A 144,179-nucleotide genomic window follows, 5' to 3' on the forward strand; every position below is an offset into this window, starting at 1 on the left:
GTTGCTGACAGTATCACTATACCTGGTTAGCTGGTTAGCCGAGAGCCAGCGCGAGCATCGTGCGGTGACATCACCCAGCCTGACTTGAAGTAGTGTCGCCCCGTGGCTTTTGTTCAATTAAGAAGTCTAGTTTTGACTAGGGTAAGATCTCAATTGCATACTCCTCACATCCTCTTACCTTGCTCCTTCTCAAAACCCATTGGATGAGAAAGCCAGAGATCCCGCCCCTCTGACCTTCTCCTGCAATGGGTTTTGAGGAGACGAGGATGCTAGGTTTTTTGACAAGAAGAAAAAGATGGTGGAATTGGACGCTGATGTGGATCTTGAATCTAATGGCGGTAGAATCAAGAAGAATTGGACTATTGTCTAAAAGAATGGAGCAAAGTAGCGTACAGTGGTGAGAATGTCCCTTATTTTATAGGATTATGGTTTGTTAATGAGGAACAGCTGATTGGTAATCCTATCTTGAAGAATCCATTTGTCACGATCGTCTTTAGGTGAAAGAGAGGACCAAGGCGCAGCGTGATATAAATGTATCTTCTTTTAATAAACGAAGACGAAACAACCACTTTTACAAACTAACAAAACAACTAACGACCGTGAAGCTAACAAACGAAAGTGCAGACACAAGCTACTAACGTCAAACATAGACAATTACCCACAACCTACCTAATGCCTATGGCTGCCTTAAATATGGCTCCCAATCAGAGACAACGATAGACAGCTGTCTATGATTGAGAACCAATCCAGGCAACCATAGACTTACATAAACACCTACACTGAACACAACCCCATGAACTCTACAAAACCCCCTATACAATACAAACACCCTAGACTAGACAAAAACACACAAACATCCCCCATGTCACACCCTGACCTAACTAAAATAATAAAGAAAACAAAGATAACTAAGGCCAGGGCGTGACAGTACCCCCCCAAAGGTGCGGACTCTGGCTGCAAACCTGACACAGAAGGGGAGGGTCCGGGTGGGCCTTCTTATGGAGGCGGCTCGGGTGCGGGACGTGGACCCCACTCCACCATAGTCAATATACGCTTTGGTGGCGCCTCTGGAACGGCGACCCTTGCAGCGAGTCCCGGACTGAAGACCATCCCAGAGGGCGCCACTGGACGGAAGGGCAGCTCTGGACTGAGGGGCAGCTCCGGACTGAGGGGCAGCTCCGGACTGAGGGGCAGCTCCGGACTGAGGGGCAGCTCCGGACTGAGGGGCAGCTCATGACTGAGGGGCAGCTCATGACTGAGGGGCAGCTCCGGACTGAGGGGCAGCTCATGACTGAGGGGCAGCTCATGACTGAGGGGCAGCTCATGACTGGAGGGAAGCTCATGACTGAAGGGAAGCTCATGACTGGAGGGCAGCTCATGACTAGAGGGCGGCTCATGACTGGCGGGCGGCTCATGACTGGCGGGCGGCTCATGACTGGCGGGCGGCTCATGACTGGCGGGCGGCTCTGGCAATTCTTGACTGACGGACGGCTCTAGCGGCTCCTGACTGACGGATGGCTCTGAAGGCTCAGGACAGACGGGCGGCTTTGAAGGCTCGGGACAGACGGACGGCTTTGAAGGCTCAGGACAGACGGGCAGCTCAGACGGGCAGCGCAGGCGGCACTGGGCAGACGGACAGCTCAGACGGCGTTGGGCAGACGGGCAGTGCAGGCGACGCTGGGCAGACGCACAGTGGGCCTGGTGCGTGGTGCAGGAACTGGTGGTACCGGGCTAAGGACACGCACCTCAAGGCTAGTGCGGGGAGCAGCAACAGGGCGCACAGGACTCTGGAGACGCACAGGAGGCTTGGTGCGTGGTGCCGGAACTGGTGGTACTGGGCTGGAGACACGCACCACAGGGCGAGTGCGTGGAGGAGGAACAGGGCTCTGGAGACGCACTGGAAGCCTGGTGCGTGGTGTTGGCACTGGTGGTACTGGGCTGGGGCGGGGAGGTGGCGCCGGATATACCGGACCGTGCAGGCGTACTGGCTCCCTTGAGCACCGAGCCTGCCCAACCTTACCTGGTTGAATGCTCCCCGTAGCCCGACCAGTGCGAGGAGGTGGAATAACCCGCACTGGGCTGTGTTGGCGATGAAAGATAACTAAGGCCAGGGCGTGACACCATTTGAAATATCAAAACTGGTGGAGAGCATACGGGGTAAAGTGAAGGCTGTGAGAATCACGAGAGGCGGGCTTGTTAAGATTTTTTGTACTTCTGAGGATCAGACTGAATGTGTTGCGTCTCCACCGATTTGAAAACTTTGACGTGTCGTGCATGTCTCTTCGGAACAGGGCACCCCTCAAGGGGGTAATATCTGGTCGATGTTGCAGAGATTAAAAATATTCTTGGATGGATTGATGCATGTCGGATGACTTGTGTGGTGAATGAAGAAAAAGTGAAGAGTATCTGTTATTTCGTTTTTTAATATGGAGTCTCTCCCTCCTCAAGTGCAGTTGGTTGTATAAACTAGAGTGTAAGCATTTATCCAAAGACTAATGCAGTGTGATCACTGTAAAGCTTTTGGACATGTTCCAAGTGTTTACAGAAGGGGGAAGCCGAGATCATATGTGTTTTAAAAGTGATGAAAATGTGACATGTTGCAATTTTGGTGCGAACCATGAAGCCATGTTTTTGGAATGCCCAACAAGGGTGAAAGATAATGAGGTGGCCAAAGTCAGGGCTGCCCAGAGCATATCATTTTCAGCGGCTGTTAAAAAGGTTGAGGGTTCGAATGGTGCTCCTGAAGAGTCCATGATTGTGGATAGGCCTTCACTACCGACTGCAGAGGTTGCCTTTCCACAGCAGGACCCAGCTATTTTAAAGGTGGACTTTGTGGCCTTTATACCTATGGTGATTAATTGCACTGTCAAGGTGGAGAGGAAGTACAGGAAAATAGAGATCATCGTTGATGCGGCGGAAAGGTTTTTGGGACTGAAAGACTTCACGGTGGAGGAGTTGCACGGAGTATTGTCACAAGCCGTACCACACTCTCAGGCCCTAGAACCTGAGAAAGGAGATATGGAGATTTGAAGGATGGAAGAAGTGGGAGTTTTGTTTTGTCAGTGTACTATTTTTATTTGGGTGGAATAAGTTTGTTTTCCCTATCACGTATTGATTTTCTTTTAATCTTTTTAACCCTGTCCAGTTGGTGGTGGCAATAAACCCACAGAAGAGAGGATACGAGGAGTATGCAATTGAGATCTTCCTAAAGTCTTCAATCACAAAACAGACTGGGAAATCCTTGAGCACCCTATCATTTCCAAAAGATGGCATTGGCTCCTCGAGCGCTGCTGAGGTCAATGGGTCACATGGCCATCCCCGCCAGACATTTTTTAAGCGACATCTTCCACACTTGTAAATCTGGTATTGCGTGAATTCCGTAGACCAGCATAAACCATTCCGCTAACTCCTACAGAAAATTTGACCTCCCGGGTGGCGCAGTGGTCTAGGGCACTGCATCGCAGTGCTAGCTGCGCCACCAGAGTCTCTGGGTTCGCGCCCAGGCTGGGCTGGGTTCGCGCCCAGGCTCTGTCGCAGCCGGCCGCAACCGGGAGGTCCGTGGGGCGACGCACAATTGGCATAGCGTCGTCCGGGTTAGGGAGGGTTTGGCCGGTAGGGATATCCTTGTCTCAGTATGTAAAAAGTAATATGTAATATGTAAAAATGTAAAATGTAATAAAATGTATGCACACACACAAAATGTAAAAATACAACAGCTAAGGATTTGTGCATAAAAACGTTAATCCGTTCGGCTGGGTAGCAAACAGAGATTTGACAGTTTGATGAGCTGAGCCCTTCTCTGCATCTGGGGGCATAGTGTCCATCAACAGGGCACGGATATGAGAAGCCTGAAGGAGGAGAAGTTAAGGGGTTCCCCAGGCATGTGTGGAAAAATATACTGGATGGGAATTATAGTGAGCAGACTACGTCATTGCAAGTAAGACATTTGTGCAACTAGAAATATATAACACATCTAAACAGTTGAAGTTGGAAGTTTACATACACCGTAGCCAAATATATTTAAACTCAGTTTTTCACAATCCCTGAACTTTAATCCTAGTAAAAATTCTGTCTTAGATCAGTTAGGATCACCACTTAATTGTAAGAATGTGAAATGTCAGAATAATATTAGAGAGAATGATTTATTTCAGCTTTTATTTCTTTCATCACAATCCCAGTGGGTCACAAGTTTACATACACTCAATTAGTATTTGGTACCATTGCCTTTAAATTGTTTAACTTGTGTCAAACGTTTCGGGTAGCCTTCCACAAGCTTCCCACAATAAGTTGAGTGAATTTTGTCCCATTCCTCCTGACAGAGATGGTGTAACTGAGTCAGGTTTGTAGGCCTCCTTGCTCGCACACGCTTTTTCAGTTCTGCCCACAAATTTTCTATAGGCTTAAGGTCAGGGCTTTGTGATGGCCAGTCCAATACCTTGACTTTGTTGTCCTTAAGCCATTTTGCCACAACTTTGGAAGTATGCTTGGGGTCATTGTCCATTTGGAAGACCTATTTGCGACCAAGCTTTAACTTCCTGGCTGATGTCTTGAGATGTTGTTTCAATATATCCACATAATTTTCCTGCCTCATGATGCCATCTATTTTGTGAAGTGCACCAGTACCTCATGCAGCAAAGCAACCCCACAACATGATGCTGCCACCCCCGTGCTTCACGGTTGGGATGGTGTTCTTCGGTTTGCAAGCCTCCCCCTTTTTCCTCCAAACATAACGAGGGTCATTATGGCCAAACAGTTCTATCAGACCAGAGGACATTTCTCCAAAAAGTACGATCTTTGTCCCCATGTGTAGTTGCAAACCGTAGTCTGGCATTTTTATGGCGGTTTTGGAGCAGTGGCTTCTTCCTTGTTGAGCAGCCTTTCGGGTTATGTCAAAATAGGACTTGTTTTACTGTGGATATAGATACTTTGTACCCGTTTCCTCCAGCATCTTCACAAGGTCCTTTGCTGTTGTTCTGGGATTGATTTGCACTTTTCGCACCAAAGTACGTTCATCTCTAGGAGACAGAATGCGTCTCCTTCCTGAGCGCTATGCCGGCTGTGTGGTCCCATTGTGTTTATAATTACGTACTATTGTTTGTACAAATGAATGTGGTACCTTCAGGCGTTTGGAAATTGCTCCCAAGGATGAACCAGACTTGTGGAGGTCTGCAATCTGCGTGTGAAGGAAGGCCTTGAAATACATCCACAGGTACACCTCCAATGGACTCAAATGATGTCAATTAGCCAAGAGGCTTCTAAAGCCATGACATAATTTTCTGGCATTTTCCAAGCTGTTTAAAGGCACAGTCAACGTAGTGTATGTAAACTTCTGACCAACTGGAATTGTGATACAGTGAATTATAAGTGAAATAATCTGTCTGTAAACAATTGTTGGAAAAATTACGTGTGTCATGCACAAAGTAGATGTCCTAACTGACATGCCAAAACTATAGTTTGTTAACAAGAAATTCGTGGAGTGGTTGAAAAACAAGTTTTAATGACTCCAACCGAAGTATGTAAATTTCCGACTTCAACTGTATATCCACCATGTCTACCATTATGAGCAAAAATCATGTTGAGAATCATCAGAGAATACTGAACACTTTTAACTTGATCAGGAGGGCCGCAATGTCCACGTGCTGTAGAGTCTTATTACATACAGCCGGGAGGAACTATTGGATATAAGATCAACGTCAACTTACCAACATTACGACCAGGAATACAACTTTCCTGAAGCGGATCCTCTGTTTGGACCACCACCCAGGACAATGGATCGGATCCCAGTAGGCGACCCAAAACAACGGCGCCGTAGAAGGGGCAGACGGAGCGGTCTCCTGGTCAGGCTCCGTAGACGGGCACATCGCTCACGAGTCTACTACTCGCCAATGTCCAGTCTCTTGACTACAAGGTAGACGAAATTCGAGCAAGAGTTGCCTTCCAGAGAGATGTCAGAGATTGTAACATTCTCTGTTTCACGGAAACATGGCTCACTCGGGATATGTTATCAGAGTAGGTACAGCCACCCGGTTTCCTCAGGCATCGCACCGACAGAAACAAACATCTCTCTGGTAAGAAGAAGAAGGGGGTGAATAGCTTATGATTAACGAGTCGTGGTGTGATCATAACATAATACAGGAACTCAAGTCCTTTTGTTCACCTGACCTAGAATTCCCTACGATCAAATGCCGACCGCATTATCTACCAAGAGAATTCTCTTCAATTATAATCACAGCCATGTATATCACCCCCAAGCAGACACATCGACGGCCCTGAAAGAGCTTCATTGGATTCTATGTAAACTGGAAACAACATATCCTGAGGCTGCATTTATTGTAGTTGGGGATTTGAACAAGGCTAATCTGAACACAAGGCTCCCTAAATTTTATCAGCATATCGAATGCGCGACCCGGGCTGGCAAAATTCTGGATCAATGCTACACTAACTTCCGCGACGCATACAAAGCTCTCCCTCGCCCTCCTTTCGGCAAATCTGACCACGACTCCATTTTGTTGCACCCAGCCTATAGACAGAAACTAAAACAGGAAATGCCCTTGCTCAGGTCTGTTCAACGCTGGTCCAACCAATCTGATTCCACGCTTCAGAATTGCGTTGATTGCGTGGACTGGGATATGTTCCGGATCGCCTCAGACAACAACATTGATGTATATGCTGATTTGGTGAGCGAGTTTATTAGCAAGTGCATCTGTGATGTTGTACCCACGGTGACTATTAAAACTTTCCCAACCAGAAACCGTGGATTGATGGCATCATTCGAGCAAAACTGAAAGCGCGAACCACTGCTTTTAATCACGGCAAAGCGACCGGAAACATGACCGAATACAAACAGTGTAGCTATTCCCTCCGCAAGGCAATCAAACAAGCTAAGCGTCAGTATAGAGACAAAGTACAGTCGCAATTCAACGGCTCAGACACGAGACGTATGTGGCAGAGTCTACAGTGAATCTTTACAAAAAGAAATCCAGCCCCGGCGCAGACGTTGATGTCTTGCTCCCAGACAAACTAAACAACTTCTTTACTTCTTTGCTCGCTTTGAGGACAATACAGTGCCACTGAGACGGCCCGCTACCAAAACCTGCGGGCCCTCCTTCACCGCAGCCAATGTGAGTAAAACATTTAAACGTGTTAACCCTCACAAGGCTGCCGGCCCAGAGGGCATCCCTAGCCGCATCCTCAGAGCATGCACAGACCAGCTGGCTGGTGTGTTTACGGACATATTCAATCAATCCTTATCCCAGTCTTGCTGTTCTCACATGCTTCAAGAGGGCCACCATTGAGCTAAACAACTATCGGCCCGTAGCACTCACTTCCGTCAACATGAAGTGCTTTGAGATCATATCACCTCCACCCTACCTGACACCCTAGACCCACTCCAATTTGCTTACCACCACAATAGGTCCACAGACGACACAATCGCAATCACACTGCACACTGCCCTAACCCATCTGGATAAGAGGAACACCTATGTAAGAATGCTGTTCATCGATTACAGCTCAGCATTTAACACCATAGTACCCTCCAAACTCGTCATTAAGTTCGAGACCCTGGGTCTCGACCCCGCCCTGTGCAACTGGGTCATTGACTTTCTGACGGCCGCCCCCAGGTGGTGAAGGTAGGAAACAACATCTCCACCCCGCTGATCCTCAACGCTGGGGCCCCACAAGGGTGCGTTCTCAGCCCTCTCCTGTACTCCCTGTTCACCCATGACTGCGTGGCCATGCACGCCTCCAACTCAATCATCAAGTTTGCAGACGACACTACAGTGGTAGGCTTGATTACCAACAATGACGAGACGGCCTACAGGGAGGAGGTGAGGGCCCTCGGAGTGTGGTGTAAGGAAAATAACCTCACACTCAATGTCAACAAAACAAAGGAGATGATCGTGGACTTCAGGAAACAGCAGAGGGAGCACCCCCTTATACACATCGACGGGACAGTAGTGGAAAAGGTGGAAAGTTTTAAGTTCCTCTGTGTACACATCACGGACAAACTGAAATGGTCCACCCACATAGACAGCGTGGTGAAGAAGGCGCAACAGCACCTCTTCAACCTCAGGAGGCTGAGGAAATTTGGCTTGTCACCAAAAACACTCACAAACTTTTACAGATGCACAATCGAGAGCATCCTGTCGGGCTGTATCACCGCCTGGTACGGCAACTGCTCCGCCCACAACTGTAAGGCTTTCCAGAGGGTAGTAAGGTCTGCACAACGCATCACGGGGGGCAAACTACCTGCCCACCAGGACAACTACACCACCCAATGTCACAGGAAGGCCAAAAAGATTGTCAAGGACAACAACCACCCGAGCCACTGCCTGTTCACCCCACTATCATCCAGAAGGCGAGATCAGAACAGGTGCATTAAAGCAGGGACCGAGAGACTGAAAAACAACTTCTATCGCAAAGCCATCAGACTGTTAAACAACCATCACTAACATTGAGTGGCTGCTGCCAACATACTGACTCAAATCACTAGCCACTTTAATAATAAAAAATTGAATGTAATAAATGTATCACTAGCCACTTTAAACAATGCCACATTATATAATGTTCACATACTCTACATTACTCATCTCATATGGATATACTGTCCTCTACCATCTACTGCATCTTGACTATGTCGTTCAGCCATAGCTCATCCATATATTTATATGTACATATTCTTATTCATTCCTTTACACTTGTGTGTTTAAGGTAGTTGTTGTGAAATTGTTCGATTACTTGTTAGATATTACTGCACGGTCGGAACGAGAAGCACAAGTATTTCGCTACACTCGCATTAACATCTGCTAACCATGTGTATGTGGTCAATAAAATGTGATTTGATTTGAGGAGACAGGGGAGAGCACAGAAGAGAGAGAGAGATGAGAGGGGTGACAGAGAGGATAGGAGTGAGAAAGACAGAGGACATCATTTAACCTCATCATGACTTGCCCAAAAGTCTGATGACATCCAAGCTATTCCATATCTAGGCTTTCCACAAAGGTCACATACATCACAGTGTGGGTGTTTTACAGAAACCGGTAGTCCAATTCAGTTTCGAGTTTGATTATTTCCTGTAGGAAAGGGACCAACACAGTTTTAAAATAACTTTCAGAAAACAGTATGTAAGATTTATGGCTAGCATGATCAAAAGTTTCTGTGTTGTACTTCTAAAGCCAAATGATGATGCCTCTCATCAAAGCTCATAAAACATCTTAGATGCACACAAGCACCATTGTCAATCCAAATGTAGAAAGTAAAATATAAAAGAGAATCTTCGTATTTAACCAAGAAGCTGTACTACTGTGCCATTGAAGATCTGCAGCATGGTTTGTCGGTATTGGATCCTTTGCTCAGCTGAGGTGTGGGAACATCGCCTGGTGACATCAGCGGCCTACAGCTCCACTGTAGTCAGCCAGGTAGCTCTCTAGTAGAGGCAAGGAAACAGCAGCAGCTGGCCTGGAACTGGCATGCGATTAACAATTTTAGCTGGAACACACAGGCGGAACTCAGTTAAGTGGCATGTGAAAACAAACGGTAAATGACACTCCCGCCAATAAAGAAGCATGAAAAAAATAAAATAATAATCACAGCCAAATGAGATGGAGAGCAATGGTTTGTCGTCATTTGATCCACTGAGGTGTGGGAACATCGCCTAGTGACGTCAGTGGCCTGCAGCACCACTGTAATAAGCCATGTAGCTCTCTGATAGAGGCAAGAAAACAGCAGCGGCGGCAGCGTTGCTTCGAGACTGAAACACACAGGAGGACCTCAGGTGAGTGGCATGTGAACACAACTGACACTCACAACAATGTAAATCTTCCCTCTGCAGGGCTTCCTTCCTCCACTGCTTCTGAGTCAGGGCACCTGACTATAACAAAAGTACCTCAGCCTCATCTACGCTACTTACACAGTAAGTGCGATCCTGTGCAACAGATGATTTTGCATGATCAATGTAGCTACTTACCTTTGTACCTACTGTATTCCTTGTCTTTCCCTGGGGAATTGTGACCATTCAGCGAAGGGAAAAAAAATGGTGGGCACAGCAATCGGGGTGAGGTAGACTTTTTTCTTGTTATCATGCCCAAAACATTCCTCTTCAAAGTGATGGGCAGAGACGAGAGTGTTGGGTTGGTTTCCAATTCATCCACCTGACATTTGCTACCAACTGCTGCAGCCTGGGATGTCATTAAATGGGAACCTGTGTAAAAAGATTATGTATTTAATAGCACGCTAGGTCTTAGCCAATTGTAAACAGTAAATTACAAATACTAAACTAATTTAATACTAAATATTCCCTAGGAACAACATCCCAAGGAACAAATTAAACACAGTGAAATGGATTCCAGTAAAAGTTCAGTAGTGTGTCTTTATAAATTTAAACATTAAAACCATTTTACAAGATAATTTGAGACCTATGAAAACCACCTACACCACCAATAGAATAAACCATTACACCTCCCATAGAGCCCCACAGTGGAGGAGTCATAATAACCTAGCTGTCAAACAGGGAAATGGTTCCAATTGTTTTTCCACCATACATTTTTCCTCATAGGGGATTTTAGAAACACTTCAAATAAGGAGTTTTGTGTAGGCTTACCAAGGGGGGGGGGGGGTTGGATAACCATGTAAATCTCTCTTGGACTAGGTGACATTAATACCTTTTATCAATATATTTGGCTCTATTTTAAATAGCATCAATGTAGACCTCATGCAAAACTACAAATCCCTGCAAGCTCCTGCCCATTATCGCTAGCTGACACCTGACACCAACAGGTATTGTGTTAATATACAACTTGCACGAGGCAGTTCACAGAATTGTCCATTTAAAGAAATGTAGCCAATTTATTAATTACTACATTTAGCTAACAGATAGTTAATCCAAAGATTCTTACCTTTGCCTCGATTCGGCAGTCTCGTCCAGATTATCATGGCATTTGTAGTTCTTTATGATAGCCACATCAGCATTTATTTGTTGCGCGGTAAATACATACATATATATAAATAAATAAAATAAAAAAATTATAAAATATGTAAAGTGTTCATCCCATGTTTCATGAGCTCAAATAAAAGATCCCAGAAATGTTCCATACGCACAAAAAGCTTGCTCTCAAATTTTGTACACAAATTAGTTTACATCCCTGTTATTGAGCATTTCTCCAAAGATAATCAACCACCTAACTGACCCCAAACTTTTGAACAGTAGTGTATATATCACATTTACATAAGTATTAAGACCCTTTATTCAGTACTTTGTTGAAACACCTTTGGCAGCGATTACAGCCTAGTGCCTTCTTCGGTATGACACTACAAGCTTGGCACACCTGTATATCCCATTCTTCTCTGCATATCCTCTCAAGCTCTGTCAAGTTGGACGGGGAGCGTCGCTGCACAGCTATTTTCAGGTCTCTCCAGAGATGTTCGATCTGGTTCAAGTCCGGGCTCTGGCTGGGCCACTCAAGGACATTCCACAGACTTGTCCAGAAACCACTCCTGCATTGTCTTGGCTGTGTGCTTAGGGTCGTTGTCCTGTTGGAAGGTGAACCTTCACCCCAGTCGGAGGTCCTAAGTGCTCTGGAGCAGATTTTCATCAAGGATCGCTCTGTACTTTGCTCCGTTCATCTTTAGGTGCCTTTTGGCAAACTCCAAGCAAGCTGTCATGTGCATTTTACTGAGGAGTGGCTTCCATCTGGCCACCACCATAAAGGCCTGATTGGTGAAGTGCTGCAGGATGGTCGTCCTTCTGGAAGGTTCTCCCATCTCCACAGAGGAACTCTGGAGCTTTGTCAGAGTTACAATCGTGTTCTTGGTCACCTCCCTGACCAAGGCCCTTCTCCCCCGATTGCTCAGTTTGGCCGGGCGGGGAAGAGTCTCGGTGGTTCCAAACTTATTCCATTTAAGAATGAAGGAGGCAACTATGTTCTTGTGGACTTTCAATGCTGCAGACATTTTTTGGTAGCCTTCCCCAGATCTGTTTCCCTACAGAATCCTGTCTCAAAGATCTATGGGCAATTCCTTCAACCTCATGGCTTGGTTTTTGCTCTGACATTCACTGTCAACTGTGGGACCTTATATAGACAGGTGTGTGCCTTCCCAAATCATGTCCAATCAATTTAATTTACCACAGGTGGACAATCCAGTTGCAGAAACATCTTAAGGATGATCAATGGAAACAGGAGCTCAATTTCAAGTCTCACAGCAAAAGTTCTGAATACTTATTTAAATAAGGTATCTGTTGTTTTTTAATACATTTGAAAAATTTCTAAAAACCTGCTTTCACTTTGTCATTATGGGGTAGTATGTAGATCAAATTTAATCAATTTCAGAATAAGGCTGTAACGTAACAACATTTGTAAAAAGTCAAGGGGTCTGAATACTTTCCGAATGCGCTGTATATTCATATTCACTCCATTGTAGGTCCCCCAGGGATGTTCCTACACAAAATAAAGACGTCAAAGTCCATTCTAATAAACATTTCATATATCTAATTTGTTTGATAACATCACAGATTTTACCAGGGGTCTGACCCCATTTCCATTTTAAGGGACCCTGACCCCACGTTTGGGTAGAACTGGCAGTGGTCTAGTTTATCAGGATATTTACTCCCCCTAAGACCACGTTACCTGATTCTTCTAAAATAACTTTGCCGTCAAGCAATATAGACACAGTGATCAATGTAACTACACTCTGCCCTATTTTTACTTTACATTTGAGCTATACTGAACAAAAATATGAAAGGCAACATGAAACAATTTTAAAAATCTTACTTATTTACGGTTCAAATAATAAAATCATTAAGTTGAAATAATTTCATCAGGCCCTAATCTATGGATTTCACATGACTGGGCAGGGGTGCAGCCATGGGTGGGCCTGGGAGGGCATGTGTGTTTTCCCCCCACAAAAGGGCATTATTATAGACAGAAACACTCCTTAGCACCCCAACTCCCTTCATACGATCCCCCAGGTGAAGAAGCCGGATGTGGAGGTCCTGGGCTGGCGTGGTTACACGTGGTCTGTGGTTGTGAGGCCATGGCAGCTCCTTCCAGTCAGCCCTGGGGGCGCTACGGCGTGTGCTGGAGAGGCTGGCTGCCGCAGGCCTGAAGCTCCACCCCGAGAAGTGCCACTTCATGAGGAGAGAGGTGTCCTTATTGGACCACCGAGTGGGGAAGGAGGGTACCAGCACCATGGAGGACAAGGTGGGGGCTATCCAAGACTGGCCCACCCCCACCGACCAGCATCAGATGAAGAGCTTCCTGGGCCTGGCCTCGTACTACAGGAGGTTTGTATGGTGCTTCTCAAGCGTTGCTACTCCCCTGAACCACCTGCTGCCGAAGGACAAGGCCTTCACTTGGACAGCGGAGTGCGAGAAGGCCTTCGACACCCTCAAAGGTGATCGAGGCCCCCGTGCCATCACCTTGCCCTTAATTCCTGGACACAGACGCGAGCAATGCGGGCATGGGTGGGGTGCTGGCCCAGTTGGGGCCAGAGGGGGAGGGAGTGGTGGCGTACTTCAGCAAAACATTTGACAAACATGAGCGCCGCTACTGTTTCACCCGGCGGGAGCTCCTTCCTTTTGTGGCTTCCATCAAACACTTCAAGTACTACCTGGGTGGCCTGCCCTTTACTGCAAGGACTGACCACTCTGCTCTCCAGTGGCTCATGTCTTTCAGAGAGCCAGACGGGCAGGTGGCACGTTGGTTGGAGGAGCTTCAGCCGCACGACTTCACAGTGGTGCACAGGGCAGGGGCACGCCACTCCAACTCCATGTCCCGTCAGCCCTGTACTGTAGACGGGTGCCACCACTGTGAGCGGAAAGAGGGCCATGAGAGAGAGCTGTGTGCAGAGGAGGGGATCTGTGCCAGAGTGTGTCGGGCGAGCGGGCCGGTCTGCTGTGAGCTGCAGACTGTTGACGTGGCGGAATGGGGGCAGCAGCAGGGACGGGACACAGACCTACAGCCGGTGCTACAGTGGGTAGAGGCGCAGCTGAGGCCACCGTGGGAAGGGTTGGCAGCGCTCTCACTCGCGACCAAAGGGTTGTGGTCAAAGTTTGAGAGACAGCGGCTGGCTGATGGCATACTACAGCGGGCATGGATGGAGTCAGCTATGGAAGAGGAGAGGTGGCAGGTGGTGGTCCCAAAAGCATTGCAGGAGGCTGTGCTCCAGAGCACTCATGGGGGGGTGGGGCCTGGACACTTTGGGGTCACAAAAAAAAGTCCCGCCTCCGTCAGGACTTTAATTAAAAAAAAGTAAAAGTCCCGCCTCCGTCAGGACTTTTACTGGGGGCAGCACAAGAGGGATGTGGAGGAATTTTGCCGCCGCTGTGACAACTGCACAGCGAGAAAGGACCCTCTAGGCCGCTCTCATGCTCAGCTCCAACAGTTCCCAGTTGGGGCTCCCATGGAGAGGGTGGGAGTGGATGTAGTTGGGTCGTTCCCCACCAGACAGTGGAAACCGCTGGGTGCTCACAGCCATGGACTATTTCACAAAATGGCCCGAGGCCTTTGCTCTGTCTAAGCAGGAGGCAGAGACCATCGTCGACGCCCTGACAGCGGGGATGTTCAGCAGGTTTGGAGCTGCGGAGTCCATCCACAGCGACCAAGGGAGAAACTTTGAGTCCCGTGTGTTCGCCACCATGTGTGAGAGGCTGGGTATGCACAAGACCCCCACTACTCCTCTCCATCCTCAAAGTGATGGCCTTGTGGAGCGCTTCAACAAAACGCTTGGACAGCAGCTGGCCATCGTCTCTTCCAAACACCAGCGTGACTGGGACAAGCACCTGCCTATGGTCCTCATGGCATGCAGCTCCGCTGTCCAAGACTCCACCTCCTGCACACCTGCCCTCCTCGTGCTGGGAACAGAGATCCGCACCACTGCAGAGATGGCGTTTGGTCGGCCCCTGAATAGCCCTCCTATTCCCCCGGGGCCGGAGTATGCCCGGAGACGCCAGGACCGCCTGGAGACAGCCCACACCTTCGCCAGAGAGCAGCTGGTGAATGCAGGTGTGAGGCAAAAGAGTAACTATGACGTGCACACCCGGGGAAGGCACTTTGTGGCTTGGGTGCTGGTCTGGATCTATAGGCCCCTAAGAAAGAAAGGCAAATGCCCCAAGTTGGACAGCCACTGGGTGGGGCCCTGCAGCATCCTGGAGAAGGTAGGGGAGAAAGGTGGCACTGCACCGGGACAGGTTAGCCCCATACAGAGGAGCCTCTTCTCCCCAAACCCCAGGGACCCCCACAATTCCCCTCTGTGGCAATTACATTCTCCAGGCACCCTACTCCAGGCACCACTGACAAGGCTCCAGACAACACAGTCTCCCTCCCTGTGTTCCACCGCGTGGTTCCCCATTCCCGCGTCCTTGTCCCCCATATCCCTGCCTTCATCTCCTGGGCACCAGAGGGCCACAGACTGAGCCACAGACTGAGCCCCGTTTCACATCTGGACACTCAGCTACCATCACGGCCATGCAGGCAAAGTAGACCTCCGGGTTGCTTCAGAGACTTTGTTTGTTCTCTCAGGGACGAGGGACTTTGTGGTGGGGGGGGGGGGGGGGGGGGGGGCTGTGTAGCAACCCGCACAGACAGCTGTGTGTTATGTTATTAGTTGGTTGTGTTGTACTTACCAGTACCCAGTGGTCGAGGGGTCCAACATGCCAATCAACCTGCTATCTAACAATCACGGGAATGCCTGGAATGTTCTGATGCCGGGCATCCTGGTGGTTGGTGGAGTGGCGTGGGGGGTGGAGCAATGCAAGTTAAGACCAAACTGTAAATTCGTAAACTCAATCCTCTGTCTGGACAATTGTTCCTTTATGATGTAGCCAGGTCATTACACTAGCTAATGCTACTACTCTTGTTATAGAAATTCAATAACGGTAGGCAAATGGCATATCGTTTCTAAACCAAGTTAATTATAACCATGCTGACTTGGAGTCACATTAGGTCTGTTACATCCATGTGGATTCTAGCTCGCTAGCGAACATTAGTGCCACCACCAGTCATGCCTTCTGTTTGGTTGCTTATTGACAGCATTTGAATAATAGTCACTCAGATAATGTCATAATTATCTTATCAAACATTGTGTTTATAACTACAATAACAAACACACATTACAAGAAAAACAACCATGAGCGTTTTCAAGATGCCTTGTCAAGATGCTAAAGCTAGCTAACACAAATCAATCATCGATCTTAAAACTTCTCTAGGGTAGGTGAGACGCTAACGTCCCACCAGGCCAACATCCGGTGAAAATGCAGAGAGCTAACATTTTAAATACACCATTCGTTGTATTAAACATTCTTGTAAATACATGTATCTTACATCATTTAAAAGATGAATGTCTTATTAATCCAGCCGCTGTGTCAGATTTCAAAAAGGTTTACTGCAAAAGCAAACATGCGATTTTCTGAGGACGGCGCCCCACACACACAATTATTACTAGCATTTTCCAACCAAGCATTAGCGTCACGAAAGTCAGAAATAACAATAAAATAAATCGCTTACCATTGAAGATCGTCCTCTGGTGGCAATACCAAGTGACCTAACTACACAGTGAATGTTCGTTTTGTTTGATAAAATCAATTTTTATAGCCTAACACGAAACATTTGTAAACCGGTTGCGTCGTGATTTCCGTCTCATTCAACTATGGACGAAGCGTTCGTGGTAATTACACACACTAAACAAATGTTTATCCAGTCATGGTTGGTTTCATTGCAATCCTCTTGTTGTTACTAACACAACCATACATGATAGCTCTTTTCCCGGGACGTAATTGACCGAAACAAACCGATTTGAAGACACCAATCAATGACCTCATTGCGCACCAATGGTAGGACCGGTCTATCGTTGATTGACTGTATTTTGGCCCAATGACCACTGATCATCTTGAAATCTAGCTTGGAAGATAGCCGATGAGCTGAGGTAAACGGCAATATGTAATGGTTATACGTTTGAAGACCAGCCTTTGTCGTAAACTCTGGCGTAAAAGAGGTTCATTCGCCATTGCAAATCCTACTTGATGGAGCCAAGAGTGTTACGCATAGCAGTACATATTCAATAGCATTTTCAACAAGTTTATATATTTAAATTATGGCGAATAAATCAGGAAAAGCTAAAACAAAGTCTATGTATACAGATTTAACCCTAATTATAGAGGAAATTGATAGAGACAGCCCCCATCTCACAGCTAGCCTTCAGGGAGCTGCTCATCCAGGAGCTTGCTAGCTACAGCAAGTCCACTGCAGCACCTTCTTCTCCGTCAACCAGTGGTGTTCACCTGCCCAGATTAATCTCTGCAGGCATGAATGTGCCTCAGGGCAAAAAGGGCACAGTGGGGAGGCGACGTTGTGCCCTTTGTCACAGGAAATGCCCCATCACCTGCACCACCTGTTCAGTAAGCCTCTGCTTTACAGCAGAAAGAGACTGCTATGGGCCATGGCACCAGGACTGAGGGCTGAGGGTCTTCACAATATTTATCTATTTATTTATTTATTTATAAAATATACAATATTGTAAATAGAAAATGTGTAAATAGTTACCCTTGTTATTTGTTTGTTTATTATTATATTTTTTTTCTATATTTTTTTCATATATATTTATTTTTGGGGGGTGTGTTAGAATAGCATTTATGTATTTTGTATATAGTTATTTCCTTCAAAATGTATCACTGTACCAATTCGGCCACTTGGGTACATTTGGGTACATTTGTGTGGCACACCTGGTTGACTTCATGCTCAATGTCATGTAGCTCGCTCATTTTTGAAGTTATCTGTCTAAAACTTCGCTCAGCTATTGTTATCATCTTATGTTCTTCATTCAAATCATCCACAGCATCCTATCTGTATGTTTGGCTGTTCTTGGTCATTTGAAAGATGATGCAGCAACAATAAGAAACAGAAAACGTATGTTTATTTCCTTGTATTTTCTTCTACCAGATCTATTGTGTTATATTCTCCTACATTCAATTCACATGTCCACAAAATTCAGAGTGTTTCCTTTCAAATGATACCAAGAATATGCATATCCTTGGTTCTGGGCCTGAGCTACAGGCAGTTAGATTAGGGTATGTCTTTAGGCGGAAATTGAGAAGAAGGGGGGGTACCCCAAAGAAGTTTTAAGGCAGATGCATGACAACATTCATATTAACAAAAAATGCGATCACCAATTTATGTGTAGATTTTAGACTGCTTAGCATGTTTGGTGAAGTTGAAAGCTAAACATGACAGTACATTCAGGTTTTTGCTGCCTCTCTTCTTCTTGCTTTCTGTTCTTCTGGCAATGTTCAACAGGTGCAAATAATCCCCCCGCACGAGAACGCGTGAATGATTTCACTTCAGCGTGTTCATGTGACAGAAGCTCAACTTCACAGCATTAATCTAAAATGTTAATAACTTAGTCTGTGAATGATGGGATAAAACCTGCCGCTGAGATAATTACATGAGTAATTCAATTGATGTTTTGTTCATAAAGTTGATGACTAAAGTGTCTTATTTGGAATTAAAAAACGTGACTTCTCTTTCGGGCGGTCTATAAGAATTGTCTTTCTAGGCCTGTAAACTGCAGTACCGAAAAGGCCCTCTTGATCGTCGTGGGAAGCCGGCCCCCTTGGAAACCCATTGGCTGTTTGTGCGTCGCTGCTCAGTGAACAGGTTGCTTTTTTTTTGGGTACGGAGCTGAGAGGAGATGCACACGGCACTCGAGTGAGGTAACTATATAAAAAAAAAACATTTGTTTTCTTTCACTCCCACAACATGGAACCGGGCAGAATTTGCTACAACATGCAGATGTAGCTGTTGGCTAGCTACATTCATTTATCTGTTAAATTAAATAACGTAGCAGAAGTCTTAAACGCCCAGCTTTGTTTAAATGGCTAACGTTAGCTAGCACATTTCCTGTGCGTTGTCTGCTAGCTAACCTTAGTTAGCTATTTGGAATTTTGCCTATTGTGGTACTTTGACGTCTTGAAACTAAAATGGCTAGCTTGCAAGCTAGCTAACGTTGTCAGCTAGGTGCATTCATTTACCCAGTGCCACTACGGTATGAGTAGCAACATATTGTGAAAGTAGCTAGCTACGCCTTGTAAAAATATTTAACAGCAAGCTAACTTGGGCACGCTGTGTTGCATGCAGCCATTGCAGGGACCAGACTACGCGTGGTGCACCATCGCTAACGTTAGCTAGCTATTTTACCGGCCTAACTGGTTCCGCTTGGGAGATTAACGCTACCTAACGCAACTATTTGGTTAACTAACCACCACAAACTACGTTTCAAACTTCCACTGACCTATGATGGGAAGCCAAGAAACCAAAACGGCAACTAACGGAGCTGGTAACGTTAACTAGCAACCTACGTTGGTGGCTTGTCCAACGTTATGCAGTCCATGTGTACGGCTGTGCATGTCTGAACGATAACATTTCCGTTAAATTAAATGTCGAATAATTTGTTGGTAACGTTAAGTCAGTCCTTGTTAAAGTAGCTAAGCTAGTGTGTCATAAGCTTGTTGTGATTCAGTATTAGCAATGCGCTCTAGTTCTATTTGGCTGGCAGCCTAATTTATTAAATGTAGCACATTTGTTGAGAAATTATAATAGTATCTACGAACTATACCTGCAGGTAAGTATTGGGCCTGGTAGACAGGCACAGAATCAATACTACCGTAACCGAATCAATGTTTGCCTTGCATCTAGACCACTGCAGTGGCTTACAACCTTTTTTGAACCGTGGCACAATGATGGGATAAATTGTGGCACACATACTTTTCCGAATTTAGTTAGTGGCAATGACCTCCTTCGAATCCGTACTGCAGAGCTGTTTTCAATAAACCATTTGTCATAGAGTAGGTAGGGTTTAAACTATTTTCGTTTCCTTAGTCATGATGGTTAATTTGTGTGTACCCGTTTAACTGTCCCGCTGAAGGTGCACATTTCCGATGAAGAAAAATATGTAGCGCAGGTAAAATAGGTATTTTGAACGGGAAGGTCTAGAGATGGGCATTGTAAAGGTCCTACCATAGATACAAGACTAACTTATTTTTTTTTTCTATAGCAGGGGCTGTGCTACTGCTAAGCCTAAGCACAGGCAAGTCTGATAACGGTTTTCAGACTAAAATTATACAAGTTACTTTGCTCATGATGACCACCCCTCAAATGTAACAACTGCTCCAGTGCACTGAACTTGAAACAACAATACAGATGTACATTTAATTTTACTAGGCAAGTCGGTTAAGAACAAATTATTATTTTCAATGATGGCCTAGGAACAGTGGGTTAACTGCCTTTTTCAGGGGTAGAACACTTTTTTACCTTGTCAGCTCAGGGATTCGATCTTGCAACCTTTCGGTTACTAGTCCAACGCTCTAACCACCAGGCTACCTTTTGCCTCATCTGCATGATCATCTGTTATTCAATGTATTATCTGATTGATTTTCTTTCTTGCTGTGCTCGTGGTCAAGTCGAAATCCCACGTTCATTCTACAGGTCACTTTTTTTAACGAGTGTTCCAAAGTTGAACCATTGGTCTAGACACAGGTCTAGTGGCTATTTAAGTCTGTTACAAGGTCACACTCCAATACCCCACATTTAACTTAAGATGTTCCCAGAAATGTTAAAGGTTCAATGCAGCTGTTTTTATCTCAATATCAAGTCATTTCTGGGTAACAATTAATTCTCTTACTGTGATTGTTTTCAATTAAAATGGTCATAAAGACAAAGCTTCTTAGCAATGAGAACAATTTTGATAGGGTTGTTGGAGTGGTTTACATGGGATGGGCCAAGAGGTTTGGAACTCTCTAATTGGTCTATTAACTTATTTACAGCATGGCAACGTCACCATGGAAGACCAAATCTGGCAGAAATTTCAGGCAGTCTTTTCAATCAGCTCTTACATTCAAATGGCTTTATCATCACAATTTTCCCCCCAACCTCGTAGTGTGGAAATATACTGTGTACAAAACATTAGGAACACCTGCTCTTTCCATGACATCAACTGACCAGGTAAAAGCTATGATCCCTTATTGGCGTCACCTGTTAAATCCACTTCAATCATTTTAGATGAAGGGTAGGAGATGGGTTAAAAGATTTTCAAGCCTTGAGACAATTGAGACATGGATTGTGTATGTGTGACATTCCGAGGGTGAATGGGCACGACAAAATATTTCAGTGCCTTTGAACGGGGTATGGTAGTAGGTGCCAGGCACACCGGTTTGCGTCAGGAACTGCAACACTGCTTGGCTTTTCACGTTCAAAAGTTTCCCACGTGTATCAAGAATGGTCCATCACCCATAGGACATCCAGCAAATTTGGCACAACTGTGGGAAGCATTGGAGTCAACATGTGCCAGCATCCTTGTGGAAGGATTTTGACACCTTGTAGAGTCCATGCGCTGATGAAATTGAGGCTGTTCCGAGGGCAAAAGGGGTTGTAACTAAATACTAGGAAAGTATTCCCATTTGTTTTGTGCACTCGGTGTATATAGAACAAAGTTAAATCGCATTTTTGACTGCACTAAGCCTTTAAAAGCAAAGCCATACGTGCATTACCATTATCTACATAAGGATGCAATCTAATCCAAAGGTATAAGGCTACCAGACAGATGTAGTTGCATTTCCATGAAAGCTGTTATGTGGAACTTTCAGTTGTTTGTAGGAATATGTCTTATTAAGTCTTAAACCCTGGAAGCCGATAAGCCTACCGTACCCTCCCAAGAACTATGCATTATGGAAAATTCCAGTAGTTTTGCAACCCGGAGCCATCTCTGTGTGGTTATTTGTGAATGTGAACATATTTGTTCTGCTATTAGATGCTACTGACTAATGCATTTCATACAAATGGCATCCAGAATGTTCTGTTTCTTAACACTCCGCACATTATTTTTGTGTGGATTTGGAAATCCCACAAGCTTAGGCCTATGTAATGACAAGGTGAGGGTATTGGCAAAATTTTCACCATGCCTAGGCCTATGTTTTCGTTTTTAACAGCAACTTTTTACCTAGCCCTATATAACATGAATATATATTATATTATGGCTTTCATAACTTGCATTTTGTGCCGTGTCTGTATTGTACTTCTTACGGCTGAATGCAAATTTCCTTCAGTGGCAAATACGCATGTACACTGACCGGCCTGGTAACTAGATGCAGTAGAATTAATGGCAGAAGTGATGTGGGGTTCAGTTTTACAGAGTAGCCTTATTCAGAATTACTGTAACACTGCAAATCAGGTGCTGCTGGACAAAGTATTGTAAAATGTACAAGCAGCAGCTCTAATGTTAATCATTGCTTATAGCAGAACTTCCTTCCTCTTTTAGTATGTCTGAGGGATTGTATAGGAGGTCAACTTTGAAAATGAGTCTTTGCCGAAACTGTGAACAGGACATGAGTTAGCAGTCCAAGCTTCCTCTAGCCACATATTTTCCGTGAAGATTCACAGTATGCCTAATGACATATCCGGCTTTCCAGGCGCCAATATAAAACCCCATATCCCTGGACTGGGCCTTACACATGAGCCTGACTCTTTGCCCATAAGATAGTTTTGTACACAAATCCTAAAATGCACTCTGTTTCCTCCATATATATCACATCAAAATGTTCAGACTGCTGTGGAAATTGTCCAGAGAGGCTGTTGAAAATCCCCCCAGATTAGCAGCCCCCCCCCCCCGCGCGCGCGCTTTAATTCTGACTTGTTCTCGTGTTCAGTTAGGCATTTCTCAACCTTTTTTAAATTCCCTGTTTAGGTGGTCGATCAGGCTCCCACATCTCCTATGACCCTATGGTGATGTCTCATGGTTAGGGCTGTGACAGTCTTGGAATTTGAGGTTATGGTGATTGGCCAAGCCAATATACACGGTCACTGACACCCATTCAGTGGGGGTCACATTTTGGTTTGTACACTTGTTTACATGGATATGTTTCCTTAGTAAAAACCTATTTCAAACAAGCCATTACACTGCGTTATCATGACATTTCATTATTATTCAGGTTATTACTTAAAAATATTAAGAAACAAATTAAGAAATGCCAGGTTGGAGAGGATCTGTTGCATTTTAGTATTGACACACAATATTGAGTCAAAATAAAGATATGCCTACCTTGTCTGTTGGCTTTTCTGTATCTTTTTTTTTATATACAGTATTTGATACGCTGCCGATTTTGCAGGTTTTCCTACTTAAAAAGCATGTAGAGGTCTGTAATTTTTATCATGGGTACTTCAACTGTGAGAGACAATCTAAAACAAAAATCCAGAAAATCACATTGTATGATTTTTAAGTAATTAATTTGCATTTTATTGCATGACTTAAGTATTTGATACATCAGAAAAGCAGAACTTAATGTTTGGTACAGAAACCTTTGTTTGCAATTACAGATATCATATGTTTCCTGTGGTTTGCACACACTGCAGCAGGGATTTTGGCCCACTACTCCATACAGACCTTCTCCAGATCCTTCAGGTTTCGGGGCTGTCGCTGGGCAATACGGACTTTCAGCTCCCTCCAAAGATGTTCTATTGGGTTCAGGTCTGGAGACTGGCTAGGCCACTCCAGGACCTTGAGATGCTTCTTACGGAGCCACTCCTTAGTTGCCCTGGCTGTGTGTTTTGGGTCGTTGTCATGCTGGAAGACCCAGCCACGACCCATCTTCAATGCTCTTACTGAGGGAAGGAGGTTGTTGGCCAAGATCTCGCGATACATGGCCCCATCCATCCTCCTCTCAATACGGTGCAGTCGTCCTGTCCCCTTTGCAGAAAAGCATCCCCAAAGAATGATGTTTCCACCTCCATGCTTCACGGTTGGGATGGTGTTCTTGGGGTTGTACTCATCCTTCTTCTTCCTCCAAACACGGCGAGTGGAGTTTAGACCAAAAAGCTATATTTTTGTCTCATCAGACCACATGACCTTCTCCCATTCCTCCTCTGGATCATCCAGATGGTCATTGGCAAACTTCAGACGGGCCTGGACATGCGCTGGCTTGAGCAGGGGGACCTTGCGTGCGCTGCAGGATTTTAATCCATGGCGGCGTAGTGTGTGGCGAATGGTTTTCTTTGAGACTGTGGTCCCAGCTCTCTTCAGGTCATTGACCAGGTCCTGCCGTGTAGTTCTGGGCTGATCCTCACCTTCCTCATGATCATTGATGCCCCACGAGGTGAGATCTTGCATGGAGCCCCAGACCGAGGGTGATTGACCGTCATCTTGAACTTCTTCCATTTTCTAATAATTGCGCCAACAGTTGTTGCCTTCTCACCAAGCTGCTTGCCTATTGTCCTGTAGCCCATCCCAGCCTTGTGCAGGTCTACAATTTTATCCCTGATGTCCTTACACAGCTCTCTGGTCTTAGCCATTGTGGAGAGGTTGGAGTCTGTTTGAGTGTGTGGACATGTGTCTTTTATACAGGTAATGAGTTCAAACAGGTGCAGTTAATAAAGGTAATGAGTGGAGAACAGGAGGGCTTCTTAAAGAAAAATGAACAGGTCTGTGAGAGCCGGAATTCTTACTGGTTGGTAGGTTATCAAATACTTACGTCATGCAATAAAATGCAAATTAATTACTTAAATCATACAATGTGATTTTCTGGATTTTTGTTTTAGATCCCGTCTCTCACAGTTGAAGTGTACCTATGATAAAAATTACAGACCTCTACATGCTTTGTAAGTAGGAAACACTGCCGAATTTGCAGGTTATCAAATACTTGTTCTCCCCACTGTATATACAGATCCTATTTTCTGCATATACGGTACAAGTCAAAAGTTTGGACACTTACCGTAATTGCTGGACTATTAAGCGCACCTGAATATAAGCCGTACCCACTGAATTTTTTACAAATATGTATTTTGTACATAAATAAACCGCACATGTCTATAAGCCGCAAGTGCCTACCGGTACATTGAAACAAATTAACTTTACACAGCCTTTAAACGAAACACGGCTTGTAACAAAAATAAAAAATAAATAGCAGTAAACAGTAGCCTACCAAGAAAGTCAAACTTCATTGCGGTGGCGATTGTTTTGGCTTTCAGTCGGATCTGCACAGTTCCAACGTCTTATCATCGACTCATTAAGGCCAAGCTCCCGTGCAGCAGCTCTATTTCCTTTTCCAACAGCCAGATCGATCGCCTTCAACTTGAAAGCTGCATCATATGCATTTCTCCGTGTCTTTGCCATGATGAGGGTGACAAAATGACTACCGTAATCAGAATGATGGCAAGTTTGAGCGCGCTCGATTTACGTCACATTATGTGACGGTGCTCAGTTTTTTGGCGGCACGAATCTTGTGAAAAAAAACATAAATTAGCCGCGTCATTGTATAAACCGCGAGGTTCATAGCGTGGGAAAAAAGTAGCGGCTTATAGTCCGGAAATTACGGTACTCATTCAAGGGTTTTTTCTTTATTTTTTCTATATTGTAGAACAATAGTGAAGACCTCAACTATGAAATGACATCATGTAGTAACCAAAAAAGTGTTAAACAAATCAGAATATATTTTAGATTCTTCAAAGTTGCCACCCTTTGCCTTGACAGCTTTGCAGACTCTTGGTATTCTCTCAACCAGCTTCAAATGGCATGCTTTTCCAACAGTCTTGAAGGAGTTCCCACATATAATGGCACTTGTTGGCTGCTTTTCCTTCACTCTTGTGTTCCAACTTATCCCAACCCATCTCAATTGGGTTGAGGTCGGGTGATTGTGGAGGCCAGATCATCTGACGCAGCACTCCACTCTCCTTCTTGGTGAAATAGCCCTTACACAGCCTGGAGGTGTTTTGGGTCATTGTCCTGTTGAAAAAGAAATTATAGTCCCACCAAGCGCAAACCAGATGGGATGGCGTATCGCTGCAGCATGCTGTGGTAGACATGCTGGTTAAGTGTGCCTTGAATTCTATAGACACAAAGACACAGTGGTTGGAACCTCAATCTGGACTCATCAGACCAAAGGATATGTCCTTTGGTCTGATGAGTCCAGATTGAGGTTCCAACCTCAATCCACTTGGCCCAAGCAAGTCTCTTACTGGTGTCATTTAGTTGTGGTTTCTTTGCAGCAATTCGACTACGAAGGCCTGATTTCATGCAGTCTCCTCTGAACAACAGAGGTAACTCTGGGTCTTCCTTTCCTGTGGTGGTCCTCAACTTCAGTTTCATCATAGCGCTTGATGTTTTTTGCGACTGCAATTGAAGAAACTTGGTTAATAATTTTCCGCATTGACTGACCTTCATTTCTTTAAAGTAATGATGGACTGTCGTTTCTCTTTGCTTATGTTAACTGTTCTTGCCATAATATGGACTTATGTGGTCTTTTATATGGTCTTTTACCAAATAGGGTGATCTTCTGTATACCACCCCTACCTTGTCACAACATAACTGGCTCCAATGCATTAAGATGGAAAGAATTCCCACAAATTAACTTTTAACAAGACACACCTGGTTAATTGAAATGCATTCCAGGTGAAGATTCTTTACTTCCAACTTTGTGGTAACAGGCCCTTTCCTGTATCAGAATGACGATGCCCCTTTGCACAAAGTGAGGTCCCTGTGGAAGAACTTAACTGGCCTGAACAGAGCCCTGACCTCAACTCCATCGAACACCTTTGGGAAGAATTCAGTGCCTGACCTCCCTAATGCTCATGTGGTTGAATAGAAGCAAGTCCCCGACTGCAATATTCCAACATCTTCTTGAAAGCCTTCCCAGAAGAGTGGAGGTTGTTATAGCGGCAAAGGGGGGGACCAACTCCATTTGGTCCCCCCCTTTGATGTTAATTGAGCATATGTCCACATACTTTTAGTCATGTGTATTTTCTTCAAAGACAGGACACCTTAATGAGATAAATAATGTTTGAGTTTATTTTTACAGGGACAGTGCACATTAATCAACGTTTCAGTAAAAGTGCTGGTTTTAGCCAGCCGGCTAATTTTCAACCGCAGTCCCTGAGCAGGTTATTAAAAACAATTACAATATAGACAATAGCAACATAGAACAAGACATAGCATACAGACATAGCAACATAGGACAAGCAAGACGTAGCATACAGACAGAGCAACATAGAACAAAAAGCAGCAAGACAAAATTCATAAAAGCAACAAAGTGTTTCCACACCTCACAAGTTACAGACAACAGACATGGAAAGCGGCAACACACAGCTAGGGACCATGTTCACAAATCTGATTGACCTTTAGCCATGTCTTCAAGCATTTTGTGAAAGTGTGATATGTGGTGCAGTTATGTGTGTCTGATGGCAGTGTATTCCAGACATGGGAAGCTCTCACAGAAAAAGCGGATTTACTAAAGGTGCTTTTCCTTAGGGGAACTACACAGTCACCTCTCATGGCAGACCTTGTGGATCTGCTGCCATATGTTTGGGTTTTCTGTTTAACAAAAATACTGAGTGGAGGGGGAGCCAAGCCATTTAGGATCTTGAATACAAGACATGCATCGGTGTATTGCACAAGATTTTCCCAACTCAGGAGCTCATGCTTTCTGAGGATGTGACAGTGATGATGGCTATTGGGCTTCCTATCAAGCACTTTGAGAGCCTGTTTGTAGACAGACTGAATAGGTCTTACTGTTGTACAGCAAGCTTGGGCCCAACTAGTCAAGCAGTATGTTAAGTGGGGGAGTATCATAGATTTGAAGTACAGATGTAGCTTAAATCATGACCAGGACCGTTTGATTCTTATTAAAGTGATTGTGTCCAGACAGGCTACTTTAGGAAACTTTCTTAATGGACAATAATGAGAGAATCGGCGAACTCAAACAAGCACACCCTCGTAAAAGCGCCCATAAATCAACGCCAACAGCGTATGTCAGATGAGCAAACATTCCTCCATTCATTAAAAACATTCCTCCATTCATTTAATAATTTATTTTTATTACGCTTACCATAGCTTTTCTTTTAAAGTAGATTGTATGAAGGGGACGAGTATGAAGAAGAACTTGACAATCCTTCAAATAGAAACAAATAGCCTATGGACAAGTTGTGTGTATGCTATTTATCAGCGACACTGATTATCGAGGGGGAGAGTGTTGGAAAGATTTTTCAAAAACCGTGGAACTAATATTATATTTTTGAAAGGATAACATTTGTTAAAAGTCTTTGCTCTCTGAGGTGAAGAAAAAATGACGGGGAAGCCCGGCTGGGCACTTTCCTAGATTTGACATTAGCAAGAAGCAGGCCAGGTACTTCTATGCGTGCACTCTCCGTCAACAGTAACAGGACAGAGAAACCAGACACATGCTCATTGCTCACATGGAGCACATAAATGATGGGAGCCTATGAAATAAACCAATACTTTTTTTCTCAAGTGTAGCCGGTTTTGAACTCTGTAAACAACGTTTCCAGTCTGAGAATGAAATGGTGAACTACTGTAATTAGTACATGCATGAAATTAATGTAACCAAATGACTGTAATAAATGGAAATTGCCTGTTTTACAAACTGTAGGCTACTATGCATGAAAGTGCATTGCTGGCCGTGCACTATAACCTAGGCTACTATTCTACTTCGTATCGCCTAGGGCATCATATCGGCCAGGACCGGGCAGGATCATTGCTGATTAGTCGATATGTTAAGAATTATACCATGCCAGGTTGGAGAGGAATGGCGCCTTGTCCATTTGACCCAACATTAGCGCATTCTAGCTAAAGCATCAAAGGAAAGTTGGAAAGAGGAGATGTAGAAAGTTTAATAGACGAACTTAGCCAAACAATTGCTTATCATTAGTCAACACTCCCATTAGGTAAAGTTTATCTACATGAAAATAAAGTTACTAAAACATTTTAAAAATGCCAAAATTAATGTTGGCCTATTTTTAAACGGTTTTGACATAAACGGTTCATCCAACCACGGTTATTCAATAACCGTCACAGGCCTCATCATATCGTTTGGTGCTCTCTTTGTCCATTTTCTTTCTCTCCCAATGATATGTCAGCATGTTGCCTCACGAATGTGATGCCCATTTGTGCCCCCAACGAGAGGCTCTCTTGCGTAACACACCAGACTCTGGCTTCTTGCTCAGTCTGTATACGCACGCACAAACACGCTGCACAAATCATCTGGACCCCCACCCCTTCCAGAAAATGTCCGGTTCAGTGGCTCATTAACTCTGATCCCATCTCCAAGACATACACAAGCATGCACACACTATGTCCCCTCCCTTTGTATACCATGTCCCACACACAAACGAGTTAGCCTACGTCAACTGATTTAAAGACTTTAAAACAGCCAACCAGTTCCAATAGTAACCCAGAAGAGCATTGGGTGTGAGCGGATTCTTTCTTTTGTCCCTCTAGGTCTTGAGATAAAGGTAAGCTGTACCTTTTTGAGCCCTCCCCAAGTGCTTTTTTAGTTTCAGTCGTCCCTGTTTTGGCATTGTTTGCTAATAAGTGTTTACCTGGTTGCAGGCGTAGCCTCGGTCCGTCCCTCTCACCCTGCGGTTAACTCGTTCCCAGTCTGTATCACGTCAGCATCACACATACGTTCAGTTTTAAAGATCTCATGCTGATCTGCACCTGCTTACGGTGGGACTCACGCTAGGAGACTGAGTCCATCCACCCCTTTAGCTCAGTGGATATAGCCTACAAAGCCCAGGTTTTGGGGAAGTTTAATGGTTCAGAGGCTGAAGACCTGACCTTGCCACTGCTAATACAAGGTGGATTTCTGAAGACTTTTTGTGATTTAGGTGACGACTTCAGGAGAAGCAGTGGCCAAATTTCGGCCTCTTGAATCTATTTGATTTATGGTGATGCTAATTTCACGGTTCAGATGGAAACAGTTTGGTTACACCATTCACGAAGTTCAGGAATAATCCTGGTCAATATAATTTGTTTGTCTTCTTGCTTGGTTTTGAAGGCTATTAAAGTAACCAAGGGTCATTGCCGTGTTTCTAACTGAATGGATGGATTGGTTGTGAATGGACGTGCAATACTGTGCACTATCGTGAGTGACACTAGCTATCCATGTGACCAAATGTAGTTAAGTGAACACGCCAATGTTGAACAAATTTATGTTGCTTCTCCAGTGTACAGTGCATTCGTAAAGTATTCAGACCCCTTGACTTTTTCCACATTTTCTTACGTTACAGCCTTATTCCAAAATGGATGAAATAGTTTCCCCCCCTCATCAATCTGGAAAATACCCCATAAGGTAAAAACTGATATCACATTCACATAATTATTCAGACCCTTTACTCAGTACTTTGTTGAAGCACCCCATGCAGCGATTACAGCCTTGAGTCTTCTTGGGTATGACACTACAAGCTTGGCACACCTGTCTTTGGGGAGTTTCTCCCAATCTCTGCAGATCCTCTCATGCTCTGTCAGGTTGGATGGGAAGCGTCGTTGCACAGCTATTTTCAGGTCTCTCCAGAGATGTTCGATCGGGTTCAAGTCCGAGCTCTGGCTGGGCCACTCAAGGACATTCAAAAACTTGTCCAGAAGCCACTCCTGCGTTGTCTTGGCTGTGTGCTTAGGGTTGTTGTCCTATTGGAAGGTGAACCTTCGCCCCAGTCAGAGGTCCTAAGTGTTCTGGAGCAGGTTTTCATCAAGGATCGCTCTGTACTTTTTTCCCATTTATCTTTCCCTCGATCCTGACTAGTCTCCCAGGCCCTGCGACTGAAAAACATCCACACAGCATGATGCTGCTACCACCATGCTTCACTGTACGGATGGTGCCAGGGTTCCACCAGACGTGATGCTTGGCATTCAGGCCAAAGATTAATCTTGGTTTCATCAGACCAGAGAATCTTGTTTCTTATGGTCCGAGTCCTTTAAGTGCCTTTTGGCAAACACCAAGCGGGCTGTCATGTGCCTTTTACTGAGGAATGGCTTCCATTTGGCCCCTCTACCACGAAGGCCTGATTGGTGGAGTGCTGCGGGATGGTTGTCTTTCTGGAAGTTCCTTCCATCTTCACATAGGAATTATGGAGATCTGTCAGTGACCATCGGGTTCTTGGTCACCTCCCTGACCAAGGCCCTTCTCCCCCGATTTCTCAGTTTGGCCAGACAGATAGCTCTAGGAAGAGTGTTGGTGGTTCCAAACTTATTCCAATTTAAGAATGATGGAGGCCGCTGTGTTCCTGGGGACCTTCAATGCTGCAGAAATGTTTTGTTACCCATCCCAAGATCTGTGCCTCGACACAATTCTGTCTCAGAGATCTACGTTCAATTCCTTTGACCTCATGGCTTGGTTTTTACTCTGACGTGCACTGTCAACTGTGGGACCTTATATAGACAGGTGTGACTTTCCAAATCCTGTCCAATCAATTTAATTTACTACAGGTTGACTCCAAGTTGTAGAAACATCAAGGATGATCAGTGGAAACAGGATACACCTGATTTCGAGTCTGAGGAGTCTGACTAGCTACACTACCGTTCAAAAGTTTGGGGTCAATTAGAAATGTCCTTGTTTAAATCAGGACAACAGTTTTCAGCTGTGCAAACATAATTGCAAAAGGGTTTTCTAATGATCAATTAGCCTTTTAAAATAATAAACTTGAATTGGCTAACACAACGTGCCAGTGGAACACAGGAGTGATGGTTGCTGATAATGGGCCTCTGTACGCCTGTGTAGATATTCCATAAAGAAATATACTGTTTCCAGCTACACTAGTCATTCACAACATTAACAATGTCTATCTACACTGTATTTTGATCTATTTTAATGGGGGAAATTTTTGCTTTTCTTTCAAAAACAAGGACATTTCTATATGACCCCATTTGAACGCTAGTGTATGTGATTAAGGTTTTTAATACATTTCTAAATCTGTTTTCGCTTTGTCATTATTGGATATTGTATGTAGATTAATGAGGGTTCTTTTTCTTCGTTTAAACCATTTTAGAATGATGCTGTAAATTTAACTGTGTAAAAATTCAAGGGGTCTGAATGCTTTCTGGCGTCACTGTACCATATCCTCACTGTGCCCACACAGACCATCTGGAATCCATGTGGTATCAGACACCTGCCCATCGTTCTCTCTCTCTGCCCGAGCTCTGTCTTTTCTAGAGAACTGCAACCTTTTACATAGGCGAAGGTAGTTATTTGAACAGGAAGAAATTGTTTGAATAGTATAAGTACTATACCAGTTTAGTTGCCCTTTCTGCTCTGTAAAGTCTGACTCACAAACCAGTCAGATATACAGTAGAAAAGTTGCCTAGTTAAAACGCCAAACATTTCTTAGTCTCTACTTTTTATAGGAGTTTATTTTCTATTATTGTGGTCTGTGTTCAATTCAGTTTGACATGACATGTAATCTGCCAAAGTGGACATTTTGTGACATGTAAACTGTGAATCTACATCTTATGAAGGCTGAGATGTGTTCTTAGTAGTGAGAGCTCACCAGGTGCAGGATTCAGTGACACGGCACTATCCATGTCCTGACTTCACCCACCCACAGTACTGTCTGCAGAAATGCAACAACAGACCTGGACATGTTTCGTACACACACACACACCCATGGTGAAGGGGGTCAAGCGCTTCAAGTTCCTCCGTGTCCACATCGCTAAGGAATTATCATAGTCCACACCAACAGTCGTGAAGAAGGTACAACAAAGCCCTTTCCCCCTCAGGAGTCTGAAAAGAGTCGACATGGGCCCTTGGGTCCTCAAAGTTCTTCAGCTGCACCATTTGAGAGCATATTGACTGGCTGCATCACAGCTTGGTATGGCAACTGCTTGGATCCGACCGCAAGGGTAGTGCGTACAGCCCATTACATCACTGGGTCCGAGCTCCCTGCAGTTCAGGACCTCTACCAGGCGGTGTCAGAGGAAGGCCCTAAAAATGTTTAGACTCCAGCCACTTAATTCATAGACTTATCTCTGATAACGCACGGCAAGCGGTACCGATGCAGCTAGTCTGGAACCAACCGGACCCTGAACAACTTCTACCCTCAAACCGTAAGACTGCTAAATAGTTAGTCCGGTAGCTATTAGTTAAATAGGTAACCATCTTCATTGACAATTTTTGCCCCAACTCTTTTGACTCCTCACATGCTGCTGCTACTACTCTTTATTATCTATCCTGTTGCCTAGTAAATTTATCCCTACCTATATGTACAGATCTACCTCGTACTGTGTGTGTGTGTGTATACAGTGGGGAGAACAAGTATTTGATACACTGCAGGTTTTCCTACTTACGAAGCATGTAGAGGTCTGTAATTTTTATCATAGGTACACTTCAACTGTGAGACGGAATCTAAAACAAAAATCCAGAAAATCACATTGTATGATTTTTAAGTAATTAATTTGCATTTTATTGCATGACATAAGTATTTGATCACCTGTTAGTTTTTCTTTAAGAAGCCCTCCTGTGTTCTACTCATTACCTGTATTAACTGCACCTGTTTGAACTCGTTACCTGTATAAAAGACACCTGTCCACACACTCAATCAAACAGACTCCAACCTCTCCACAATGGCCAAGACCAGAGAGCTGTGTAAGGACATCCGTGATAAATTGTAGACCTACACCAGGCTGGGATGGGCTACAGGACAATAGGCAAGCAGCTTGGTGAGAAGGCAACAACTGTTGGCGCAATTATTAGAAAATGGAAGAAGTTGAAGATGACGGTCAATCACCCTCGGTCTGGGGCTCCATGCAAGATCTCACCTCGTGGGGCATCAATGATCGTGAGGGATCAGCCCAGAACTACACGGCAGGACCTGGTCAATGACCTGAAGAGAGCTGGGACCACAGTCTCAAAGAACCATTAGTAACACACTACGCCGCCATGGATTAAAATCCTGCAGCGCACGCAAGGTCCCCCTGCTCAAGCCAGCGCATGTCCAGGCCCGTCTGAAGTTTGCCAATGACCATCTGGATGATCCAGAGGAGGAATGGGAGAAGGTCATGTGGTCTGATGAGACAAAAATATAGCTTTTTGGTCTAAACTCCACTCGCCGTGTTTGGAGGAAGAAGAAGGATGAGTACAACCCCAAGAACACCATCCCAACCGTGAAGCATGGAGGTGGAAACATCATTCTTTGGGGATGCTTTTCTGCAAAGGGGACAGGACGACTGCACCGTATTGAGGGGAGGGTGGATGGGGCCATGTATCGCGAGATCTTGGCCAACAACCTCCTTCCCTCAGTAAGAGCATTGAAGATGGGTCGTGGCTGGGTCTTCCAGCATGACAACGACCCAAAACACACAGCCAGGGCAACTAAGGAGTGGCTCCGTAAGAAGCATCTCAAGGTCCTGGAGTGGCCTAGCCAGTCTCCAGACCTGAACCCAATAGAACATCTTTGGAGGGAGCTGAAAGTCCGTATTGCCCAGCGACAGCCCCGAAACCTGAAGGATCTGGAGAAGGTCTGTATGGAGGAGTGGGCCAAAATCCCTGCTGCAGTGTGTGCAAACCTGGTCAAGAACTACAGGAAGCGTATGATCTCTGTAATTGCAAACAAAGGTTTCTGTACCAAACATTAAGTTCTGCTTTTCTGGTGTATCAAATACTTATGTCATGCAATAAAATGCAAATTAATTACTTAAAAATCATACAATGTGTTTTTATTTTATTTTATTTTAGATTCCGTCTCTCACAGTTGAAGTGTACCTATGATAAAAAGTACAGACCTATATGCTTTGTAAGTAGGAAACACAGACGATTTCCCAGGTTATCAAATACTTGTTCTCCCCACTGTAGCTAAGTTATCGTTACTTCTGTATTTGTTCCGCATGTTATTTTTCTAGTTCTTTTGGCTTTCTTCTGCATTGGTGGGAAAGGCCTGTAAGTAAGCAGTTCACTGTTAGTCTACACCCGGTGTTTTTATTATTTTTTTACAAAGCATGTGACAATTCAATTCGTCACACACACGCGCGCACTCAGAGACAGAGATGAGGAGGAAGCTGTAGCCGTGTGAGAGTCATGTGACGCGGCTTAAGGGCTCTCGTCTCCTCTCCCACCGCCTCGTGTTTAAAGATGAGCGATAGAGAAAAAGCCTCGACTGTCTGCACGCCAGGAATGCACCGCTGCTTCTGCCAGGCCCCCAGATAAATTTTCACTAGACTGCTAGTTCTTGGACCATGTTGTATAAGCCTAGGTCGTGTATAAGTCAAAGCCTGTGAGGCTTAGGTGTTTGCATAACCATCAGATAATAAACTGTGCAAGTTCTTTGAATGTGGAGGCCTGTGGATTTGTACAGAAAGTATTCAGACCCCATGAATTTTGCCACATTTTATTATGTTTCAACCTTATTCTTAAATTGATTAAATACTTTTTGTCCCTTCATCAATCTTCAGACAATACTGCTTAATGACAAAGAAATCACTTTTTTATTTTTTATTTTGCTACTTTTTTACATTAACATAATTTGAGACCCTTTACTCAGTACTTTGAAGCACCTCCACTCTTCTTGGGTATGATACTACAAGCTTGGCACGCCTGTATTTGGGGAGTTTCTCCCATTCTCTGCATTTCAGTTGTCATTGTTCATGTTTTTGAGAATATGGGCTATTGGTCACGCTTCTCTCCTCAGCTCAACAGTTGGTGTTTCTGAAGAACTGGAAAAGGCCCTATCACATCAGGATTGGGGGCCAAGGTGGAGCAGTATTACTACAGTAAGTTTAACCTTTCCAAATATATTTTGTTTAATTTGGTTAACTAGGAAATGTGCTTGCTATCAAAGATGGGTTATGTTTAGTGTTATTCAATTTGACTTTGGGGGCTGAGGTGTTCAAACCAGTACTGAATGGAAGCGGACTGTTCTCCCCCCCCTGTGAAAGCATCTACCAAAGCCAGTCCTCAGCCTCAGCCCTTTTCCTTACGTAAAGTCCACCTGTGTTTACAATCCTTTGCTGTTAAAATCCAACAGCTACTTCTGTGAAATCCCATTTTTTTTTGTCTAAAATAATCATTGAATGATGCTAATCCGCTGTCTGTCACAACAGACTAGGTGTAGCCGAGTCAAAAATACCTAATTGTTGTGTAAATTATGGTTGAAATTGTGTAACTTAAAAGAATAACATCATGTGAATTCACGAGCTGGGTTGTAGTGCGTTCGGTTACATCACTCGCTGACCTTTTTTCATTGGCCGTCTGAAAAAAAAAAAAAAACACTGGTTGTGGTGCATAACACGCAAGCCTGACTTAAGCCTGAGGGATCTCTGGAGTTGTGTGTGTCAAAGGTGTATGAGCTTTATACTAAACAAAGAATTGGTCTTTTCATTCACAGTTGAATTGAAGAAGGCGCCCTTGGATATGGTGAGTTAATGACCCGCTCTCCCCAGCTATAAGTTCAAATACAGTATTCTTTGGCTACTGTAACCAAAAGCTTTACCTATGTGTTTAGACCACACACACACACAGCGGGGTATACTACAAAGCAGGATCAATGAGTTAGCTGGCAAACTTTGATAAACAAGAAATAACTATTGATTTTCTTGTTAAGAAGGCAATACTTGTGTGTTTTGGTTGTTGGGTCATTTAGGTCCTGCCCATTTCAAGCTTTCAATAAAAATAAAACGTTTTCAGAATATTTAGGCAAGTTGGCTAGTATACCCCTTCCCAAAATATTTTTGTTTAAGATGTTCTTGTTTATCTCATAAACAAGAATGTTTTTGTTATTGAACATTTTTTAGAATGTTTAATTTAGAATAACTATAGGTACTTTTTAGTTGCTTGACTTCAGGGGTCCCCGAAAAGCAAGGATATAATGAACAAACTGAAATTAAAAGGTGCATGGCCAAAACATCTCACATTTATGAAACAACAGTTTGACAGATTTTAAAATATTAAGTAATTTCATATTTTGAGTGTCAATTAGAGTAAACTGTTTGCGCAATCTTCCTTCGAGGGCCCAGTGGTATCGAAAGATTTGTCTTATGTATGTCTCAATAAACCTTTAAGGAGCATTAGAGGTGCGGATATTACTTATTTTATATAGGTCATACGTTTTTTTTCACAGCGCATTTAACAATTTTTTCCCCCAACATTTTATTTATTTCACCTTTATTTAACCAGGTAGGACAGTTGAGAACAAGTTCTCATTTACAACTACGACCTGGCCAAGACAACAGTTACACATGGCATAAACAAATGTACAGTCAATAACACACTAGAAAAGTCTATGTACAGTGTGTGCAAATGAAGTAAGATTAGGGAGGTAAGGCAATAAATAGGCCATAGTGGCGAAATAATTGCAGTTGAACACTGGAGTGATAGATGTGCAAGTAGAGATACTGGGGTGCAAAGGAGCAAAATATAATAATAATATGGAGATGAGGTAGTTGGGTAGGCTATTTACAGATGGGCTATGTACAGGTGCAATGATCTGTAAGCTGCTCTGACAGCGGATGCTTAAAGTTAGTGAGGGAGATATGAGTCTCCAGCTTCAATGACTTTTGCACTTCGTTCCAGTCATTGGCAGCAGAGAACTGGAAGGAAAGGTGGCCAAAAGAGGAATTGGCTTTGAGGGACCCGTGAAATATACCTGCTGGAGCGCGTGCTATGGGTGGGTGCTGCTTTGGTGACCAGTGAGCTGAGAGCAGAGCTATACCTAGCAAAGACTTATAGATGACCTGGAGCCAGTGGATTTGGCAACGAATATGAAGCGAGGGCCAGCCAACGAGAGCATACAGGTCGCAGTGGTGGGTAGTATATGGGACTTTGGTGATAAAACGCAAGTTATTGTAGTTCACAAATATTGCAAACCTTGAAAGCACTCAACAACGAATGTATTCAGTAGACACACACCATGCTGTGTTTGTTAGAGGTGTGTTCTTAAAATAGGTTAGTCTTGCCCTATCTCCACGTGGGTTCATAGGTCAGCCCAGACTCATGTTTATAAACAGTGTCTTGTCGGAAGCAGCCGCGAAGTAGCCTTGTAAGCACATTGCCGTTTGCAACCGAAAAGCTGCACCGCTGTCACACACTCTGCCTTAACTTGATTTCACGCATCGCTTCGGCAAGCAAGGCACTCTGTGGTAAGTAGCCTACTCTGCTTTCCTTGGATTGTTTGACTGGGAAAGGTTAGTGTCACATTGATTTGACTGTACATAATGTTTAGCAGTTCATTCCCACTTTAATTGTTACATGGTTATATAGTGTGCAACAGGCTGCATTTGGCAATAATTGTTGCACATGTGTATGAAGTCACTCATATATAAATGTTTTATATTTGTAAGTATCATGTATTAGATGCATATTATCGAGCAGCCCTTTTGTACCACTTAACGAATGGCTCCTAGTATTTGCAACTCCTTATCCTAAGTCTGGGATAAGGAAGTTAGTCATTGATTAGCTCTGGTATTGGCAGAATACTAGGGATCTGTACCAGGTTATCAGAATTGACTGAGATACGCATGGTGATCTGACATCAATACTAACACAAACATATGTTGGCCTAAACGTTAGTATTGATATAAAGTAGCCTGACGTAGTGACGCATGGGTACCAGAAAGTCTTTCTTGGTGTAGAATGTTTACAAATAATTGTATGATGCAGTACTCTACCCTAGGGGGGACAGATCATAGCAAAAATAACATGGTCTGTTTAATCTCAGTTACTGATATATAAAAATGAGAAGAGAGAAATCTTTATGCACCGGTCCATCAATTTAAGTAACATAATTTAAAAAATCCCAATCAAAATCTGTCAGTTTAAGCTACAGATACCAGTTTCTTTTGCAATCCCTGCGTCTCAATCCACCGCATCCGCTTATGTCGGCCTTCTGCAGCTGCTGTCAAAAGTGGTAGAACTACAGGGCTGTTTGTCGGACCAGGAAACACCCCGAAAATTGGTCTTCTCAAAAACGTCTGTAGCAGTATTGCCAACTAACTAATTTAACCACTCTATAGAAAGGGGAGACTCTTATGAACAGGATGTTGTTCTCCACAGTATGACCTTAAACAATTCCATATGTCAGTTTATACTTTTAAGACTTACTCTTGGAGATTATAAATGATTAAGTCAATAACTGGTAGCTAGTAAATGTCAATATTATAAGTTATATTATATTAGTCACATGCAAAAAAAGAATCCTGCTTTGTAAAGAGTACTCCAGGCTCCAATTTACAGCTAAACCTACTTTTGTCTCTTCACAATCTTTAAATATACTCTGACTCTACAGATCTATAGAGCATGCATTGATAAGTCTGTCTCTAGCCTTCATGTCAGTCTCTGTCCTTACAGGTGCGATCTGGCAATATGTTCAATGGTAATTGATTCTTGAAGAATATAATTTTGTAGATGCCTCATGAGATTAGCAAAACTGTCTTATTCTACCATAACTCAAAATATAAGGTTGTATTACTCCAGGGTTTACAAACGACAAGAAGGTAAACAAAATATGTTTTAAACTATCTTGTGGATGCAAGGACTGACAGATCATGACATCTACCCCAGCCCCATCCCTTAGCTGTATACCAAAACAAGTGGCGGGGCTGCCATTAAACATATCCCAGACTGTAGCTTTAAAGGCATATAAACCTCAAATCAAACTCTCATCAGATTTCATTCATATTGGGATTGTCCTAAAGTCAGGATGTGTCCATGTCTCCCCCAAAAATTCCTTAGCAGTCTTAACTGCTTAAACAGCCAAATCCATTTAATTTAAAGTGGTGTCCACATACTTTTGTGTATATAATACCAGTCAAAGGTTTGGACACACCTATTCATTCCAGGGTTTTTCTTTATTTTTACTATTTTCTTCATTGTAGAATAATAATGAAGACATCAAAACTATGAAATAACATGTGGAATGATGCAGTAACCAAAAAAGTCAAGATATATACACTGCTCAAAAAAATAAAGGGAACACTTAAACAACACAATGTAACTCCAAGTCAATCACACTTCTGTGAAATCAAACTGTCCACTTAGGAAGCAACACTGATTGACAATAAATTTCACATGCTGTTGTGCAAATGGAATAGACAAAAGGTGGAAATTATAGGCAATTAGCAAGACACCCCCAATAAAGGATTGATTCTGCAGGTGGTGACCACAGACCACTTCTCAGTTCCTATGCTTCCTGGCTGGTGTTTTGGTCACTTTTGAATGCTGGCGGTGCTTTCACTCTAGTGGTAGCATGAGACGGAGTCTACAACCCACACAAGAAGCATAGGAACTGAGAAGTTGGTTTTGCATGATTCCATGTGTGTTATTTCATAGTTTTGATGTCTTCACTTATTCTACAGTGTAGAACATAGTAAAAATAAAGAAACCCTTGAATAAGTAGGTGTCCAAACTTTTGACTGGTACTTTAAAAAGTGTAATTAGACGAATTCTGTATAAGTGACATAGGACACAGCCCACTACCAATGTTTTGAAAATGTAATAAAAATAAGTGATTTGGTAGTGATGTGTACTTTAAATCTGTGTCTTCAATACAGTTGCTGGTCTACGGGTTTCAATGCTCTCTGTAGTTTGGCTTCTTCAGTTATTGTCTATGACGTCTGGGGTCTGTCCCCAGCACTTTCTGTCTCTAGCATCAAAGCAAGGGTTCCCTTGCTAACAATCGCCATTGCCTTACCCTCTTTCTAACTCTGGTCTTTGCAGTTAGTTATTCCTATTCAACTCCCTAGCATCCCCCTCACCCCCAGGCCTCTCTGGAGATCTTATGAAGATCATTTGACTGGAATGCTATGCCTGCCTCTGGCTGAAAAACATGAAGGAAAAAAACAAAATGTCTCACTTTCTCCGGCTAGCTCTTTGGGGAGCTTATTGTGCTCAGGCTGCAATTAGATGAAAGCCCATTTGTCCAGTCTTTATTTTAAATCAGAATGGTTATGGGATCAGTTGGGTAGCTACTTCATACATTTCTAGGTTTATAACAAAGTTTCTTACAGGTGTGTGTGTTCTCTTTACCCATTTTAGGGGTGTCATAGCGGGGAGACGATGCGGGTCCACGCTCACACCAAGTTCTGCTTCCTATGTGTGCTCACCTTCCTGTTCCACCAGTGCAGCCACTGCCACGGCGACAGCCAGCACCATCACCACGGCCATCACCAAGGCGACCATGGCGAACATGATGGTCACGAACACGCCCACAGTGACCTGCAGATCTCCCAGGCTCCTTACGTGGGCGGAGGAGGGTCTGGTGGGAAAATAGATGCGCAGAACAAGGGGAGTCCCGGCGAGGTGCTAGAGCTGGAGCAGCGCTTCTACATCCACCAACTGTTCCGGCGTTACGGCCAGCGCGGCCAGCTGGACTTCCGTGGCTTCCAGAGCCTGCTGCTCAGCCTGGGTCTGGGGGAGGTGAAGGTGGTGGGCTTGGAGCATGAGGAGCTGGGCCACGATCACGTTGCCCACCTGGACCTGCTGGAGGTCCAGGAGGGGCTCCACTCACACTCGCCCACCCACGAAGAGCCAGGGCATGGCCATGGGCATAGACACCAGCATACACGGGAGAGGCCCCACGCACACTACCACCCACATACAGATCCAGGGCCAACTCACTCCCCCTGCAACCAGCTGGCGACCGGTGATGGTCCCACTGTAGATGGTCCATTGGAGGATCACGACCACAAACATGACCATGACCACGGCCCAGTAAAAGACAGTGACCACATTCATGATCATAAACAAAATCATGACCACGAACAAGACAAAAAGCACAAACACAAAGAGAGCCAACAGCTCAACCATGAAGACCACAGCAACAAGACTCAGCCTCATCATCATGAACACTATCATGATCATGACCTCAAACCCCACACACACCCCCATCACTCACAAAACAACACAGACAGTCCTCAAGCACATCAAGAGCAGCCATCCACAGCCCCGGCACAGGCCCGCCAGGAGCAGCAACCAGGGGCCGAGGCTTCAGAGATCTCCATTGCCAAGCCCTCTGCCCCACTTACCCTACCTTCAGAATCCAAGCCCAAGAGGCCAAGGAAACCCAAAGGCCAGTGGACCCGAAACCAAGACCACCATAACCACAGTCAGGAACATGACCACGTGCATGGTCACAGTCTTAGTTCTGCGCCTAGGGGGAAGAGGGCGGCAGGTGAGCCCCACTTGAGCCCCACGTTACCGGTGCCAGCCCTGCCCAGGCATCAAGAGGACGTGGTTCACCAGCATGAGGAGGTGGGGCTTATTTATTTGATGTATGATGAATACACCAAATGTTAATATATATATATATATATATGAAATGGATTTGCATAAACTGAGTAGTAAAGGATGTGTAATGTAATGACATGGTACTGTTTGATGAACCTTTTCTCCCCTGTCCACCATCTCTTCCTCCCTCCTTCCTCAATCTCCAGTGTCTGAATCTGACCCAGCTCCTCAACTACTATGGCCTGAGTCCAGACTCCCGCATCTCGCCCAGCCAGTTCACCTACCTGTGCCCGGCCCTGCTCTACCAGATTGACAGCCGCGTCTGCATCCGCCACTATCACCAGGTGGACGTGGGGCAGGCCGCCTTGGAGCCAGCCAACTCCGGTAAGGCCCTGTGATTTCACTCGGTGACAGTAATGCATTTATGTAGCCCTCATAAGGATCTTACTTCATCCACTAACAAGGTGCCCATTGTGACTTTTATGTCAATGTGACAATTGTGGTACTCGTGTCCAAAAGCCTACATAATGTTATTGGATTGTTCTGTGGACGTAAGTCTTTGAATCTATGTTTTGAATGGTGCAACTCACACATGGGTGGCAGTATTAGGGCCTATTTGCACAATAGATGTGTCAGTCACACCCTGCTGTACACACTTAGCTTCTGTTGCACGCAAACAAAATGAGCACTGCAAAGTACAGTATTTTTTTTTCAGCAAATACAACCCTGCTTCTTAGGTAGCACATAGTGAGCTTGAAGGCTCTTCTGTGTCGAGTGAGAACACATACTCAGAAACATGCCAATAGCTTTGACAGTCTCATGATATGGCGTGTGCAATAGACTTTGGCATAACAGTTATTTGCCATCAGCATTTCCCAAGGCTCTGCAGAACTTTGCCAAAACATAAGGGCTGCACAAAGGTTGATCTTATGTTTTTGCCCTTTTATTGGTGTGGTGAATAGATACTACTTGGGCCTGGATAGGCCTAAGTGTTTTTCTGTTTGACATGCGTTTGATGCAATGGCACTCTCAGCACTGCAATTTAGCTTTTAGCTGCCAAGTACTACTACTAAAGTGTTCTTACCCATGACAATACATCTAAATGGAAAAGGCCTTGAACAACAACATTTAGCAAAACTGCCAAACAGGGAATACTTCCTGTCAAACCTCTCATTTGAAAGGGTTCTTCAATGTCTGCTTTTTTTTATTTTTACCCGTCTACCAATTGGTGCCCTTCTTTGCAAGACATGGGAAAACGTCCCTGGTCTTTGTGGTTGAATCTGTGTTCACTGCTCTGAGGGACCTTACGGATAATTATATGTGTGGGGTACAGAGATGGGGTATAGTCATTCAAAAATCATGTTTAACACAATTATTGCCCACAGAATGAGCCCATGAAATGTATTATGTGACTTGTTAAGGACATTTTACACCTGAACTTATTTAGGCTTGCTGTAACAAAGGGGTTGAATGCTTATTGACTCAAGACATTTCAGCTTTTTATTAATTTGTAAACATTTTGAAAAACATAATTTCACTTTGACATTATGGGGTATTTAAAATCAGGCTGTAACACAACAAAATGTGTAACAAGTCAAGGTGTTTAAATACTTTCTGAAGGTACTGTAAATCTTTCATTAACACACAAACTCCAGAGTCCCGATGCAACATTTGTGCTGTGGGGCTGAAGACCACTATAAAAATGGTGAAGATCATTAAGATGGCACTGAAAAAGAAGAGGGCACGGATGACTCCTCATTGGTGAAGGACTGGAGTCTCTCCCATGGTGCAGCGAGAGACACCAGTAGTGCATCCCGCCCTTGGAGAGAGACTACCTCTCGTTTACCCCCCGTAAACTTCCACTTGTGTGCTCAGAAAATGTCCTGTAAGTTCTCATTTTTTTCTCACACTGCCAATTAGGACAGTCTTTCTTTCTGGGCACGGCTCGAAGGAGAATCATAATTGGAGTGAAGACCAGTTCTCGTCTCTTTTCCCTCCTTCCCCATATTTCCACCCGGCTGTTCCTGATAGGGGTAATTAGAGGGGGGGGGGTGGAGTATGAGTTATGTGAGTGTGAAGGACCCGCCAGTGGTGATCTGTCTGATTTACAGTTGCCTCAGGATTATAGGGAGTTTTGCCTGATGTGACAAAAAAGATATTACTCAACGGTAGCAACTGCCTCTGTGGCAAGAGGATACATTTCAAAACAATAGACATGTTGCAAGAGTTTGAAGTTGACAATCAGGATGTGAACAAAGTTGCTGAAGTATTGTCATGTGCGATAAGGGTCAGTTACTTGGCACTAAACCTACACTAATTGAAATAATAAGGTGGGCACAAATGTCATTAAAATAATTGTTTATTCACAAATTAATCAGCTGACGTACAAATTACAACAAATCTAATGTATGGACTCAGGCTGCATCCCAATACTCATCATACTATCTAATATGTCAAATTAATATGCATTGTACATTTCGTATGTCAAATTAGTATGCCTGTACATTTCATATGTCCCATTTACATAGCGCAAGCCGAAAAATAGAGCCTACTAAGTGCCAAACGCACTTTAGTTTGCAAGTTCGCCATGTAAATAGCCTACGCCAGGTTCGGCTATTTACCTGTCTAATACCCTCTCGCTTACGCTGATGTGGGAGGGGTGGCAATATTTGAAGTGTGTCTACAAAAGTGACCATTTCATGTAGCGCTAATGGGACATTTTTAATCGTCCCACACTTAAACACAAAGAGCGTATTCAAAGCCCTCACTTTGTCACTCAAACATATTCCGGTGTCTGCCTGCAAGCTGAACATCTTTGTGTGTTTAGGCTAACTGTCCCTCCCCCCTTTGGAGCACGGCTACAGTACTGACGTACAAGCATGATTCAGAAGATTAGGAGATATTTTTAATTAGCCAGAGAAGAATAGATAAACTTTTTCAATGCTAGTTAAGGATACTATAGGCATAGTTATCACGTTTCACGTTGGATTTATTAACTACAAAAAAAAGACGTTTTTAAATTTGGTGCTGCTCAGCACACAAGCTTGTGAGTTAGCTTGCTAGCTTAAAGGAAATTCAAAGTTCCTCCATATAAGCCTCTTCTAGGTATAATTCTGTAGAACTACAGTGGTTCTTACTTTAAAAGTTAGGAGCTTATGCCGCGAACGTCAGTGGTAGATGGTGGCATTCTGTCATTGCACCACACTATCGCAAGGGGGAATTAGAAGGCTGATCTATCGGTAGTCTAAACTGTGGCGTATTCAGTCTGAGAATCTCTGACACAAGTCTTGGATCAGGCAACAACAAACTGTCTGTGGTCCTGGAGTTGAGAGGACTTGGGAAAATACACTGGGGGAATTTCACTTTATGTGGACTGACGATTTTTGAAAAATAGGCACAGTGGGCTTTTGGTTTCTCTCTCTCTAAAAACAGGGGGGGAAAGTAAGGAACTCTTCTGTCGACCCGGCATTAAAGACCAAAATTGCTTAAAGACAATTTGTGCAGTTACGGCTCAAGTCCTCAACTGGCAGCTTCATTAAATAGTACCCACAACACCAGCCTCAACGTCAACAGTGAAGAGGCAACTCCGGGATGCTTGCCTTCTAGGCAGAGTTGCAAAGAAAAAAACACATCTCAGACTGGCCAATAAGAAGAAAATATTAAGATGGGCAAAAGAACAGACACTGGACAGAGGAACTCTGCCTAGAAGACCAGCATCCCGGAGTTGCCTCTTTGCTGTTGACGTTGAGACTGGTGTTTTGCGGGTACTATTTAATGAAGCTGCCAGTTGAGGACTTGTGAGGCGTCTATTTCTCAAACTAGACACTAATGTACTTGTCCTCTTGCTCAGTTGTTCACCGGGGCCTCCCACTCTTTCTATTCTGGTTAGAGCCCGTTTGCACTGTTCTGTGAAGGGAGTAGCACACAGCGTTGTACGAGCTCTTCAGTTTCTTGGCAATTTCTCGCATGGAATAGCCTTCATTTCTCTGAACAAGAATAGACTGACTAGTTTCAGAAGAAAGGACTTTGTTTCTGGCCATTTTGAGCCTGTAATTGAATTCACAAATGCTGATGCTCCAGATACTCAACTAGTCTGAAGAAGGCCAGTTTTATTGCTTCTTTAATTAGCACAACAGTTTTCAGCTGTGCTAACATAATTGCAAAAGGGTTTTCTAATGATCAATTAGCCTTTTAAAATGATAAACTTGGATTAGCTAACACAGGAGTGATGGTTGCTGATAATGGGCCTCCGTATGCCTATGTAGATATTCCATAAAACATCTGCCATTTCTAGCTACAATAGTAATTTACAACATTAACAATGTCTACACTATTTCTGATCAATTTGATATTTTAATGGACAAAAAAATTGCTTTTTTTTTCAAAAACAAGAATTTCTAAGTGACCCCAAACTTTTGAATGGTAGTGTAGTTCTCTTTTTAAAATATATTTTCCTTTATTTCCCAAAAATCATTCCACCCCTCCCCTAATTGGAGAGAACTAATAAACAATAACACCTAGGCTTCTACTTCCAGCTGATACATACTACAGTCGAAGTCGGAAGTTTACATACACTTAGGTTGGAGTCATTCAAACTCGTTTTTCAACCACTCCACACATTTCTTGTTAACAAACTATAGTTCTGGCAAGTCAGTTAGGACATTACTTTGTGCATGACACAAGTAATTTTTCCAACAATTGTTTACAGAGATTATTTCACTTATAATTCACTGTATCACAATTCTAGTGGGTCAGAAGTTTACATACACTAAGTTGACTGTGCCTTTTAAACAGCTTGGAAAATTCCTGAAAATGATGTCATGGCTTTAGAAGCTTCTGATAGACTAATTGACATCATTTGAGTCAATTGGAGGTATACCTGTGGATCTATTTCAAGGCCTACCTTCAAACTCAGTGCCTCTGTGCTTGACATCATGGGAAAATCAAAAGAAATAAGCCAAGACCTCAGTGAAAGATTTGTAGACCTCCACAAGTCTGGTTCATCCTTGGGAGCAATTTCCAAACGCCTGAAGGTACCACGTTCATCTGTACAAGCAATAGTACGCAAGTATGAACACCATGGGACTACGTAGCCATCATACCGCTTAGGAAGGAGACGCGTTCTGTCTCCTAGAGATGAACGTACATGGCTGCAAAAAGTGCAAATCAATCCCAAAACAGCAAAGGACCTTGTGAAGATGCTGGAGGAAACAGGTACAACAGTATCTATATCCAAAGTAAAACGAGTCCTATATCGACATAACCTGAAAGGCCGCTCAGCAAGGAAGAAGCCACTGCTCCAAAACCGCCATAAAATAGCCGGACTATGGTTTGCAACTGCATATGGGGACAAAGATCATACTTTTTGGAGAAAAGTCCTCTGGTCTGAGGAAAAAATAGAACGGTCTGGCCCTAATGACCATTGTTATGTTTGAAGGAAAAAGGGGGAGTCTTGCAAGCTGAAGAACACCATCCCAACCGTGAAGCAGAGGGGTGGCAGCATCATGTTGTGGGGGTGCTTTACTGCAGGAGGGACTGGTGCACTTCACAAAATAGATGGCATCATGAGGAACGAAAATAATGTGGATATATTGAGTCAACATCTGAAGACATTAGTCAGGAAGGGTCGGGTCTTCCAAATGGACAATGACCTCAAGCATACTTCTAAAGTTGTGGCAAAATGGCTTCAGGACAACGAAGTCAAGGAATTGGAGTGGCCATCACAAAGCCCTGACTTCAATCCTATAGAAAATGTGTGGGCAGAACTGAAAAGGTGTGCGGGAGCAAGGATGCCTACAAACATGACTCAGATACACCAGCTCTGTCAGGAGGAATAGGCCAAAATTCACCTAACTTATTGTGGGAAGCTTGTGGAAGGCTACCCGAAACGTTTGACACAAGTTAAACAATTTAAAGGCAATGCTACCAAATTCTAATTGAGTGTATGTAAACTTCTGACCCACTGGGAATGTGTTGAAATAAATAAAAGCTGGGGAAAAAAATAAATACATTCTTACAATAAAGTGGTGATCCTAACTGATCTAAGACAGGGAATTTTTACTAGGATTAAATGTCAGGAATTGTGAAACTGAGTTCAAATGTATTTGGCTAAGGTGTATGTAAACTTCCGACTTCAACTGTATGTACGTTTTACGAACACAATCTATTTTACAGTAGTTATTTTTTGTTTTTAGTACTAGCCTTCCTCTATTTCTGATGTCCATATTATAGGACTACCGTAATTTCCGGACTATAAGCCGCTACTTTTTTCCCACGCTATGAACCTCGCGGTTTATACAATGACGCGGCTAATTTATGATTTTTTTCCCCCACAAGATTCACGCTGCCAAAAAACTGAGCACCGTCACATAATGTCACGTAAATCGAGCGCGCTCAAACTTCCCATCATTCTGATTACGGTAGTCATTTTGTCACCCTCATCATGGCAAAGACATGGAGAAATGCATATGATGCAGCTTTCAAGTTGAAGGCGGTCGATCTGGCTGTTGGAAAAGGAAATAGAGCTGCTGCACGGGAGCTTGGCCTTAATGAGTCGATGATAAGACGTTGGAGACAGCAGCGCGAGGAACTGACGCTGACAACAAAAGCTTTCAGAGGGAAGAAAAGCAGATGGCCCGAACTAGAAAATGAGCTTGAAGACGGGGTCAACACACAGAGAGCAGACGGCCGAGTTGTTTCAACTGTGCAGATCCGACTGAAAGCCAAAACAATCGCCACCGCAATGAAGTTTGACTTTCTTGGTAGGCTACTGTTTACTGCTTTTATTTTATTTTTATTATTTTTTTTGTTACAAGCCGTGTTTCGTTTAAAGGCTGTGTAAAGTTCATTTGTTTCAATGTACCGGTAGGCACTTGCGGCTTATAGACGTGTGCGGTTTATTTATGTACAAAATACATATTTTAAAAAAATTCAGTGGGTACGGCTTATATTCAGGTGCGCTTAATAGTCCAGCAATTACGGTATTTCTCTCTACGATTTCTATTTCATATACCTTTGACTATTGGATTTTCTTATAGGCACTTGAGTATTGCCAGTGTAACAGTATAGCTTCGGTCCCTCTCCGCTCCTACCTGGGCTCGAACCAAGAACACATCGACAACAGCCACCCTCGGAGCAGCGTTACCCGTGCAGAGCAAGGGGAACAGCTACTCCAAGTCTCATAGCGAGTGACGTTTGAAAAGCTATTAGCGCGCACCCCGCCAACTAGCTAGCCATTTCACATCGGTTACACCGTCCTAATCGCGGGAGTTGATAAACAGCGCAATGCTTGAAGCACCGCGACGAGCTGCTGGCAAAACGCACGAAAGTGCTGTTTGAATGAATGCTTACGAGCCTGTCGAATCCGGAAACTATCATCTCGAAAACAAAGTTTATTCTTTCAGTGAAATACGTAACCGTTCCTTATTTTATCTAACGGGTGGCATCCATAAGTCTAAATATTCCTGTTACATTGCACAACCTTCAATGTTATGTCATAATTACGTAAAATTCTGGCAAATTAGTTTGCAACGAGCCAGGCGGCCCAAACTGTTGAATATTCCCTGACTCTGCGTGCAATGAACGCAAGAGAAGTGACACAATTTAACCTGGTTAATATTGCCTGCTAACCTGTTTCTTTTAGCTAAATATGCAGGTTTAAAAATATATACTTCTTTGTATTGATTTTAAGAAAGGCACTGATGTTTATGGTTAGGTACACGTTGGAGCAACGACGGTCCTGTTTCGCGAATGCGCACCGCATCGATTATATGCTACGCAGGACACTCTAGATAAACTAGTAATATCATCAACCATGTGTAGTTTTTTATGAGAAGTTTAATGCTAGCTAGCAACTTACCTTGGCTTCTTACTGCATTCGCGTAACAGGCAGGCTCCTCGTGGAGTACAATGTAAAGCAGGTGGTTAGAGCGTTGGACTAGTTAACTGTAAGGTTGCAAGATTGAATCCCCGAGCTGACGAGGTAAAAATCTGTCGTTCTGCCCCTGAACAAGGCAGTTCACCCACCGTTCTTAGGCTGTCATTGAAAATAAGAATGTGTTCTTAACTGACTTGCCTAGTTAAATAAAGGTGTAAAAAATAATTTAAAAACGGTGCCCAAAAATACCGATTTCCGATTGTTATGAAAACTTGAAATCGGCCCTAATTAATCGTCCATTCCGATTAATCGGTCGACCTCTAGTCTGAATACTTTCCGAATGCACTGTATACCAGTACATTTGTAACAAATGATTTTTTTTAAGCATTTCTTAACTTCTATTTGATCAAATAGGCCTCATCTCATTTAGCAATTACATTTTATGTTGACCAAATTCAACACTCCCCACTTTCAGATTTTGGACAGGAGTCAGCTCTTGCTTCACGTCTTCCTCTCTGACACTATTTAATTTAAAAGGCCAAGCAACTGGTGTGAATGCGGAATATGAAGCAGCTACACAACAAATCCTGATGCAGAATCTTCTAATAGTAATAATGGTTGGCAAAATCTCACTAAAGTGAAAAACTGGGTTTCACCAACAGATTTATATAAAACATATGCATTATTGACACATTGTCACCATAACCAAGTTAACAGCCGCAACATTAGCTTGCTTAGCCATATACCTAAAATCTCATTGGTTGGAGTTGTTCCAACTTCAGAAGCACTAAAATGCATTCATGTCATCTTCACCAACTGGGAGCTACGAGATTTCAAGGACTATCTGAGTGCGACAGTTTACCTGGCTCAAAGGTTAGCCACCTTTTGTGGCATATTCGCTTCATGGACATCAACACCTGAAGGGTGTGTCACAAAGCAGGATAGAGGAGTTGGCGACCAACTTTGGTAAACATTTTCAATTTAACTCGGTATAACCTGAGGGGTGTGGCCCACAACTGCAGCATGTTATAGGATGTTTGCTGCAACAAGGGTGTGTGGACAATGTTGTTCCAGTCCTAAGCCTCCCCCCCCCCCTCCCTGCAGAGGGGAGGGTAGAGGTCGTTTTTTTTAATGCCCTTTGGAATGTCAGTGGTGCTAAACTCACACCATTGAAGCTCCCCTGATGGCCATTAAAAGGGATTAAGCCAGAGAGAGGACACTAACCTTGACTCACATAAACAAGATGTTTTCATACAAATCCCAATGTAACATCCCTAGCCACTTTAATAGAGCCATGTCAATCATTCATTTGGTCCCCTATGAATCCACACGTTATTTACCGGTTTCCCTACTTCTGGAGTTTAATTCAGTAGACATAACATTTACATAACATTTACATGTTTTGGACCGTTTAAGGGCCCAATGCAGCTGTATTTGTATTTATATCTATATCAAAGAATTTCTTTGCAACAATTACAGTGCATTTAATTAATGTTCCTCAATCTACACACAATACCCCATAATGACGAAGCAAAAACAGGTTTTTATAAATTTTTGCACATTTGAAAAATATAAATACTTTCTTTACATAAGTGAATACTCAGACTCAAAATTGACCTCAGGTGCATCCTGTTTCCAGTGATCATCCTTACATTTACATTTAAGTCATTTAGCAGACGCTCTTATCCAGAGCGACTTACAAATTGGAAAGTTCATACATATTCATCCTGGTCCCCCCCGTGGGAATTGAACCCACAACCCTGGCGTTGCAAGCGCCATGCTCTACCAACTGAGCCACACGGGACCACATCCTTGATGTTTCTACAACTTGATTGGAGTCCACGTGTGGTAAATTCAATGATTGGACATGATTTTGAAAAGCGCACACCTTTCCTATATGTTCCCACAGTTGACAGTGCATGTCAAAGCAAAAACCAAGTCATGAGGTCGACGGAATTGTCCGTAGAGCTCCGAGACAGGATTGTGTCGAAACAGATCTGGGGAAAAACATCTATTCAGCATTGATGGTCCCCAAGAACAGTGTCCTCCATCATTCTTAAATGGTAGAAGTTTGGAACAGTAAAGACTCCTCCTAGAGCTGGCCGCCCGGCCAAACTGAGCAATTGGGGGAGAAGGACCTTGATCATGGAGGTGACCAAGAATCCGGTGGTCACTCTGACAGAGCTCCAGAGTTCCTCTGTGGAAATTGGAGAACCTTCCAGAAGGACAACCATCTCTGCAGCACTACACCAATCAGGCCTTTTTATGGTAGTGGCCAGACAGAAGCCACTCTTCAGTAAAAGGCACATGACAGCCCGCTTGGAGTTTGCCAAAAGGCACCTGAAGTACTATCAGACCATGAGAAACAAGATTCTCTGGTCTAATGAAACCAAGATTGAACTCTTTGGCCAGAATGCCAAGCGTCACGTCTGGAGGAAACCTGGCACCATCCCTATGGTGAAGCATGGTGGTAGCAGCATCACGCTGTGGGGATGTTTTTCAGCGGCAGTGACCGGGAGACTAGTCAGGATCGAGGCAAAGATGAACAGAGCAAAGTACAGAGATCCTTGATAAACTGCTCCAGAGCGCTGATGTGTTATTAGCAGAGGTTTGGATCCCTCTTTTGTTATTGGTCTATCAACCAACTTACCGCATGGTGATTTCACATTGGAAAGCTGAAATTCTCACCATGCAAACCTGCTGATTAGGTCATGTGTAGATTGTATTTTCAACCAGCAACTATGAGGAAATAATACTGAACTTTTTAATACTTTTTAACGATGTTCGTTTTCGTCAGCTGTACAATATGTTTTAAAACAGTTTTCAAGCTTAATTTTGACTGCACTGGGCCTTTTAAGTTGAATTTTCCCAATAGGAAGGCTCATGGGCAATTAAAAATCATCTCCCTGTTAGGAGATCATGAACATGACAATATCTGTCTGAAAACTAATAGCCTTGATTCCTCAATACCTCACCCCACTCTCAAAGCTCATTGGAGGAGGAGTTGACAGCTAATACAATTTTATGACGCTGTCCCTGTTGCGGTCTTCAAATACTTTTTTTGTTTTTGTTATCCTAAAGCCGAGCTTAACAGGCATGCTCCCAAAACTAACATCTAATATCTGTGTAATTAGAACTTTGTCGTGCCCTGTCTCTGTCCTTAGCATCCCCCCTCCTGTGAGGAACGCCTGCCTCCTGTTTCCAAAAGGACTTGCAGCATTTGGAGATTTGTAATGATTTTTAATCCTCCATTTGGGCGAAGAGACAGCAACCGCTTGATTCACTATTCAGACAACTACAGAATGATCAGGGATCACTTTTTTTCATTAACCACCTGAGACTAGGCAGATGAAAAGATGCTTGACTAGGTGTTTTATTCATTCGTTATTTGTATAAATTTGGACTATCGTTGTTTGATCTATTTGATTTTAGCGTTAAGACCGCTCACTCCTCCTAGGTTATTTTTTGTTAATGTATAATATTCGCTGACGCTACTTTGGAATACACCTCTGAAACGACTAGGGGTGAACAGGTCCATGAACACTTGGTTTAACCTATCCAGTCGAGAGACCAGTGACCACCCCGAGAGAAGGAAAAAAGTATTCAGTATTCAAACCTTTCCAAAGGCTGTACTTATTTGATCCCGTGAGAGCGTTTGTGATCCCTGTGAAGCGTAAGGAGTCACATGTCGCATTCAGGCCCACTAAAAGTAACATGATTACCCTGCCCTATTAAAAAATAACTGGAAAACAACGGTATACATTTTCTTTTGGGGCTTCAAGGTGTTTCTCCCACTCCTTAACTTGCAGTTGGAGTGTAGTTATTGTCAACAGAATTCTGTGGTTATTTAGGGTTACATGTATAATAACCTGAACAAACTAACCGTTATTAGTCAGGCCGCCTCCAAAACAGGCTACGCAATCTTCACAACATATTCATCGAACACCAATTCATTTTGACTTGGCAAGAAAGCACTGTCGAAGTCCACCCTTGACATCAATTGTCTGGATGATGAGCCTGCATTTTCAGTCTTCGACACCTGCCAGATCTGAATGCTGGTGGCAGAAGCTAGTATCAGTCTAGCGACTGCGGCACACGTTTGTGACATTGAATTTCACACTACATTAAACATCTAAATTGTTCTTTAGTTTCTCAGTTTTCTAAACATCTAAATTGTTCTTTAGTTTCTCAGTTTTCTAGAGCCCTGGCCCCAACTATGACTGTCAAACTGATCCTGTCATGACCATATAATTTTATGACCTTTTGATACATTATGTTTCTGTTTTAATTCTGGGCCTCTGTTTTGAATAAATGTTCAAGGAGCAAGGACAAAATGAACTCATAATGACATCTAACAACGTAGCTCTGTGTGTAGCTATCGCTTTCAACAGCGATGGAAGTGATTGTTACAAAATCTCACTCAAGAAAGTAAGCCTATGAATGCCAACAGCTTGTGGACGGTAGACATTTTTCTCTGCAGGGGGACATGTTTCTGACTATGGTGTCACTCCCCCTTCACAATATTTTTGGCGGTCGATGCATAATGCTCCTTCCCTTACGAGTTGTGGTATGACTCTTTCTGTCTTTCTCTTTCTTCACTCTCGCCATCTTTGTCTCTCTCACCCCCACCCCCTTTCTCTGTTTGTGTGTGTAGTGTGGGTCTGGATGTGGGGCTTTGTCTCCATCACCATTATCAGCCTGCTGTCCCTACTGGGCGTAATACTGGTGCCCATCCTCAACCAGGGCTGCTTCAAGTTCCTGCTCACCTTCCTGGTTGCCCTGGCTGTGGGCACGCTCAGCGGAGACGCCCTGCTCCACCTGCTGCCACATGTGAGTACTTTCCGGCTCCACTGACCCTGTGACACCTTAGTTTCTCAGATAGCCACTGTCGTGTCTTTACTGTCATTAAATTGAAGACTTAGTTTTTATCAAAGATTCTCTGTAATTAGTTATTACGCGATCAACGATATAATAACGTAACTAATTAACTAGGAAATTGGGGCACCAGGGAAAGTGTTCAGATTACAAAGTTATAATTTCCCAATATAACCTTTCAGATATTTTCATATCTGATCAATAGTCTTCTGATTAATGATTTATTTATTTTACCTCACGTTAGTCTCATTCCAAACGTCGTATATTGTTGGTTATCTGCACGAACCCAGTCTTCACTGAGTCATCCATACATCAATTGTCTTAAATAATTTATTTATTACTAACTAAGTAATTCACAAAAATGCATAAACAAACAAACTTAAAATGGTTACATGAAATGATAGGAGAAATATGCCCTGGTGGGCTGAACCGGCATGGCGGCTTGTTAGACAAAGGGAAAATTGGGGGTCGACTAAGAAGTCACTACAGAGTTCATAATTATAACAATTGACATGCTAATCCTTTACACATGAACGCTCACTCATTCGGGAACAATTGCAATCAATATATATATATATATATATATATATACGCTCAGTGTGTCGTCTTGATCGCTGGAGAAAAGTTAGTTTCTGTTGGAGAGTTTCGTCCGTCTTTCTCTCTCTGTCTTGGTTAGAGGAGATTGTCACTCTGAACTTTCATTCGTTTCGTTATCAAGTGGATGTTTCGGCGGTTGTCGTTCTTCGCGTTCAATGATACCGAATTCCTAGCTGCAGACTAGTAATCAATATCAAAGACTTGTTCTTATTCTGTCAGTATAGTCTAAGAGTTTAACCACGTGGTATGGTTAAAGATTCAGCAATGGTACACAACCTTCGTTCCTCTCCTAATGGAGAAAAACATGGTCTAGTGATAATTTCTCAGTTGGGTTTTTATTAGGATTGCAGAAAGGGCTGTCCCAGGATGTCTGACCCAACTGGGCTCAGGGGCGGGTCCTCGGATTTAGTTCAAATCAAAAGGGATTGGATTTTTCTTCATTAAACAGTCCAAAATCATATTACACAATTATACAAACAGTATCATACTCACTCATTCATCTTATACAACAATTAGATGTAAACCTCATATCTGAGGCTATTATATAAACAGCGGTATGGTAATGTAGCCACAGTCTCCCATGAGTTTCCCAAGTTGTGACAAACGGACCAGTTAATAGCTGGAATCTTCACCGCTCTTTTACTTTTTCCGGAACATGAAATTTGTTCGTACCTCATGTTCTGTGAGGTGGAAGAAATCCCTTTGTTCTCTATGAAAGTTTTACCCTCTGCTATACTGTGTGTCCATGAGGAGATTCTCAGGAATTTACGACGTCTCTCTGGCCACAGCATGGGTTGGAGGAAAGGGGGAGGCAGGGAGTGGCAGGGAGAGGGGGATGGGGCTTGATGTACCCAGACAGGCAACGTCATGACACCACCATGGCATCCAATCTACACACATCCACCAACAAGTTCAGAGACTTGTTTGGGTTGGTGCATTTTTTGCTTTGTCATTAAGGGGTATTGTGTATGGATTGATGAGAAGAAAAAATATATGTTTTATCCATAAAGCTATTATCCATAAAGCCCATTTAAATGGGCAAAAATAGCTTTTTAGCATTTTTGCTGTGACTTTCTGGGAGTGGGGAGGGGAAACTGAAAACTAGCTGTTACTAGCAGAGAGGTTTGGATCTCTCTTGTTATTGGTCTATCTACCAATTTACCGCATGGTGATTTCACCTTGGAAAGCTGAAATTCCAACCATGCAAACCTGCTGATTAGGTCCTGTGTAGATTGTATTTTCAACCAGCAACTATGAGGAAATAACACTGATTTTAACTTTTTTATACTTCTACAGTGTTTGTTTCATCAGCTGTACAATATGTTATAATATACAGGAAACGCTTCATTTTGACTACACTGGGAGTTTAAGTTGAATTTCCCCAATAGGAAGACTTTTTACAGGATGTCAGATTGATGATTCACCTGCTGCCCCACGTGAATTAAAGCTATAGAAGAGGGGAGCTGGGCACCCCCACAACAAGAATGGAAATATCTATGCGGGCCCCCCAAAAATAAAGATATTAACATTAACCCTAAGAGACATGGGGCACCCCAAGAGTCAATGGCAGGACCTAAAACTTGAATGCCTACCAGACACTGGCATGTAGATTAATACATCTACCAGCCACTCAGATTTTTTTTACCAACCAAAATATTTGTTTTGCGTTACACTAAAAAACTTGAATTAAAATGGATGAGCATGCTTAGTAACGTTTCTAAAACAAGATATGTATTACTAGTAAGAAGTAATGTGGTATATTTCTCAGTTTAATGTAATATTTTGTGACCTGAGTCTTTTAACCAAATATCACAGATTCTGCTGCCCCTTTAAGGTTACTGTGGTAACGGGGCCACTTGAGTCTTCAGTGTGCCTTACTGGTGGGAATTTCGGCTCTTTTTGCTGACTGATCTTTTCGACTCGTTCAGTCATAATAACTAATCTTTTGACTAATTTCGTTAATTTGAGTCAATCATGCCCAGAGCATTCAGGACCCTCTACTGGGCATCGATGAACTGAACTCTCAAAGTCATGATTCTTAAGCCTCTGGTTCACATGTCGTTCACCATAGGTGGCTCATTGGAGCTGTCATTTGTGACTGAAACTTGTACATTGTTTAAAGCACATGTTTACATGCGTGTATTGCTGTGCATACAAACATATAAGAGTGTTTATTACAAGGTCTAGACTAGTTGTGGCCGCAACTGGACTAGATTTTGAGCAACGCTTGGCAAAATGCATTCCTTGACTGCCGTGAGGGTGATGAGCACAATGTTGTTTGCGAACTGCAGCACTCCAAATGTTTCGTTTGAGTTTGTTGAGCTGTGTATGTTTTGGTTCTACAAAGCTGTTTCCAGCATAACATTCAATAATCAATTAATGGCATTCATTAATGCACCATGCAATCAATTGTCAGTTCCTCCACACATATGCCAGACAGTTGGTGGTCGGAGCACGTCTCTGGAGTCGCTGAGCCGGAGGAACGTGTATTAATCCTGCTTTAGGACTCATTACGGCCGGCACTAGCAGATCAAACGAACGACTAAATAGAACAAGTCACTCATGAAAAACAAATCATGACTCTTGAGTCAGTAAAAATCGTAGTTCAAACATAATGAATTGTTTGCGAACTGCACATCACTAGTGTGCCTGTGAGAATCTGGCTAGAGGCCAACGGCATCTCTTTGCCTGCAGTGGAAGCAAACTCAAACATTTAAAAACAAAACCTGTGGACAAAACAATGTAAATATCCAAGAAACACAAGTCTCACTTTACTAGTTAGACCAACTCCTGGCTGTGTGCATTGCTTCTAAAAGCAAATATTTCAGTGCGTACAGCCCCCCAGACAGGCAGTGTTGCTGCGCGAGGTGGGGTACAACGTTCGGATTAGATTGTGCATTAACATGTATGAAACAGAATGGCAGAAATACTTAAACTGATACTGCAGCATTTATTTTTCTATTAATCACAACTCGCATGTGCCCATACTTGACTTGTGACTATTTTTATAAAATGCCCACACTGTAGAGCCCTGAGTAACTACCCGCCAATGCCAAAACCTACCTGCATTTGGTGTGTGGCGAGTGTTTAATTTTAGGCCTTGAGCCATATGCAATTCGAACACGGAGTAGGCCAACTTCTCTGCCCTGTACCACCCACACATCCACCTCGCATGCCATCTGTTCCCGTGTAGCCATGGCACCCAATCCCCACACACTCACTAACCACATTCTGGCCCAACGTTAGAGCATTCAGATAAAAGTGGATTGCGTAGAGCAGACATGATTTCGTTTTCTTGCAGAATAAGAAATAAGGTATTGACTTCATGACATTTTCAGCTGCAAAGTTCTAAACATTGTAAACCCCTGCCATCACCAGAGCAACTAATTCGCTATAAGATCCTGTTCCCTTACCACTGGTGCCCTCAGTGGAGTGCCAATATAGTGCCACACACACAGTGCCAACTCCCCTCACAGCCCTCAGCCTGACAGCTCCTTGTGAAGTATCACACACATGACTTATTCAAATGTTTTATATCAGACTGCTCTAGTTGAATTAGCCTTTTGCATTATCCCAGACAATCGTTCTCCACAAAACCTGCATTCAGATCTCCCTGCAAACTATTCCAACCAGACTTCCTCCCCTCTGAGTTTCATGCCAGTCATCAATTCATCATCCATCACCCCTAGTAGTGATGGAATAATTGTCTTGACATTTCATACTGTTAACAAGTTCAGGAATCCTGGCCATGAAATTAAAGAATGTTGGCAAAAGTTACTAGCTAAGCATTTGCTAAAGTTTCTATCTGTTATTTTAAAGAACACTGGTACTAAACAGTACGTTTGTTGCTAAATGGCACTATGCTTATCCTTGTAATGCCGATCATAACTATTTTATTAACATTATTATTCTCTTGGCCAAATATTATATTAAATGTAAATGTAGTTTTTTTCATTTAACTGTTACAATTATATAAGTCCCTCAAACCTCAAAGTATGAGAAATCATGTCTGATTGCCTTGTCACATCTAAAGATGTAGTGAATTTGTGTTTTATTTTATCATTGTATACACATGTCTCTGTATTGATGTGTAATATTGATATTATTGTTGCAATAAACACACAGGAAAAAAAGTTTTCAGCACTTTATGCTAAAATGGTTAAATTCATTGAATTTGTAAAGTACACCCTATCTAGTCTGGGTACCAGCCTTTTTAGCCAACATTCCACGTTCAGCAATCTCAATGTTCAATATGCAGCTAGATGTCCGGTGGGGTTGCTAATTGTTTTTTGGAAATTACATAAATATTTTCCATGACAACATGTGCAGCTTCGAAATTAGAATTATACAAAGTCAAAAACAACAATTTAGCTGTTAGCTAGGCAAGTTATTGCATTTTAAAATCAAAGCTACAATGTTTTGTGGTTTGAATTGCGGTATATCTTTAGTTTGAGAATTTTATCAAATCAAGCTTTATTTATACTTCCAGCGCATTTCAGACATGGAATGCAACACAATGTGCTTCACATGATAAAAAAAAAAAAATGAATTAAAAAAACAATGAAAATAAAAGCTTCAATATTTACTATACAAAAAACATGTGATAAGAAAAAAATGAATGAGTAAAGCGCCCTAAAGCAAAGCTAAAAAGATGCGTTTTAAAATCTATTTTAAATATGTCCACAGTTTTGGCACCTATCTGGTTCTCTGGCAGGATATTCCAGAGATTAGGGGCATAATAACTAAAGGCTGCTTCTCCATGCCTCTTGTTCCTAGGATTTGGGACAGTTAACAGGCCGCCAGAGGACCTGAAGGACCTACTGGGTACATCAATTAAATGTTTTGGGGTGCACAATCATGGATTGATTTAAAAACAATAGAAGAATCTTAATGTATTATAATGTATTAGAAAAATTCAGCAGAGGCCTTAACTAGTGTAACGTGTCGTCAGTCTGGCCTTGGTCATTACCCGTGCTACATTATTCTATGTTTTGCAGTTGACTAATGGCTTTTTTTGGGTAGACAAGACAGGAGAGCATTACAGTACTCACGCCTGCTTGTACTAAATGCATGGATGATTCTTTGTATCAGCCTGAGAGAGAAACGGCCACACCTTGCCAATGTTCCTCATGTGGTAAAAAAGCTGTTTTAGTTACATTTCTAATGTGTGATTCGAAATGTAGGTCTGAATCTAAAATAACACGTAGGTTTTTAAACCTGGTGTTTTATCTTTATTTCCTGTGAATTAAAATGTGCTTTGGCTCAAACAGTAAGTACCTTGTACCATTATTATTATAATTTTTTCAGTTGCAGTATGTTCACCACGGGTGACAAACTCTATGCTGGTTCAATAGGTCCTAAAACAATTTACTTCTCCAGTATGTCCAGAAGGACATCATGGTAAAAAATTTGGACATGAGCTAGCAACTTTTCAGACTGATTTTCGTCTGGACAACAACAAAAAACGCCACAGAACAATGAGCTATATGTTTCACCGAATGTATAAATCTGAAGCATCTGGTTGGCATTTCCACTCACCGCTGAATATGGTGATGAGAGGAAGCCCAGTCCACAGTTAGGTGACAGTCAGAAGATGGCGCGAGATGGATTTATTTTAAACCGTTTTGGAGCGTTGTCCATTCGCACATTTTTCATGCCTCTGACATGCGATAATGATTTTAAAAAAGAGCCTACAGTTATTACAGCAATCTTGACATTTTGTTTTAAATTATTGTTATAGGCTCATGTTTTTACCGCTATGCTGTACCCCACTTTCTTTTGCCGTGACACCGTAGCGGACTGCCTTATTTTAACCCCTGGTTATTGCACATGTGTACTTCACGGAGTAGGCATGTGCCAATAGGATTGTGCTAGCTTGTGCTTGGCTCTGCCCACCTCGATTGTTCTGCCCACTGATTCATTTTCTTCAATTGGAAACGACAGGATGTGGTCTCTTGGGTTAGTTATAAAAGTCTTTGCTTACGTGATCTGTGGAGAAAATAAATGTTTATTTAGTTCCAACATAACCCTCATAGCTTTACTCCAATCACAAAAGTTATCGAATCAGGATCAAATCCTCTGATCTCCTCGGTCATTAATGATAGAATGTTCATATTTGAAGATTGAAGAAAGGTCAGTCTCTTTGACAAATGACAGGAGAGGCAAGGAGTGGAATGTTAGCTAAAAAGACTGGTACTCCGGCTACACCATACCACAATTTCCTATTACCAGTGGAAACAAGACTGTAAAATAGTGCAACCAATATTTCGTTTTTTTCCCCATCTCACAGGCTCAAGGGGAGCACGACCATAGCCACGGTGAGTCGGGAAACGAGAGCAACACTAAAGAGGTGGACATGCTCACTGCCTTTGACGGGGTCTGGAAGGGCCTGACAGCGCTGGCTGGAATCTACTTCCTCTTCATCATTGAGCACTGCCTCGGCATGTTCAAACACTACAAAGACGCAGGGGTAAGGAGGAGCCATGCACCCATACCTGATTGAATGCTATGGAAATAATTTCATAACTAGGTGTTTACCAGAGGTGGGATCAAGTCATTGTTTTACTTGGCACTCAAGTCCCAAGTCAAGTTTCGAGTCCTAAACAAGTCATGTGCTCTTCACCAAATGTAATACAATTCATATTTTTAACAAGAGTAATAGTTAGTATATTACATTTACACAAATCATGAATGCTTTTTAAAATATATATTTACTTTCCAAATATTTACTATTTACTTTCCAAATAAACTTTATATTTCCATGGAAGTACATGGGTAGCCTGGCTCATTATTTTAACGTTACGTTAGCCTACATGCTACATTAGCGAAGTTTTATATATAGCTGTCAACTATATTAGCCATGACTTCTGTTCTTTGTGCAGCTTCAAATGTCGAACGAAGTTGTTGCGCCTCCGTCTAATCTTTTTACCGCATGTTTTGCAAGTTGCAATCCGTTTTTTTGATGACTACAGTGTAGTCTTTATATCCGAAAATAATAATTTTGGGTATCATCTTTCCAAGGGTTCCATCTGAATTCACCCACCGACGTTCCTCTGCACTGCCACGCGCAACTTTTTCTCAGCTGGCACAATTTCATTGGCTGCTGTCCGATTCAGACTGTAATCCGTTAAATGAAGAGTTTATGCGCTGCACACTTTTCTTTTTTTTTTTTTAAGCATCATTTTTATTATTTGTGCTTGGAGGGTATCAAGTCAGTTTAAGTCAAAAGGCTCAAGTCCAAGTTAAGGCACAAGTCATTGGTGTCAAAGTCGAGTTGCAAGTCACCATATTTGTGACTCGAGTGCACACCTCTGGTGTTTACTATTGTTAACTGGTATTCAGAATACCTGGAAAGTAAGACATACCTTATATTACTGTGACGTGAAAGAGTAGATTGTAGGAAATACAGTGCCTTAAAGTATTCACACCCCCCCCTTGACATTTTGTTGTTAGTCTGAATTTAAAATTGATTCAATTTCGATTTTGTATCACTGATCTACACATAATAACCCATAATGTCAAAGTGTAATTATGTTTTTAGAAATGTTTGCAAATTAATAAAAAAATGAAACGCTGAAATGTGCTTAACAAGTCACAAGTTGCATGGATTCACTGTTTAACATGATTTTTAAATGTCTACCCTGTCTATGTACCTTATACAGTTGATGTCGGAAGTTTACATGCACTTAGGTTGGAGTCATTAACTTGTTTTTCCACCACTCCACAAATTTCTTGTTAACCTGTTTGGCGTGCAAGCCCGACGTCGGTACACTTATGACAACAGCCAGCTCAAAGTGCAGGGCGCGAAATTCAAAAGATATTTTTTTTAAATATTTAACTTTCACACATTAACAAGTCCAATACAGCATATGAAAGGTACACATCTTGTGAATCAAGCCAACATGTCCGATTTTTAAAATGTTTTACAGGGAAGACACAATGTAAATCTATTAGCTAACCACGTTAGCAAAAGACACCACTTTTTTTTACTCCAACAGTTTCATACTCCATCAGTAGCTATCACAAATTCGACCAAATAAAGAAATAAATAGCCACTAACCAAGAAAAAACTTCATCAGATGACAGTCTGATAACATATTTATTGTATAGCATATGTTTTGTTCGAAAAATTTGCATATATCAGGTATAAATCATAGTTTACATTTCAGCTACAATCAGAAATTGCACCGAAAGCAGCCATAATATTTACAGACACCAACGTCAAATACTTAATTACTCATCATAAAACATTTCTGAAAAATACATAGTGTACAGCAATTGAAAGACAGGCATCTTGTGATTCCAGACAATATTTCCGATTTATTAAATGTTTTACAGCGAAAACAAAATGTAGCGTTATATTAGCGTAGCCACAATGACAACACTTGGGCGCCGACGACCAGTTCACATGCACGACAGATATTAGAAATAGCATCATAAAATGTTTCTTACTTTTGGTGATCTTCCGTCAGAATGTTGGACAAGGTGTCCTTTGTCCAGAACAGTCGTTGTTTGGATCTGGAACGGCAAATTTCCCTCATCATTTAGCATGGGCACTTGCCAAGTGGCACGGATCTCTCCAACGTCAACAAAGTCAGAGAATGGAACACGGCAAAACTCCCGAAAAAAAATTCAATAATCTGATTAAACTATATTGAAAAAACATACTTTACGATGATATGGTCACATGTATCAAATAAAATCTAAACCGGAGATGTTAGTCGTCCATAACGACAGCTAAACAGAAGGCAAATCCATGTCCCCTTTCGCGCGACCCAGAAACAGGAAATGGACGGTCACGTCATACAAAGAGCTTTAATTCCACCTCAGACCAAGATAAACACGAAATTTCTTCTCTCACCGCCTCTTGACAACCAGGGGAAGGTGTATGAAGTGTACGTAGACTCTTACGTATCATGCCCATGTATAGGCAGGAAGTTGAACAGAGCATCGATTTCTGACATTCCACTTCCTGGTCAGGAAATGTGCTGCAGAATGAGTTCTGTTTCACTCAGAGAAATAATTCAAACGGTTTTAGAAACTAGAGAGTGTTTTCTATCCAATAGTAATAATAATAATATGCATATTGTACGAGCAAGAATTGAGTACGAGGCCGTTTGAAATGGGCACGATTTAACTGGCTACTCAATACTGCCCCTTGCAGCCATAACAGGTTAACAAACTATAGTTTTGGCAAGTCGGTTAAGACTTTGCATGACACAAGTCATTTTTCCAACAATTGTTTAGACAGATTATTTCAATTATAATTCACTGTATCACAATTCCAGTGGGTCAGAACTTTACATACACTAAGTTGACTGTGCCTTTAAACAGCTTGGAAAATTCCTGAAAATGATGTCATGGCTTTAGAAGCTTCTGATAGACTAATTGACATAATTTGAGTCAATTGGAGGTATACCTGTGGATGTATTTCAAGGCCTACCTTCAAACTCAGTGCCTCTTTGCTTGACGTCATGGGAACATCAAAAGAAATAAGCCATGACCTCAGGAAAAAAAATTGTAGACCTCCATGTCTGGTTCATCCTTGGGAGCAATTTCCAAATGCCTGAAGGTACCACGTTCATCTGTACAAGCAATAGTACGCAAGTATGAACACCATGGGACTACGTAGCCATCATACCGCTTAGGAAGGAGACGCGTTCTGTCTCCTAGAGATGAACGTACTTTGGTGCGAAAAGTGCAAATCAATCCCAGAACAACAGCAAAGGACCTCGTGAAGATGCTGGAGGAAACCGGTACAAAAGTATCTATATCCACAGTAAAATGAGTCCTATATCGACATAACCCGAAAGGCAGCTCAGCAAGGAAGAAGCCACTGCTCCAAAACCGCTATTAAAAAAACCAGACTGGTTTGCAACTACACATGGTGACAAAGATCGTACTTTTTTGAGAAATGTCCTCTGATGAAACAAAAATAGAACTGTTTGGCCATAATGACCATCATTATGTTTGGAGGAAAATGGGGGGGGGGGGGGGGCTTGCAAGCCGAAGAACAACATCCCAACCGTGAAGCACGGGAGTGGCAGCATGTTGTGGGGGTGCTTTGCTGCAGGAGGGACTGGTGCAATTCACAAAATAGATGGCATCATGAGGCAGGAAAATGATTTGGATATATTGAAGCAACATCTCAAGACAACAGTTGGGAAGTTAAATCTTGGTCGCAAATGCTTCTTCCAAATGGACAATGACCCCAAGCATACTTCCAAAGTTGTGGCAAAATGGCTTAAGGACAACAAAGTCAAGGTATTGGAGTGGCCACCACAAAGCCCTGACCTCAATCCTATATAAAATTTGTGGGCAGAACTGAAAAAGCATGTGTGAGCAAGGAGGCCTACAAACCTGACTCAGATACACCAGCTCTGTCAGGAGAAATAGGTCAAAATTCACTCAACTTATTGTGGGAAGCTTGTGGAAGGCTACCCAAAATGTTTGACCCAAGTTAAACAATTTTAAAGGCAATGCTACCAAATACTAATTGAGTGTATGTAAACTTCTGACCCACTGGGAATGTGATTGAAATAAATAAAATCTGAAATAAATAAAATCTGAAATAAATCATTCTCTCTACTATTATTCTGACATTTCACATTCTTACAATAAAGTGGTGATCCTAACTGGCGTAAGACAGGGAATTTTTACTAGGATTAAATGTCAGGTATTGTGAAACTGAGTTCAAATGTATTTGGCTCAGGTGTATGTAAACTTCCGACTTCAACTGTACGTTGGATTTTCTTACCAAGACGACCTTGAATGTTCCCGAATGGCCTAATTACAGTTTTTATGCAGAAATCGCTCCAACATTTCCTGGTTGTTAAAATTCTAATAGTTTGTCTTTTCAGTTTGTGACAAAACAAGAGTACTGTATATTGTAGAGAATCATTGTACAATCTAAATCACTTTGAAATATATTTCAATAACCAGAAATATTGTATTTTCAGCAATTTGAAGCTGGTGCACAAAACCAAAAGTAAAAGACGCAAATAACAAACTTAAGCACGGGAAACGTAGTAATAGCGTACATTAAACAGATACCGCTTCTTAGTCTTGCTTTCATTGAGTGACATATCTGTAACTCATTTATATCATGACCAGGTTGCCCAAAAAGTTACATATTGCAGCAGAGCTTGAAGATTTAAAATTATGGGCTAATATTGTGTCTCAACTGTAATCGCTGCCAAAGGTGATTTTTAACATGTATTGTGTCAGGTGGTTGAATACATATCTAATCAAGATATATTAGTTTTTTTTCTATTAATTACAAAAAGTTACTTTTTCTTCCTCTTTGACAGAGTTTGTGTCGATCGTTGACAAAAAATGACAATCCATTTCATTCCCACTTTGTAACAACAAAATGTGGAGAAGGTGGTGTGAATACTTTCTAAAGGCACTGTAGTAGTACATGTACAGGTAACTGCCAAAATAAAGGAAACACCAACATAGTGTCTTTAATCAGGCGTTTGGCCACCAGAACAGCTTCAATGCGCCTTGGCATAGAAGTGTCTGAAACTTCATTGGAGGGATGGACACCGTTCTTTCACGAGAAAATCCTTGATTCGCCTCTTCACTGTTGACATTGAGACTGGTGTTTTGCGGGTACTATTTAATGAAGCTGCCAGTTGAGGACTTGTGAGGCGTCTGTTTCTCAAGCTAGACACCTATGTACTTGTTCTCTTGCTCAGTTGTGCACCAGGGCCTTCCACTCTCTATTCTGGTGGGTCTAATCCTGGACGCTGATTGGTTAAAACCGCATTCCAGCCTGTCTATTCCACAAGTTACCACCGGCTGCAGAACAAAAAAACTGAACGACTGGGTCACGTCTCTGGCAACCGATAGAACGAACAACCAGCTGGCTTGGGTAGCAACCCTAGATTTCTGTCGGGACTATATCTTGTGGAAGGATGAAATAGTATGAATAAATTCATCAAAATAACGTTTTTAATGAAAATATGTCAATTATTTTAGTATGTTTTGTAACCCAGTTTCTCAGGAATTATCACTTAAGTGTGGGTGAATTGCTATACTTGAGCTAGCAAACAAGTCTGTCTTTCTATTAATGTGTCTATTCTTTTTCCTTCAGGGCACCTTCTGTCGCAGGAAGAAGAGGGGCGAGGAGGCCAAGATTGGCAGGAAGCTGTCAGATCACAAGCTGAATCGACGCTCGGACGCGGAGTGGCTTCACCTCAAGCCTCTCACAGAGGGTAAGAGGGTGTCCTGTCCTAAAGTGAACTCTAACTAACAAAAGAGTAGGATTGTTACCACACTTAAAATGGAAGATTTATGTGAGACGTGTGTAGCTTGGAATTTTGTGTGTAGGAGGATGATAATACTATGCATGACAAAAGTACAAGGTGTGTGTTTTTTTTTTTTTTTTTATATGCATTGCTGTATTGCCAGCTTTGTGTTTTGTAGGACATGCCATATACAGTATATCCTGAACTTGGCATTTAGTAACAGCTTTCTACTCCTTTTCCCCCCTCAAGGTCTGGACAGCACGGCCATCTCCTGCGACAACGGCCACAATGACACTCAGCTTACAGAGCTGCAGCCACCTGACTCGCCCAGCAACAAGACGCCACTGGCCCCTGCAGACTCACTTACCAAGGAGAACGGCCGTCGGCCCAAGAAACACGGGCACAACCACGGCGGGCATTCTCACGGCGGTGGGCATGGGCACTCACACGGCGGGAATTGCCACTCGGACCAGGAGATGAAAGACGCGGGCATCGCCAGCATCGCCTGGATGGTCATCATGGGTGATGGCATGCACAACTTCAGCGACGGCCTGGCCATAGGTGAGCAGTAAGCCACCACTTAGTAAAATATTTTGTTGTCAATTACTTATCTGGCTAGGTAAAGGTTGCATTAATAAAGATTAGACTGTATTATACTGTTCTGTAACATAATTAAGTCTGTGTCAATGTTCTTGTTGTTGAATGTTGTTTCTTTGACAGGTGCTGCCTTCAGTGCAAATATTACCGGTGGCATCAGTACATCTGTTGCCGTGTTCTGCCATGAATTGCCTCACGAACTGGGTAAGTACACCATTCCCGGTCCGAGAAGGGCTTCAGAGCCATCAATCGTCACAAACAACATCCATTATTTTGCCAATACTCATTTCACAAATGACTCAAAACCTTGGATAATTATCCCATCCCCAAGGACAATGTGTTGGGCAATGGAGAGAATGCACAGTGCCTACTATCTGTTAAACAGACACTAGCCCTGATCCAGTCAATTGTAGCCTAAATAAAGGAAATCTATTAATATTAATTTAATGTTTTTTTAAAAAACATTTTATTTAAGCTTTTTTTTGAAGCAGTAAGTCCCATTGATACCGAGGTCTCTTTGCAAGGGAGCCCTTCATGACAAGGCCAGCAGCAATTACTCATTACACGTTCAATCAAGGCAGGAGCATATGAAACACAAAGACTATATATTTTTACACGGTTAACACCTCTGTTAGTGTAGACCTTGTGATTGAACTTTTTATGCAATTGATTGAATTGCAGCCACACACATGCCTCAAGGCATTGACATTCATGACACTCCACACCATTCACAGAAACTCTGCTATTCATTGAGGTAGAGAGGACCGACAGATTCAACTCCACTAGTCATCAAGATGCGTTGTGGCTCAAAGGTGTGATGGATGAGGAACCCCCACGGACAATAAAACATTGATTCAACCTCTAAAAGTACTTTGGCCTCTGTGCCATGGCTTGTGCTGTGCCCATGCAGCAGGGCTTTTTTTTGTTTATTTGTGTGTTAGTAGCAAGCAGAGGGAATAGGCTGATCGACAGTGTCTCTGCACACTAATGATGGCTGCTGCCGTAGACATGACGTCTGAGTGTGCGTCTCTAGTCTGAGTGATGAATAGACCAGACTAGAGCAGAAATAAACACTATTCATTTGTCTACATGCTCCCCCTCATGTTGCTGTTAACTAATAGTGTCTTGCTGTTTCGGTTGGCTGACTCTTTCAAATATTACTTGATGAACCACAATGTGTTTAAGGAGAATAGAATAAATGAATAGATAATGTTGCCATTCTGTTAGCAATGCAACTCCACTCAATGTTTAACAATTGTTAAAGTCAAGAATTTTGTAGTATACTGTAGAAACTTGTATCATAACTGTTGATGATTAAGAGAAGAAGCATCTAGAGTTGTAGGAGAGAAGAATGTGCCTATTTGAAAGCTATGAAAAAAAAGTGTAAAAAGTAGCTCTCGTGCTAGAAAGGTTAGAGACCCCTGGTCTGGGGCATCTAAGGGTAAAATAGTCTAGGCATTGTATGCTCCTTTTTAAGGTGTATTGCAGCAGATTTTTATAGGTTCTACTATAACATGAGTAGGCCTAAGATGCATTGTATTCAATGTTTTTCCATTCTTCATTGACTGGCCCTAAGGGAGCATCTGCTTGCCACCCCCTCACTCCACCCCACGCTATCAACACTCGGACCAGTCATCTCCTAATAAATGACGCCAGCGCATTTGAAAAGTGAGCCTCTCCTCTCCCGTCGCTCCAAAGACAAATGCCTCCTCCAGGCTCTTTAACACCCCGCTGAGAAGTTCATTGGCAGTGATGGGTGTGTTAATTGCACACAGCAACACGGTCAAGATGGGCGGCTTTGAGTGCGTGACGACGGATCCTTCCAACTGTCAAATCAAATCACATTTTATTTGTCACGTGCGCAAAATACAACCGGTGTAGACCTTAGTGAAATGCTTACTTACAAGCCCTTAACCAACAATACTTTAAGAAGTTTTAAGAAAAAAATTGAAAATAAGTCACAAATAATTGAACAGCAGCAGTAAAATAACAATAGTGAGGCTATATACAGGGGGTGCCGGTACAGCGACAATGTGTGGGGGCACCCGTTAGTCGAAGTAATTGAGGTAATATGTACATGTAGGTAGAGTTATTAAAGTGACTATGCATAGATAATAAACAGAGTAGCAGCAGCATAAAAGAGCGGTCTGAGTTGCCCTTTGATTAGCTGTTCAGGAGTCTTGTGGCTTGGGGGTAGACGCTGTTAAGATGCCTCTTGGACCTGGACTTGGTACTCCAGAACCGCTTGCCGTGCGGTAGCAGAGAGAAGAGTCTATGACTAGGGTGGCTGGAGTCTTTGACCATTTTTAGGGCCATCCTCTGACACCGCCTTATGTGGAGGTCCTAGATGGCAGGACGCTTGGCCCCAGTGACGTGCCGTGCGCACTACCATCTGTAGTGCAACCAGTCCGGATGCTCTCAATGGTGCAGCTGTGGAACCTTTTTGAGGATCTTCGGACCCATGCAAATCTTTTCAGTCTCCTGAGGGGGAATAGGCTTTGTCGTGCCCTCTTCACAACTGTCTTAGTGTGTTTGGACCATGATCGTTTGTTGATATGGACACCAAGGAACTTGAAGCTCTAAACCTGCTCCACTACAGCCCCGTTGATGAGAATGGGTGCATGATCGGTCCTCCTTTTCCTGTAGTCCACAATCATCTCTTGTCTTGATCACGTGGAGGGAGGTTGTTGTCCTGGCACCACACAGCCTATAGGGAGGTCAGAGACCTGGCCGTCTCATCATTGTCGGTGATCAGGCCTAGCACTGTTGGGTCTTTGGCAAACTTAATGATAGTGTTGGAGTCGTGCCTGGCCGTGCAGTCATGAGTGAACAGGGAGTACAGGAGGGGACTGAGCACGCACCACTGAGGGCCCCCGTGTTGAGGATCAGTGTGGTGGATGTATTGTTACCTACCCTTACCACCTGGGGGTGGCCATCAAGAAGTCCAGGATCCAGTTGCAGAGGGAGGTGTTTAGTCCCAGGGTCCTTAGCTTAGTGATGAGCTTTGAGGGCACTATGGTGTTGAACGCTGAGCTTTAGTCAATGAATAGCATTCTCACATAGGTGTTCCTTTCGTCCCAGGTTGGAAAGGGCAGTGTTGAGTGCAATAGAGATTGCATCATCTGTTGGGGCGGTATGCGAACTGGAGTGGGCACAAGGACTATGGTGCTCTGCTTGAAACATGTTGGTATTACAGACTCCGTCAGGGACAGGTTGAAAATGTCAGCTCATGCTCAGAGTACACGTCCTTGTAATCCATCTGGCCCTGCTGCCTTGTGAATGTTGACCTGTCTAAAGGTCTTACTCACATCGGCTACAGAGTGCGTGATCTCACAGTTGTCCGAACACCAGCTGCTCTTATGCATGTTTGTGTTACTTGCCTCGAAGCAATTTAGCTCTTCTGGTAGGCTCGTGTCACTGGGAAGCTCGTGGCTGTGCTTCAATTTGTAGTCTGTAATAGTTTGCAAGCCCTGCCACATCCGACAAGCGTCAGAGCCGGTGTAGTACGATTCAAACTTAGTCCTGTATTGATCTTTTTTTTGCCTGTTTGGTGGTTCGTCGGAGGGCATAGCGGGATTTCTTATAAGCTTCCGGGTTAGAATCCCGCTCCTTGAAAGCGCCAGCTTTACCCTTTAGCTCAATGCGGATGTTGCCTGTAATTCATGGTTGGGCTATGTACATACAGTCACTGTGGGGACGACATCATCGACGCACTTATTGATGAAGCCAATGACTGATGTGGTGTACTCCTCAATGCCATCGGAGGAATCCCAGAACATTTTCCAGTGTATGCTAGCAAAACAGTCCTGTAGCTTAGCATCTGCTTCATCTGACCACTTTCTTATTGATCAAGTCACTAGTGCTTCCTGCTTTAGTTTTTGCTTGTAAGCCAGAATCAGGAGGATAGAATAATGGTCAGATTTTAAGCTCCTTTTGGTCATAAGACACGGTGGCAGAAACATTATGTACAAATAAGTTACAAATAACGCGAGAAAACACACACACACACAATAGCACAATTGGTTAGGAGATCGTAAAACGGCAGCCGTCTCCTCCGGTGTCTTCCCCATGGTTCACAGAAGAGCTGCGCAGCATAAAGACCCATGTTAGCAGTTTAGAGTGTCTGTGGAGAAGTATTGTCCACCTACTGGCCTATAAAGACAACCAGGCTTGCTATTGCAAAGCACTAAAAGCAGCCAGATCCACCTTCTACTCTGCCATGATGATGGACAACGACAGAGGAAATCCCAGGACCTTGTTTTCCACCATCAGTCGCCTCCTCCACCCTATAGACTCTGGCCCTCCCACAGCAACTCCCAAACAATGCAACCGATTTATCTGAGTTCTTCAAGGCTAAAATCAACACCATCCGAAAGGACGTTGTATCCACCTCCCCCCCTCTAAGTGACTTTACTCTGGTTTCAACTGCTGCTGTATTAGAAATCCTCAAATAATGTATACTACCAGTGACCCCTATTCCAACTCAGTTGGTCTCATCCAATTTGTAGCCAACCTGTTCAAGTCCCTCCACATTGGGCAGGTGCCATCACTGTTCAAAATTGCTACCGTCACCTCTTTGGTCAAAACATCCCTTGACCAAATCCTCATCTCAAACTACAGGCCTATTTCCAACTACCCATTTTTACTTAAAGTCCTGGAGAAAGTAGTGCAACTCAGTTTCATTCACACTTCCGTGCTAACCATCTTTGAGGCTCTCCAGTCTGGCTTTAGGACCATGCACACTACTGAGACAGCCCTGGTGAAGTTTGTAAATGACTTGCTCATATCTGAAGATACAGGATTCCCCACCATCTTGATTGTTCTGCACCTCTGCTGCTTTTGACACAGTAAATCACACCATTCTACTGAAGTGCCCCCGAGAGCACACTGCCATCTGTGGGACTGCCCTTAACTGGTTCTCATCCTACCTCCAACCGCAAGCCGTTTTAATCCACCATAAACTGCTGTCTCCCACAAGGGTCTGTGTTAGTACCTATCCTCTTCCTACTTTACATGCTCCCACTTGGTCAGATCTTCAGACAGCAATTCCACTGCTATGCAGACGACACACAGTTGTACATTAAAACCAAGCCTGACACATCTGCTCTGTCAACATTGTCCAACTGGATGCAGAACAACTCAAATGGCAAGACCGAGGCAATGCACATAGGCACCCCCCACAAGATCATCAACTCCTGCAGCGTGTCATCACTCATCAGTCATCACTAATTTGAGTGTGAAATTCGACCCTGCCCTCTCTTTCAATGCCCACATTAGTCATGTCTGTAAAACAAACAAAAAAATTGCCTACGGAACATCTCCCACCTAAGACCCTCCTCACATATTGATGCAGAAAATCGTATCCATGCATTCATGTTCTCCAGAATAGGGCGCTGCAAATTCAATTCATAAACTACAGCTCATCCAAAAGAGTGCCGCAACGATTCTGAAACAAACAAAAAAAAGTCGGCCCACATCAGCCCTATCCTTACTAATCTCCATTGGCTACCTGTTCCTCAAAGATTTGACTAAAATGATCAGCCTTGTCGACAAAGCGCTGAATGGCATCGGACCCGCCTACCTGTCAGACCTACTCTCTCCCTATTAACCCCCACACACCCTTTGACAAGCCACGTTCAAGCCATATATACAGTGCCTTCATAAAGTATTCGTACCCCTTGACTTATTCACATTTTGTTGTTACACCCTGAATTCAAAATGGATTGAATGGGGAAAAAAAATCTAACCCATCTACACAGTGCCCCATAATGACAGTGGAAACATGTTTTTATAAATTGTAACTAATTTTGAAAATTAAATCCAAAAATATCTCATTGACATAAGTATACGCACCTTGTCAATACATGTTAGAATCTCCTTTGGCAGAGATTACAGCTGTAAGTCTCGAAGAGCTTTGTACACCAGGATTGTACAATATTTGCACATTATTATTTTTTTAATTCTTCAAGCTCTGTCAAGTTGGTAATTGATCATTGCTAGACAGCCATTTTCAAGTCTTGCCATAGATTTAAGACGATTTAAGTCAAAACTGTAACTAGGCCACTCAGGAACATTCAATGTCATCTTAGCAAGCAACCCCAGTGTATATTTGGCCTTGTGTTTTAGGTTATTGTCTGTCTGAAAGGTGAAAAGGGTTGGAAAGCAGACTGAACCAAGTTATCTTCTAGGATTTTACCAGTGCTTAGCTCTGTTCTGTTTATTTTTATCCGGGGGAAAAATGCCATAGTCCTTGCCAGTGACAAGCATACCCATAGCATGATGCAGCCACCACCATGCTTGAAAATATGAAAAGTAGTACTCAGTGATGTGCGGTGTTGGATTTGCCCCGAACATGACGCTTTGTATTGAGGGCATTAAGTACATTTTTTTGCCAAATGTTTTACAGTTGTACTTTAGTGCCTTATTGCAAACAGGATGCATGTTTTTTTTTATATATTTTTAATCTGTACCGGATTCCTTCACAGCCATTAAACGCTGTAACTGTTTTAAAGTCACACTTAGCCTCATGGTGAAATCCCTGAGTGGTTTCCTTCCCATCTGGCAACTGAGTTAAGACGCACGTCTATCTTTATAGTGACTGGGTTTACTGATACACCACCCAAAGTGTAATTAATAACTTCACCATGCTCAAAGGGCTATTCAATGTCTGCCTTTGTGTTTGAAATTTCCTGCTAGACTGAGGGACCTTACAGAATATTGTGTGTGGGGTACAGAGATGAGGTGGTCATTAAAAAAATGGTTAGACACTATTATTGCACATAGAGTCCATGCAACATAGTATGTGACTTGTTAAACACATTTTTACTCTTGAACTTATTTAGGCTTGCCATAACAATGGGTTTGAATACTTTTTGACTGAAGACATTTCAACTTAATACATTTCTAAAAATTTCTAAAAATATAATTCCACTTTCACATTATGGGGTATTGTCACTGGCCTACACACAATCTCAATTTAATAAATTTTAAATTCAGGCTGTAACACAACAAAATGAGGAAAAAGTCAAGGGGCATGAATACTTTCAGAAGGCACTGTGTGTGTGGCCTTTTAAGCATTCTAGTACAGTTAAATATTTAGCACACACACGGACGCTTGACTTGTTGACTGCTCGATCCACACAGCAGACATTGTGGACTAGGACTGCTGTATAGCACGTATATAATGTCGTTATGTCATGTACCTACGTTATATAGGTATGCACGACAACTTTGACATTGGTTTTGCACATCGGCGTTAAACTAGACATCGGCCAATGTTGGCATTTTTAACTAATATCGGCCGATTCCGATATGTTCACCGACATATCATGCATCCCTAAAATTTATATTTATACTATTTTTCTATTTTATCTTTTATGCACTTTGAGATTATTGTATAATGAAAGCTTTACAAAGGTAATTTATTGTTATTATGTGTGAGATTTTATTTAATTAACTAGTTAAGAACAAATTCTCATTTACAATGACGGTCAAACCCGGACAATGCTGGGCCAATTGCGTGCCGCCCTATGGGACTCCCAATCACGGCTGGATGTGATGCAGCCTGGATTCGAACCAGGGACTGCAGTGATGCCTCTTGCACTGAGATGCAGTGCCTTAGACTGCTGTCATGACAGGCCTTATGGAAATGTATCATTCGTCAGTAAACTTTTCAAATGTCAACAAACGTGATTCCTCAGTCCGGAGAATGCGCTTCCACTGCTCCAGTCCAATGACAGCGCGCTTTACACCACTCCAGCTTGGCATTGCGTATGGTGATCTTAGGCTGCTCGGCCATGGAAACCTATTTCATAAAGCTCCTGGCGAACAGTTCTTGTGCTGACGTTGCTTCCAGAGGCAGTTTGGAACTCTGTAGTGTGTGCTGCAACCGAGGACCGATGATTTTTACATGCTTCAGCACTCGGCCATCCCGTTCTGTGAACTTGTGTGGCTTACCACTTCGCTGCTCTGGACGTTGTTGCTCCTAGACATTTCCACTTCACAGTAACAACACTTCCAGTCAACCAGGGCAGCTCTAGCAGGACAGAAATTGGTCGGACTGACTTGTTTTGCGAACTGGCCAATGACGGTCCCACGTTGAAAGTCACTGAGCTCTTCAGTAAGGTTATTCTTTTGCCAATGTTTGTCTATGGAGATTGCATTGCTGTGTGCTAGATTTTATACACCCGTCAGCAACAGGTGTGGCTGAAATAGCTGAATCCACTAATTTGAAGGGGTGTCCACATACATTTGTATAAATAGTGGTGATGCAGCCAGTTAAGATGCTCTCAATGCTGCAACTGTATAACGTTTTGAGGATTTGAGGTGTCAGGCCAAATCTTTTCAACCTCCTGATTGGGATGAGGCGCTATTGCGCCTTCAAGACTGTGTTGGTGTGAGAGGACCAAATTAAGTCCTTAGTGGTGGACACAGGAACGTGAAGCTCTCGACCTGCTCCACTACAATGTAGGCCACGATCAGCTCCTGTTGTCTTGCTGACGTTGATGGAGTGGTTGTTGTCCTGGCACCACACTGCCAGGTCTCTGACCTCCTCTCTGTAAGCTCATTGTCGTCAGTGATCAGACCCACCGTCGTCTTGTCGTCGGCAAACTTGATGATCAGTAAGTAACATCATTTTGTGGGTATCGATGAGTATCAAATGGTTGCATACAGTAAGTGTGAGGTGAGTGACTGAGTGAATACTATCACATGCGTGTTGGCCAGCCCATGTATTCTTACCCGGTCCTCCTTGTGCTTTTCTGGCTCCAGGTGACTTTGCGGTGCTTCTGAAGGCTGGCATGTCGGTGAAACAGGCCATTGTGTATAACCTACTCTCTGCCCTCATGGCCTACGTGGGCATGATGATCGGCACAGCCGTGGGCCAGTACACACACAACGTCACCAGCTGGATCTTCGCCGTCACTGCTGGCATGTTCCTCTATGTGGCTCTGGTAGACATGGTGAGTTAGTTATACAGTGAAACAATCACAACCATTTCACAACCTGTTTTAACAAGGGCAGTGCAATTGAAGGCTTTCACCATTAAAGTAGTCGACTGGGTGGGACCTCATGGTTTAAATACAGAATTCCATAATGGTTAGCAGGAAGGACCAGCCAATTCATTATTTATGTCCTGAGCAAATTGCAGCACTCCAGGTGGCATGAAATGACCAAACCTTGGCTTTATGCCCGTTCAGACTAAACACATCCCAGCACAGTAGATGGTGGTAAGCACCTTTTCAGTTTGTTTACGGACCACCAATAAACTTGTATAAGAAGAAATTGACAAATACTGTAAAATGGTGACATCCCTTGATGGTTGTCTAAAATCAAAATGGCATCACGGGCATAAAAGGTTTGGTAACACCTGACCTAATGTCGAAGTCCAGTACAGTTGAATGACCTCTATCTAGTGTCTACCGTTAATACAGTGTAGTCCCCTCTTAATTCTCCTGTATGGTGTCTGACTACATTGTGACCTTTTGCTCCCTCTCTAGTTACCAGAGATGCTCCACGGCGACAGCGAGGAACACAAGCGCTGTCAGCTGGGCCACTTTGTCCTGCAGAACCTTGGCCTGCTCACCGGTTTCTCCATCATGCTGCTCATTGCCATCTTCGAAGACCAGATCGTTTTTGACTTTGGCTTCTAGCGGTGGAGGGTGGGGTCGGTTGGTACGAGGGAAGGCGAATGTGGGGTTGTGTGTCGGTACTTGTGCTTTTTGGCCTTTAAAAAGTGCTTTGTTTGTTCTGTGGTGGTCCAGTGTCCTGCATGCATAGTGATCGAGCTCTCATTCATGCTCCCTGTGCCTCTCCATTCCGTAGATCAAAGCAGTGGCTTATACATATCCCCCCCATTCTGTTCCCTTTCTCTGTCCCATTGAGTTATTCCTTTCAGCTCCTAGGTTCTATCCTATGCTCCTTCTCATGTAGCTTAGATGCTGTACTGAAGGTACACCTCAAGGTTACTCTCACCAACAAACACCTCTTTAGTTGATATTGATAAGGCCACCTTCCTTTCGGAGACTAGCTTATGCAAGTAACACTTTGATTACTCTCCCCATTCCTCTGAAAACCATTATAGCAAATCAAAAGGAATGTCACATTCCAATTGGTCTAAATACATTTGTTGACAAGATAAGTTCACATATCGGCGGCTCGCCTCAGTATCAGCAGGTGTGCTCCACTACCTTTGAGTTCCTCAAGATGGATAAAGTATCCACCTCCTAACCTGGAGAATTCTCCAGACTGCTTCCCACCGGTGCAGGGCGCTCCCCTACAGAGAGGAAGTTGTCATGGCCCAGCAGCCCTCTGCTCATCCATCATAACCCTGTGCAGTGTGTCGTCTTATGTCGTTCCCACTCCCTTTATCTGTTATCAACCCTGTGGCTTGTCCCATTTTACTTGCTTAGTGCACCTGTGGTGCCTTCCCATTGCCCCCATCCATCGTAAACTTGTGAAATCTGTCCCGCTGTGTATCAACATTTACTGTTTAAAGCTGTGCCAAGCCAAGTCCATTGTGGTGGCTTTGCCAATGAACACACTGTAATAGAGTAGCTAGGAGCTAGCTAGTCCATAGACTCGGAAGTGTTAAAGGAAAGTGGTGCTAAAGCCCAAATTTGTCCACAGGCATTGCATGAGTCAACAGGTCTGTATTGAAGGTCTTCGCCCTGTTGCTCTGCAAAACTATTGAACCACAGCTTAGCTATGCATTTTGCCAAAAATGTGAACGCTACTACCCCAACCTTAAAAGAGCGATTGCGTGTCTAATTATAATGTCTGTGTTCATTTGCAGCAGTCTCCATATTTATATATATTTTTTGTCTTGTTTTTATGGCTGATTTGAGAAGCATTGGGGGTATTGAAGGTACCCATAATGCTACATAGTGCTACGAAAGAAAAACGACTTTAGGTACTCACTCGGATGTAGGCTCCAGTCAGTTTCATTTCATTATGCGTGTTCAAGACCGATGTTAAATGTAGACTCAGCGACGCACAAAGTAAACAGAATATTATGTCAATTTCCACAACAACTAAGAGTGTTAAAGCACGGGCCTCAAGTTCTCCACTGTTTTGGTCCTGTAGCTACCACGTTATAGCGGTGTAAAGTGCACCTGAGCACATGCTCAGATACTCTGTGTGACTATTGGAGAGCAGTCTTGCATCTCGCTCATCTCGCTCATCTCAATATCTGCGGTACTGATTCATAGCGCTGAGTCTACCTCTAAAATGATGTGGGAGAAAAAAGTTGGATTACCTAGATATATATTAAGAACCAATAAATATTGCCCAACTGCATTTGTAGGACTGATAGTCTGTAAACAAAAATCTGACATTTTACAAAATGAAACTTTGCATGCCCTAAGTCCTATGTGAATTTAAGAATAGTATTTTCTTCTGTGTCGAAGAAACCTGTTGCTTTGCGTTTACTCCATTGAGGGCACTAGCTTGTTTTTGTAGCCAAATACATGACCCATGCATTGTGTTGTGGTATTTTCTTATTTTTAAATGGGTTACTGTAAGTCTTGATTACCCCCATCGCAATCGGGAAAAGTCAGAAGTCAATTAGATTGAGAGCGAATTAAGTATATTTAACTTTGTGCTTATTACATGGGGGTTACACTAGTTACCTTACCAAAAGACCCAAGTTGAGACTGTTTTCAGCATCATAAATCTAAAGAGTGTCACTGTTATTGTTAAACCCTGAGATGTTTGGATACTGTGTTGTGTATCATTCCTCCCAAATCGGTTTATAAGAAAGTACTTGTATCAAATAATACATTTTCCTGTGTATTTTTGAAATTGTTCTCTGACAATCTGGAAAAGAACAAGCATGACAATGGCCTTCTTATCACTGCTAAAAATATGCTTTGTCTATATATTTGAATATGTTCAAATTAGCACACTTTGCACTTGTGTAATTGATATTCGACTTGTAATCAAACCGTATAACTATAAGGATATCAGATGTTCCTTTGATTCGTTTTTTTTTAACAATCATTAGTTGTATATTTTTGGTTAAATGGGTGTATGTGATAAGACACCACGCCGACTGTGCCAAAAGTGGCCCATTTGGGTTTTCTTTACCATAATTCTGTGCTTGCCGTCGCCTCCTGACATTCCATTGGCTGTCTGCTGCTCGAGTGCTAAGCTAGCCAGCCTGGCTGCTTCACCTGCTGGATCACATTGAAATGTGCAACCTCCATTTATCCTGTCACTGTGTGACATCCATCGTCTTGTCTTATTGGCTGTGAATCATCGTCAATCACATTAAACTAATGTACTTGATTGGATCGAATCATGCATGAGGCATGAGTTAAATGGAACAGGAAAATGTTTTGGATGTAATTGTTTCTCTGCTTTTGTATAGAAAAATGTAAATGAAAAAGACTAGTCAAATGTTTTGTTCGTTTATTTTTTAAATAAACAGATCAACTGTAGCGATGAGGAATTCTTTAGGGCCTGCTGAGCCTATTGGTAGAGCTTTTGTGTTTTAGAACAATGTTAATTAATTTTTCATAGTCAGTTTTTCAACATGAGAAAAAAAAGATAGAAATATGTACTTCATCGGCTGAATAGGTGCCTGCTATAATGTTGCTATATTCTTTTAACAATCAATTTTTCATGCAATAGAGATGGTTACAAGTGTCTAGCCACCATTTAGATTACCATAATCTCTTTACTGGACTAGGAGCAGCAAATACAAAATAATAATATGAAGGTCCATGGTTGTTTGGTTTTTAATTTGATACATTGTTTACAAACCTGGATATCTAAATGTAGTCATTGCATTTATCATCCTCGCTGATTGTCTGTGCATTCTCTGTCTGGAAAGGAAAATAAAGTTTGCAAAGAGACCCTTTTGTGTGACCTTTTTTTGCAATGGTAATTTTGTCTTAAAGCCATAATCAGCAATTTTTCTGGAATTTCTAAAAATGAAATTGCTCGATTTAGATTAATATTAATATCTTCCTGAGACTTGTACAACGGTCTTAAAAAAAAAAGAACTTACAATGTCATTGTTGCTCAGTAGAACTTTCCTTTTCTTGTTCTAAGGAAAAGGGTGCGTTCAGTTCATTAAACGTTTTGCTATGTTGTGTGGTCGTTTGTACTGAACAGCACGATACCCCAAACAAGTGTACATTGTTCTTCCAACAGTCTTCAAGGTAGGTTTGCTCCTGTTGATGGCGTTATGAATCAACACTAGTTCAGGAGAGAGGACCTGAATGCAGAACACTACCTGCATCAAACGGCTGCTATGAAACCCTTAACAAGGAGTTGCAGTCAGTTTTGGAATGGGTGGCCAGTAATTAACTGGTCCTGAACATCTCTAAAACTAAGGCCATTGTATTTGACACACATCATTCCCTAAACTCTACACCTCAGCCCGATCTGGTAATGAATGTTGTGGCTGTCGATCAAGTTGAGGAGACTAAATTACTTGGTGTGACCTTAGATTGTAAACTCATGTTCAACACCTAAAGATTCAAAATTGTAAGCATGTCCATAATAAAGAGATGCTCTGCTTATTTGACACCACACTCCAAAAAGCAAGTCATGCAGGGTTTTTTGCCTTATCTTGAATTTATGTCCAGTCATGTGCTCAAGTGTTGTAAAGAAAGACCTAGTTAAGCTGCGGCTGGCCCAGGACAGAGCCGCACGTCTTGCTCTTCATTGTAATCAGAGGGCTAATATAAATGCTATGTAGGCCAGTCTTTCTTGGCTAAGTTGAGGAGAGACTGACTGCATCACTTTTTTACAAGAAACAATGTGTTGAAAATTCCAAATTGTTTGCATAGTCAACTTACACACAGCTCTGACCCCACCAGACATGCCACCAGGGGTCTTTTCACAGTCCCCAAATCCAGAACAAATTCAAGAGAGCCATTATTGCATGGAACTCCCTTCCATCTCATATTGCTCAAATGAACAGCAGACCTGGTTTCAAAACATTTATAAAGCCACACCTCACGGCACAACGTCTCTACCCTATTTGACCTAGATATTTTGTGTGTATGTATTGATATGTAGGCTGTTTGTGCTGATTTTAACTGTATGTAGTTCTGTTCTTGCCTATTAATGTTCTGTATTATGTCATGTTTTGTATGTCCCCCAGGAAGAGAAGCTGCTGCTTTCGCAACAGCTAATGGAATCCTAATACAATACCTAAAATACCAAATGCACAAAAAGCTTATTTCTCTAATTTTGTGCACAAATTTGTTTACATCCCTGGTAGTGAGCGTTTTTCCTTTGCCAAGATATTCCATCCACCTGACAGGTGTGGCATATCAAGAAACTGATTATGAAACAGCATGATCATTACACAGTTGCACCTTGTGCTGGGGACAATAAAAAGCCACTCTAAAATGTGCAGTTTTGTCACATAATGCAACTGATGTCTCAAGTTGAGGGAGCATGCAATTGGCATGCTGGCTGCAGGAATGTCCACCAGAGTTGTTGCCAGAGAATTAAATGTTAATTTCTCTACAATAAGCCACCTCCGTTGTTTTAGAGAATTTAGCAGTATGTCCAACTGGCCTCACAACCTCAGACCACGTGTATGGCGTTGTGTGGGCGAGCGGTTTGTTGATGTCAACGTTGTGAACAGAGTGCCCCATGGTGGCAGTGGGGTTTTGGTATGGGCAGGCATAAGCTACGGAGAACGAACAGAATTGCATTTTATCAATGGTTATTTGAATGCACAGAGATACCATGACTAGATCCTGTGGCTAATTGTCGTGCCATTCATCCGCCGCCATCACCTCATGTTTCAGCATGATAATGCATGGCCCCCTGTCGCAAGGATCTGTATACAATTCCTGGAAGCTGAAAATGGCACAGTTCTTCCATGGCTTGCATACTCACCAGATCTATCATCCATTGAGCATGTTTGGGATGCTCTGGTTCGACATGTACGAGAGTGTGTTCCATTTCCCGCCAGTATCCAGAAACTTCGCACAGCCATTGAAGATGAGTGTGACAACATTCCACAGGCCACATCAACAGCCTGATCAACTCTATGCAAGCGAGATGTGTAGCACTGTATGAGGCAAATGGTGGTCACAGCAGATACTGACTGGTTTTCTGATCTACGCCGCTACCTTTTTTAAGGTATCTGTGACCAATGAATTTATTTCATTTGACTGATTTCCTGTAATCTTTGAAATTGTTGCATGTTGCGTTTATATTTCTGTTCAGTATATACAGTGCCTTCAGAAAGTATTCATACCTCTTGACTTATTCCACATTTTGTTATGTTATAGCCTGAATAAAAAATCAAAAAAATCTCATCCATCTACACAAAGACCACATAATAACAGAGTGAAAAAAATGCTTTTAGAATTTTTTGCAGATTTGTTGAAAATGAAAATATTTCATTTACATAAGCATTCACACCCCTGAGTCAATCCTTTGTAGAAGCACCTTTGGCAGTGATTACAGCTATACGTCGTTCTGGGTAAGTCTCTAAGTGCTTTCCACACCTTGATTGTGCAACATACGCCCATTATTCTTTTCAAAATTCTCCAAGCTCTGTCAAATTGTTTGTTGATCATTGCTAGACAACCATTTTCAGGTTTTGTCATAGATTTTCAAGCAACTCCAGTGTAGATTTGGCCTTATGATATAGGTTTTTGTCCTGGTGAAAGGTGAATTCATCTAACAGTGTCTCGTGGAAAGCAGACTGAACCAGATTTTCTTCTAGGATTTTGCCTGTGCTTAGCTCCATTCCTTTTCTTTTTTATCCTGAAAACCCCCACAGTCCTTAATGATTACAAGACTACCCATAACATGATACAGCCACCACTATACTTGAAAATATGAAGAGTGGTACTCAGTAATGTGCTGTATTGGATTTGCCCCAGACATAACACTTTGTATCCAGGACAAAAAGTGAATTGCTTTGCCACAGTTTTTGCATTATTACTTTAGTTTCTTGTTTTAACAGGATGCATGTTTTGGAATATGTGTTATTGTGTATAGGCTTCCTTCTTTTCACTCTGCCTATTAGGTTAATATTGTGGAGTTCCTGCTACTGTATGTTGTTGATCCATTCTCGTTTTTTTTCCTATCACAGCCACTAAACTCTAACTGTTTTAAAGTCACCATTGGCCTCAGTGTGAAATCCCTGAGTGATTTCCTTACTCTCCGACAACTGAGTTCGGAAGGACGCCTGTATCTTTGTAGTGACTGGGTGAATTGATACACCATCCAAAGTGTAATTAATAACTTCACCATGCTCATGCTTTTACCCATCTACCAATAGGTGCCCTTTGCGAGGCATTGGAAAACCTCCCTGGTCTTCATGGTTGAATCTGTGTTGAAATGTTCTGCTCGACCGAGGGAACTTACAGATAATTGTGTGGGGTACAGAGATGAGGTAGTCATTCAAAAATCATGTTGAACACTATTAATGCACACAGAGTAAGTCCATGCCACTTATTATGTGACTTGTTAAGCCTATTTTTACTCCTGAACTTATTCATGCTTGCCATAACAAAGGGGTTGAATACTTATTGGGCTTTTCATTTTTTATTAATTTGTAACCATTTCAAAAAACATATTTCCTCTTTGACAGTATGAGGTATTGTGTGTAGTCCAGAAGAAAGCAAAATGTTTTATCCATTTTATTTTCTGGTTGTAAAACAACAACATTTGGAAAAAATCCAGGGGTGTGAATACCATTTGACACTTGGGCGGTGACTAACCACCTCTCTCTGCCAGTGACGCCCTCTCTCTTCACCTCCGGTCCCGCTGGTCCTGTGAAAGCCGCCCCCGCAGCATCTCGCATTCCATCCCTACCATCAATGAAGTCCCACATCCCATCCAGCTCAGCCAGTTACATGCCAACTGCTCCTGCCACGGTTTGGCCCCTGGTGTTACCAGCTGAGACACTCTTCTATATCCGTGAACCAACTGCCTCTGTTCAGGTCATCAACTGCCGGCCATAGCCCTGTCTCACGAAAGTCCGCTCTAACAGCCCACCTCAATGCTCATCTCTCAAAACCTGCATTAACTCAAGCATAGTCTTCCAGACCCTGCCTCATTTCACCGACACAAGCTACCACATGCACCAAATCCTACCTTATCAGCCAAAAGAGGATTGGCTCCCCAGCTGGCCTGGTTCCTAAAGGTTTTCTTCCTTTCCACCGTCGCTTCTGCTTTCTCTCCTGGGGTCTAAGTTTGGGTCACTCAGTGGGCATCTCATCCACACGCCTGTACTACCTCAACTATATTGCCAACCATTCAGCACTTGCAGTCCAGAACGACTCATTTCTTCTCCAAGGTCCGACTAACTTGGAGTTCTCTTTTCGGGGATTGCCATCACCACAGCAGCCTAACTACCATGGCCTAACGATGATGTCTACCTGAGACTCCAAGCCAAACTGTACAGAGTCCACCCCTACCCCGGATCCTTCATCTGCAGCCCTTGGCTTCATCCGGTCCATTCTCATTCCCCTCCTGAATCCTCATTTTCACATCCATTCAATTCCCTCAGTAAATATTCTAAACCCATTTCAATGTAAGGTCCTTAAACACCAAAATCACAACATTCTTCAACTGGGTGCGGCTGGTAGCCTAGCGGATAAAAGCTTTATGCCAGTAACTGAAAGGTCACTGGTTCGAATCCCTGAGCCGACTAGGTGAAACATCTCTGCCCTGGAGCAAGGCACTTAACCCTAATTGCTCCTGTAAGTCGCTCTGGATAAAAGCGTCTGCTAAATCACAAATGTTAACTGGTAGTTCAGAACACCACAGTTTACATTGAATTAAACTTTGCAAACAGTTGTGTTGTGCTGAATTACCTCAAAGGCTGGATGAAAGCTCTGAGGGCAGAGCTTACAGGTAGTCAAATTAAAACAGGCTAGCTGGGAGGTAGGTTGGAGGGTGGTGGAGGGAGTAAAAACCGGTTGCAACAAGGTCACCAGTTAGAATCCCAATCCAAACATTTGTTTTCCACCCTTACCCAACATACATAGGCCGGGATTCAATCGATCCACCTTGATTCAATAATTTCAGTGTCAACCCATGATAACCGACAGCATTTGTTAAGGCTATGCCAGACGTGTACCTGTGTTGGATCTGTCAAATCGGTGAGTGGCTGCCCTTGTCATTGTCACAAAACCACACCCATCCTTAAATCCCACCCATGTCAGAGAGTTCAGAATGAGAGTGTAGGCTATATAGAAATAATGCCACTCAAATTAAAAGTCATTAAACAAAATGAGGATTTCTATCAGTTTATCAAGGTATAGATTAATTACATAACACATACCAGTGTTTGAACTTGATACACGACTGCATGGGATTTCTACAAATGCTACTTGCATGCCATGCATCCAATGGCAGTGGCCGCAAAGGGTATAACACCGGGAGCCGCTTGTAAATTTGACAGCTACAACCCGGGTAATAGCAGGTTAACGCTAATCTTTTTGAATCCTGCCCCAATCAGTAGGTAGAGGTTACAGTGACCGGTGAGAGTGAAAAGAAGAAAAGGTCCACATCAAATTATGTTAAAACACTAGAGACCGGTGTGTTCCAGGAATAGAGTGGCTTTTGTATCTCTTTGATATTTTGAAGGAGAAATTGTGCACCAATATTGTATTTTAAAGGCCTGTTATGAAAAAGTAACTACCCTTTAATATAGACCACATAAAAAATTCTATAAAATCAGACTTGTTATATGAATAAAGACTTGCAAGTGTCAACAATAAGCATTTTTTCAACTTCTATGTAGATTTTAACCCACTTAACCCCAACATTTCCCAAAGTTTCACCATTATTGTAAAGGGCTGGATTCAATCCCAATCGCGGAAGACCCATGTAAAAATATAAAGGTAATTTCCGATTGAGCCGTCATATGCAGCGTTTACCGTGAATGCAGTCTCCGTGAACGCGGGAACATAGCCTTTAAATTTAAATAATGCGCTGTAGTGCAGGTCTTCAGCTCTACAGATTGAATTGAGCCCAAAGTTTCTTTGTTCCAGTGACAAAGAACTACATTAAATCCGTAGCGCCGAAGATCAGCGTTGTAGTGTGATTGAAATTTAAAGGCAATGTTCCATTATTAGCGGAGACTGCATTCACAGAAAAACGCTGCATATGCCAGCTCAATCGGAAATTACCTTTAAATTTCAATCACGCAATCTAACGCTTCAGCGATACATTGAATCGAGCCCAAGGTCATTTCTGAACATTATTTATTTCACATCATTAGTGATTCATTTACGTTTGTCCCTCATTTTAATGTCAACACTGTTACGGGAACTGAACTCTCGTTTTAATATGGTGAAACTATTCCTTTTTTTAAATGTTTTTTTTATATATATATTGTATAATAATCCAATCCTAGTGTAAAAGCAGGTGGCTGGTTCTAATCTTTTAGGCCATTTTCTGGTGTTTTGTGGTGAAAAACGGAGCGGGTCGAGCAAAAGCGATTATGTTTTTTGTTTGTTTATCTGCGTTGTTTGTAAAAAAATGTTTTACTCTTTTTGTACATAATGTTGCTGCTACCATCTCTTATGACCGAAAATAACTTCTAGACATTAGGACTGTGGTTACTCACCACGGACTAGCAGAATCCTTTTTCTTCTTTCACGATTCTGACGAGGCGGAGGATATACGGCTCCCTCGGGAACAGGCCCCAACCCCAGGGATCTGCGAGAAGAGGATGCGGAGAAAGAGAGGCCGGAGAGCAGGCTGCCTTCTGAGAAGTCGGAGTCCGATTGAATAAACCCCCACTTCCCTCAATTCTGCTAGCAAACATGCAGTCTTTGGACAATAAAATGGACGAGTTTCTGGCAAGATTAAACTACCAACGGGTCATTAAAAACTAACATCTTATGCTTCACGGAGTCGTGGCTGAACGATGACAATATCAACATACAGCTGGCTGGTTATACGATGTACTGGCAGGATAGAACAGCGGCGTCTGGTAAGACAAGGGGCAGCGGTCTATGTATTTTTGTAAACAACAGCTGGTGCACGATATCTAAGGAAGTCTCGAGCTTTTGCTAGCCTGAGGTAGAGTTTCTCATGATAAGCTGCAGACCACACTACGTACCGAGAGAGTTTTCATCTATATTCTTTGTAGCTATTTACATACCACCACAGTCAGAGGCTGGCAGTAAGATAGCATTGAATGATCTGTGTTCCGCCATAAGCAAACAAGAAAATGCTCACCCAGAGGCGGCGTTCCTTAGTAGCCGGGGTCTTTAATGCAGGGAAATTTCTATCAGCAAGTTAAATGTGCAACCAGAGGGAAAAGAACTCTGGACCACCTATACTCCACACACAGCGATGCAAACAAAGCTCTCCCTCGCCCTCCATTTGGCAAATCTGACCATAATTCCATCCTCCTGATCCCTGCTTACAAGCAAAAATTCTAGCAGGAAGCACTAGTGACCAGATCAACAAAAAAGTGGTCAGATAAAGCAAGACTGTTTCTATTGCACAGACTGGAATATGTTCCGGGATTCCTTCAATGGCATTGAGGAGTACACCACATTTGTCATTGGCTTCATCAATAAGTGCATCGATGACGTCGTCCCCACAGTGACCGTACGTACATACCACAACCAGAAGCCATGGATTACATGCAGCATCTGCACTGAGCTAAAGGCTAGAGTTGCCGCTTTCAAGGAGCGGGACTCTAACCCGGAAGCTTATAAGAAATCCCGCTATGCCCTCCGATGAACCATGAAACAGGCAAAGCGTCAATACAGTACTAAGATCGAGTCGTCCTACACCGGCTCTGACGCTCGTCAGATGTGGCAGGGCTTGCAAACCATTACAGACCACAAAGGGAAGCACAGCCGAGAGCTGCCCAGTGACACGAGCCCACCGTACGAGCTAAACTACTTCTATGCTCGCTTCGAGGCAAATAACACTGAAACATGCATAAGAGCACCAGTTGTACCGGAAGACTGTGTGATCACGCTCTCCGCAGCTGATGTGAGTAAGACCTTTAGGCAGGTCAACATTCATAAGGCCGCAGGGCCAGACAGGACGTGTACTGCGCGCATATAGCAAGTGTCTTCACTGACATTTTCAACCTCTCCCTGTCTGAGTCTGTAATACCAACATGTTTTAAGCAGACCACCATAGTGCCTGTGCCCAAGAACACTACGGTAACCTACCTAAATGACTACCGACCCGTAGCACTCACGTCTGTAGCCATGAAGTGCTTTGAAAGGCTGGTTATGGCTCACATCAACACCATTATCCCAGAAACCCTAGACCCACTCCAATATCCATACCGCCCCAACAGATCCACAGATGATGTAGTCACTATTGCGCTCCACACCGCCCTTTCCCACCTGGACAAAAGGAACACCTATGTGAAAATGCTATTCATTGACTACAGCTCAGCAATGCCATAGTGCCCTCAAAGCTCATCATTAAGCTAAGGACCCTGGGACTAAACACCTCCCTCTGCAACTGGATCCTGGACTTCTTGACGGGCCGCCCCCCAGGTGGTAAGGTTAGGTAACAACACATCAGCCACGCTGATCCTCAAAATGGGGGCCCCTCAGGGGTGCATGCTCAGCCCCCTCCTGTACTCCCTGTTCACTCATGACTGCATGGCCAGGCATGACTCCAACACCGTCATTAAATTTGCTGATGACACAACAGTGATCACCGACAACCGCCTGATCACCGACAACAATGAGACAGCCTATAGGGAGGAGGTCAGAGACCTGGCCGTGTGGTGCCAGAACAAGAACCTCTCCCTCAACATGATCAAGACAAAGGAGATGATTGTGGAAAAAAAGGACCGAGCACGCCCCCATTCTCATCGACGGGGCTGCAGTGGAGCAGGTTGAGAGCTTCAAGTTCCGTGGTGTCTACATTAGCAACAAACTAACATGGTCCAGGCATGGCCCAAACCTATTCCCCCTCAGGAGACTGAAAAGATTTGGCATGGGTCCTCAGATCCTCAAAAAGTTCTACAGCTGCACTATCGAGAGCATCCTGACTGGTTGCATCACTGCCTGGTATGGCAACTGCTCGGCCTCCGACCGCAAGGCAACATAGAGGGTCGTGCGAACAACACAGTACATCACTGGGGCCAAGCTTCCTGCCTACCAGGACCTCTATACCCGGCGGGGTCAGAGGAAGGCCCTAAAAATTGTCGAAGACTCCAGCCACCCTAGTCATAGACTGTTCTCTCTGCTACCACATGGCAAGCGGTACCGGAGCGCCAAGTCTAGGTCCAAGAGGCTTCTCGACAGCTTCTATCCCCTAGCCATAGACTCCTGAACATGTAGTCAAATGGCTACCCAGACTATTTGCATTGCACCCCCCCTCTCCACACCACTGCCACTCTCTGTTGTCATCTATGCATAGTCACTTTAATTAACTCTACCTACATGTACATACTACCTCAACTAACCGGTGCCCCCACACATTGACCCTGTACCGGCACCCCGCATGTATATATTGTTATTTTTCACTGCTGCTCTTTAATTACTTGTTACTATTATCTCTTATTCTTATCTGTATTTTTTTTGAAACTACACTGTTGGTTAGGGGCTCGTAAGTAAGCATTTCACTGTAAGGTGAAATACCTGTTGTATTCGGCGCATGTGACTAATAACATTTGATTTGATTTGATAACACATCAACCCTGTTACCCATAGATAGATAGGCAAAAAAATGTGGGAAGCTTGCATTTTATTGCCACTCTCTGTTCCATTCCTCCTGTCACAATGGGAGTTATGGTTGATTTAAGATGACAACTTCAATGCTGTTACTTTAATTGGCTCTTAAAGGGCGACTGCACTTCCTGATTTGGCGTTGTTTTACATTTGGTTCATTAAGAGATGCTAACTGCCATGACTGATTTCAAACGTGAGTTGGTTTTGGGGTGTGGTTTGATGTGGGTGTCTTGTGTGTGTGTTCGCAGTTGGGAAGAGTTAGATACATTTGCTAAATAATTTATCCATCCTCAGCCAGCTGGTGTGCGACCGTGGCAAAGTTGGTTTGACTTTGGATTGCCTCTCTCCGGAGCTACAGAGGGGAGAATGGATGGAGGACAAGAATGGAGAGAGGAGGGGGGTACAGGCAGAGAGGGGGGATTGTTAACACAAGGAGTAGACATGAGGACAATGATGAGAAGAATATAAAAGGTGGGATATCGGTTTTAGTAAAGAGGGAAAAAATGGAGGTGGGGAAGGAAGTTGGGACAATAGCAGAGGATGAAACAGTTAGTTTATTGTACTTGATGTCATTTTACTGTCCAAATGTTGAGTCACCAGTAGGAAATTTGGGGACATAAAATGTGATACAATAGCAGTGAGAGAGCAAGTCCCCAGGGCCCATTAGCAGGTCTGGTAAAACAAAAGGGATAAACTGGGACACTGAACTTCTCACAAAGTGAGTTTGTCGAGTTCCAAAAAATAAACCCTCATTCAATTCAATAGCGGGAGCTGCCGGTTAGATTAGCATTTCAAAGCTGACTGTGTTGTGTTTTCCCCCACAAATAATAAACCCATTTTTAATTAAGTTCCGCTCTTGTCAAGAACTGATTTTGTTAATAAGATTGCCCTGAAATGTCTGAATATTAAAAACAGAAAGCTTGTGCATTATTCAACAGCCTGCAGCCTGCAAAACAACTGAGAACTTACAAAGCAATCAGTTATACTGTGTGTGGGAGCTTCTTGCGTGAATCTGCCACTAGCAATCTATTTTAATCTCTTACTTAATACACTATTCATACACCATATCAAGTTGTAATTAAGAAGCCCCCTAGAAAACTAAGGGAGGATGAGAGCGAACAAACTTAGTTATTGCACACGCCGAGTTTGGGCTGAATTTGGTGCAGCTGCATGAGAGCCTGAGATAGAACTTTGAACACAAAGCTGGGAACAATCTCCTGGGTTGAACCGCGCAGCATCATTTATTCTGCTGTTTGTTGTTGTTTGTACTCTCCTCGGCACCTATAGGGTATTGTAGTCTGATAAAAAGAGCTGCCTCGTAGGAGTTAAGACACAGAATATAGATAGAATGTGCTCTGTTTTTCTGCAGTCAGATCCACTGATACATGGGAAGATATTATCCGTCGCTCTTTCTGCCCGGTGGAATTAGTGGGAAAAGGAACCATGATTCTTTATCCCCTCAAACCACTGTGAGTCTTATGTCAGTATGCTATATATACACAAGTATGTTGACACCCCTTCAAATGAGTGGATTCGGCTATTTCAGCCACAGCCGTTGCTGACAGGTGTATAAAATCGAGCACACAGCCATGCAATCTCCATAGGAAAACATTGGCAGTAGAATGGCCTTATTGAAGAGCTCAGTGACATTCAATGTGGCACCGTCATAGGATACCACCTTTCCAGTTTGTCAAGTTTCTGCCCTGTTAGAGCTGCCCCCAACTGTAAGTGCTAAAATTTTGAAGTGGAAACATCTAGGAGCAACAGCGGCTCAGCCACGAAGTGGTAGGCCACACAAGCACACAGAATGGGACCGGCAGGTAACAATTGTCTGTCCTCGGTTGCAACACTCACTACCGAGTTCCAAACTGCATCTGGAAGCAACGTCAGCAAAATAACTTTCGTCAGGAGCTTCATAAAATGGGTTTCCATGGCCGAGCAGCCGCACACAAGCCTAAGATGACCATGCGCAATGCCAAGCGTCGACTGGAGTGTAAAGCTCGCGACCATTGAACTCTGGAGCAGTGGAAACGCGTCCTTTGGAATGATGAATAGCGCTTCAGCATCTGGCAGTCCGACGGACGAATCTGGGTTTGGTGGATGCCAAGAGAACGCTACCTGTCCAAATGCATAGTGCCAACTGTAAAGTTTGGTGGAGGAGGAATAATGGTCTAGGGTTGTTTTTCCATGGTTCGGGCTAGGCCCCTTAGTTCCAGTGAAGTGAAATCTTAACGCTACAGCATACAATGACATTATAGACGATTATGTGCTTCCAACTTTGTGGCAACAGTTTGGGGAAGGCCCTTTCCTGTTTCAGCATGACAATGCTCCCTTGCACAAAGCGAGGTCCATACAGAAAGGGTTTGTTGAGATCGGTGTGGAAGAACTTGACTGGCTTGCACAGAGCCCTGACCTCAACCCCTTGGGGAACACCTTGGGGATGAATTGGAACGCTGACTGCCAGCTAGGCCTAATCGCCCAACATCAGTGGTCGACCTCACTAATGCTCTTGTGGCTGAATGGAAGCAAGTCCCTGCACCAATGTTCCAACATCTAGTAGAAAGCCTTCCCAAAAGAGTGGAGGCTGTTATTGCAGCAAAGGGTAATCCATCTCCATATTAATGCCCATGGTTTTAGAATGAGATGTTTGATGTGTAGGTGTCCATATACTTCTGTCATGTATATTATTTTTTAACTAGGCAAGTCAGTTAAGAGCAAATTCTTATTTACAATGACGGCCTACCCCGGCCAAACCTAGACGACGCTGGGCCAAGTGTGCTCCGTCCTATGGGACTCCCAATCACGGCTGGTTGTGATACAGCCTGGAATCGAACCGGGGTGTCTGCAGTGACGCCTCAAGCACTGACTTGCAGTGCCTTAGACCGCTGCCCCACTCGGGACCCCACAAGGGAAGAAAGAGACATTGTTCGGACTTGCAATGGGAACTCAGCTGACACCGAATCATTTGCAGCAAACATCAGGATGATAAGACTTAGGCCAGGATTCAAACACACTAATACCTTATAAAACAGATATTTACTGATAAGGTCCCTCTTTAAATTAACTACAACTTATTAAGGCTTCATATAGCATACATAAAGTCTTCATAAGCACTATACACTTATTTCAAACTGTATAAATGGATGTATATGTCACGACTTCCACCGAAGTCGGTTCCTCTCCTTGTTAGCCATCGCTGATCCACTTTTCATTTTCCATTTGTTTTGTCTTGTTTTCCTACACACCTGGTTCTTATTTCCCTCATTTAGTGTTGTGTATTTAACCCTCTGTTCCCCCCATGTCTTTGTGTGGAATTGTTTGTTGTAAGTGCTTGTGCACATGGTTACTGGTGCACATCGGGTTTTGTACCCATGTTGTTATTTTCTTTATGCCGTTGGATTTGAAATTAAACTCCCCCGGCTATTACCTAGTTCTGCTCTTCTGCGCCTGACTTCACTGCCACCAGTTACGCACCCCTTACAGTATAAAGTGTGACATTCCCCAAAAAGCTGTGCATTATAGTGTGAAAGATTGTGTTCTTGCCTGGAGCAGGGCAGGTGTAACTTCCATATGAGGCCTATAGCATGTTTTATGCTAAGCTAAACCAGTAACACCAGTCGGTTATTTCACATTTTGCACCCTCCCATCAAGTTTTCAGACAACATACCTAAAGTAAACTGTGTGAAACTCGTGATCCAACTGCCATACCTGGCCTAGAGTGTGTTCTTGCCTGGAGAAACTGTCATGACACTCTAGAACTGTACCTGTCATGTACTGGGCACATGTGAATATAACATTAGTGTATATATAGACAGCTTTCTAAAGACAATATTAGTGTATATAAAGAATATTACTTTATTTATTCACTACTGTCTTTATTCACACGAATGTTCTTTATTAGTTACTTGCCTAATGATGGAACATTAACTGTAGATGGGAATCCAATTTTATACAAACTGGTGTTGGGTAGGTTTAGCCTATTAGTAATAACATTATGTCATAAAATAATGTTATGTCACCCTTTATAAAGCACATCTTTTTTGGGAATTGACATAGTGATTTATGCACCATACATAAGGAACTGTTATATCAAACTTTATATACCATTTTTAATACAGTATAACATAAGCTAGATGATTTGTGAAGCATTTATGTCAAACTTTATATATGCTAGTTAAAACCTGAACACAGGACGGTGCACACCAGTCAAACTGGTTTTATATATATATACAGTACCAGTCAAAAGTTTGGACATACCTACTCATTCAAGGGTTTTTCTAGATTCTAGAAATAGATTGTAGAATAATAGTGAAGACATCAAAACTATGAAATAACACATATGGAGTCATGTAGTAGCCAAAAAAAGTGTTAAATAAATATTTTATATTTGAGATTCTTCAAAGTAGCCACCTTTTGCCTTGATGACAGCTTTGCACACTCTTGGAATTCTCTCAACCAGCTTCACCTGGAATGTTTTGGAAACAGTCTTGAAGGAGTTCCCACATATGCTGAGCACTTGTTGGCCGCTTTTCCTTCACTCTGCGGTCCAACTCATCCCAAACCATCTCAATTGGGTTGAGGTCGGGTGATTGTGGAGGCCAGGTCATCTGATGCAGCACTCCATCACTCTCTTTCTTGGTCAAATAGCCCTTACATAGTCTGGAGGTGTGTTGGTTCATTGTCCTGTTGAAAAACAAATGATAGTCCCACCAAGCGCAAACCAGAATGCTGTGGTAGCCGTGCTGGTTAAGTGTGCCTTGAATTCTAAGTAAATCACTGACAGTGTCACCAGCAAAGCACCCCCACACCATCACACCTCCATGCTTCACGGTGGGAACCTGTGTTCAAGATACCATTAAAAATCTGGATTTTGGCTAGGGAATAGTTCAGTTTCAATGAATGGAGGATTGTGTCAGAAAAGCAGAATTCCTGATTAATCATTAGAAATCTCATCCTTCATCTTTTTCCACTTCACCCCTTTACTTCTTCCTGCCCTCTCTCACCCACTCTTCCCTCCCTCCCCCCTCTGTCTGTCTCACCATCTTTTGGGGGCTGGCGGTACTCTTTGTCATGCAGCACCTCAATGTCGAAGCCCAGTAGTTTCGATGGGATAGTGTGTTTTCTGGAGCAGTTCTGCTGGCCACCCATCAGGAAGCCCTGGGTGAAAAAGAAGCCTGACATCCAGAAGACCACCAGTATCCCGTCATCGTACCAGTCCTGCAGAGGGCCAGACAGAGCTCAGCACAAAGGGTTAATGCAGAGAGAATTGGTGTGTGTGTGCAAAAGACGAAAGGCTGCAATATTAGGGCAATTAACACCTACATGTGAGAAGCCTGGTTTCTAATGGACTTTCTTAGCAGCTGGACCTTCAGGCAAAGCTGGGCAGAGATATGTTGGTGAAACTTTTTTGATTGATTGTATTACTATTTATTGATTGGATTTTGTAAAAGAGACCTGGGTCTCAATAGGAGTTCCTGTTGAAATAAAGGTTGAATAAATAAATGCAATTAATGTTTTAACTGTTGTGGGTGACACTGTACAGTCATGGCCAAAGTTTTGAGAATGACACAAATATTAATTTTCACAAAGTCTGCTGCCTCAGTTTGTATGATGGCAATTTGCATATACTCCAGAATGTTATGAAGAGTGATCAGATGAATTGCAAATAATTGCAAAGTCCCTCTTTGCCATGCAAATGAACTGAATCCCCCCAAAAACATTTACACTGCATTTCAGCCCTGCCACAAAAGGACCAGCTGACATCATGTCAGTGATTCTCTCGTTAACACAGGTGTGAGTGTTGACGAGGACAAGGCTGGAGATCACTCTGTCATGCTGATTGAGTTCGAATAACAGACTGGAAGCATCAAAAGGAGGGTGGTGCTTGGAATCATTGTTCTTCCTCTTGTCAAACATGGTTACCTGCAAGGAAACAGGTGCAGTCAGCATTGCTTTGCACAAAAAGGGCTTCACAGGCAAGGATATTGCTGACAGTAAGATTGTACCTAAATCAACCATTTATTGGATCATCAAGAACTTCAAGGAGAGCGGTTCAATTGTTGTGAAGAAGGCTTCAGGGCGCCCAAGAAAGTCCAGCAAGCGCCAGGACCGTCTCCTAAAGTTGATTCAGCTGCGGGATCGGGGCACCACCAGTACAGAGCTTGCTCAGGAATGGCAGCAGGCAGGTGTGACTGCATTCTGCATGCACAGTGAGGCGAAGACTTTTGGAGGATGGCCTGGTGTCAAGAAGGGCAGCAAAGAAGCCACTTCTCGCCAGGATAAACATCAGGGACAGACTGATATTCTGCAAAAGATACAGGGATTGGACTGCTGAGGACTGGGGTAAAGTAATTTTCTTTGATGAATCCCCTTTCCGATTGTTTGGGGCATCCGGAAAAAAGCTTGTCCGGAGAAGACAAGGTGAGCGCTACCATCAGTCCTGTGTCATGCCAACAGTAAAGCATCCTAAGACCATTCATGTGTGGGGTTGCTTCTCAGTCAAGGGAGTGGGCTCACTCACAATTTTGCCTAAGAACATAGTCATGAATAAAGAATGGTACCAACCGATCCTCCGAGAGCAACTTCTCCCAACCATCCAGGAACAGTTTGGTGACGAACAATGCCTTTTCCAGCATGATGGAGAACCTTGCCATAAGGCAAAAGTGATAACTAAGTGGCTCGGGGAACAGAACATCGATATTTTGGGTCCATGGCCAGGAAACTCCCCAGACCTTAATCCCATTGAGAACTTGTGGTCAATCCTCAAGAGGCGGGTGAACAAACAAAAACACACAAATTCTGACAACCTCCAAGCATTGATTATGCAAGAATGGGCTGCCATCAGTCAGGATGTGGCCCAGAAGTTAATTGACAGCATGCCAGGGTGGATTGCAGAGGTCTTGAAAAAGAAGGGTCAACACTGGAAATATTGACTCTTTGCATCAACTTCATGTAATTGTCAATAAAAGCCTTTGACACTTATAAAATGCTTGTAATTATACTTCAGTATTCCGTAGTAACATCTGACAAAAATATCTAAAGACACTGAAGCAGCAAACTTTGTGAAAATTAATATTTATGTAATTCTCAAAAAACTTTTGGCCACAACTGTATGTGTGAAACCGCATAATCGTGGCTGAGGGGTTTGGGTTCGGTCCCTCAAGGGGGAAAGACCAAAAAGACCATAGCTTGCCGGTGCCTGATACAAAAAAGTTTGAGAACACTGCTGTATGGGAGCTGTTTTATGTGTTTTTTTGGTCCATTTACTGCTCTGTATACAGTATGTATTTGACTGAACTGAATGTTTAAGACTACGTTTTATTCCTGGTTGCCCTGTGCACATACAGGCACCGCACTCACGTGTGCAAGACATCTGACCAGCCACTAGGATATTTCCCATGATCTCTCATTGTTAGTCTGTGTGTGTGTGCGTGTGGTCGGTGACTTGGGATTAAGTTGATCCTGTGGAGTAATGAACACCAACTGCCTTTATCCACACATGACCGAGCAGCACCATGAAGGGAATTCCCCCCAGTAGTACTCATAAGTGCCAATTTAGAAGATTTGCTCTTTTACCACAGATTAAGCATTTTCCATATGGTGGCCTTTGTCTTTTCCGTTCCATTTTGAAGTACGGAATCAATCTGATTCCATCTATTGTCCTTTCACATGGAACTTGAGTATTTTCCATATGGTGGCCTTTGTCTTTTCCGTTCCATTTTGAAGTACGGAATCAATCTGATTCCATCTATTGTCCTTTCACATGGACCTTGAGTGAGATGGTACAGGAATGTACACCCACAGCAATACAGCCAAAAGCAGAAGCAACCCAAGGTTGCTCTTAAAACTACTTAGGGATAGGTATTCTTAGGTATTCTGACTTTGCATTTGTGCACAGAACTCAAACTTCAGTGCAAATCTTGCACATTACAATGCTGCACGGTTTATGTTTTATATTTTCTTTTTAAATGTTTCTAAGAAAGCAACAATTAAAGTTGAACCCAAACAAGGGGTTAAAAAAAACTAATTGTAAATCGCCAGCTGTAACATTTGGAACTCACAAAGAATAATTTGCCATCCTGTCTGTTTAAAAAAGTGAGTAATTTTGCTTATTGCCCGGGTTGTAGTTTCCGTGTCAAACAGTGGAGGCTGCTGAGGGGAGAACGGCTCATAATAATTGCCGTAAAGGTACAAATGGAATTTCATCAAACACCTGACAACCATGTGTTTAGGGTATTTGATACAATTCCACTGATTCCCCTCCAGTCATTACCACAAGCCCGTTCTCCCCAATTAAGATGCCACCCACCTCCTGTGGTGTCAAATGGGTGTTTGGAGGGGTTCATTGGGCTTGAGGTTCATTTGGAATTGGGCATGAATATGTGAACTATGAAGCATGCTGTGTACCAGATAACTTTATATGGGCCAAAGTAGTTAGCTAGCCAATTAGCTAAAGCCAGGAAGTGGAGTCCAAATAGGACTTGTCAACAAGCATTACTTCCTGTTTATTTGGGAGTAGGGTGAAGTTGCTCCTAGACGCTGATCTTGGGTAGGTTTTTCATTTTCCACACTAAGGTGAGTTGAGGGATGGGGAAGGGGAAGCTGATCTTATATCTGTACCTAGGGGAATCTATGCCCGGAGCATATTCCTGTAGGAACTTGAGCCTATCTAGGAAGTCATTGACGTAGCTGCTCAGGGGTTTGAGGCTGTGGTAGGACTTCTTCTTCCACATGCCAGGGGCACTGCCTTTCAGAATGCTGTTCACCACCTCCTCCAGCTCAGCAAACATCACTACCAGGCCCTGACACACACACACAGACACACACACATAGACGCACACAGAAAGATAGACAGGCGCACGCACCACGCATGCACAAAACAAACAAGACAGACACATGCACACACACAATTAAGACAAGAGTTATGGCAAAACATTGCATCTATAGTGTGCCAGCCTATAAAATGAATAAATCATAATACCCTCACATATACACACAGAGAAGAACTCATTCATTAGGCTCATTCATATGCAGGTATGCTGAACAGTAAACACTATAGCCCATCTCAGAACTTGGAATAGAGTCAGACTGTGGAGTGTAGCTGCCATGAAGAGATCCAGGCTTGTCCCTTTGGAACATCCCTCCGGAGACATATAACAGACAAATAATGGGTATTCTTATCATAGATGGGTCCATATGATAAGGGCTATGCAAGAGGCTCCACTCTACTTGAATCACTGCCACCTCCTGATAACCCTACTCGTCATCCAGTTCCTTTTTGAAGCCCACAGGACTAGAGCTTCATCTGAAGAGTCAACTCAGACAGGGACTTAGTTCAAAAACCCCTACTTAACAGATTAGAAGGCTTTAGTATGGGAGCTCTACAGTGGGAGTACCCTAGGGAGGCTCCCTAGAGCTAGTGTCTGTCTCTGAATGGATTACTAGGCCCCACTTAGACACGGAGGGAGCACTACTGACGCCCACCACCCCTCTCGAGTACCACATCAGTGCTGAGGCTTTCACACGAAGTAGGATCTAGGCAGAGATTAGTCCGGCATTTGAATAGAAGAGTGAAGAACACTGAGAGGCGTTGGATGGATGCAGAGCTCCGAAGTACTTTATGGGACGCATAGGCTGCATTGTTTACATCTTTCTTGTTTACATTTGTGCTGGTGGCCCATGCTTTCAGGGTATACTTAATGGAGTGCGAGTGTGGTTTAATCTAGTCAATAGAGAATTTCCCACTTGAACTCCTTTAGTTGACAAGAATCTTAACGCTTTTGAGCCTAGCTCTGCTTTTCAGTGGGGTAGAACAGTGGCTAGCCCTTCGCATTCAAAATCAACTTTTCATCATGTCCATTTGAACCAGTTCACTTAAAACAAGCCATATTCATAGATTGCATATCTTCTTATGGCTGCAGGGGCAGTATTGAGTAACTTGGATGAAAGGTGCCCATTTCAAACGGCCTCGTACTCAATTCTTGCTCGTACAATATGCATATTATTATTACTATTGGATAGAAAACACTCTCAAGTTTCTAAAACCGTTTGAATTATATCTGTGAGTAAAACAGAACTAATTTTACAGCAAACTTCCTGTCAGAAAGTGAAAAATCTCAAATCGAGGCTCTGTTCCAGGGCCTACCTAATCTTTTGCTTGAAATCTATTAGTATACATGCACTTCATACGCCTTCCACTAGATGTCAATAGGCTGTGAGAGGTGAAATGGGGTCTCTAGCTCTTTCTATGGTCAAAAGAGAGCGCTTGGAATGACAGGACCCCAATTTCCTTTGTTCAGGAAGACGCGGAAAGGACTTCCGGATTGGCTTCTGAAAAGCTGTTGTTATAGACGGCTAATAGCTCCGGCTTTGATTTTATTTGATAAATGTGACAATATCATCGTAAAGTATGTTTTTTCAATATAGTTTAATCAGATTAGTGAAATTTTTTCGGGAGTTTTGGCGTGTTCCGTTCTCTGAGTTTGTTGACGATGGAGAGCTTCGTGCCACTTGGCAAGTTTTGCTTGCTAAATCGAGAGGGAAAAAGGCCGTTCTAAATCCAAACAACGATTGTTCTTGACAAAGGACCTCTTGTACAACATTCTGATGGAAGATCATCAAAAGTAGGACCCATTTATGATGTTATTTCATATATCTGTCGAACATGTGTACTATTAGTTTGCGCCCAGATTTTGTGCGCTCTCTCGCCATAACGTAAGCTGCATGTCGTAATGAAGTTATTTTTTAGAATTCTAACACGGCGATTGCATTAAGAACTAAGCTATCTTTAATTTGCTGTCCAACATGTATTTTTTAGTGAAGTCTATGAATAGTTATTTGATTAGAATAGGTGAGTGTCAGAAATATATCCGGACATTCTGGGAAAAAGATGCTAAGTTTTCCCAATGTATAACCACGATTTGTGCCGCTAAATATGCACATTTTCGAACAAACCATATATGTATTGTGTAATATGATGTTATAGGACTGTCATCTGATGAAGTTTGAGAAGGTTAGTGAAAAAATGTATATCTTTTGCTGGTTTATTCGCTATCGCTAACGTGCCTAACGAATCAATGCTGTTGTGTGGTTGGCTATTGTAGTAAGCTAATATAATGCTATATTGTGTTTTCGCTGTAAAACACTTAAAGAATCGGAAATATTGGCTGGATTCACAAGATGTTTGTCTTTAATTTGCTGTACACCATGTATTTTTCATAAATGTTTTATGATGAGTATTTAGGTATTTCAATTTGGTCTCTGTAATTGTTCTAGCTGCTTCGGTGCTATTTCCGATTGTAGCTGCAATGTAAAACTAGGATTTATACCTCAAATATGCACATTTTTCGAACAAAACATAGATTTATTGTATAACTTGTTATAAGACTGTCATCTGATGAAGTTGTTTCTTGGTTAGTTTGGTTGGTTCTTGGTTAGTTAGGTTGGTTTTGTGCAAGCTACCTGTGCTGTGAAAAATGTCTGTGCTTTTTTGTATTTGGTGGTGAGCTAACATAAATATACGTGGTGTTTTCGCTGTAAAACATTTTAAAAATCGGACATGTTGGCTGGATTCACAAGATGTGTATCTTTCATTTGCTGTATTGGACTTGTTAATGTGTGAAAGTTAAATATTTCTAAAAAATATATTTTGAATTTCGCGCCCTGCACTTGGACGGGCTGTTGTCATAAGTGTACCGACACCGGGCTGCAGCCATAAAAGGATATCCCTGACTCTGTCACATCACGGCATTGTTCTGAACATTTTAAAGATGTCTCAGCCATAGTGACTCCCAAAAGTAGTGGTCGAAAGTCATTCTAATGACATTATGATTGTTTAGTTTGAATTACGCTATAGTGGCTTGAAAATACGATGACATTGCTAAAGTAGACCAAAGAAAATTCAGCAATACACTTAAAATAAGAATAAAGACTTTCTATCGCTGGATTCAAACATGCAACCTTTGGCACCAGAGGCAGATGCTTACAGTTAGAGTTAAGTTTTGGCACTAGAGGCACAAGAGACAGATGCTTACGCCCATCCGCCATCCCCTTCCACAACTCCTTAGCAAAACCGAAACCTACTTGATGGTAATAGCTCTCACTGTTGCAACTAGTGGCTGGTTTCCACATCTTCTCCCGACGTCTTAAGACATGGATGGACGTCGAATACTGACTTGTATCATGGGTGACCTGGCTGAAAAATTATAATGTTGTAAATAAAATAAAAATATTTAACCTTTATTTTACTAGGCAAGTAAGTTAAGAACACATTCTTATTTACAATGACGGCCTACCAAAAGACAGAAGGCATCCTGCAGGGACGGGGGCTGTGATAAAAAAATATATATTTCAACAACAAAACACACATCACGACAGAGAAAGCTTGTTGGACACTAAGAAAGCTTTGTTGTAGAGTCTTTAACACAAAATCCAGGGAGGGGCCAGCTGAGTATAAGTCTGTATCATCTGCATATATATGGATGAAAGAGCTTCCTACTGCTTGAGCTATGTTTTTGATGTAAATTGAGAAGAGTGTGGGACCTAGGATCGAGCCTTGGAGTACTCCCCTGGTGACAGGCAGTGGCTGAGACAGCAGAGGTTCTGATTTTATACACTGCACTCTTTGAGAGAGGTAGTTAAGAAACCAGGCCAAAGGCCCCTCAGAGACCCCAATATTCCTTAAAAGACTATTAGCTAGACAATTGCTATTAGCTAGACAAGTTCATCAAAAATACCTGCTACGAATGTTAATGCTACTAACATGAACTAAAATCATGTGCTCTCCCCTCACTCTTAGCTAGCTAGCAAACATTATCTAAAGGCCCTTTCTTACCAAGTCTGTTTTTTTCATCCAAATAATTTGAAAGCAAGAAAATGACTGCAGCAGCAGTGTTTGTGACGTTATGTCAATATTTCGGGAAAAGTGGGAAAAAATGCATCAGACTTGGTGTGAATGGGTTTGTGCGTCAAAATCAATTTTTTTCAGAATTCGTAAGAAAAGTCAACTAGTGCGGCTTGGTTGGGTTGTGTTTCGGAGGACGCATGGCTCTCGACCTTCGTCTCTCCCGAGCCCGTACGGGAGTTGTAGCGATGAGACAAGACAGTAACTACTAACAATTGGATACCACAAAATTGGGCTAAAAATATATAATTAGAAACTCACCTCATCTGTTGCGCTACCAATGTGTCAGGTTGCTGAGGATGTCCACTATCACATCGTACACCATGTCATCTGAAAACTTGGCGTCAACACCTGAGGAGCGAGACTGACAAGACACAGAGAAGTTACGGTGTGCAAATTTGGACAACAAATCACATTTTGTGCTACTTAGTGTTCAAGCTGAAAACATTTTTAGGTATTACATTTACTTTACCACCTCTTCCAAGGTCCTATCATGTAAATGCAACTATAACCTTAAAAAACACAAGATTCTTCTGACTACCCACTTGAAACTCTCTACTTATGCCTGTACTTACCTCTATTTGCAGGTACTGTATCTATCTGCCTGTACTTAGTGTTGTTTCTCCCTTGAGTCACATGTCACTGACGTTCAAGGCCTGAGCTGTACTGACTTTTAATTCTCCCTGCAAATATGCAGGCACGAACACACTCACGCACAGACAAAAGAGGACAAGTTACCAGTGTCATCCTGAACTTTGAAATCCCTCTTGCGCGTAATTGCGGCGTGCCAGGAAGACAAATAAAAAAACAATTTCCCAGACTTTTCAAAATCATTCATTCTAAAGAACGGTTACTTCCCCGCTTGCCATATTTACCCACTGGTGGCTCTGTCATGACCCAGCGGTAATGGATAATCATTGAATGATATTTGAGTTTACAGTAGTAATGACAAATAGTTGCTTCGTTCCATTTGGAGCTTCATCCTGTTTATCGGCAATTCAGGGTAATGGTCCCGTATTAGCTGCTAATAAAGTTCACACTTGACTGCAACTATTATTAATCTTAGTGAAGACGAAGTATATCCTAATTGTACTAGCAACATCTAAGTAGCGATGCCTCCGCTGGGACAATTTGTCTTGTTGTTTTTTTCTCAACAGTTGACTTCTGTATCTGTCTTTAAATGTGTTGATTTAAATGTGCATTTAAAATGTGTGTCTGTGAGTATCTGATGTGTGTATGTGCGTGTGTGTCTACTTGTGCCCATTCTTAAGTTCAGAAATCCCTTATGGGAGCAGTTAGCCTTAAACTTTTGGCTGTCAAACTTTCAGCAAAGCTACCAGTGCATTAAACTCTGTGGAGAGAAAAAACAACAACTCTTCTCGCTGTAGATTCTAAAAGTCTCTCCACTTCTGTCACACCATTTTGTTTGATCTTCACTCCTTTAGAGTTCTACGCGAGAGGTTGTGATATATGTAAGCTAAGTTTCTGCGAGCGAGTAACCTGAGCTGACTCAAAGAAGAGAGCTTTAATGGAGTATGAACTAGGATCACAGAGTTTCTCCAAAGCCAGTGATAGTCAAACCATGTTCTCGTGCTTCGTCAAAGGCAGACAACCCAGCACATTTACACTGAAGGGAGTTTGGGTTTTTGGTGGGAGATATCTCTGTACAAACAACTTCAATATTAATGGAGTTTTTTTCTCTTCTTAATTAATGTTGCATGGTACATTTTAATGGAAGTTAATTAATAAAATATTAAAGTCTGTCAAAGATACTGATAAAATAGGTTCGAAACCGAAGGGAAGAGGACGTAGGACATGTGTGTGCATGCATACATGCAATGCACCCCACGCACGCATGGACACACACACACACTTGGATGAGAATTAATTGCGTAAAAAGTTGTGACATCTGGGATATGGGCCAAGAGGGGACACTTTGGTTTATGATTTACCACCAAACTCACTGCCAACAGAAAGAAAAGGCTGTGCTAACTTTTTTCAATAGATCCCGAGCCAAAGAACACTGCTTTTGAGTGTCACTTGAGTGAGTTCACAGTTGAATGGATGTGGACCATATTGCTAGCATTTTTCTCTAAGTAGCTGTCATAAAACAGAGTGGGGTAAGTTGAGCCATTTTGTACATACAGCATCACTAGTATTCTATAGTATTATTTCTAACAAAGATACCTACATATATTTCAGGATGTTGTGCATCCCTGGGATTAATCAGAATTCATCTGAACAATACAGTTTTCAAAAAACATAGATTTCCACCGATCTAATGTCCATTGCTCGTGTTTCTTGGCCCAAGCAAGTCTCTTCTTCTTATTGGTGTCCCTTAGTAGTTTTAGGTTGTTGCAGCAATCAACCATGAAGGCCTGATTCACGCAGTCTCCTCTGAACAGTTGATGTTGAGATGTGTCTGTTACTTGAACTCTGTGAAGCATTTATTTGGGCTGCAATCTGAGGTGCTATTAACTCTAATGAACTTATCCTCTGCAGCAGAGGTAACTCTGGGTCTTCCTTTCCTGTGGCGGTCCTCATGAGAGCCAGTTTCATCATAATGCTTGATGCTTTTTGCGACTGCACTTGAAGAAACTTTCAAAGTTCTTGAACTTTTCCGTATTGATTGACCTTCATGTCTTAAATTAATGATGGACTGTCATTTCCCTTTGCTTCTTTGAGCTGTTGTTGCCATAATATGGACTTGGTCTTTTACCGAATAGGGCTATCTTCTGTATACCACCCATACCTTGTTACAACACAACTGATTGGCTCAAATGCTTAAAGAAGGAAATAAATTCCACAAATTATCTTTTAACAAGGCACACCATGTTAATTGAAATGCATTCCAGGTGACTACCTCAAGAAGCTGGTTGAGAGAATACCAACAGTGTGCAATGCTGTCATCAAGGTAAAGGGTGGCTACTTTGAACAATCTCAATTATAAAATATATTTTGATTTGTTGAACACTTTTTTGGTTACCACCTGATTCCATATGTGTTATTTCATAGTTGTGATGTCTTCACTATTATTCTACAATGTAGAAAATAGTAAAAATAAATAAAATCCCTTGTAGTAATTAAACATTTTGACCGGTACTGTATTTCCACTACCAAAAGCTTCAAACGCTTGGGGTCACATCGAAATGTCCTTGTTTTCCATGAAAACATAAATGAAATGAGATAAAATGAGATGAAATGAGATGCAAAATGAATAGGAAATATAGTCAAGATTTTGGGAAGGTCCCCCCAAGCAGACACATCGACGGCCCTGAAAGAACTTCATTTGACTCTATGTAAACTGGAAACCACATATCCTGAGGCTGCATTTATTGTAGCTGGGGATTTTAACAAGGCTAATCTGAAAACAAGGCTCCCTAAATTTTATCAGCATATCGAATGCACGACCCAGGCTGCCAAAACCCTGGATCATTGTTATTCTAACTTCCGCGACGCATATAAAGCCCTCCCCCGCCCTCCTTTCAGAAAATCTGACCATGACTCCATTTTGTTGCTCCCAGCCTATAGACAGAAACTAAAACAGGATGCGCCCGTGCTCAGGTCCGTGCTCAGGACAATGGTCCGACCAATCGGATTCCACGCTTCAAGATTGCTTCGATCACGTGGACTGGGATATGTTCTGCATAGCGTCGGACAATAACATTGATGAAAACGCTGATTCGGTGAGCGAGTTTATTAGCAAGTGCATCGGTGATGTTGTACCCGCAACGTCTATTAAAACATTCCCCAACCAGAAACCGTGGATTGATGGCAGCATTCGCGCAAAAATGGAAGCACGAACCACTGCTTTTACTCATGGCAAGGCGACCGGAAACATGACCGAATACAAACAGTGTAGCTACTCCCTCCGCAAGGCAATCAATCCCAGTCTGCTGTTCCCACATGCTTCAAGAGGGCCACCATTGTTCCTGTTCCCAAGAAAGCTAAGGTAACTGAGCTAAATGACTATCGCCCCGTAGCACTCACTTCCATCATCATGAAGTGCTTTGAGAGACTAGTCAAGGACCGTATCACCTCCATCCTACCTGACACCCTAGACCCACTCCAATATGCTTACCGCCCCAATAGGCCCACAGACGACGCAATCGCAATCACGCTGCACACTGCCCTAACCCATCTGGACAAGAGCAATACCTATGTAAGAATGCTGTTCATCATCGACTACAGCTCAGCATTTAACACCATAGTACCCTGGGTCTCGACCCCACTCTGTGCAACTGGGTCCTGGACTTCCAGACGGGCCGCCCCCAAGTGGTGAGGGTAGGTAACAACATCTCCACCCTGCTAATCCTCAACACTGAGGCCCCGTAAGAGTGCGTTCTCAGCCCTCTCCTGTACTCCCTGTTCACCCATGACTGCGTGGCCATGTACGCCTCTAACTCAGTCATCAAGTTTGCAGACGACACTACAGTGGTAGGCTTGATTACCAACAACAATGAGACGGCCTACAGGGAGGAGGTGAGGGCCCTCGGAGTGTGGTGTCAGGAAAATAACCTCATACTCAATATCAACAAAACAAAGGAGATGGTCATGGACTTCAGGAAACAGCAGAGGGAGCAGCCCCCTATCCACATCGACGGGACAGTAGTGGAGAAGGTGGAAAGTTTTAAGTTCCTCGGCGTACACATCACGGACAAACTGAAATGGTCCACCCACACAGACAGAATGGTGAAACAAAACAAACAAAACAATAAACACTACAAAACAAACTGTGAAGCTAAAGGCTATGTGCCATAAACAAAGTCAACTTCCCACAAACACAGGTGGGAAAAAGGGCTACCTAAGTATGGTTCTCAATCAGAGACAACGATAGACAGCTGTCCCTGATTGAGAACCCTACCCGGCCAAAACATAGAAATACAAATAATAGAACATAGAATACCCACCCCAACTCACACCCTGAACAAACCAAAATAGAGACATAAAAAGGATCTCTAAGGTCAGGGCGTGACAATATTAGCCCACACAGCTACAAGGATGCACTTTCATGCTAGGTTTAGGACCTCATATTGAAGGGAAAGGGGATACCTAGTCTGTTACACAACTGAATGCATTCAATCATCCACGTCATCGGCACCTGGGGAGCAGTTGTTGGAGGTTAACTGCCTTGCTCATGGGCAGAATGGCAGATTTTTCCACCTTTCTGTCTCAGGGATTCAAACCAGCGAACTTTCATATAGTGGCTCAACACTCTCTTCCGCTAGGCTACCTGCCGCCCAAAGCTTAGAGAGACCCCAACTGATGTATAGAACACTCTTTAAATTATCTACTTTGGTTTAGATACAAGCATTATGAAACCTCTAACACAATAAATGAATTTACTTGCTTTTTTACCTAACTTGCTTACCACTTTTTCCATGTGGTTTATTCCTTCACAGACTTAAATTAAATGATGACCTCTTCCTAAATATTTGGTCAAATTATACATTTTGTGTATGGTTTCCTAGAAACAAGGGGGCTCAACTAACCATTTTGGCACAACTTACCCCACTTTCCCCATTACTGTCACTTGAAAATGGCCGTCAGAGAGCATGGCACATAACACCGCCATGAGAATCCCATATGAGGACATGGCAGATTATGACAACAATCATTATACTTCTGACAACTGGGATTCACTGTGCCAAAAAGTTGAAGGTGAGCTCACTTTGTACGTTGAGCAGGAGGGTGTAATGTATGTATTCCATATCTTTGCATGACTATGATAAACATGTGTGTGTGTTTCAGTAAATGCACTATAATTGCAGTGTACGGTGTGTATTTTTAAAGAGTGTGCCGGCCATACCTGTGTGAGCAGACTGTTATCAAAAAGCAGCTGGTGATGTCAGTGTTGGCGTTCATATCTCAGGAGACGGATTCAGAGGCAGAACCTTGGTGTAGTGTAGTTTATGTAACTGTTATACTGCATAAAACAGAGGGGGGCACATTTTAACGCAACACCACAAGACAGGAACATAGTCATTCATAATGCTCATTGAAAATCAGTCTATTCTTGAGATTGCTGACATTTATAATAATGACTATGTAAATGAAGTTTCATGAATAAAAGACAGCAGTGAGGAAAATGCCAAATAAAATGTTGCATATATTATACTTGTGCGCACAAATTAAATGGCACGATTGGCAGCGGCCCGCTGTGTCTCGTTACTGGAGTGCTATCTCTTAATGACTTTTTAAAGGTACCTCCAAAAGTGAACTTTGCTCGAACAAGTTAATGTACTGCTTAGTTAAATCATTCATTAACAAATGTCATCTATAAGGAGGGAAGACAAAAGACATCATGTCACAGGCTAGGATGAATACGTAATGTCTTCACATTATATTGAGTGGGAGCAATGTACATGTTTCATGCACAAATGGGCATTAATAGTAAATATGAACATGCCTGTGTGGATTAACCCCAAGCTAGCACATACTCTAATTTGAAGTATCATTTTTGTTATCGGGCTCCTTCGACAAACTAGTGCACCTTCGAGAAAGAGATTTTTATCTCAATTGGGCTCACCTGGATAAATAAAGGATAAACTAAAAAAAGGAAAACTAAATGCATGCTCTTCAACCGATCGCTGCCTGCACCTGCCCGCCTGTCCAACATCACTACTCTAGACGGCTTTGACTTAGAATATGTGGACAACTACAAATACCTAGGTGTCTGGTTAGACTGTAAACTCTCCTTCCAGACTCACATCAAACATCTCCAATCCAAAGTTAAATCTAGAATTGGCTTCCTATTCCGCAACAAAGCATCCTTCACTCATGCTGCCAAACATACCCTTGTAAAACTGACCATCCTACCAATCCTCGACTTCGGTGATGTCATTTACAAAATAGCCTCCAATACCCTACTCAATAAATTGGATGCAGTCTATCACAGTGCCATCCGTTTTGTCACCAAAGCCCCATACACTACCCACCACTGCGACCTGTACACTCTCGTTGGCTGGCCCTCGCTTCATACTCATCGCCAAACCCACTGGCTCCAGGTCATCTACAAGACCCTGCTAGGTAAAGTCCCCCCTTATCTCAGCTCGCTGGTCACCATAGCAGCACCTACCTGTAGCACGCGCTCCAGCAGGTATATCTCTCTGGTCACCCCCTAAACCAATTCTTCCTTTGGCCGCCTCTCCTTCTAGTTCTCTGCTGCCAATGACTGGAACGAACTACAAAAATCTCTGAAACTGGAAACACTTATCTCCCTCACTAGCTTTAAGCACCAGCTGTCAGAGCAGCTCATAGATTACTGCACCTGTACATAGCCCATCTATAATTTAGCCCAAACAACTACCTCTTTACCTACTGTATTCATTTATTTATTTTTGCTCCTTTGCACCCCATTATTTCTATCTCTATTTTGCACTTTCTTCCACTGCAAACCAACCATTCCAGTGTTTTTTTACTTGCTATATTGTATTTACTTCGCCACCATGGCCTTTTTTTATATTTTTATTTATTTATATATATATTTTGTTTGCCTTCACCTCCCTTATCTCACCTCACTTGCTCACATTGTATATAGACTTATTTTTCACTGTATTATTGACTGTATGTTTGTTCTACTCCATGTGTAACCATGTGTTGTTGTATGTGTCGAACTGCTTTGCTTTATCTTGGCCAGGTCGCAATTGTAAATGAGAACGTGTTCTCAATTTGCCTACCTGGTTAAATAAAGGTGAAATAAAAATAAATAAAAAAAATCTCAGTGCTGGATGCGTCACTACAGACCCTGGTTTGATCCCTGGCTGTATAACAACCGGCCATGATCAGGAGTCCCATAGGGCGGCTGTCACGCCCTGGCTTTAGTTATCTTTGTTTTCTTTATTATTTTAGTTAGGTCAGGGTGTGACATGGGGGATGTAGGTGTTTTTGTCATGTCTAGGGGTTTTGTATGTTATGGAGTTTTGTCTAGTCTAGGTGTTTGTATGTCTATGGCTGCCTAGATTGGTTCTCAATTAGAGGCAGCTGTTTATCATTGTCTCTGATTGGGAACCATATTTAGGCAGCCATATTCATTGGGTATGTCGTGGGTGATTGTCTATGTCATTACGTAAATTGCCTGTGTCTGCACTTGTCGTAGTATAGCTTCACGGTCGTTTGTTGTTTTTGTAAGTCTGTTTAAGTATTCTTCGTTACGTTATAATAAATAGAAGAATGTATTTATATCACGCTGCGCCTTGGTCCTCCTCTCTTCAAAGTTACGACGATCGTGACAGCGGCACACAATTGGCCCAGCGTTGTCCGGGTTAGGGGAGGGTTTGGGGAGGGGAGGGAGGGTAGGGGAGGGTAGACCGTCATTGTAAAATAAGAATTTGTTGTGAACTGAATGCCGAGTTAAATAAAAATATTTGTCTACTAATTGGTTGATGTTGTCATTGGAAACAAACCATTTTCACATATGTTGTTGTTTGGGGGGAAGTTGAACACTTTTGTAATTTCTCTTCAAGAAAATGTGGTGTTTAAAATCTAAACCGTTTTGGAGTTACAGCAATTGGAATAATGGGAGTAATAATAATTATGTGGGATCTTTAGAGTGTTCTTGCTTCCAGCCTGCACACTTATACATTTCAACCACATAAGACGTTGTTCCTTACATCGCCCTATGTTGGTGAATAGTACAGGCTGCTGGGGTCAAAATTGTATTCAGGGACTTGAATCTTGGGGGTCTAGAAGATCGTCAGGATGGTGTGCAGTGTCCGCCGGTCCAGATCGTCCGTCACGCATCCACCGTAGTTACATTCACCTGTCATATAGTGGATGGCTTCAAACGGCACTTTCTATGTAGGGTGGGCTATATCTGACATGATGCCCTATTCCCTATATAGTGCACTACTTTTGACCAGGGCCCGCAAAGGGTAAACATGTGTGCTCTACAGTGCATTCGGAAAGTATTCAGACCCCTTGACGTTTTCCACATTTGTTACGTTACAGCTGTATTCTAACATGGATTAAATCGGCCCCCCCCCGCCCCCCCATCAACCTACACACAATACCCCATAATGACGAAGCAAAAACACGTTTTTAGAAATGTTTGCAAATGTATTAAATATAAAAAACTGAAATATCAAATTTACATACACTACCGGTCAAAGGTTTTAGAACACCTACAGATTAAAGGGATTTTCTTTATTTTGACTATTTTCTACATTGTAGAATAATTGTGAAGGCATCAAAACTATACTACCGTTCAAAAGTTTGGGGTCACTTAGAAATGTCCTTGTTTTTGAAAGAAAATCAAAAAAGAATTGTCCATTAAAATAACATCAAATTGATCGGGAATACAGTGAAGACATTGTTAATGTTGTAAATGACTATTGTAGCTGGAAAAGGCAGATTTTTAATGGAATATCTCCATAGGCGTACAGAGGCCCATTATCAGCAACCATCACTCCGGTGTTCCAATGGCACGTTGTGTTAGCTAATCCAAGTTTATCAGGCTAATTGAGCATTAGAAAACCCTTTTGCAATTATGTTAGAACAGCTGAAAACTGTTGTGCTGATTAAAGAAGCAATACAACTGGCCTCCTTTAGACTAGTTGAGTATCTGGAGTTTCAGCATTTGTGGGTTTGATTACAGGCTCAAAATGGCTAGAAACTTTCTTCTGAAACTTGTCAGTCTATTCTTGTTCAGAGAAATGAAGGCTATTCCATGCGAGAAATTGCCAAGAAACTGAAGATCTCGTTCAACTCTGTGTACTACTCCATTCACAGAACAGTGCAAACTGGCTCTAACCAGTCTAGTTTGAGAAACAGACGCCTCACAAGTCCTCAACTGGAAGCTTCATTAAATAGTACCCGCAAAACACCAGTCTCAACTTCAACAGTGAAGAGGCGATTCCGGGATGCTGGCCTTCTAGGCAGAGTTGCAAAGAAAAAGCCATATCTCAGACTGGCCAATAAAATTAAAAGATTAAGATGGGCAAAAGAACACACACTGGACAGAGGAACTCTGCCTAGGCGGCCAGAATCCCGGAGTCGCCTCTTCACTGTTGACGTTGAGACTGGTGTTTTGTGGGTATTTTTTATTGAAGCTGCCAGTTGAGGACTTGTTGATGCAGTTACCAAAAAAGTGTTAAACACATTGTAGTGGAAATTCAGTACTGAGAGAGATTTGGTCATTTCTTCAAACAAACAATCATCTTTATTTAATATCGATTAATTATTGCAATAATGAGGCTGGTCAACCCCCCCCCCCCCCCCCCCCCCCACCCTTGAGTGTTGAACCGAGTAACCTAACCTTTACACAAATGCATGGTACTATATATAGCTGACACTAACAATGCTCAGTCATGATTGGTTCAACCCCCCTCAGGCAGACCAAGGAGCATCATACGCCACTCTGGGTGCATCCTGTCGTTATCTGCACGTGGGTCGTTGTCTTAACCCCACCCTGGCTTAGTTTCAAAGATGCAAGAATGATTTTGAGACAATGAGGGATTGTACTACTCCTAAGCTATCTCTAGTAAAACACATTCGTGTCTATGTAATGCAGTATTTAACCCATTTTTCAGCTCAAGCCATCTCCAGTGACCATACACCCAGATTAGCTGCAGGGAACTTGAGTGGAGACCATAAAAACACAGACACTAGTAGGACAGAAATGTCTTACTATTAGTTACATATGAATTGTTAACCATTAATAATATCAAATAAATCAGGTAAATACGTAATTTTTCTATCACAACATCAAAATATACTTTATATTTCAGATTCTTCAAATAGCCACCCTTTGCCTTGATGACAGCTTTGCACACTCTTGGCACACTCAATCCCTCGTCCTGTTGGAAGGTGAACCTTCGCCCTGGTCTGAGGTCCTGAGCGCTCTGGAGTAGATTTTCATCAAGGATTTCTCTGTACTTTGCTCTGTTCCTCTTTCCCTTGATCCTGATTTGTCTCCCAGTCCCTGCCGCTGAAAAACATCCCCACAGCATGATGCGCCACCACCATGCTACACCGTGGGGATGGTCCAAAGTTTCCTCCAGACGTGACGCTTGGCATTCAGGCCAAAGAGTTCAATCTTGGTTTCATCAAACCAGAGAATCTTGTTTCTCATGGTCTGACATTCCTTTAGGTGCCTTTTGGAAAACTCCAAGAGGGCTGTCATGTGCCTTTTACTGAGGAGTGGCTTCCGTCTGGCCACTCTACCATAAAGGCATGATTGGTGGAGTGCTGCAGCGATGGTGTTCCTTCTGGAAGGTTCACCCATCTCCACAGAGGTACTCTGGAGTTCTATCAGAATGACCATCGGGTTCTTGGTCACCTCCCTGACCAAGGCTTTTCCCCCGACTTCTCAGTTTGGCCAGGCAGGTCAGGTCTAGGAAGAGTCTTGGTGGTTCCAAACTTGTTCCATTTAAGAATGATGGAGGCCACTGTGTTCTTGTGGATCTTCAATGCTGCAGACATTTTTTGGTACCTTTCCCCAGATCTGTGCTTTGACACAATCCTGTCTCGGAGATCTATGAGAATTCATGCATTGTTAACTGTGGGACCTTATACAGACAGGTGTGTGCCTTTCCAAATCATGTCCAAATCATGTCCAATGAAATCAATTTACCACAGGTGGACTCCAATCAAGTTGTAGAAACATCTCAAGGATGATCAATTGAAACAAGATACACATGAGCTCAATTTTGAGTCTCCCAAGTGGTGCAGTGGGATAAGGCACTGCATCTCAGTGCTAGAGGCGTCTCTACGGACTGTATCACAACTGGCCGGGATTGGGATTCCCATAGGGCGGCGCAGAATTGGCCCAGCGTCGTCCGGGTTTGGCCGGTGTTTGCCGTCATTTGTTATTGACTGACTTGTCTAGTTAAATAAAGTTTAAATATTTTTTTTAGCAACGGGTCTGAATACTTATGTAATAAATAAGGTTATTCTGTTTTATTTTCATAAATTTGCAAAGATGTCGATAAAAAAGTTTTCGCTTTGTCATTACGGGGTATTGTGTGTAGTTTGCTTTGGATTTGTTTTTATTTAATCCATTTAAGCATGTAACTTAACAACATTTTTAAAAAGTCAATGGGTTTGAATACTTTCCGAAGGCACTGTTTGTTATGGTGTGGGGTGTACACTCATAGCCTTCCTGTGGTTGGCGGTTGCAGTGAAAAAAATACAAAATATATAGTATATATACAGTATATATTTCCTTAATATAAGGGCCTGGGCCCTTTAGGGGTTCAGCCCCGATAAGCCCCTGCATTTTATCGGCCCTGGCCATTTAGGAAACAGCCACCAAGTGAGTAACAGAAAAATATATATATTCAGTGCCTTGCAAAAGTATTCACCCCCTTGGCATGTTTCCTATTTTGTTGCATTATAACCTGAATTTAAGTGGATTTTTATTTGAATTTCATGTAATGGACATACACAAAAGAGTCCAAATTAGTGAAGTGAAATGAAAAACATAACTTGTTTAAAAAATAAAAAATGAAAAAACGGAAGAGTGGTGCATGCGTATGTATTTACCCCCTTTGCTATGAAGCCCCTAAATAAGATCTGGTGTAACCAATTTCCTTCAGAAATCACATAATTAGTTAAATAAAGTCCACCTGTGTGTAATCTAAGTGTCACATGATATGTCACATGATCTCTATACACCTGTTCTGAAAGGCAACAGAGTCTGCAACACCACCAAGCAAGCGGCACCATGAAGACCAAGGATCTCTCCGAACAGGTCAGGGATCAGGGTAGGGTTATAAAAAAATATCAGAAACTTTGAACATCCCACGGAGCACCAATATATCCATTATTGAAAAATCTAATCAAATCAAATCAAATGTATTTATATAGCCCTTCTTACATCAGCTGATATCTCAAAGTGCTGTACAGAAACCCAGCCTAAAACCCCAAACAGCAAGCAATGCAGGTGTAGAAGCACGGTGGCTAGGAAAAACTCCCTAGAAAGGCCAAAACCTATGAAGAAACCTAGAGAGAAACCAGGCTATGAGGGGTGGCCAGTCCTCTTCTGGCTGTGCCGGGTGGAGATTATAACAGAACATGGCCAAGATGTTCAAATGTTCATAAATGACCAGCATGGTCAAATAATAATAATCACAGTAGTTGTCGAGGGTGCAGCAAGTCAGCACCTCAGGAGTAAATGTCAGTTGGCTTTTCATAGCCGATCATTAAGAGTATCTCTACCGCTCCTGCGGTCTCTAGAGAGCTGAAAACAGCAGGTCTGGGACAGGTAGCACGTCCGGTGAACAGGTCAGGGTTCCATAGCCGCAGGCAGAACAGTTGAAACTGGAGCAGCAGCACGGCCAGGTGGACTGGGGACAGCAAGGAGTCATCATGCCAGGTAGTCCTGAGGCATGGTCCTAGGGCGCAGGTCCTCCGAGAGAGAGAAAGAAAGAGAGAAAGAGAGAATTAGAGAGAGCATACTTAAATTCACACAGGACGCCGGATAAGACAGGAGAAGTACTCCAGATATAACAAACTGACCCTAGCCCACCGACACATAAACTAATGCAGCATAAATACTGGAGGCTGAGATAGGAGGGGTCAGGAGACACTGTGGCCCCATCTGATGATACCCGCGGACAGGGCCAAACAGGAAGGATATAACCCCACCCACTTTGCCAAAGCACAGCCCCCACACCACTAGAGGGATATCCTGTCTAGGACAGGGGTTCCGCTAGCGGAACCCCGCCCACATTCCACTGAAAAGGCAGCGCGCGAAATTCCAAAAATGTTTTTTAGAAATATTTTACTTTCACACATTAACAAGTCCAATACAGCAAATGAAAGATAAACATCTTGTGAATCCAGCCAACATGTCCGATTTTTTAAATGTTTTACAGCGAAAACACTACGTATATTTATGTTAGCTCACCACCAAATACAAAAAAGCACAGACATTTCTTTCACAGCACAGGTAGCTTGCACAAAACCAACCAAACTAACCAAGAACCAACCAAACTAACCAAGAAACAACTTCATCAGATGACAGTCTTATAACATGTTATACAATAAATCTATGTTTTGTTCGAAAAATGTGCATATTTCAGGTATAAATCATAGTTTTACATTGCAGCTACAATCACAAATAGCACCGAAGCAGCTAGAACAATTACAGAGACCAACGTGAAATACCTAAATACTCATCATAAAACATTTAGGAAAAATACATAGTGTACAGCAAATGAAAGACAAACATCTTGTGAATCCAGCCAATATTTCAGATTTTTTAAGTGTTTTACAGCGAAAACACAATATAGCATTATATTAGCTTACCACAATAGCCAAAAACACAACCCATTTATCAGCAGCAAAAGTTAGCGATCGCAAAAAAACAGCAAAAGATATATAATTTTTCACTAACCTTGACAAGCTTCATCAGATGACAGTCCTATAACATCAGGTTATACAATACACTTATGTTTTGTTCGAAAATGTGCATATTTAGAGCTGAAATCCGTGGTTATACATTGTGAAAACGTAGCAACTTTTTTCCAGAATCTCCGGATATATTTCTGACACTCACCTATTCTGACCAAATAACTCATCATAAACTTTACTAAAAAAAGACATGTTGTACAGCAAATGATAGATACACTAGTTCTTAATGCAATCGCCGTGTTAGAATTCTAAAAATAACTTTAGTACGACATACAGCTTACGTTATAGCGAGACAGCGCCCAAAATCAGGGCGGAAAATAATACTAAACATTTTCGACAGAAATACGAAATAACATCATAAATGGGTCCTACTTTTGCTGAGCTTCCATCAGAATCTTGTACAAGGGGTCCTTTGTCCAGAATAATCGTTGTTTGGATTTAGAATGTCCTCTTCGTCTGTCGAATTAGCAACCAAAGCTAGCCAAGTGGCGCAAAGCTGTCCATCGTCACCAAACACAGAGAACGGAACACGTCAAAACTCCCGATAAACTTTCAATAATCTGATAAAACTATATTGAAAAAACATACTTTACGATGATATTATCACATTTATCAAATACAATCAAAGCCGGAGATATTAGCCGTCTATAACGAAAGCTTTTCAGAAGGCAATCCAGAGTTCCTTCCCGCGCCTTGCTGAACAAAGGAAATTGGGGTCATGTCATTCCAAGAGCTCTCTTTTGACCTCAGATAAAGCTAGACACCCCATTCCACCTCTCACTACCTATTGACATCTAGTGGAAGGCGTATGAAGTGCATGTATATCCATAGATTTCAAGCAAATGAATAGGGAGGCCCTGGAACAGAGCCTCGATTTCAGATTTTTCACTTTCTGACAGGAAGTTTGCTGAAAAATGAGTTCTGTTTTACTCACAGATATAATTCAAACGGTTTTAGAAACTTGAGAGTGTTTTCTATCCAATAGTAATAATAATATGCATATTGTACGAGCAAGAATAGAGTATGAGGCCGTTTAAATTGGGCACAATTTTTTCCCAAAGTGAAAACAGCGCCCTCTATCCCAAACAGGTTAACTTCTTGCCACTAGGGGGGTGCCATTTCGACATAGTACAAATTCGTTTCCAAATTAAACTGCCTCGTACTCAATTCTTGCTCGTACAATATGCATATTATTATTACTATTGGATAGAAAACACTCTCTAGTTTCTAAAACCGTTTGAATTATGTCTGTAAGTGAAACAGAACTGGACTTAGAGCAATTCTCCTATGAGGATTTGAAAATGCTGAAATCTGCTCGCTGTTCCCAGACCTGTGGATAACTCTGACTGTCTTCTATTGGTTGAGATGCACTGCATTCGCCTTCCCCTGGTTGTTAGCGAATAGGGAGACTTGAAATTGAGTTTCTACGTAGTTCCCAAAGTTTATAAATTGCTTGGGAAATAGGTGGCTCTTTCTTTTCACCTTCGCTCTGGCGCACTAAGGACCTTGGGACGTTCTTTTGGAAACATCGGTTATAGGTCTTTGACATTTCCGGCTGTGTTTTTATTCGATATAGGCTTTAAAGACATCATAATCTTGTTATTTTGAACCGAATTATATCAGTTTATGTCAGTATATTGTGATTTTCGGGTATTTATTTCCTTGGCGCTGTAGGAATTTGGGTATCTCTCTCTTTCGTGCTAATGTTTACTGCTAATTGCAACTCTGAAGACGACGTTCTCCAACCTAGCAACGATTATTTTGGACAAAGGACACCTATCCCAAGATTCTGATGAGAGTTCATCGAAAAGTAAGAACTATTTATGCTGATAATTCATTGTTCTGTTGAAAAAAGTAAAATGCATGAGACGCCATTTCTGGCAGTGTAGCCTTGCGTTATCGCAGCCTGTATTGCGCACTAAGGTTAATTTTAAAAATGTAATTCAGCGATTGCATTAAGAACTAATTTGTCTTTCAATTGCTGTCCAACCTGTATTTTTTTAGTCAAGTTTATGAATAGTTTTCGATAAGAATAGGTGCCGTTCCAAGATGGCGCCGGACAGATTGCTTGATATTTTGGACACTATTCTCAATGTATAAGCACGATTTGTGCTGCTAAATATGCACATTTTCGAACAAACTCTATATGAATTGTGTAATATGATGTTACAGGACTGTCATCTGAAGAATTCTGAGAAGGTTAGTGAAAAAATTAATATATTTTGGTGGTTTATACGTTATAGCTATTTTTGCCTTGAATCAATGCTGGTGTGATGTTCGCTATTGTGCTAAGCTAATATAACGCTATATTGTGTTTTCGCTGTAAAACACTTAGAAAATCTGAAATATTGTCTTGATTCACAAGATCTGTGTCTTTCATCTGCTGCACGCTGTGTATTTTTAAGAAATGTTTTATGATGAGTAATTAGCTAATACACGATGGTCTCTGTAGTTATTCTAGTCGTTTTAGTGAGAGTTGTGATGGGGGCTGCAATGGTAAACTATGATTTATACCTGAAATATGCACATTTTTCTAACAAAACCTATGCTATACAATAAATATGTTATCAGACTGTCATCTGATGAGGTTGTTTCTTGGTTAGTGGCTATTTATATCTTTATTTGGTCGAATTTGTGATAGCTGCTGATGGAGTAAAAAAAATGGTGGAGTATGGAACTGGTGTCTTTTGCTAACGTGGTTAGCTAATAGATTTACATATTGTGTCTTCCCTGTAAAACATTTTAAAAATCAGAAATGATGGCTTTATTCACAAGATGTGTATCTTTCATTTGGTGTCTTGGACTTGTGATTTCATGAACATTTTATTATATGATATCCCTGTGGCTTTAGGCTAGGCTATGCTAGTCAGCTTTTGTGATGGGGGGGATCCCGGATCCGGGTTTGGTAGGCGTTAGAGGTTAACTTCAACCACCAACTTACCATCCTGAGACAAGGCCGAGTATAGCCCACAAAGATCTCCGCCACGGCACACGACAGGAAGATCACGTCAGTGACTCAACCCACTCAAGTGACGCACCCCTCCTAGGGAAGGCATGAAAGAGCACCAGTAAGCCAGTGACTCAGCCCCTGTAATAGGGTTAGAGGCAGAGAATCCCAGTGGAGAGAGGGAAACCGGCCAGGCAGAGACAACAAGGGCGGTTCGTTGCTCCAGAGCCTTTCCGTTCACTTTCACACTCCTGGGCCAGACTACACTCAATCATATTATTAAGAGATGAGTCTTCAGGAAAGACTTAAAAGTTGAGACCGAGTCTGCGTCTCAAACATGGGTAGGCAGACCATTCCATAAAAAGGAGATCTATAGGAGAAAGCCCTGCCTCCAGCTGTTTGCTTAGAAATTCTAGGGACAATTAGGAGGCCTGCATCTTGTGACCGTAGCGTACGTGTAGGTATGTACGGCAGGACCAAATCGGAAAGATAGGTAGGAGCAAGCCCATGTAATGCTTTGTAGGTTAGCAGTAAAACCTTGAAATCAGCCCTTGCCTTAACAGGAAGCCAGTGTAGGGAGGCTAGCACTGGAGTGATATGATCATTTTTGGGGGTTCTAGTCAGGATTCTAGCAGCCGTATTTAGTGCTAACTGAAGTTTATTTAGTGCTTTATCCGGGTAGCCGGAAAGTAGAGCAAAGCAGTAGTCTAACCTAGAAGTAACAAAAGCATGGATTAATTTTTCTGCATCATTTTTGGACAGAAAGTTTCTGATTTTTGCAATGTTACATAGATGGAAAAAAGCTGTCCTTGAAAAAGTCTTGATATGTTCGTCAAAAGAGAGATCAGGGTCCAGAGTAACGCCGAGGTCCAGTTTTATTTGAGACGACTTTACAACCATCAAGATTAATTGTCAGATTCAACAGAAGATCTCTTTGTTTCTTGGGACCTAGAACAAGCATCTCTGTTTTGTCCGAGTTTAACCTGTTTGGGCTGCAGGGGCAGTATTGAGTAGCCGGATAAAAGGTGCCCATTTCAAACGGCCTCGTACTCAATTCTTGCTCGTACAATATGCATATTATTATTATTATTGGATAGAAAACACTCTCTAGTTTCTAAAACCATTTGAATTATATCTGTGAGTAAAACAGAACTCATTTTGCAGCAAACTTCCTGACAGGAAGTGGAAAATCTGAAATCGATGCTCTCTTCTAGGGCCTGACTATTAAAGTCCTTGATATTTATTCGTTTAGATGCACTTCATACGTCTTCCACTAGATGTCGACAAGCAGTGAGAGAAGAAATGGAGTGTGTAACTTGATCTGAGCTCGAATAATTGCTCTTTGTATGACGTGTCACCAGTTTCCTGTTTTCTGGAGAGCGCGTCAAGGGACCTGGATTTGCCTTCTGATAAGCTGTCGTTATGGACGTCTAATATCTCCGGCTTTGATTTTATTTGATACATGTGACAATATCATCGTAAAGTATGTTTTTTCAATATAGTTTAATCAGATTATTGAAATTTTTTCGGGAGTTTTGCCGTGTTCCGTTCTCTTTGTTTGGAGAGATGGAGAGATTCGCGCCACTTGGCAAGTGTGCTTGCTAAATCGAGAGGGAAAAAGGCCGTTCTAAATCCAAACAACGATTGTTCCCGACAAAGGACCCCTTGTACAACATTCTGATGGAAGATCAGCAAAAGTAGGACCCATTTTATGATGCTATTTCATATATCTGTCGAACATGTTGTGCTAGTCGTTTGCGCCCAGCTTTTGGGTACTCTCTCGCTATACCTAAGCTGGATGTCGTAATGAAGTTATTTTTAGAATTCTAACACGGCGATTGCATTAAGAACTAGTGTATCTATCATTTCCTATACAACATGTATTTTTTAGTTATGTTTATGAATAGTTATTTGGTCAGAATATGTGTGTCAGAAAAAGTGTCAGAAAAATATCCGGACGTTGTGGGAAAAAGATGCTACGTTAGCACAATGTATAACCACTGATTTCAGCTCTAAATATGCACATTTTCGAACAAAACATAAGTGTATGTATAACCTGATGTTATAGGACTGTCATCTGATGAAGCTTATCAAGGTTAGTCAAAAATTATATATCTTTTGCTGGTTTGTTACGATCGCTAACTTTTGCTACTGGGGAATGGCTTGTGTTTCTGGCTATTGTGGTAAGCTAATATAACGCTATATTGTGTTTTCGCTGTAAAACACTTAAGAAATCGGAAATATTGGCTGGAATCACAAGATGCCTGTCTTTCATTTGCTGTACACTATGTATTTTTCAGAAATGTTTTATGATGAGTATTTAGGTATTTGACGTTGGTGTCTGTAATTATTCTGGCTGCTTTCGGTGCAATTTCTGATTGTAGCTGCAATGTAAACTATGATTTATACCTGAAATATGCACATTTTTCGAACAAAACATAGATTTATTGAATAACATGTTATAAGACTGTCATCTGATGAAGTTGTTTGTTGGTTAGTTTGGTTGGTTCTTGGTTAGTTAGGTTGGCTTTGTGCATGCTACCTGTGCTGTGAAAAATGTCTGTCCTTTTTTGTATTTGGTGGTGAGCTAACATATAAATATACGTGCTGTTTTCGCTGTAAAACATTTTAAAAATAGGACATGTTGGCTGGATTCACAAGATGTGTACCTTTCATTTGCTGTATTCGACTTGTTAATGTGTGAAAGTTAAATATTTCTAAAAAATATATTTTGAATTTCGCGCCCTGCACTTGAAGTGGCTGTTGTCATATTGTGGCCGGCCTCGGGCTTGCAGCCAGAAGAAGTTAAAAGTAGAACGTTTTCAGCCATCCACTTCCTTATGTCTGAAACACAGGCTTCTAGCGAGGGCAATTTTGGGGCTTCACCATGTTTCATTGAAATGTACAGCAGTGTGTCATCCGCATAGCAGTGAATGTTAACATGATGTTTTCGAATGACATCCCCACGAGGTAAAATATATAGTGAAAACAATAGTGGTCCTAAAACGGAACCTTGAGGAACACCGGAATGTACAGTTGATTTGTCAGAGGACAAACCATTCACAGAGACAAACTGATATCTTTCCGACAGATAAGATCTAAACCAGGCCAGAACTTGTCCGTGTAGACCAATTTGGGTTTCCAATCTCTCCAAAAGAATGTGGTGATCGATCGACACCTGAAACCCCACCTCTTTAAGGAATACCTAGGATAGGATAAAGTAATCCTTCTAACCCCCCCCCCCCCCCCCCCCCCTTAAAAGATTTAGATGCACTATTGTAAAGTGGCTGTTCCACTGGATATCATGAGGTGAATGCACCAATTTGTAAGTCGCTCTGGATAAGAGCGTCTGCTAAATGACTTAAATGTAATGTAATGGTATCAAAGGCAGCACTAAGGTCTAGGAGCACGAGGACAGATGGAGAGCCTCGGTCTGACGCCATTAAGGGGAAACGTTTAAATGTCTTGGAATGGCCTAGTCAAAGCCCAGACCTCAATCCAATTGAGAATCTGTGGTATGACTTAAAGATTGCTGTACACAAGCGGAACCCATCCAACTTGAAGGAGCTGGAGCAGTTTTGCCTTGAAGAATGGGCAAAAATCCCAGTGGCTAGATGTGCCAAGCTTATGGAGACATACCCCAAGAGACTTGCAGCTGTAATTTCTGCAAAAGGTGGCTCCACAAAGTATTGACTTTAGGGGGGTGAATAGTTATGCATGCTCAAGTTTTCTGTTTTTTTTCTTATTTCTTGTTTGTTTCACAATATAAAATATTTTGCATTTTCAAAGTGGTAGGCATGTTGTGTAAATCAAATGATACAACCACCCCAAAAATGATTTTTAATTCCAGGTTGTAAGGCAACAAAATAGAAAAAATGCCAAGGGGGTGAACACTTTCGCAAGCCACTGTAGAGAGAGAGAAAGAGAAAGGAAGAGAGCGAGAGACACAAAAATCACTCTCATATTAGGTTGATGACGTTGATTAGTGAACATTGAGAGGGCAAGCGTTGTTGAGAGGGCAAGCGGTACCGGAGCGCCAAGTCTAGGACCAAAAGGCTCCTCAACAGCTTCTACCCCCAAGCCATTAGACTGCTGAACAATTCATAAAAATCGCCACCGGATAATTTACATTTACCCCCCCTCTCTTTTGTACACTGCTGCTACTCGCTGTTTCTTTGTTACCTAGGCATAGTCACTTCTTCCCCACCTACATGTACTGTACATGTACTGTAAAACAATACCTCAACTAGCCTGTACCCCTGCACACTGACTCGGTACCGGTGCCCCCTGTATATAGCCTCGTTATTGTTTTTCTTATTGTGTTACTTTGTATTATTACTTTTTATTTTAGCCTACTTGGTTAATATTTTCTTCTTCTTGAACTGCACTGTTGGTTAATTTTCTGGACTACCCATCCCGGATCCGGGATCATTCTCATCAGAAACGCTGACTAGCATAGCATAGCCTAGCGCCACAGGGATAAAATATAATATAATTTCATGAAATCACAAGTCCAATACAGCAAATGAAAGATAAACATCTTGTGAATCCAGCCAACATGTCCGATTTTTAAAATGAACTCGAAAACACAACATATATTTATGTTAGCTCACCACAATATCCAAAAACACACCGCCATTTTTTCACAGAAAAGATAGCTTTCACAAAACCCACAAATAGAGATAAAATTAATCACTAACCTTTGAACAACTTCATCAGATGACAGTCATATGACATCATGTTATACAATACATTTATGTTTTGTTCGATTATGTGTATATTTATAGCCACAAATCGTGGTTTTACATTGGCGCCATGTTCAGAAATGGCTCCAAAATAGCAAAAGTAATTACAGATAGCAACGTGAAATACAGAAATACTCATCATAAACTTTGATGAAAGATACATGTTTAACATATAATTAAAGATACACTGGTTCTTAATGCAACTGCTGTGTTAGATTTAAAAAATAACTTTAGTAAAAAGCACAGCATGCAATAATCTGAGACAGCGCTCAGCCATTCTCCGCCATGTTGGAGTCAACAGAAATACGAAATTACATCATAAATATTCCCTTACCTTTGATGATCTTTCATCAGAATGCAGTGCCAGGAATCCTAGTTCCACAATAAATCGTTTTTTGTTGTTTTATAATGTCCATTACTTCTGTCGAATTAGCAAGTTTGGCTAGCATGTGTAGTTCACGTGTCCATAGAACTTCACACTAATGAGCGAAAACTTCAAAAAGTGATATTACAAATCGAATAAACTGGTCAAACTCAGTTGAGAATCAATCTTCAGGATGTTTTTCTCATATATATCCAATAACGTCCCAGACGGAGCATTTCTTCATGTCTATCTAACGCATTGTAGACAAGGACATCACATGCCCTGTGTGCGTGGCCAAGAACTGGCAATCTGCCTGACCTGTCACTCCAAAGGCTCTCATCCGATCCCACATGAAGCTATATGCTTCATTCCACGTTCTACTGCCTGTTGACATCTAGTGGAAGGCATATGAAGTGCATACAGATCCATAAATATAAGGCAATTGAATAGGCGATGCCTTTCACAGCGACCCATTCCAGAATTTTCACTTCCTGTTTGGAAGTTTGCCTGCCATATGAGTTCTGTTTTACTCACAGATATAATTCAAACAGTTTTAGAAACTTCAGAGTGTTTTCTATCCAATAGCAATAATAATATGCATATCATATGATCTAGGACAGAATATGAGGCCGTTTAATTTGGGCATCAATTCATCCAAAAGTGAAAATGTCGCCCCCTATCCCTAAGAGGTTTTAAGGGCTTGTAAGTAAGCATTTCACGGAAAAGTCTACACTTGTTGTATTAGGTGCATGTGGAAAATAAAGTTTGGTTTGATTTGATTTGACACCTTTCTGTTGAGTGAGTGACAGAAAAAGAGAGAGATACATGTAGGTCAGGTTGACACTGACTGTGTTTTTCCACGAATTGAGTGCCTTTTATTTCACCTAATTTGTACATCCTGTCATAAAGAGCCTTCGTTCAACTTTATAACAAACATGAATTCCCATCTCAAGAGGATGTGCAACAGGGACGGGCAATTGAAAGCTAGCTGAACAAAACATTTGACCCTGTTTAAAATTTTTTAGACCTAATGGTTAACAGTTAGTTGGTTAGCCACCGAAATTAATTTGACCAGTCATGCTTATCGGCCTGGAATTAAATTGGTGCATATTTATATTCGTTAGTTCATCATGTACAGTGCCTCCAGAAAGTACCCCCTCACACCCTTAACTTTTTCCACATTTTATTGTGTTGTAAAGCGGATTCAAATTGATTTAATTGTCCTTTTTGTTTAACGATATACACAAAATACACTGTAATGTCAAAGCGGGAACGTTTGTAAAAAAAATTATATGAAAAATAAGGGCACTCCTGAGTGGCGCAGTGGTCTAAGGCACTGCATCGCAGTGATATCCTGGTATATCCTCATATCCTGGTGTATCCTAAATATCCTGGTTTGAGTCCAGGCTCTGTCACAGCCGGCCGTGACCGGGAGACGCATGGGGCGGCGCACAATTGGTCGTCCGGGTTAGTGGAGGGTTTGGCCGGCAGTGATGTTCTTGTCCCATCATGCACTAGCGATTCCTGTGGCGAGCCGGGCTTAATGCATGTTGAAATGGCGGCTGGCTTCCGGGTTAAGCGGGCATTGTATCAAGAAGCCGACCTTCGCCTCTCCCGCCTCGACCTTCGCCTCTCCCGAGTCCGTACTGGAGTTGCAGTGAGGGGACAAGACTGTACCTACCAATTGGGGAGGAAAAGGGGTAGCAGCAATTACAGCTGTGAGTCTTTCAAACCTGGATTTTTCAATATTTGCTATTTTTTTAAGTCGATTTAAGTCATAACTGTAGCTCGGCCACTCAGGAACATTCAATGTCGCCTTGGCAAGCAACTCTGGTGTATATTTGGCCTTGTGTTCTAGGTTATTGTCCTGCTGAAAGGTGAGTTCGTCTTCCAGTGTCTGTTGGAAAGTAGATTAAACTAGGTTTTCCTCTAGTATTTTGCCTGTGCTTAGCTCCATTATGTTTATTTTTATCATAGAAAACTCCCTACTCCTTGTGGATGACAAGCGTACCCATAACATGATGTAGCCCCCACCATGCTTGAAAATATGAAAAGTGCTACTCAGTGACATAACGCTTTGTACTCAGAACATAATGTTAATTTTTGCAGTTTTACTTTAGTACTTTATTGCAAACAGGATGCATGTTTTATTCTGTACAGACTTCCTTCTTTTCACTCTGTCAATTAGGTTAGTATTGTGGAGTAACAACAATGCTGTTGATCCATCCTCCATTTTCTCATATCACAACCATTAAACACAACCATTAAACTGTTTAAAATCACCATTGGCCTCATGGTGAAATCGCTAAGCGATTTCCTTCTTCTCCGGCAAATGAGTTAGGAAGGATGCCTGTATCTTTGTAATGACTTGGATTATTGATGCACCATCCAAAGTGTAATTAAGAAGTTAACCATGCTCAAAGGGATATTCAATGTCTGCTTTTTTATTTTTAATCATCTACCAATAGGTGCCCTTCTTTGCGAAGCATTGGAAAACCTCCCTGGTCTTTGTGGCTGAATCTGTGTTTGAAATTCACTGCTCGGCTGAAGGACCTTACATACATGTTTTGTGTGGGGTACAGAGATGAAGTTGTCATTCAAAAATAATTTAAAACACTATTATTGCACAAAGAATCCATGCAACTTATTATGTGACTTGTTAAGCACATGTTTAGACTTTAATTTATTTAGGCTTGCCATAGCAAAGAGGTTGAACACTTATTGACTGAAGACATTTCAGCTTTTCATTTTTAATTAAATTGTAAAAATAGAATATAATTCCACTTTGACATTTTGGGTTATTGTGTGTAGGCCAGTGACCAAAATATCTAATTTTAATCCATTTTTATTTCAGGCTGTAACAGAGCAAAATATGGAAAAAGTCAAGGGGTGTGAATACTTTCTGAAGGCACTGTATCTTACTTATCTCAAGCTCACCGCATACAGAGGGAGCGTAGTTTGAGAGTAATATATATATATAATATACAGTACATCATTGAATATTACCTGCTGGGCAGCAGATCGCTCAGCTCACAGCTCCTCAAGCGGATGCTGCTTGGTGTGAAACGTGTTCTTATAAGCCCAGGGAAACTTGAAGAAAAAAAACTTGGAAACCTAGACGTTTTGCTTCATATTAGGAGGAATGTCTTACCTTGCTTCAAAGTAACCTAGCCAAAACCCAACCATAGAAATGTTGAGGGAAATATTTTATAAGGACCCTTGAAACATTTCTCTTCTGTTCTATTGGTTTTCGTGTCAAATTACTTTTATTGTCCAGATGCCAAACGCACAATCTGAATCAAATCAGCAACCCATCCTAGTTGTTGCATGTTTAGTTTCTAACAGAGATCTCTGTCACACGAAACAGCTTGCTTCTGGTAGGCTTTTTAGAAAAGTGTTTTTCAAGCTAATTGCGTTTTTACAAATGTTTGAAATATGATGTTTTACAATGTCTGCTTTATTACAGTTCATTTGAGCTCCCGAGTGGCACAGCGGTCTAAGGCACTGCATCTCAGTGCAAGAGGCGTCACTACAGTCCCTGGTTCAAATCCAGTCGTTATCACATCCGGCTGTGATTGGGAGTCCCATAGGATATTGCACAATTGGCCCAGTGTTGTCCAGGTTAGGCAGTCATTGTAAATATGAAAGTGCTCTTACCTGACTTGCCTAGTTAAATAAAACATCTTTGCTGTGAAACGATAGGCCTGCTATTCTCGCATGTTTCAAATAAGCTCTTCATAAGATATTTCTGTTCCTTGTAAGCATTCATAATATTTTCTGTTTGTCATGTCATTTTAGTGTTTGGAACTAATTGAACTGGTTGTTAACTGGTTAAACGGGGGTCGGTTAGGTGGCTGCAAAATTGTCAGAAATGTGCATCCCTAGTTAGCTTATAGATGTATGCGATCTAACTGTTAAATTGAGTTAAATTGACATCACTCACATAATGTCAATTGAAAATATTGTTGAAATCACATTTTATTTGTCACATGCGCAGAATACAACAACCTTACCCTGAAATTCTTACTTACCAACAACGCAGAGTCCACCTGCAGAGACAAATTTCTACTGCCCACAAGCTGTTGGTATTCACTCTTCAACTTTATTTCACAATCACCAATTTCATTACTGTACATTCTGAGGTCAGTTTGGTTGAGAGAGTGGAAGTGAGACAGCAAGATCTGAACCTAGAGATGAGATAGAGCTGAGGGCATTATGTTTTCAGAACAGACGATCTGAACTTAGATGGGGAACTAACCAGTATCAAAAAAAGGCATCAAAATACATTCTAGTCATGCCAGGGTCATCTTGGGGCCTATTAACTTCTTATGGCTGGGGGCAGTATTGAGTAGCTTGGATGAATAAGGTGCCCAGAGTAAACTGCCTGCTACTCAGGCCCAGAAGCTAAGATATGCATATAATTAGTAGATTTGAATAGAAAACACTCTGAAGTTTCTAAAACTGTTTGAATGATGTCTGTGAGTACAACATAACTCATATGGCAAAAACCTGAGAAAAATCCAACCAGGAAGTGGGAAATCTGAGGTTTGTAGTTTTTCAAGTTATTGCCTATCGAATATACAGTGTCTATGGGGTCATATTGCACTTCCTAAGGCTTCCACTAGATGTCAACAGTCTTTAGAACCTTGTTTGATGCTTCTACTGTGAAGGAGGGGGGAATGAGAGCTGCTTGAGTCAGGGGTCTGGCAGAGTGCCACGAGCTCAGTCTTGCGCGCTCCCGTGAGAGTTAGCTGCGTTCCATTGCATTTCTACAGACAAAGGAATTCTCCGGTTAAAACATTATTGAAAATTAATTGATTGCAACCACTCTGGGCATGTAACGATACAGTTTTGTATATCGTTATAGATTTAACCTCTAATTCCTCCCAATCCCGGATACGGGGGCACCCCCATCAGTAAAAAAGCTGACTAGCATAGCCTAGCATAGCGTCACAAGTAAATACTAGCATATAAATATCATTAAATCACAAGTCCAAGACACCAGATGAAAGATACACATCTTGTGAATCCAGCCATCATTTCTGATTTTTAAAATGTTTTACAGGGAAGACACAATATGTAAATCTATTAGCTAACCACGTTAGCAAAAGACACCACTTTTTTTACTCCACCATTTTTTTACTGCATCAGTAGCTATCACAAATTCGACCAAATAAAGATATAAATTGCCACTAACCAAGAAACAACTTCATCAGATGACAGTCTGATAACATATTTATTGTATAGCATATGTTTTGTTCGAAAAATGTGCATATTTCAGGTATAAATCATAGTTTACCATTGCAGCCACCATCACAACTCTCACCAAAGCGACTAGAATAACTACAGAGAGCAACGTGAATTACCTAAATACTCATCATAAAACATTTCTGAAAAATACACAGCGTACAGCAAATGAAAGACAAACATCTTGTGAATCCAGCCAATATTTCAGATTTTTTAAGTGTTTTACAGCGAAAACACAATATAGCATTATATTAGCTTACCACAATAGCCAGAAACACAACACCATTTACCAGCAGCAAAGGTTAGCGATCGTAACAAGCAAGCAAAAGATATATAATTTTTGACTAACCTTCATAAACTTCATCAGATGACAGTCCTGTAACATCATATTACACAATGCATATAGGGTTTGTTCGAAAATGTGCATATGTAGCGGCACAAATCGTGGTTATACAATGTGAGTAGTGGCCAAACTTCAAGCAATCTGTCCGGCGCCATCTTGGAGAGGCACCTAATCTAATCGATAACTATTCATAAACTTGACTAAAAAATACAGGTTGGACAGCAAATGAAAGATACATTAGTTCTTAATGCAACCGCTGTGTTAGATTTTTAAAATTAACGTTACTGCGCATACAGCGTGCGCTAAAGCGAGACCGCACCGAAATTCATGGCGGAATTATTGTTTAACATTTGTCAACATAAATATGAATTAACTTCTTGCCACTAGGGGGGTGCCATTTCGACATAGTACAAATTCGTTTCCAAATTAAACTGCCTCGTACTCAATTCTTGCTCGTACAATATGCATATTATTATTACTATTGGATAGAAAACACTCTCTAGTTTCTAAAACCGTTTGAATTATGTCTGTAAGTGAAACAGAACTGGACTTAGAGCAATTCTCCTATGAGGATTTGAAAATGCTGAAATCTGCTCGCTGTTCCCAGACCTGTGGATAACTCTGACTGTCTTCTATTGGTTGAGATGCACTGCATACGCCTTCCCCTGGTTGTTAGCGAATAGGGAGACTTGAAATGGAGTTTCTACGTAGTTCCCAAAGTTTATAAATTGCTTGGGAAATAGGTGGCTCTTTCTTTTCACCTTCGCTCTGGCGCACTAAGGACCTTGGGACGTTCTTTTGGAAACATCGGTTATAGGTCTTTGACATTTCCGGCTGTGTTTTTATTCGATATAGGCTTTAAAGACATCATAATCTTGTTATTTTGAACCGAATTATATCAGTTTATGTCAGTATATTGCGATTTTCGGGTATTTATTTCCTTGGCGCTGTAGGAATTTGGGTATCTCTCTCTTTCGTGCTAATGTTTACTGCTAATTGCAACTCTGAAGACGACGTTCTCCAACCTAGCAACGATTCTTTTGGACAAAGGACACCTATCCCAAGATTCTGATGAGAGTTCATCGAAAAGTAAGAACTATTTATGCTGATAATTCATTGTTCTGTTGAAAAAAGTCAAATGCATGAGACGCCATTTCTGGCAGTGTAGCCTTGCGTTATCGCAGCCTGTATTGCGCAGTAAGGTTAATTTTAAAAATGTAATTCAGCGATTGCATTAAGAACTAATTTGTCTTTCAATTGCTGTCCAACCTGTATTTTTTTAGTCAAGTTTATGAATAGTTTTCGATAAGAATAGGTGCCGTTCCAAGATGGCGCTGGACAGATTGCTTGATATTTTGGACACTATTCTCAATGTATAATCACGATTTGTGCCGCTAAATATGCACATTTTCGAACAAACTCTATATGAATTGTGTAATATGATGTTACAGGACTGTCATCTGAAGAATTCTGAGAAGGTTAGTGAAAAAATTAATATATTTTGGTGGTTTATACGTTATAGCTATTTTTGCCTTGAATCAATGCTGGTGTGATGTTCGCTATTGTGCTAAGCTAATATAACGCTATATTGTGTTTTCGCTGTAAAACACTTAGAAAATCTGAAATATTGTCTTGATTCACAAGATCTGTGTCTTTCATCTGCTGCACGCTGTGTATTTTTAAGAAATGTTTTATGATGAGTAATTAGCTAATACACGATGGTCTCTGTAGTTATTCTAGTCGTTTTAGTGAGAGTTGTGATGGGGGCTGCAATGGTAAACTATGATTTATACCTGAAATATGCACATTTTTCTAACAAAACCTATGCTATACAATAAATATGTTATCAGACTGTCATCTGATGAGGTTGTTTCTTGGTTAGTGGCTATTTATATCTTTATTTGGTCGAATTTGTGATAGCTGCTGATGGAGTAAAAAAAATGGTGGAGTATGGAACTGGTGTCTTTTGCTAACGTGGTTAGCTAATAGATTTACATATTGTGTCTTCCCTGTAAAACATTTTAAAAATCAGAAATGATGGCTTTATTCACAAGATGTGTATCTTTCATTTGGTGTCTTGGACTTGTGATTTCATGAACATTTTATTATATGATATCCCTGTGGCTTTAGGCTAGGCTATGCTAGTCAGCTTTTGTGATGGGGGGGATCCCGGATCCGGGTTTGGTAGGCGTTAGAGGTTAACTTCAACCACCAACTTACCATCCTGAGACAAGGCCGAGTATAGCCCACAAAGATCTCCGCCACGGCACACGACAGGAAGATCACGTCAGTGACTCAACCCACTCAAGTGACGCACCCCTCCTAGGGACGGCATGAAAGAGCACCAGTAAGCCAGTGACTCAGCCCCTGTAATAGGGTTAGAGGCAGAGAATCCCAGTGGAGAGAGGGAAACCGGCCAGGCAGAGACAACAAGGGCGGTTCGTTGCTCCAGAGCCTTTCCGTTCACTTTCACACTCCTGGGCCAGACTACACTCAATCATATTACCCACTGAAGAGATGAGTCTTCAGGAAAGACTTAAAAGTTGAGACCGAGTCTGCGTCTCTCACATGGGTAGGCAGACCATTCCATAAAAAGGAGATCTATAGGAGAAAGCCCTGCCTCCAGCTGTTTGCTTAGAAATTCTAGGGACAATTAGGAGGCCTGCATCTTGTGACCGTAGCGTACGTGTAGGTATGTACGGCAGGACCAAATCGGAAAGATAGGTAGGAGCAAGCCCATGTAATGCTTTGTAGGTTAGCAGTAAAACCTTGAAATCAGCCCTTGCCTTAACAGGAAGCCAGTGTAGGGAGGCTAGCACTGGAGTGATATGATCATTTTTGGGGGTTCTAGTCAGGATTCTAGCAGCCGTATTTAGTGCTAACTGAAGTTTATTTAGTGCTTTATCCGGGTAGCCGGAAAGTAGAGCAAAGCAGTAGTCTAACCTAGAAGTAACAAAAGCATGGATTAATTTTTCTGCATCATTTTTGGACAGAAGTTTCTGATTTTTGCAATGTTACGTAGATGGAAAAAAGCTGTCCTTGAAACAGTCTTGATATGTTCGTCAAAAGAGAGATCAGGGTCCAGAGTAACGCCGAGGTCCAGTTTTATTTGAGACGACTTTACAACCATCAAGATTAATTGTCAGATTCAACAGAAGATCTCTTTGTTTCTTGGGACCTAGAACAAGCATCTCTGTTTTGTCCGAGTTTAACTTCTTGCCACTATAGGGGGTGCTGTTTCACATTAGCATAATTTCCTCTACAGATTAAACGGCTTCCTACTCAATTCTTGCTCGTACAATATGCATATTATTATTGTTATTGGATAGAAAACACTCTCTAGTTTCTATAGCCGTTGGAATTTTGTCTCTGAGTGAAACAGAACTCAATCTACAGCACTTTTCATTATAGGGAGTCAGATTTCAAACATCTTGGCCACTGATCTGGAGTCAGTTTAAAGGTCCGTGTAAATGCTATGGAGAAACAGACACTTCTTACGTCTTCCCCTGGGTGTCAGTGCGTGATGACGCTTTGAATGGAGTCGATTGCGCAATCAGGGACTGTATAAAACAGCAAATACCGGAAGTAGCTTCCCTTTGCTGCCTGCGCCTTGCGCGCGAAGGACATCGGACTCGCCTCCTTCCAAGTTTTAGTTTAGCCAGTAATATTTCTCCGGTCATGTTTTTACTCGTTAGAGGTGTTAAAAACATCATAAGGTAGTTAATTTAAACCGTTTTATAGCAATTTATATCCGTTTAGTGCGATTTTGAGGCATTTATTTCTGAGACACTTTGAACCGCTGGGGACGTTTCCAGTTCATGCCGAACGTTAGTGGGCATTTCCACATGGCAAGAGGACAGCTTTCGACCAAAAGACGATTAGACCCAAGAAAGGATTCTTTGCCCAAGATTCTGATGGAAGAACAGCTCACAGTAAGAACAATTTATGATGATAAATCGTGTTTCTGTCGAAAAATGTTAAACGCTTATGGCGCCATTTTGTTTTGTATAGCTTCGCTTGGCGCAACCTGTATTGAAAAGTAAGGATAATTTAAAAAATGTAAATCAGCGATTGCATTAAGAACTAATTTGTCTTTCGATTCCTGTCAACCCTGTATTTTTTAGTCAAGTATATGATTAGCTTTTGATTAAACTAGATCACTCAAAGATGGCGACCGACATTTCCAGGCTTGTTTTGCTACTATTTTCATTGTATAACCACGTTTTTTTATGGCTAAATATGCACATTTTCGAACAAACTCTATATGTATGTTGTAATATGATGTTACAGGAGTGTCATCGGAAGAATTCTGAGAAGGTTAGTGAAAAAATTTATATATTTTGGCGATGATACGATATCGCTCTCTTTGGCTTGAATTCATGCTGTGGTAACGTTTGCATATGTGGTATGCTAATATAACGATTTATTGTGTTTTCGCCGTAAAACACTTAGAAAATCTGAAATGTTGTCTGAATTCACAAGATCTGTGTCTTTCCATTGCTATGTGCTGTGTATTTTTAAGAAATGTTTTATGATGAGTAAATTGGTAATACAAGTTGCTCTCTGTAGTAATTCTAGTCGCTTTGGTGAGATTTGTGATGGTGGCTGCAATGGCAAACTATGATTTATACCTGAAATATGCACATTTTTCTAACAAAACCTATCCTATACCATAAATATGTTATCAGACTGTCATCTGATGAGGTTTTTTCTTGGTTAGTGGCTATCAATATCTTAGTTTAGCCGAATTGGTGATAGCTACTGGTGTTGAGAAAAAATGGTGGACAAAGAAAAATGGTGTCTTTTGCTAACGTGTTTAGCTAATAGATTTACATATTGTGTCTTCCCTGTAAAACATTTTAAAAATCTGAAATGGTGGCTTTATTCACAAGATCTGTATCTTTCATTAGGTGTCTTGGACTTGTGATTTAATGATATTTAGATGCTACTATTTAATTGTGACGCTATGCTAGCGATGCTAATCAGTGTGGGGGGGGGGGTGGGGGGTGATCCCGGATCCGGGGTTGAGGCTCGGTAAATGTTAACCTGTTTGGGCTGCAGGGGCAGTATTGAGTAGCCGGATAAAAGGTGCCCATTTCAAACGGCCTCGTACTCAATTCTTGCTCGTACAATATGCATATTATTATTATTATTGGATAGAAAACACTCTCTAGTTTCTAAAACCATTTGAATTATATCTGTGAGTAAAACAGAACTCCTTTTGCAGCAAACTTCCTGACAGGAAGTGGAAAATCTGAAATCGATGCTCTCTTCTAGGGCCTGACTATTAAAGTCCTTGATATTTATTCGTTTAGATGCACTTCATACGTCTTCCACTAGATGTCGACAAGCAGTGAGAGAAGAAATGGAGTGTGTAACTTGATCTGGGCTCGAATAATTGCTCTTTGTATGACGTGTCACCAGTTTCCTGTTTTCTGGAGAGCGCGTCAAGGGACCTGGATTTGCCTTCTGATAAGCTGTCGTTATGGACGACTAATATCTCCGGCTTTGATTTTATTTGATAAATGTGACAATATCATCGTAAAGTATGTTTTTTCAATATAGTTTAATCAGATTATTGAAATTTTTTCGGGAGTTTTGCCGTGTTCCGTTCCCTTTGTTTGTCGACGATGGAGAGATTCGCGTCACTTGGCAAGTGTGCTTGCTAAATCGAGAGGGAAAAAGGCCGTTCTAAATCCAAACAACGATTGTTCCCGACAAAGGACCCCTTGTACAACATTCTGATGGAAGATCAGCAAAAGTAGGACCCATTTTATGATGCTATTTCATATATCTGTCGAACATGTTGTGCTAGTCGTTTGCGCCCAGCTTTTGGGTACTCTCTCGCTATACCTAAGCTGGATGTCGTAATGAAGTTATTTTTAGAATTCTAACACGGCGATTGCATTAAGAACTAGTGTATCTATCATTTCCTATACAACATGTATTTTTTAGTTATGTTTATGAATAGTTATTTGGTCAGAATATGTGTGTCAGAAAAAGTGTCAGAAAAATATCCGGACGTTGTGGGAAAAAGATGCTACGTTAGCACAATGTATAACCACTGATTTCAGCTCTAAATATGCACATTTTCGAACAAAACATAAGTGTATGTATAACCTGATGTTATAGGACTGTCATCTGATGAAGCTTATCAAGGTTAGTCAAAAATTATATATCTTTTGCTGGTTTGTTACGATCGCTAACTTTTGCTACTGGGGAATGGCTTGTGTTTCTGGCTATTGTGGTAAGCTAATATAACGCTATATTGTGTTTTCGCTGTAAAACACTTAAGAAATCGGAAATATTGGCTGGAATCACAAGATGCCTGTCTTTCATTTGCTGTACACTATGTATTTTTCAGAAATGTTTTATGATGAGTATTTAGGTATTTGACGTTGGTGTCTGTAATTATTCTGGCTGCTTTCGGTGCAATTTCTGATTGTAGCTGCAATGTAAACTATGATTTATACCTGAAATATGCACATTTTTCGAACAAAACATAGATTTATTGAATAACATGTTATAAGACTGTCATCTGATGAAGTTGTTTGTTGGTTAGTTTGGTTGGTTCTTGGTTAGTTAGGTTGGCTTTGTGCATGCTACCTGTGCTGTGAAAAATGTCTGTCCTTTTTTGTATTTGGTGGTGAGCTAACATATAAATATACGTGCTGTTTTCGCTGTAAAACATTTTAAAAATAGGACATGTTGGCTGGATTCACAAGATGTGTACCTTTCATTTGCTGTATTCGACTTGTTAATGTGTGAAAGTTAAATATTTCTAAAAAATATATTTTGAATTTCGCGCCCTGCACTTGAAGTGGCTGTTGTCATATTGTGGCCGGCCTCGGGCTTGCAGCCAGAAGAAGTTAAAAGTAGAACGTTTTCAGCCATCCACTTCCTTATGTCTGAAACACAGGCTTCTAGCGAGGGCAATTTTGGGGCTTCACCATGTTTCATTGAAATGTACAGCAGTGTGTCATCCGCATAGCAGTGAATGTTAACATGATGTTTTCGAATGACATCCCCACGAGGTAAAATATATAGTGAAAACAATAGTGGTCCTAAAACGGAACCTTGAGGAACACCGGAATGTACAGTTGATTTGTCAGAGGACAAACCATTCACAGAGACAAACTGATATCTTTCCGACAGATAAGATCTAAACCAGGCCAGAACTTGTCCGTGTAGACCAATTTGGGTTTCCAATCTCTCCAAAAGAATGTGGTGATCGATCGACACCTGAAACCCCACCTCTTTAAGGAATACCTAGGATAGGATAAAGTAATCCTTCTAACCCCCCCCCCCCCCCTTAAAAGATTTAGATGCACTATTGTAAAGTGGCTGTTCCACTGGATATCATGAGGTGAATGCACCAATTTGTAAGTCGCTCTGGATAAGAGCGTCTGCTAAATGACTTAAATGTAATGTAATGGTATCAAAGGCAGCACTAAGGTCTAGGAGCACGAGGACAGATGGAGAGCCTCGGTCTGACGCCATTAAGGGGAAACGTTTAAATGTCTTGGAATGGCCTAGTCAAAGCCCAGACCTCAATCCAATTGAGAATCTGTGGTATGACTTAAAGATTGCTGTACACAAGCGGAACCCATCCAACTTGAAGGAGCTGGAGCAGTTTTGCCTTGAAGAATGGGCAAAAATCCCAGTGGCTAGATGTGCCAAGCTTATGGAGACATACCCCAAGAGACTTGCAGCTGTAATTTCTGCAAAAGGTGGCTCCACAAAGTATTGACTTTAGGGGGGTGAATAGTTATGCATGCTCAAGTTTTCTGTTTTTTTTCTTATTTCTTGTTTGTTTCACAATATAAAATATTTTGCATTTTCAAAGTGGTAGGCATGTTGTGTAAATCAAATGATACAACCACCCCAAAAATGATTTTTAATTCCAGGTTGTAAGGCAACAAAATAGAAAAAATGCCAAGGGGGTGAACACTTTCGCAAGCCACTGTAGAGAGAGAGAAAGAGAAAGGAAGAGAGCGAGAGACACAAAAATCACTCTCATATTAGGTTGATGACGTTGATTAGTGAACATTGAGAGGGCAAGCGTTGTTGAGAGGGCAAGCGGTACCGGAGCGCCAAGTCTAGGACCAAAAGGCTCCTCAACAGCTTCTACCCCCAAGCCATTAGACTGCTGAACAATTCATAAAAATCGCCACCGGATAATTTACATTTACCCCCCCTCTCTTTTGTACACTGCTGCTACTCGCTGTTTCTTTGTTACCTAGGCATAGTCACTTCTTCCCCACCTACATGTACTGTACATGTACTGTAAAACAATACCTCAACTAGCCTGTACCCCTGCACACTGACTCGGTACCGGTGCCCCCTGTATATAGCCTCGTTATTGTTTTTCTTATTGTGTTACTTTGTATTATTACTTTTTATTTTAGCCTACTTGGTTAATATTTTCTTCTTCTTGAACTGCACTGTTGGTTAATTTTCTGGACTACCCATCCCGGATCCGGGATCATTCTCATCAGAAACGCTGACTAGCATAGCATAGCCTAGCGCCACAGGGATAAAATATAATATAATTTCATGAAATCACAAGTCCAATACAGCAAATGAAAGATAAACATCTTGTGAATCCAGCCAACATGTCCGATTTTTAAAATGAACTCGAAAACACAACATATATTTATGTTAGCTCACCACAATATCCAAAAACACACCGCCATTTTTTCACAGAAAAGATAGCTTTCACAAAACCCACAAATAGAGATAAAATTAATCACTAACCTTTGAACAACTTCATCAGATGACAGTCATATGACATCATGTTATACAATACATTTATGTTTTGTTCGATTATGTGTATATTTATAGCCACAAATCGTGGTTTTACATTGGCGCCATGTTCAGAAATGGCTCCAAAATAGCAAAAGTAATTACAGATAGCAACGTGAAATACAGAAATACTCATCATAAACTTTGATGAAAGATACATGTTTAACATATAATTAAAGATACACTGGTTCTTAATGCAACTGCTGTGTTAGATTTAAAAAATAACTTTAGTAAAAAGCACAGCATGCAATAATCTGAGACAGCGCTCAGCCATTCTCCGCCATGTTGGAGTCAACAGAAATACGAAATTACATCATAAATATTCCCTTACCTTTGATGATCTTTCATCAGAATGCAGTGCCAGGAATCCTAGTTCCACAATAAATCGTTTTTTGTTGTTTTATAATGTCCATTACTTCTGTCGAATTAGCAAGTTTGGCTAGCATGTGTAGTTCACGTGTCCATAGAACTTCACACTAATGAGCGAAAACTTCAAAAAGTGATATTACAAATCGAATAAACTGGTCAAACTCAGTTGAGAATCAATCTTCAGGATGTTTTTCTCATATATATCCAATAACGTCCCAGACGGAGCATTTCTTCATGTCTATCTAACGCATTGTAGACAAGGACATCACATGCCCTGTGTGCGTGGCCAAGAACTGGCAATCTGCCTGACCTGTCACTCCAAAGGCTCTCATCCGATCCCACATGAAGCTATATGCTTCATTCCACGTTCTACTGCCTGTTGACATCTAGTGGAAGGCATATGAAGTGCATACAGATCCATAAATATAAGGCAATTGAATAGGCGATGCCTTTCACAGCGACCCATTCCAGAATTTTCACTTCCTGTTTGGAAGTTTGCCTGCCATATGAGTTCTGTTTTACTCACAGATATAATTCAAACAGTTTTAGAAACTTCAGAGTGTTTTCTATCCAATAGCAATAATAATATGCATATCATATGATCTAGGACAGAATATGAGGCCGTTTAATTTGGGCATCAATTCATCCAAAAGTGAAAATGTCGCCCCCTATCCCTAAGAGGTTTTAAGGGCTTGTAAGTAAGCATTTCACGGAAAAGTCTACACTTGTTGTATTAGGTGCATGTGGAAAATAAAGTTTGGTTTGATTTGATTTGACACCTTTCTGTTGAGTGAGTGACAGAAAAAGAGAGAGATACATGTAGGTCAGGTTGACACTGACTGTGTTTTTCCACGAATTGAGTGCCTTTTATTTCACCTAATTTGTACATCCTGTCATAAAGAGCCTTCGTTCAACTTTATAACAAACATGAATTCCCATCTCAAGAGGATGTGCAACAGGGACGGGCAATTGAAAGCTAGCTGAACAAAACATTTGACCCTGTTTAAAAAATTTTAGACCTAATGGTTAACAGTTAGTTGGTTAGCCACCGAAATTAATTTGACCAGTCATGCTTATCGGCCTGGAATTAAATTGGTGCATATTTATATTCGTTAGTTCATCATGTACAGTGCCTCCAGAAAGTACCCCCTCACACCCTTAACTTTTTCCACATTTTATTGTGTTGTAAAGCGGATTCAAATTGATTTAATTGTCCTTTTTGTTTAACGATATACACAAAATACACTGTAATGTCAAAGCGGGAACGTTTGTAAAAAAAATTATATGAAAAATAAGGGCCCTCCTGAGTGGCGCAGTGGTCTAAGGCACTGCATCGCAGTGATATCCTGGTATATCCTCATATCCTGGTGTATCCTAAATATCCTGGTTTGAGTCCAGGCTCTGTCACAGCCGGCCGTGACCGGGAGACGCATGGGGCGGCGCACAATTGGTCGTCCGGGTTAGTGGAGGGTTTGGCCGGCAGTGATGTTCTTGTCCCATCATGCACTAGCGATTCCTGTGGCGAGCCGGGCTTAATGCATGTTGAAATGGCGGCTGGCTTCCGGGTTAAGCGGGCATTGTATCAAGAAGCCGACCTTCGCCTCTCCCGCCTCGACCTTCGCCTCTCCCGAGTCCGTACTGGAGTTGCAGTGAGGGGACAAGACTGTACCTACCAATTGGGGAGGAAAAGGGGTAGCAGCAATTACAGCTGTGAGTCTTTCAAACCTGGATTTTTCAATATTTGCTATTTTTTTAAGTCGATTTAAGTCATAACTGTAGCTCGGCCACTCAGGAACATTCAATGTCGCCTTGGCAAGCAACTCTGGTGTATATTTGGCCTTGTGTTCTAGGTTATTGTCCTGCTGAAAGGTGAGTTCGTCTTCCAGTGTCTGTTGGAAAGTAGATTAAACTAGGTTTTCCTCTAGTATTTTGCCTGTGCTTAGCTCCATTATGTTTATTTTTATCATAGAAAACTCCCTACTCCTTGTGGATGACAAGCGTACCCATAACATGATGTAGCCCCCACCATGCTTGAAAATATGAAAAGTGCTACTCAGTGACATAACGCTTTGTACTCAGAACATAATGTTAATTTTTGCAGTTTTACTTTAGTACTTTATTGCAAACAGGATGCATGTTTTATTCTGTACAGACTTCCTTCTTTTCACTCTGTCAATTAGGTTAGTATTGTGGAGTAACAACAATGCTGTTGATCCATCCTCCATTTTCTCATATCACAACCATTAAACACAACCATTAAACTGTTTAAAATCACCATTGGCCTCATGGTGAAATCACATCCAAAGTGTAATTAAGAAGTTAACCATGCTCAAAGGGATATTCAATGTCTGCTTTTTTATTTTTAATCATCTACCAATAGGTGCCCTTCTTTGCGAAGCATTGGAAAACCTCCCTGGTCTTTGTGGCTGAATCTGTGTTTGAAATTCACTGCTCGGCTGAAGGACCTTACATACATGTTTTGTGTGGGGTACAGAGATGAAGTTGTCATTCAAAAATAATTTAAAACACTATTATTGCACAAAGAATCCATGCAACTTATTATGTGACTTGTTAAGCACATGTTTAGACTTTAATTTATTTAGGCTTGCCATAGCAAAGAGGTTGAACACTTATTGACTGAAGACATTTCAGCTTTTCATTTTTAATTAAATTGTAAAAATAGAATATAATTCCACTTTGACATTTTGGGTTATTGTGTGTAGGCCAGTGACCAAAATATCTAATTTTAATCCATTTTTATTTCAGGCTGTAACAGAGCAAAATATGGAAAAAGTCAAGGGGTGTGAATACTTTCTGAAGGCACTGTATCTTACTTATCTCAAGCTCACCGCATACAGAGGGAGCGTAGTTTGAGAGTAATATATATATATATAATATACAGTACATCATTGAATATTACCTGCTGGGCAGCAGATCGCTCAGCTCACAGCTCCTCAAGCGGATGCTGCTTGGTGTGAAACGTGTTCTTATAAGCCCAGGGAAACTTGAAGAAAAAAAACTTGGAAACCTAGACGTTTTGCTTCATATTAGGAGGAATGTCTTACCTTGCTTCAAAGTAACCTAGCCAAAACCCAACCATAGAAATGTTGAGGGAAATATTTTATAAGGACCCTTGAAACATTTCTCTTCTGTTCTATTGGTTTTCGTGTCAAATTACTTTTATTGTCCAGATGCCAAACGCACAATCTGAATCAAATCAGCAACCCATCCTAGTTGTTGCATGTTTAGTTTCTAACAGAGATCTCTGTCACACGAAACAGCTTG

The 144,179-nt window shown here is 42.1% G+C and overlaps 1 protein-coding gene across 1 annotated transcript; it reads left to right on the plus strand.

Moving 5' to 3' along the window:
- The first annotated feature begins 18,629 nt into the window (after nucleotides 1–18,629).
- slc39a10 (solute carrier family 39 member 10) lies at nucleotides 18,630–81,017 on the plus strand. Its single transcript, XM_039015117.1, has 12 exons — nucleotides 18,630–18,699; nucleotides 35,438–35,519; nucleotides 36,134–36,162; nucleotides 40,777–41,991; nucleotides 42,174–42,351; nucleotides 54,498–54,673; nucleotides 61,605–61,784; nucleotides 67,413–67,533; nucleotides 67,816–68,127; nucleotides 68,287–68,367; nucleotides 76,933–77,123; nucleotides 77,661–81,017. Exons 3-12 carry the CDS (start codon nucleotides 36,160–36,162, stop codon nucleotides 77,811–77,813), a joined length of 2,610 nt encoding a protein of 869 aa, XP_038871045.1. The 5' UTR covers nucleotides 18,630–18,699; nucleotides 35,438–35,519; nucleotides 36,134–36,159; the 3' UTR covers nucleotides 77,814–81,017.
- The last annotated feature ends 63,162 nt before the right edge of the window (nucleotides 81,018–144,179 follow it).

This window comes from Salvelinus namaycush, chromosome 19 (assembly GCF_016432855.1).
Source record: "Salvelinus namaycush isolate Seneca chromosome 19, SaNama_1.0, whole genome shotgun sequence".
Classification (NCBI taxonomy): domain Eukaryota; kingdom Metazoa; phylum Chordata; class Actinopteri; order Salmoniformes; family Salmonidae; genus Salvelinus; species Salvelinus namaycush.

Excerpts from the sequence above, each read along its gene's own strand:
- slc39a10 (XM_039015117.1), top strand. Across the intron at positions 67,534-67,815 it reads CCTCAAGCCTCTCACAGAGG|GTCTGGACAGCACGGCCATC; the intron begins GTAAGAGGGTGT and ends TCCCCCCTCAAG. Across the intron at positions 77,124-77,660 it reads ATGTGGCTCTGGTAGACATG|TTACCAGAGATGCTCCACGG; the intron begins GTGAGTTAGTTA and ends CTCCCTCTCTAG.